This window comes from Eschrichtius robustus, chromosome 14 (genome assembly GCF_028021215.1).
Source record: "Eschrichtius robustus isolate mEscRob2 chromosome 14, mEscRob2.pri, whole genome shotgun sequence".
In the NCBI taxonomy this organism is placed as follows: domain Eukaryota; kingdom Metazoa; phylum Chordata; class Mammalia; order Artiodactyla; family Eschrichtiidae; genus Eschrichtius; species Eschrichtius robustus.
Window position 1 is genome coordinate 66,019,700 of NC_090837.1, and position 144,179 is coordinate 66,163,878.

Consider the following 144,179-nt stretch of genomic DNA (forward strand, 5'->3'; position numbering starts at 1 on the left):
ATATTTCCAGGGCACAGGGTTCCACAATCAAACCTCAGTCATGTTGCCAGTCCACAGGTTTCTGCCATCAAACCTCAGTCAAGTTCCCAGGCCACAGATTTCCAGAATCAAACCTCAGTCATGTTCCCAGGGAACAGGATTCCAGAAACAAACCTCAGTCATGTTGCCAGGCCACAGGTTTCCACCATCAAACCTCAGACATGTTCCCAGGCCACAGGATTCCAGAATCAAACCGTTCTCATGTTCCCAGGCCACAGGTTTCCAGAATCCACTGATGTCATGTTCCCAGTCCACAGGATGCCAGAACCAAGCCTCAGTCAGGTTCCCAGGGCACAGTATTCCACAATCTCAACAGATGTCATGTTCCCAGGCCACAGGTTTCGAGAATCACGCCTCAGTCATGTTCCCAGACCACAGGGATCAGGAATCAAACCTCAGTCATGTTACCAGGCCATAGGGTACCACCATCAAACCTCAGTCATATTCCCAGACCACAGGTTTCCAGAATCAAACCGACTACATGTTCCCAGGCAACAGGGTACCAGAATCCAAACCGATGTCATGTTCCCAGGCCACTGGATTCCACAATCTAACATCAGTCAGTTCCCAGGCCAATGGTTTCCAGATTCAAACCTCAGTCATATTCCCAGGCCACATGGTTCCAGAATCAAACCTCAGTCATGTTCCCAGAACACAGGGTTCCAGAATCAAACCTCAGTCATGTTCCCTGGACACAGGTTTCAAAAATAAAACCCCAGTCATGTTACCAGGCCACAGGGTTCCAGAATCAAGCCTCACTCATATTTCCAGCCCACAGGGTTCCACAATTAAACCTCAGTCATATTCCCAGGCCAAAGGGTTCCACAATCAAACCTCAGTCCAGTTTCCAGGCCACGGTTCCACCATCAAGCCTCAGTCATGTTCCCAGGCCAGAGTGTTCCACAATCAAACCTAAGTCATCTTGCCAGGACACAGGCTTCAACCATCAAACCTCAGTCATGTTCCAGGAAACAGGGTTCCAGAATCCAACCAATGTCATGTTCCCAGGCCACGGGGTTCCAGTATCAGGCCTCAGTCATGTTCCCAGTGCACAGGGTTCCACCATCAAACCTCAGTCATGTTGCCAGTCCACAGGTTTCTGCCATCAAACCTCTGTCAAGTTCCCAGGCCACAGGGTTCAAGAATCAAGCCTCAGTCATTTTGCCAGGCCAGAGTGTTCCACCGTCAAACCTCACTCATAATCCCAGGCCACATATTTCCACAATGAAACCTCAGTCATTTTCCCAGGCCATAGGTGTCCAGAATCAAACCTCAGTCATATTCCCAGGACACATGTTTCCAGAATCCAACCTCAGTCATGTTCCCAGGCCACAGGGTTCCACCTTCAAACCTCAGTCCTGTTCCAAGGACACAGGTGTCCAGAATCAAACCTCAGTCATGTTCCCAGGGAACAGGGTTCCAGAACCAAACCTCAATCATGTTCCCAGACCGCAGGGTTTCAGAATCAAACCACAGTCATGTTCCCAGGCCAGAGGGTTCCACAATCAAACCTCAGTCATGTTTCCATGCCACAGGGCTCCAGAATCCAACCGATGTCATATTCCCAGGTCACAGGGTTCCAGAATCAATCCTCAGGTATGTTCCCAGGTTACAGGGTTCCAGAATAAAACTTCAGTCATGTTCCCAGTCCACAGGGTTCCAGAACGAAGCCTCAGTCATGTTCCCAGGCCACAGGGATCCAGAATCAAACCTCAGTCATGTTTCAAGGCCATAGAGTACCACCATCAAAGCTCAGTCATATTCCCAGGCCTCCGGTTACCAGAATCAAACCGATTTCATGTTCCCAGGCAACTCGGAAGCAGTATCCAAACCGATGTCATGTTCCTAGGTCACAGGGTTTCACCATCAAACCTCAGTCCTATTGCCAGGCCACAGGGTTCCACCATCAAGCCTCAGTCATGTTGCCAGGACACAGGGTTCAACCATCAAACCTCAGTCATGTTCCCAGGAAGCAGGGTTCCAGAATCAAACCAACGTCATGTTCCCAAGCCACGGGGTTCCAGTATCAGTCCTCAGTCATCTTCCCACTACACAGGGTTCCACCATCAAACCTCAGTCATGTTGCCAGTCCACAGGTTTCTGCCATCAAACCTCTGTCAAGTTCCCAGGCCACAGGGTTCAAGAATCAAGCCTCAGTCATTTTGCCAGGCCAGAGTGTTCCACCGTCAAACCTCACTCATAATCCCAGGCCACATATTTCCACAATGAAACCTCAGTCATTTTCCCAGGCCATAGGTGTCCAGAATCAAACCTCAGTCATATTCCCAGGACACATGTTTCCAGAATCCAACCTCAGTCATGTTCCCAGGCCACAGGTTTCCACCTTCAAACCTCGGTCATGTTCCCAGGACACAGGTGTCCAGAATCAAACCTCAGTCATGTTCCCAGGGAACAGGGTTCCAGAACCAAACCTCAATCATATTCCCAGACCGCAGGGTTTCAGAATCAAACCACAGTCATGTTCCCAGGCCAGAGGGTTCCACAATCAAACCTCAGTCATGTTTCCATGCCACAGGGTTCCAGAATCCAACCGATGTCATGTTCCCAGGTCACAGGGTTCCAGAATCAATCCTCAGGTATGTTCCCAGGCTACAGGGTTCCAGAATAAAACTTCAGTCATGTTCCCAGTCCACAGGGTTCCAGAACGAAGCCTCAGTCATGTTCCCAGGCCACAGGGATCCAGAATCAAACCTCAGTCATGTTTCAAGGCCATAGGGTACCACCATCAAAGCTCAGTCATATTCCCAGGCCTCCGGTTTCCAGAATCAAACCGATTTCATGTTCCCAGGCAACTCGGAAGCAGAATCCAAACCGATGTCATGTTCCTAGGTCACAGGGATTCACCATCAAACCTCAGTCCTGTTGCCAGGCCACAGGGTTCCACCGTCAAGCCTCAGTCATGTTGCCAGGCCACAGGGTTCAACCATCAAACCTCAGTCATGTTCCCAGGAAGCAGGGTTCCAGAATCAAACCAACGTCATGTTCCCAGGCCACGGGGTTCCAGTATCAGGCCTCAGTCATGTTCCCAGTACACAGGGTTCCACCATCAAAGCTCAGTCATGTTGCCAGTCCACAGGTTTCTGCGATCAAACCACATTCAAGTTCCCAGGCCACAGGGTTCCAGAATCAAGCCTCAGTCATGTTGCCAGACCACAGGGTACCACCATGAAACCTCAGTCATGTTCCCAGGCAACAGGTTTCCTCCATCAAACCTGAATCTGGTTCCCAGGACACAGGGATCCAGAATCAAAACAATGTCAAAATCCCAGGGCATGGTTTTCCAGTACGAAGACTCAGTCATATTTCCAGGGCACAGGGTTCCACAATCAAGGCTCACTCATGTTGCCAGTCCACAGGTTTCTGCCATCAAACCTCAGTCAAGTTCCCAGGCCACAGATTTCCAGAATCAAACCTCAGTAATGTTCCCAGGGAACAGGATTCCAGAAACAAACCTCAGTCATGTTGCCAGGCCACAGGTTTCCACCATCAAACCTCAGCCATGTTCCCAGGCCACAGGATTCCAGAATCAAACCGTTCTCATATTCCCAGGCCACAGGTTTCCAGAATCCACTGATGTCATGTTCCCAGTCCACAGGGTTCCAGAACCAAGCCTCAGTCAGGTTCCCAGGGCACAGTATTCCACAATCTCAACAGATGTCATGTTCCCAGGCCACAGGTTTCCAGAATCACGCCTCAGTCATGGTCCCAGACCACAGGGATCAGGAATCAAACCTCAGTCATGTTACCAGGCCATAGGGTACCACCATCAAACCTCAGTCATATTCCCAGACCACAGGTTTCCAGAATCAAATCGACTACATGTTCCCAGGCAACAGGGTACCAGAATCCAAACCGATGTCATGTTTCCGGGCCACTGTATTCCACTATCTAACATCAGTCATGTTCCCAGGCCAATGGTTTCCAGATTCAAACCTCAGTCATATTCCCAGGCCACATGGTTCCAGAATCAAACTTCAGTCATGTTCCCAGAACACAGGGTTCCAGAATAAAACCTCAGTCATGTTCCCTGGACATAGGTTTCAAAAATAAAACCCCAGTCATGTTATCAGGCCACAGGGTTCCAAAATGAAGCCTCACTCATATTCCCAGGCCACAGGGTTCCACAATTAAACCTCAGTCATTTTCCCAGGACACAGGGATCCACATTCAAACCTCAGTCATGTTTCCAGGACACAGGTGTCCAGAATCAAACCTCAGTCATGTTCCCAGGGAAAAGGGTTCCAGAACCAAACATCAGTCATGTTCCCAGACCACAGGGTTCCAGTATCAGGCCTCAGTCATGTTCCCAGTGCACAGGCTTCAACCATCAAACCTCAGTCATGTTCCAGGAAACAGGGTTCCAGAATCCAACCAATGTCATGTTCCCAGGCCACGGGGTTCCAGTATCAGTCCTCAGTCATGTTCCCAGTGCACAGGGTTCCACCATCAAACCTCAGTCATGTTACCAGTCCACAGGTTTCTGCGATCAAACCACATTCAAGTTCCCAGGCCACAGGGTTCCAGAATCAAGCATCAGTCATTTTGCCAGGCCAGAGTGTTCCACCGTCAAACCTCACTCATAATCCCAGGCCACATATTTCCACAATGAAACCTCAGTCAATTTCCCAGGCCATAGGTGTCCAGAATCAAACCTCAGTCAAATTCCCAGGACACATGTTTCCAGAATCCAACCTCAGTCATGTTCCCAGGCCACAGGGTTCCACATTCAAACCTCAGTCATGTTCCCAGGACACAGGTGTCCAGAATCAAACCTCAGTCATGTTCCCAGGGAACAGGGTTCCAGAACCAAACCTCAATCATGTTCCCAGACCGCAGGGTTTCAGAATCAAACCACAGTCATGTTCCCAGGCCAGAGGGTTCCACAATCAAACCTCAGTCATGTTTCCATGCCACAGGGTTCCAGAATCCAACCGATGTCATGTTCCCAGGTCACAGGGTTCCAGAATCAATCCTCAGGTATATTCCCAGGCTACAGGGTCCCAGAATAAAACTTCAGTCATGTTCCAAGTCCACAGGGTTCCAGAACGAAGCCTCAGTCATGTTCCCAGGCCACAGGGATCCAGAATCAAACCTCAGTCATGTTTCAAGTCCATAGGGTACCACCATCAAAGCTCAGTCATATTCCCAGGCCTCCGGTTTCCAGAATCAAACCGATTTCATGTTCCCAGGCAACTCGGAAGCAGTATCCAAACCGATGTCATGTTCCTAGGTCACAGGGTTTCACCATCAAACCTCAGTCCTGTTGCCAGGCCACAGGGTTCCACCATCAAGCCTCAGTCATGTTGCCAGGCCACAGGGTTCAACCATCAAACCTCAGTCATGTTCCCAGGAAGCAGGGTTCCAGAATCAAACCAACGTCATGTTCCCAAGCCACGGGGTTCCAGTATCAGGCCTCAGTCATGTTCCCAGTACACAGGGTTCCACCATCAAAGCTCAGTCATGTTGCCAGTCCACAGGTTTCTGCCATCAAACCACATTCAAGTTCCCAGGCCACAGGGTTCCAGAATCAAGCATCAGTCATTTTGCCAGGCCACAGTGTACCACCATCAAACCTCAGTCATGTTCCTAGGCAACAGGGTTCCTCCATCAAACCTCAATCTGGTTCCCAGGACACAGGGTTCCAGAATCAAAACAATGTCAAAATCCCAGGGCATGGTTTTCCAGTAACAGGCCTCCGTCATATTTCCAGGGCACAGGGTTCCACAATCAAACCTCAGTCATGTTGCCAGTCCACAGGTTTCTGCCATCAAACCTCAGTCAAGTTCCCAGGCCACAGATTTCCAGAATCAAACCTCAGTCATGTTCCCAGGGAACAGGATTCCAGAAACAAACCTCAGTCATGTTGCCAGGCCACAGGTTTCCACCATCAAACCTCAGCCATGTTCCCAGGCCACAGGATTCCAGAATCAAACCGTTCTCATGTTCCCAGGCCACAGGTTTCCAGAATACACTGATGTCATGTTCCCAGTCCACAGGGTGCCAGAACCAAGCCTCAGTCAGGTTCCCAGGGCACAGTATTCCACAATCTCAACAGATGTCATGTTCCCAGGCCACAGGTTTCCAGAATCACGCCTCAGTCATGTTCCCAGACCACAGGGATCAGGAATCAAACCTCAGTCATGTTACCAGGCCATAGGGTACCACCATCAAACCTCAGTCATATTCCCAGACCACACGTTTCCAGAATCAAACCGACTACATGTTCCCAGGCAACAGGGTACCAGAATCCAAACCGATGTCATGTTCCCAGGCCACTGGATTCCACAATCTAACATCAGTCAGTTCCCAGGCCAATGGTTTCCAGATTCAAACCTCAGTCATATTCCCAGGCCACATGGTTCCAGAATCAAACCTCAGTCATGTTCCCAGAACACAGGGTTCCAGAATCAAACCTCAGTCATGTTCCCTGGACACAGGTTTCAAAAATAAAACCCCAGTCATGTTACCAGGCCACAGGGTTCCAGAATCAAGCCTCACTCATATTCCCAGCCCACAGGGTTCCACAATTAAACCTCAGTCATATTCCCAGGCCAAAGGGTTCCACAATCAAACCTCAGTCCAGTTTCCAGGCCACGGTTCCACCATCAAGCCTCAGTCATGTTCCCAGGCCAGAGTGTTCCACAATCAAACCTAAGTCATCTTGCCAGGACACAGGCTTCAACCATCAAACCTCAGTCATGTTCCAGGAAACAGGGTTCCAGAATCCAACCAATGTCATGTTCCCAGGCCACGGGGTTCCAGTATCAGGCCTCAGTCATGTTCCCAGTGCACAGGGTTCCACCATCAAACCTCAGTCATGTTGCCAGTCCACAGGTTTCTGCCATCAAACCTCTGTCAAGTTCCCAGGCCACAGGGTTCAAGAATCAAGCCTCAGTCATTTTGCCAGGCCAGAGTGTTCCACCGTCAAACCTCACTCATAATCCCAGGCCACATATTTCCACAATGAAACCTCAGTCATTTTCCCAGGCCATAGGTGTCCAGAATCAAACCTCAGTCATATTCCCAGGACACATGTTTCCAGAATCCAACTTCAGTCATGTTCCCAGGCCACAGGGTTCCACATTCAAACCTCAGTCATGTTCCCAGGACACAGGTGTCCAGAATCAAACCTCAGTCATGTTCCCAGGGAACAGGGTTCCAGAACCAAACCTCAATCATGTTCCCAGACCGCAGGGTTTCAGAATCAAACCACAGTCATGTTCCCAGGCCAGAGGGTTCCACAATCAAACCTCAGTCATGTTTCCATGCCACAGGGTTCCAGAATCCAACCGATGTCATGTTCCCAGGTCACAGGGTTCCAGAATCAATCCTCAGGTATGTTCCCAGGCTACAGGGTTCCAGAATAAAACTTCAGTCATGTTCCCAGTCCACAGGGTTCCAGAACGAAGCCTCAGTCATGTTCCCAGGACACAGGGATCCAGAATCAAACCTCAGTCATGTTTCAAGGCCATAGAGTACCACCATCAAAGCTCAGTCATATTCCCAGGCCTCCGGTTTCCAGAATCAAACCGATTTCATGTTCCCAGGCAACTCGGAAGCAGTATCCAAACCGATGTCATGTTCCTAGGTCACAGGGTTTCACCATCAAACCTCAGTCTTGTTGCCAGGCCACAGGGTTCCACCATCAAGCCTCAGTCATGTTGCCAGGCCACAGGGTTCAACCATCAAACCTCAGTCATGTTCCCAGGAAGCAGGGTTCCAGAATCAAACCAACGTCATGTTCCCAGGCCACGGGGTTCCAGTATCAGGCCTCAGTCATGTTCCCAGTACACAGGGTTCCACCATCAAAGCTCAGTCATGTTGCCAGTCCACAGGTTTCTGCGATCAAACCACATTCAAGTTCCCAGGTCACAGGGTTCCAGAATCAAGCCTCAGTCATGTTGCCAGACCACAGGGTACCACCATGAAACCTCAGTCATGTTCCCAGGCAACAGGGTTCCTCCATCAAACCTCAATCTGGTTCCCAGGACACAGGGTTCCAGAATCAAAACAATGTCAAAATCCCAGGGCATGGTTTTCCAGTACCAGGCCTCCGTCATATTTCCAGGGCACAGGGTTCCACAATCAAACCTCAGTCATGTTGCCAGTCCACAGGTTTCTGCCATCAAACCTCAGTCAAGTTCCCAGGCCACAGATTTCCAGAATCAAACCTCAGTCATGTTCCCAGGGAACAGGATTCCAGAAACAAACCTCAGTCATGTTGCCAGGCCACAGGTTTCCACCATCAAACCTTAGCCATGTTCCCAGGCCACAGGATTCCAGAATCAAACCGTTCTCATGTTCCCAGGCCACAGGTTTCCAGAATACACTGATGTCATGTTCCCAGTCCACAGGGTGCCAGAACCAAGCCTCAGTCAGGTCCCCAGGGCACAGTATTCCACAATCTCAACAGATGTCATGTTCCCAGGCCACAGGTTTCCAGAATCACGCCTCAGTCATGTTCCCAGACCACAGGGATCAGGAATCAAACCTCAGTCATGTTACCAGGCCATAGGGTACCACCATCAAACCTCAGTCATATTCCCAGACCACAGGTTTCCAGAATCAAACCGACTACATGTTCCCAGGCAACAGGGTACCAGAATCCAAACCGATGTCATGTTCCCAGGCCACTGGATTCCACAATCTAACATCAGTCAGTTCCCAGGCCAATGGTTTCCAGATTCAAACCTCAGTCATATTCCCAGGCCACATGGTTCCAGAATCAAACCTCAGTCATGTTCCCAGAACACATGTTTCCAGAATCAAACCTCAGTCATGTTCCCAGAACACAGGGTTCCAGAATCAAACCTCAGTCATGTTCCCTGGACACAGGTTTCAAAAATAAAACCCCAGTCATGTTACCAGGCCACAGGGTTCCAGAATCAAGCCTCACTCATATTCCCAGCCCACAGGGTTCCACAATTAAACCTCAGTCGTATTCCCAGGCCAAAGGGTTCCACAATCAAACCTCAGTCCAGTTTCCAGGCCACGGTTCCACCATCAAGCCTCAGTCATGTTCCCAGGCCAGAGTGTTCCACAATCAAACCTAAGTCATCTTGCCAGGACACAGGCTTCAACCATCAAACCTCAGTCATGTTCCAGGAAACAGGGTTCCAGAATCCAACCAATGTCATGTTCCCAGGCCACGGCGTTCCAGTATCAGGCCTCAGTCATGTTCCCAGTGCACAGGGTTCCACCATCAAACCTCAGTCATGTTGCCAGTCCACAGGTTTCTGCCATCAAACCTCTGTCAAGTTCCCAGGCCACAGGGTTCAAGAATCAAGCCTCAGTCATTTTGCCAGGCCAGAGTGTTCCACCGTCAAACCTCACTCATAATCCCAGGCCACATATTTCCACAATGAAACCTCAGTCATTTTCCCAGGCCATAGGTGTCCAGAATCAAACCTCAGTCATATTCCCAGGACACATGTTTCCAGAATCCAACCTCAGTCATGTTCCCAGGCCACAGGGTTCCACCTTCAAACCTCAGTCCTGTTCCAAGGACACAGGTGTCCAGAATAAAACCTCAGTCATGTTCCCAGGGAACAGGGTTCCAGAACCAAACCTCAATCATGTTCCCAGACCGCAGGGTTTCAGAATCAAACCACAGTCATGTTCCCAGGCCAGAGGGTTCCACAATCAAACCTCAGTCATGTTTCCATGCCACAGGGTTCCAGAATCCAACCGATGTCATGTTCCCAGGTCACAGGGTTCCAGAATCAATCCTCAGGTATGTTCCCAGGCTACAGGGTTCCAGAATAAAACTTCAGTCATGTTCCCAGTCCACAGGGTTCCAGAACGAAGCCTCAGTCATGTTCCCAGGACACAGGGATCCAGAATCAAACCTCAGTCATGTTTCAAGGCCATAGAGTACCACCATCAAAGCTCAGTCATATTCCCAGGCCTCCGGTTACCAGAATCAAACCGATTTCATGTTCCCAGGCAACTCGGAAGCAGTATCCAAACCGATGTCATGTTCCTAGGTCACAGGTTTTCACCATCAAACCTCAGTCCTGTTGCCAGGCCACAGGGTTCCACCATCAAGCCTCAGTCTTGTTGCCAGGCCACAGGGTTCAACCATCAAACCTCAGTCATGTTCCCAGGAAGCAGGGTTCCAGAATCAAACCAACGTCATGTTCCCAAGCCACGGGGTTCCAGTATCAGGCCTCAGTCATGTTCCCAGTACACAGGGTTCCACCATCAAAGCTCAGTCATGTTGCCAGTCCACAGGTTTCTGCGATCAAACCACATTCAAGTTCCCAGGCCACAGGGTTCCAGAATCAAGCATCAGTCATTTTGCCAGGCCAGAGTGTTCTACCGTCAAACCTCACTCATAATCCCAGGCCACATATTTCCACAATGAAACCTCAGTCAATTTCCCAGGCCATAGGTGTCCAGAATCAAACCTCAGTCAAATTCCCAGGACACATGTTTCCAGAATCCAACCTCAGTCATGTTCCCAGGCCACAGGGTTCCACATTCAAACCTCAGTCATGTTCCCAGGACACAGGTGTCCAGAATCAAACCTCAGTCATGTTCCCAGGGAACAGGGTTCCAGAACCAAACCTCAATCATGTTCCCAGACCGCAGGGTTTCAGAATCAAACCACAGTCATGTTCCCAGGCCAGAGGGTTCCACAATCAAACCTCAGTCATGTTTCCATGCCACAGGGTTCCAGAATCCAACCGATGTCATGTTCCCAGGTCACAGGGTTCCAGAATCAATCCTCAGGTATATTCCCAGGCTACAGGGTCCCAGAATAAAACTTCAGTCATGTTCCAAGTCCACAGGGTTCCAGAACGAAGCCTCAGTCATGTTCCCAGGCCACAGGGATCCAGAATCAAACCTCAGTCATGTTTCAAGGCCATAGGGTACCACCATCAAAGCTCAGTCATATTCCCAGGCCTCCGGTTTCCAGAATCAAACCGATTTCATGTTCCCAGGCAACTCGGAAGCAGTATCCAAACCGATGTCATGTTCCTAGGTCACAGGGTTTCACCATCAAACCTCAGTCCTGTTGCCAGGCCACAGGGTTCCACCATCAAGCCTCAGTCATGTTGCCAGGCCACAGGGTTCAACCATCAAACCTCAGTCATGTTCCCAGGAAGCAGGGTTCCAGAATCAAACCAACGTCATGTTCCCAAGCCACGGGGTTCCAGTATCAGGCCTCAGTCATGTTCCCAGTACACAGGGTTCCACCATCAAAGCTCAGTCATGTTGCCAGTCCACAGGTTTCTGCGATCAAACCACATTCAAGTTCCCAGGCCACAGGGTTCCAGAATCAAGCATCAGTCATTTTGCCAGGCCACAGTGTACCACCATCAAACCTCAGTCATGTTCCTAGGCAACAGGGTTCCTCCATCAAACCTCAATCTGGTTCCCAGGACACAGGGTTCCAGAATCAAAACAATGTCAAAATCCCAGGGCATGGTTTTCCAGTAACAGGCCTCCGTCATATTTCCAGGGCACAGGGTTCCACAATCAAACCTCAGTCATTTTGCCAGTCCACAGGTTTCTGCCATCAAACCTCAGTCAAGTTCCCAGGCCACAGATTTCCAGAATCAAACCTCAGTCATGTTCCCAGGGAACAGGATTCCAGAAACAAACCTCAGTCATGTTGCCAGGCCACAGGTTTCCACCATCAAACCTCAGCCATGTTCCCAGGCCACAGGATTCCAGAATCAAACCGTTCTCATGTTCCCAGGCCACAGGTTTCCAGAATACACTGATGTCATGTTCCCAGTCCACAGGGTGCCAGAACCAAGCCTCAGTCAGGTTCCCAGGGCACAGTATTCCACAATCTCAACAGATGTCATGTTCCCAGGCCACAGGTTTCCAGAATCACGCCTCAGTCATGTTCCCAGACCACAGGGATCAGGAATCAAACCTCAGTCATGTTACCAGGCCATAGGGTACCACCATCAAACCTCAGTCATATTCCCAGACCACAGGTTTCCAGAATCAAACCGACTACATGTTCCCAGGCAACAGGGTACCAGAATCCAAACCGATGTCATGTTCCCAGGCCACTGGATTCCACAATCTAACATCAGTCAGTTCCCAGGCCAATGGTTTCCAGATTCAAACCTCAGTCATATTCCCAGGCCACATGGTTCCAGAATCAAACCTCAGTCATGTTCCCAGAACACAGGGTTCCAGAATCAAACCTCAGTCATGTTCCCTGGACACAGGTTTCAAAAATAAAACCCCAGTCATGTTACCAGGCCACAGGGTTCCAGAATCAAGCCTCACTCATATTCCCAGCCCACAGGGTTCCACAATTAAACCTCAGTCATATTCCCAGGCCAAAGGGTTCCACAATCAAACCTCAGTCCAGTTTCCAGGCCACGGTTCCACCATCAAGCCTCAGTCATGTTCCCAGGCCAGAGTGTTCCACAATCAAACCTAAGTCATCTTGCCAGGACACAGGCTTCAACCATCAAACCTCAGTCATGTTCCAGGAAACAGGGTTCCAGAATCCAACCAATGTCATGTTCCCAGGCCACGGGGTTCCAGTATCAGGCCTCAGTCATGTTCCCAGTGCACAGGGTTCCACCATCAAACCTCAGTCATGTTGCCAGTCCACAGGTTTCTGCCATCAAACCTCTGTCAAGTTCCCAGGCCACAGGGTTCAAGAATCAAGCCTCAGTCATTTTGCCAGGCCAGAGTGTTCCACCGTCAAACCTCACTCATAATCCCAGGCCACATATTTCCACAATGAAACCTCAGTCATTTTCCCAGGCCATAGGTGTCCAGAATCAAACCTCAGTCATATTCCCAGGACACATGTTTCCAGAATCCAACTTCAGTCATGTTCCCAGGCCACAGGGTTCCACATTCAAACCTCAGTCATGTTCCCAGGACACAGGTGTCCAGAATCAAACCTCAGTCATGTTCCCAGGGAACAGGGTTCCAGAACCAAACCTCAATCATGTTCCCAGACCGCAGGTTTTCAGAATCAAACCACAGTCATGTTCCCAGGCCAGAGGGTTCCACAATCAAACCTCAATCATGTTTCCATGCCACAGGGTTCCAGAATCCAACCGATGTCATGTTCCCAGGTCACAGGGTTCCAGAATCAATCCTCAGGTATGTTCCCAGGCTACAGGGTTCCAGAATAAAACTTCAGTCATGTTCCCAGTCCACAGGGTTCCAGAACGAAGCCTCAGTCATGTTCCCAGGACACAGGGATCCAGAATCAAACCTCAGTCATGTTTCAAGGCCATAGAGTACCACCATCAAAGCTCAGTCATATTCCCAGGCCTCCGGTTTCCAGAATCAAACCGATTTCATGTTCCCAGGCAACTCGGAAGCAGTATCCAAACCGATGTCATGTTCCTAGGTCACAGGGTTTCACCATCAAACCTCAGTCTTGTTGCCAGGCCACAGGGTTCCACCATCAAGCCTCAGTCATGTTGCCAGGCCACAGGGTTCAACCATCAAACCTCAGTCATGTTCCCAGGAAGCAGGGTTCCAGAATCAAACCAACGTCATGTTCCCAGGCCACGGGGTTCCAGTATCAGGCCTCAGTCATGTTCCCAGTACACAGGGTTCCACCATCAAAGCTCAGTCATGTTGCCAGTCCACAGGTTTCTGCGATCAAACCACATTCAAGTTCCCAGGCCACAGGGTTCCAGAATCAAGCCTCAGTCATGTTGCCAGACCACAGGGTACCACCATGAAACCTCAGTCATGTTCCCAGGCAACAGGGTTCCTCCATCAAACCTCAATCTGGTTCCCAGGACACAGGGTTCCAGAATCAAAACAATGTCAAAATCCCAGGGCATGGTTTTCCAGTACCAGGCCTCCGTCATATTTCCAGGGCACAGGGTTCCACAATCAAACCTCAGTCATGTTGCCAGTCCACAGGTTTCTGCCATCAAACCTCAGTCAAGTTCCCAGGCCACAGATTTCCAGAATCAAACCTCAGTCATGTTCCCAGGGAACAGGATTCCAGAAACAAACCTCAGTCATGTTGCCAGGCCACAGGTTTCCACCATCAAACCTTAGCCATGTTCCCAGGCCACAGGATTCCAGAATCAAACCGTTCTCATGTTCCCAGGCCACAGGTTTCCAGAATACACTGATGTCATGTTCCCAGTCCACAGGGTGCCAGAACCAAGCCTCAGTCAGGTCCCCAGGGCACAGTATTCCACAATCTCAACAGATGTCATGTTCCCAGGCCACAGGTTTCCAGAATCACGCCTCAGTCATGTTCCCAGACCACAGGGATCAGGAATCAAACCTCAGTCATGTTACCAGGCCATAGGGTACCACCATCAAACCTCAGTCATATTCCCAGACCACAGGTTTCCAGAATCAAACCGACTACATGTTCCCAGGCAACAGGGTACCAGAATCCAAACCGATGTCATGTTCCCAGGCCACTGGATTCCACAATCTAACATCAGTCAGTTCCCAGGCCAATGGTTTCCAGATTCAAACCTCAGTCATATTCCCAGGCCACATGGTTCCAGAATCAAACCTCAGTCATGTTCCCAGAACACATGTTTCCAGAATCAAACCTCAGTCATGTTCCCAGAACACAGGGTTCCAGAATCAAACCTCAGTCATGTTCCCTGGACACAGGTTTCAAAAATAAAACCCCAGTCATGTTACCAGGCCACAGGGTTCCAGAATCAAGCCTCACTCATATTCCCAGCCCACAGGGTTCCACAATTAAACCTCAGTCGTATTCCCAGGCCAAAGGGTTCCACAATCAAACCTCAGTCCAGTTTCCAGGCCACGGTTCCACCATCAAGCCTCAGTCATGTTCCCAGGCCAGAGTGTTCCACAATCAAACCTAAGTCATCTTGCCAGGACACAGGCTTCAACCATCAAACCTCAGTCATGTTCCAGGAAACAGGGTTCCAGAATCCAACCAATGTCATGTTCCCAGGCCACGGCGTTCCAGTATCAGGCCTCAGTCATGTTCCCAGTGCACAGGGTTCCACCATCAAACCTCAGTCATGTTGCCAGTCCACAGGTTTCTGCCATCAAACCTCTGTCAAGTTCCCAGGCCACAGGGTTCAAGAATCAAGCCTCAGTCATTTTGCCAGGCCAGAGTGTTCCACCGTCAAACCTCACTCATAATCCCAGGCCACATATTTCCACAATGAAACCTCAGTCATTTTCCCAGGCCATAGGTGTCCAGAATCAAACCTCAGTCATATTCCCAGGACACATGTTTCCAGAATCCAACCTCAGTCATGTTCCCAGGCCACAGGGTTCCACCTTCAAACCTCAGTCCTGTTCCAAGGACACAGGTGTCCAGAATCAAACCTCAGTCATGTTCCCAGGGAACAGGGTTCCAGAACCAAACCTCAATCATGTTCCCAGACCGCAGGGTTTCAGAATCAAACCACAGTCATGTTCCCAGGCCAGAGGGTTCCACAATCAAACCTCAGTCATGTTTCCATGCCACAGGGTTCCAGAATCCAACCGATGTCATGTTCCCAGGTCAAAGGGTTCCAGAATCAATCCTCAGGTATGTTCCCAGGCTACAGGGTTCCAGAATAAAACTTCAGTCATGTTCCCAGTCCACAGGGTTCCAGAACGAAGCCTCACTCATGTTCCCAGGCCACAGGGATCCAGAATCAAACCTCAATCATGTTTCAAGGTCATAGAGTACCACCATCAAAGCTCAGTCATATTCCCAGGCCTCCGGTTACCAGAATCAAACAGATTTCATGTTCCCAGGCAACTCGGAAGCAGTATCCAAACCGATGTCATGTTCCTAGGTCACAGGGTTTCACCATCAAACCTCAGTTTTGTTGTCAGGCCACAGAGTTCCACCATCAAGCCTCAGTCATGTTGCCAGGCCACAGGGTTCAACCATCAAACCTCAGTCATATTCCCAGGGAGCAGGTTTCCAGAATCAAACCAACGTCATGTTCCCAAGCCACGGGGTTCCAGTATCAGGCCTCAGTCATGTTCCCAGTACACAGGGTTCCACCATCAAAGCTCAGTCATGTTGCCAGTCCACAGGTTTCTGCGATCAAACCACATTCAAGTTCCCAGGCCACAGGGTTCCAGAATCAAGCATCAGTCATTTTACCAGGCCACAGTGTACCACCATCAAAACTCAGACATGTTCCTAGGCAACAGGGTTCCTCCATCAAACCTCATTCTGGTTCCCAGGACACAGGGTTCCAGAATCAAAACAATGTCAAAATCCCAGGGCACGGTTTTCCAGTACAAGGCCTCCGTCATATTTCCAGGGCACAGGGTTCCACAATCAAACCTCAGTCATGTTGCCAGTCCACAGGTTTCTGCCATCAAACCTCAGTCAAGTTCCCAGGCCACAGATTTCCAGAATCAAACCTCAGTCATGTTCCCAGGGAACAGGATTCCAGAAACAAACCTCAGTCATGTTGCCAGGCCACAGGTTTCCACCATCAAACCTCAGACATGTTCCCAGGCCACAGGATTCCAGAATCAAACCGTTCTCATGTTCCCAGGCCACAGGTTTCCAGAATCCACTGATGTCATGTTCCCAGTCCACAGGATGCCAGAACCAAGCCTCAGTCAGGTTCCCAGGGCACAGTATTCCACAATCTCAACAGATGTCATGTTCCCAGGCCACAGGTTTCGAGAATCACGCCTCAGTCATGTTCCCAGACCACAGGGATCAGGAATCAAACCTCAGTCATGTTACCAGGCCATAGGGTACCACCATCAAACCTCAGTCATATTCCCAGACCACAGGTTTCCAGAATCAAACCGACTACATGTTCCCAGGCAACAGGGTACCAGAATCCAAACCGATGTCATGTTCCCAGGCCACTGGATTCCACAATCTAACATCAGTCAGTTCCCAGGCCAATGGTTTCCAGATTCAAACCTCAGTCATATTCCCAGGCCACATGGTTCCAGAATCAAACCTCAGTCATGTTCCCAGAACACAGGGTTCCAGAATAAAACCTCAGTCATGTTCCCTGGACACAGGTTTCAAAAATAAAACCCCAGTCATGTTACCAGGCCACAGGGTTCCAGAATCAAGCCTCACTCATATTTCCAGCCCACAGGGTTCCACAATTAAACCTCAGTCATATTCCCAGGCCAAAGGGTTCCACAATCAAACCTCAGTCCAGTTTCCAGGCCACGGTTCCACCATCAAGCCTCAGTCATGTTCCCAGGCCAGAGTGTTCCACAATCAAACCTAAGTCATCTTGCCAGGACACAGGCTTCAACCATCAAACCTCAGTCATGTTCCAGGAAACAGGGTTCCAGAATCCAACCAATGTCATGTTCCCAGGCCACGGGGTTCCAGTATCAGGCCTCAGTCATGTTCCCAGTGCACAGGGTTCCACCATCAAACCTCAGTCATGTTGCCAGTCCACAGGTTTCTGCCATCAAACCTCTGTCAAGTTCCCAGGCCACAGGGTTCAAGAATCAAGCCTCAGTCATTTTGCCAGGCCAGAGTGTTCCACCGTCAAACCTCACTCATAATCCCAGGCCACATATTTCCACAATGAAACCTCAGTCATTTTCCCAGGCCATAGGTGTCCAGAATCAAACCTCAGTCATATTCCCAGGACACATGTTTCCAGAATCCAACCTCAGTCATGTTCCCAGGCCACAGGGTTCCACCTTCAAACCTCAGTCCTGTTCCAAGGACACAGGTGTCCAGAATCAAACCTCAGTCATGTTCCCAGGGAACAGGGTTCCAGAACCAAACCTCAATCATGTTCCCAGACCGCAGGGTTTCAGAATCAAACCACAGTCATGTTCCCAGGCCAGAGGGTTCCACAATCAAACCTCAGTCATGTTTCCATGCCACAGGGCTCCAGAATCCAACCGATGTCATATTCCCAGGTCACAGGGTTCCAGAATCAATCCTCAGGTATGTTCCCAGGTTACAGGGTTCCAGAATAAAACTTCAGTCATGTTCCCAGTCCACAGGGTTCCAGAACGAAGCCTCAGTCATGTTCCCAGGCCACAGGGATCCAGAATCAAACCTCAGTCATGTTTCAAGGCCATAGAGTACCACCATCAAAGCTCAGTCATATTCCCAGGCCTCCGGTTACCAGAATCAAACCGATTTCATGTTCCCAGGCAACTCGGAAGCAGTATCCAAACCGATGTCATGTTCCTAGGTCACAGGGTTTCACCATCAAACCTCAGTCCTATTGCCAGGCCACAGGGTTCCACCATCAAGCCTCAGTCATGTTGCCAGGACACAGGGTTCAACCATCAAACCTCAGTCATGTTCCCAGGAAGCAGGGTTCCAGAATCAAACCAACGTCATGTTCCCAAGCCACGGGGTTCCAGTATCAGTCCTCAGTCATCTTCCCACTACACAGGGTTCCACCATCAAACCTCAGTCATGTTGCCAGTCCACAGGTTTCTGCCATCAAACCTCTGTCAAGTTCCCAGGCCACAGGGTTCAAGAATCAAGCCTCAGTCATTTTGCCAGGCCAGAGTGTTCCACCGTCAAACCTCACTCATAATCCCAGGCCACATATTTCCACAATGAAACCTCAGTCATTTTCCCAGGCCATAGGTGTCCAGAATCAAACCTCAGTCATATTCCCAGGACACATGTTTCCAGAATCCAACCTCAGTCATGTTCCCAGGCCACAGGTTTCCACCTTCAAACCTCGGTCATGTTCCCAGGACACAGGTGTCCAGAATCAAACCTCAGTCATGTTCCCAGGGAACAGGGTTCCAGAACCAAACCTCAATCATGTTCCCAGACCGCAGGGTTTCAGAATCAAACCACAGTCATGTTCCCAGGCCAGAGGGTTCCACAATCAAACCTCAGTCATGTTTCCATGCCACAGGGTTCCAGAATCCAACCGATGTCATGTTCCCAGGTCACAGGGTTCCAGAATCAATCCTCAGGTATGTTCCCAGGCTACAGGGTTCCAGAATAAAACTTCAGTCATGTTCCCAGTCCACAGGGTTCCAGAACGAAGCCTCAGTCATGTTCCCAGGCCACAGGGATCCAGAATCAAACCTCAGTCATGTTTCAAGGCCATAGGGTACCACCATCAAAGCTCAGTCATATTCCCAGGCCTCCGGTTTCCAGAATCAAACCGATTTCATGTTCCCAGGCAACTCGGAAGCAGAATCCAAACCGATGTCATGTTCCTAGGTCACAGGGATTCACCATCAAACCTCAGTCCTGTTGCCAGGCCACAGGGTTCCACCGTCAAGCCTCAGTCATGTTGCCAGGCCACAGGGTTCAACCATCAAACCTCAGTCATGTTCCCAGGAAGCAGGGTTCCAGAATCAAACCAACGTCATGTTCCCAGGCCACGGGGTTCCAGTATCAGGCCTCAGTCATGTTCCCAGTACACAGGGTTCCACCATCAAAGCTCAGTCATGTTGCCAGTCCACAGGTTTCTGCGATCAAACCACATTCAAGTTCCCAGGCCACAGGGTTCCAGAATCAAGCCTCAGTCATGTTGCCAGACCACAGGGTACCACCATGAAACCTCAGTCATGTTCCCAGGCAACAGGTTTCCTCCATCAAACCTGAATCTGGTTCCCAGGACACAGGGATCCAGAATCAAAACAATGTCAAAATCCCAGGGCATGGTTTTCCAGTACGAAGACTCAGTCATATTTCCAGGGCACAGGGTTCCACAATCAAGGCTCACTCATGTTGCCAGTCCACAGGTTTCTGCCATCAAACCTCAGTCAAGTTCCCAGGCCACAGATTTCCAGAATCAAACCTCAGTAATGTTCCCAGGGAACAGGATTCCAGAAACAAACCTCAGTCATGTTGCCAGGCCACAGGTTTCCACCATCAAACCTCAGCCATGTTCCCAGGCCACAGGATTCCAGAATCAAACCGTTCTCATATTCCCAGGCCACAGGTTTCCAGAATCCACTGATGTCATGTTCCCAGTCCACAGGGTTCCAGAACCAAGCCTCAGTCAGGTTCCCAGGGCACAGTATTCCACAATCTCAACAGATGTCATGTTCCCAGGCCACAGGTTTCCAGAATCACGCCTCAGTCATGGTCCCAGACCACAGGGATCAGGAATCAAACCTCAGTCATGTTACCAGGCCATAGGGTACCACCATCAAACCTCAGTCATATTCCCAGACCACAGGTTTCCAGAATCAAATCGACTACATGTTCCCAGGCAACAGGGTACCAGAATCCAAACCGATGTCATGTTTCCGGGCCACTGTATTCCACTATCTAACATCAGTCATGTTCCCAGGCCAATGGTTTCCAGATTCAAACCTCAGTCATATTCCCAGGCCACATGGTTCCAGAATCAAACTTCAGTCATGTTCCCAGAACACAGGGTTCCAGAATAAAACCTCAGTCATGTTCCCTGGACATAGGTTTCAAAAATAAAACCCCAGTCATGTTATCAGGCCACAGGGTTCCAAAATGAAGCCTCACTCATATTCCCAGGCCACAGGGTTCCACAATTAAACCTCAGTCATTTTCCCAGGACACAGGGATCCACATTCAAACCTCAGTCATGTTTCCAGGACACAGGTGTCCAGAATCAAACCTCAGTCATGTTCCCAGGGAAAAGGGTTCCAGAACCAAACATCAGTCATGTTCCCAGACCACAGGGTTCCAGTATCAGGCCTCAGTCATGTTCCCAGTGCACAGGCTTCAACCATCAAACCTCAGTCATGTTCCAGGAAACAGGGTTCCAGAATCCAACCAATGTCATGTTCCCAGGCCACGGGGTTCCAGTATCAGTCCTCAGTCATGTTCCCAGTGCACAGGGTTCCACCATCAAACCTCAGTCATGTTACCAGTCCACAGGTTTCTGCGATCAAACCACATTCAAGTTCCCAGGCCACAGGGTTCCAGAATCAAGCATCAGTCATTTTGCCAGGCCAGAGTGTTCCACCGTCAAACCTCACTCATAATCCCAGGCCACATATTTCCACAATGAAACCTCAGTCAATTTCCCAGGCCATAGGTGTCCAGAATCAAACCTCAGTCAAATTCCCAGGACACATGTTTCCAGAATCCAACCTCAGTCATGTTCCCAGGCCACAGGGTTCCACATTCAAACCTCAGTCATGTTCCCAGGACACAGGTGTCCAGAATCAAACCTCAGTCATGTTCCCAGGGAACAGGGTTCCAGAACCAAACCTCAATCATGTTCCCAGACCGCAGGGTTTCAGAATCAAACCACAGTCATGTTCCCAGGCCAGAGGGTTCCACAATCAAACCTCAGTCATGTTTCCATGCCACAGGGTTCCAGAATCCAACCGATGTCATGTTCCCAGGTCACAGGGTTCCAGAATCAATCCTCAGGTATATTCCCAGGCTACAGGGTCCCAGAATAAAACTTCAGTCATGTTCCAAGTCCACAGGGTTCCAGAACGAAGCCTCAGTCATGTTCCCAGGCCACAGGGATCCAGAATCAAACCTCAGTCATGTTTCAAGTCCATAGGGTACCACCATCAAAGCTCAGTCATATTCCCAGGCCTCCGGTTTCCAGAATCAAACCGATTTCATGTTCCCAGGCAACTCGGAAGCAGTATCCAAACCGATGTCATGTTCCTAGGTCACAGGGTTTCACCATCAAACCTCAGTCCTGTTGCCAGGCCACAGGGTTCCACCATCAAGCCTCAGTCATGTTGCCAGGCCACAGGGTTCAACCATCAAACCTCAGTCATGTTCCCAGGAAGCAGGGTTCCAGAATCAAACCAACGTCATGTTCCCAAGCCACGGGGTTCCAGTATCAGGCCTCAGTCATGTTCCCAGTACACAGGGTTCCACCATCAAAGCTCAGTCATGTTGCCAGTCCACAGGTTTCTGCCATCAAACCACATTCAAGTTCCCAGGCCACAGGGTTCCAGAATCAAGCATCAGTCATTTTGCCAGGCCACAGTGTACCACCATCAAACCTCAGTCATGTTCCTAGGCAACAGGGTTCCTCCATCAAACCTCAATCTGGTTCCCAGGACACAGGGTTCCAGAATCAAAACAATGTCAAAATCCCAGGGCATGGTTTTCCAGTAACAGGCCTCCGTCATATTTCCAGGGCACAGGGTTCCACAATCAAACCTCAGTCATGTTGCCAGTCCACAGGTTTCTGCCATCAAACCTCAGTCAAGTTCCCAGGCCACAGATTTCCAGAATCAAACCTCAGTCATGTTCCCAGGGAACAGGATTCCAGAAACAAACCTCAGTCATGTTGCCAGGCCACAGGTTTCCACCATCAAACCTCAGCCATGTTCCCAGGCCACAGGATTCCAGAATCAAACCGTTCTCATGTTCCCAGGCCACAGGTTTCCAGAATACACTGATGTCATGTTCCCAGTCCACAGGGTGCCAGAACCAAGCCTCAGTCAGGTTCCCAGGGCACAGTATTCCACAATCTCAACAGATGTCATGTTCCCAGGCCACAGGTTTCCAGAATCACGCCTCAGTCATGTTCCCAGACCACAGGGATCAGGAATCAAACCTCAGTCATGTTACCAGGCCATAGGGTACCACCATCAAACCTCAGTCATATTCCCAGACCACACGTTTCCAGAATCAAACCGACTACATGTTCCCAGGCAACAGGGTACCAGAATCCAAACCGATGTCATGTTCCCAGGCCACTGGATTCCACAATCTAACATCAGTCACTTCCCAGGCCAATGGTTTCCAGATTCAAACCTCAGTCATATTCCCAGGCCACATGGTTCCAGAATCAAACCTCAGTCATGTTCCCAGAACACAGGGTTCCAGAATCAAACCTCAGTCATGTTCCCTGGACACAGGTTTCAAAAATAAAACCCCAGTCATGTTACCAGGCCACAGGGTTCCAGAATCAAGCCTCACTCATATTCCCAGCCCACAGGGTTCCACAATTAAACCTCAGTCATATTCCCAGGCCAAAGGGTTCCACAATCAAACCTCAGTCCAGTTTCCAGGCCACGGTTCCACCATCAAGCCTCAGTCATGTTCCCAGGCCAGAGTGTTCCACAATCAAACCTAAGTCATCTTGCCAGGACACAGGCTTCAACCATCAAACCTCAGTCATGTTCCAGGAAACAGGGTTCCAGAATCCAACCAATGTCATGTTCCCAGGCCACGGGGTTCCAGTATCAGGCCTCAGTCATGTTCCCAGTGCACAGGGTTCCACCATCAAACCTCAGTCATGTTGCCAGTCCACAGGTTTCTGCCATCAAACCTCTGTCAAGTTCCCAGGCCACAGGGTTCAAGAATCAAGCCTCAGTCATTTTGCCAGGCCAGAGTGTTCCACCGTCAAACCTCACTCATAATCCCAGGCCACATATTTCCACAATGAAACCTCAGTCATTTTCCCAGGCCATAGGTGTCCAGAATCAAACCTCAGTCATATTCCCAGGACACATGTTTCCAGAATCCAACTTCAGTCATGTTCCCAGGCCACAGGGTTCCACATTCAAACCTCAGTCATGTTCCCAGGACACAGGTGTCCAGAATCAAACCTCAGTCATGTTCCCAGGGAACAGGGTTCCAGAACCAAACCTCAATCATGTTCCCAGACCGCAGGGTTTCAGAATCAAACCACAGTCATGTTCCCAGGCCAGAGGGTTCCACAATCAAACCTCAGTCATGTTTCCATGCCACAGGGTTCCAGAATCCAACCGATGTCATGTTCCCAGGTCACAGGGTTCCAGAATCAATCCTCAGGTATGTTCCCAGGCTACAGGGTTCCAGAATAAAACTTCAGTCATGTTCCCAGTCCACAGGGTTCCAGAACGAAGCCTCAGTCATGTTCCCAGGACACAGGGATCCAGAATCAAACCTCAGTCATGTTTCAAGGCCATAGAGTACCACCATCAAAGCTCAGTCATATTCCCAGGCCTCCGGTTTCCAGAATCAAACCGATTTCATGTTCCCAGGCAACTCGGAAGCAGTATCCAAACCGATGTCATGTTCCTAGGTCACAGGGTTTCACCATCAAACCTCAGTCTTGTTGCCAGGCCACAGGGTTCCACCATCAAGCCTCAGTCATGTTGCCAGGCCACAGGGTTCAACCATCAAACCTCAGTCATGTTCCCAGGAAGCAGGGTTCCAGAATCAAACCAACGTCATGTTCCCAGGCCACGGGGTTCCAGTATCAGGCCTCAGTCATGTTCCCAGTACACAGGGTTCCACCATCAAAGCTCAGTCATGTTGCCAGTCCACAGGTTTCTGCGATCAAACCACATTCAAGTTCCCAGGCCACAGGGTTCCAGAATCAAGCCTCAGTCATGTTGCCAGACCACAGGGTACCACCATGAAACCTCAGTCATGTTCCCAGGCAACAGGGTTCCTCCATCAAACCTCAATCTGGTTCCCAGGACACAGGGTTCCAGAATCAAAACAATGTCAAAATCCCAGGGCATGGTTTTCCAGTACCAGGCCTCCGTCATATTTCCAGGGCACAGGGTTCCACAATCAAACCTCAGTCATGTTGCCAGTCCACAGGTTTCTGCCATCAAACCTCAGTCAAGTTCCCAGGCCACAGATTTCCAGAATCAAACCTCAGTCATGTTCCCAGGGAACAGGATTCCAGAAACAAACCTCAGTCATGTTGCCAGGCCACAGGTTTCCACCATCAAACCTTAGCCATGTTCCCAGGCCACAGGATTCCAGAATCAAACCGTTCTCATGTTCCCAGGCCACAGGTTTCCAGAATACACTGATGTCATGTTCCCAGTCCACAGGGTGCCAGAACCAAGCCTCAGTCAGGTCCCCAGGGCACAGTATTCCACAATCTCAACAGATGTCATGTTCCCAGGCCACAGGTTTCCAGAATCACGCCTCAGTCATGTTCCCAGACCACAGGGATCAGGAATCAAACCTCAGTCATGTTACCAGGCCATAGGGTACCACCATCAAACCTCAGTCATATTCCCAGACCACAGGTTTCCAGAATCAAACCGACTACATGTTCCCAGGCAACAGGGTACCAGAATCCAAACCGATGTCATGTTCCCAGGCCACTGGATTCCACAATCTAACATCAGTCAGTTCCCAGGCCAATGGTTTCCAGATTCAAACCTCAGTCATATTCCCAGGCCACATGGTTCCAGAATCAAACCTCAGTCATGTTCCCAGAACACATGTTTCCAGAATCAAACCTCAGTCATGTTCCCAGAACACAGGGTTCCAGAATCAAACCTCAGTCATGTTCCCTGGACACAGGTTTCAAAAATAAAACCCCAGTCATGTTACCAGGCCACAGGGTTCCAGAATCAAGCCTCACTCATATTCCCAGCCCACAGGGTTCCACAATTAAACCTCAGTCGTATTCCCAGGCCAAAGGGTTCCACAATCAAACCTCAGTCCAGTTTCCAGGCCACGGTTCCACCATCAAGCCTCAGTCATGTTCCCAGGCCAGAGTGTTCCACAATCAAACCTAAGTCATCTTGCCAGGACACAGGCTTCAACCATCAAACCTCAGTCATGTTCCAGGAAACAGGGTTCCAGAATCCAACCAATGTCATGTTCCCAGGCCACGGCGTTCCAGTATCAGGCCTCAGTCATGTTCCCAGTGCACAGGGTTCCACCATCAAACCTCAGTCATGTTGCCAGTCCACAGGTTTCTGCCATCAAACCTCTGTCAAGTTCCCAGGCCACAGGGTTCAAGAATCAAGCCTCAGTCATTTTGCCAGGCCAGAGTGTTCCACCGTCAAACCTCACTCATAATCCCAGGCCACATATTTCCACAATGAAACCTCAGTCATTTTCCCAGGCCATAGGTGTCCAGAATCAAACCTCAGTCATATTCCCAGGACACATGTTTCCAGAATCCAACCTCAGTCATGTTCCCAGGCCACAGGGTTCCACCTTCAAACCTCAGTCCTGTTCCAAGGACACAGGTGTCCAGAATCAAACCTCAGTCATGTTCCCAGGGAACAGGGTTCCAGAACCAAACCTCAATCATGTTCCCAGACCGCAGGGTTTCAGAATCAAACCACAGTCATGTTCCCAGGCCAGAGGGTTCCACAATCAAACCTCAGTCATGTTTCCATGCCACAGGGTTCCAGAATCCAACCGATGTCATGTTCCCAGGTCACAGGGTTCCAGAATCAATCCTCAGGTATGTTCCCAGGCTACAGGGTTCCAGAATAAAACTTCAGTCATGTTGCCAGTCCACAGGGTTCCAGAACGAAGCCTCAGTCATGTTCCCAGGACACAGGGATCCAGAATCAAACCTCAGTCATGTTTCAAGGCCATAGAGTACCACCATCAAAGCTCAGTCATATTCCCAGGCCTCCGGTTACCAGAATCAAACCGATTTCATGTTCCCAGGCAACTCGGAAGCAGTATCCAAACCGATGTCATGTTCCTAGGTCACATTGTTTCACCATCAAACCTCAGTCCTGTTGCCAGGCCACAGGGTTCCACCATCAAGCCTCAGTCTTGTTGCCAGGCCACAGGGTTCAACCATCAAACCTCAGTCATGTTCCCAGGAAGCAGGGTTCCAGAATCAAACCAACGTCATGTTCCCAAGCCACGGGGTTCCAGTATCAGGCCTCAGTCATGTTCCCAGTACACAGGGTTCCACCATCAAAGCTCAGTCATGTTGCCAGTCCACAGGTTTCTGCGATCAAACCACATTCAAGTTCCCAGGCCACAGGGTTCCAGAATCAAGCATCAGTCATTTTGCCAGGCCAGAGTGTTCCACCGTCAAACCTCACTCATAATCCCAGGCCACATATTTCCACAATGAAACCTCAGTCAATTTCCCAGGCCATAGGTGTCCAGAATCAAACCTCAGTCAAATTCCCAGGACACATGTTTCCAGAATCCAACCTCAGTCATGTTCCCAGGCCACAGGGTTCCACATTCAAACCTCAGTCATGTTCCCAGGACACAGGTGTCCAGAATCAAACCTCAGTCATGTTCCCAGGGAACAGGGTTCCAGAACCAAACCTCAATCATGTTCCCAGACCGCAGGGTTTCAGAATCAAACCACAGTCATGTTCCCAGGCCAGAGGGTTCCACAATCAAACCTCAGTCATGTTTCCATGCCACAGGGTTCCAGAATCCAACCGATGTCATGTTCCCAGGTCACAGGGTTCCAGAATCAATCCTCAGGTATATTCCCAGGCTACAGGGTCCCAGAATAAAACTTCAGTCATGTTCCAAGTCCACAGGGTTCCAGAACGAAGCCTCAGTCATGTTCCCAGGCCACAGGGATCCAGAATCAAACCTCAGTCATGTTTCAAGGCCATAGGGTACCACCATCAAAGCTCAGTCATATTCCCAGGCCTCCGGTTTCCAGAATCAAACCGATTTCATGTTCCCAGGCAACTCGGAAGCAGTATCCAAACCGATGTCATGTTCCTAGGTCACAGGGTTTCACCATCAAACCTCAGTCCTGTTGCCAGGCCACAGGGTTCCACCATCAAGCCTCAGTCATGTTGCCAGGCCACAGGGTTCAACCATCAAACCTCAGTCATGTTCCCAGGAAGCAGGGTTCCAGAATCAAACCAACGTCATGTTCCCAAGCCACGGGGTTCCAGTATCAGGCCTCAGTCATGTTCCCAGTACACAGGGTTCCACCATCAAAGCTCAGTCATGTTGCCAGTCCACAGGTTTCTGCGATCAAACCACATTCAAGTTCCCAGGCCACAGGGTTCCAGAATCAAGCATCAGTCATTTTGCCAGGCCACAGTGTACCACCATCAAACCTCAGTCATGTTCCTAGGCAACAGGGTTCCTCCATCAAACCTCAATCTGGTTCCCAGGACACAGGGTTCCAGAATCAAAACAATGTCAAAATCCCAGGGCATGGTTTTCCAGTAACAGGCCTCCGTCATATTTCCAGGGCACAGGGTTCCACAATCAAACCTCAGTCATGTTGCCAGTCCACAGGTTTCTGCCATCAAACCTCAGTCAAGTTCCCAGGCCACAGATTTCCAGAATCAAACCTCAGTCATGTTCCCAGGGAACAGGATTCCAGAAACAAACCTCAGTCATGTTGCCAGGCCACAGGTTTCCACCATCAAACCTCAGCCATGTTCCCAGGCCACAGGATTCCAGAATCAAACCGTTCTCATGTTCCCAGGCCACAGGTTTCCAGAATACACTGATGTCATGTTCCCAGTCCACAGGGTGCCAGAACCAAGCCTCAGTCAGGTTCCCAGGGCACAGTATTCCACAATCTCAACAGATGTCATGTTCCCAGGCCACAGGTTTCCAGAATCACGCCTCAGTCATGTTCCCAGACCACAGGGATCAGGAATCAAACCTCAGTCATGTTACCAGGCCATAGGGTACCACCATCAAACCTCAGTCATATTCCCAGACCACAGGTTTCCAGAATCAAACCGACTACATGTTCCCAGGCAACAGGGTACCAGAATCCAAACCGATGTCATGTTCCCAGGCCACTGGATTCCACAATCTAACATCAGTCACTTCCCAGGCCAATGGTTTCCAGATTCAAACCTCAGTCATATTCCCAGGCCACATGGTTCCAGAATCAAACCTCAGTCATGTTCCCAGAACACAGGGTTCCAGAATCAAACCTCAGTCATGTTCCCTGGACACAGGTTTCAAAAATAAAACCCCAGTCATGTTACCAGGCCACAGGGTTCCAGAATCAAGCCTCACTCATATTCCCAGCCCACAGGGTTCCACAATTAAACCTCAGTCATATTCCAGGCCAAAGGGTTCCACAATCAAACCTCAGTCCAGTTTCCAGGCCACGGTTCCACCATCAAGCCTCAGTCATGTTCCCAGGCCAGAGTGTTCCACAATCAAACCTAAGTCATCTTGCCAGGACACAGGCTTCAACCATCAAACCTCAGTCATGTTCCAGGAAACAGGGTTCCAGAATCCAACCAATGTCATGTTCCCAGGCCACGGGGTTCCAGTATCAGGCCTCAGTCATGTTCCCAGTGCACAGGGTTCCACCATCAAACCTCAGTCATGTTGCCAGTCCACAGGTTTCTGCCATCAAACCTCTGTCAAGTTCCCAGGCCACAGGGTTCAAGAATCAAGCCTCAGTCATTTTGCCAGGCCAGAGTGTTCCACCGTCAAACCTCACTCATAATCCCAGGCCACATATTTCCACAATGAAACCTCAGTCATTTTCCCAGGCCATAGGTGTCCAGAATCAAACCTCAGTCATATTCCCAGGACACATGTTTCCAGAATCCAACTTCAGTCATGTTCCCAGGCCACAGGGTTCCACATTCAAACCTCAGTCATGTTCCCAGGACACAGGTGTCCAGAATCAAACCTCAGTCATGTTCCCAGGGAACAGGGTTCCAGAACCAAACCTCAATCATGTTCCCAGACCGCAGGTTTTCAGAATCAAACCACAGTCATGTTCCCAGGCCAGAGGGTTCCACAATCAAACCTCAGTCATGTTTCCATGCCACAGGGTTCCAGAATCCAACCGATGTCATGTTCCCAGGTCACAGGGTTCCAGAATCAATCCTCAGGTATGTTCCCAGGCTACAGGGTTCCAGAATAAAACTTCAGTCATGTTCCCAGTCCACAGGGTTCCAGAACGAAGCCTCAGTCATGTTCCCAGGACACAGGGATCCAGAATCAAACCTCAGTCATGTTTCAAGGCCATAGAGTACCACCATCAAAGCTCAGTCATATTCCCAGGCCTCCGGTTTCCAGAATCAAACCGATTTCATGTTCCCAGGCAACTCGGAAGCAGTATCCAAACCGATGTCATGTTCCTAGGTCACAGGGTTTCACCATCAAACCTCAGTCTTGTTGCCAGGCCACAGGGTTCCACCATCAAGCCTCAGTCATGTTGCCAGGCCACAGGGTTCAACCATCAAACCTCAGTCATGTTCCCAGGAAGCAGGGTTCCAGAATCAAACCAACGTCATGTTCCCAGGCCACGGGGTTCCAGTATCAGGCCTCAGTCATGTTCCCAGTACACAGGGTTCCACCATCAAAGCTCAGTCATGTTGCCAGTCCACAGGTTTCTGCGATCAAACACATTCAAGTTCCCAGGCCACAGGGTTCCAGAATCAAGCCTCAGTCATGTTGCCAGACCACAGGGTACCACCATGAAACCTCAGTCATGTTCCCAGGCAACAGGGTTCCTCCATCAAACCTCAATCTGGTTCCCAGGACACAGGGTTCCAGAATCAAAACAATGTCAAAATCCCAGGGCATGGTTTTCCAGTACCAGGCCTCCGTCATATTTCCAGGGCACAGGGTTCCACAATCAAACCTCAGTCATGTTGCCAGTCCACAGGTTTCTGCCATCAAACCTCAGTCAAGTTCCCAGGCCACAGATTTCCAGAATCAAACCTCAGTCATGTTCCCAGGGAACAGGATTCCAGAAACAAACCTCAGTCATGTTGCCAGGCCACAGGTTTCCACCATCAAACCTTAGCCATGTTCCCAGGCCACAGGATTCCAGAATCAAACCGTTCTCATGTTCCCAGGCCACAGGTTTCCAGAATACACTGATGTCATGTTCCCAGTCCACAGGGTGCCAGAACCAAGCCTCAGTCAGGTCCCCAGGGCACAGTATTCCACAATCTCAACAGATGTCATGTTCCCAGGCCACAGGTTTCCAGAATCACGCCTCAGTCATGTTCCCAGACCACAGGGATCAGGAATCAAACCTCAGTCATGTTACCAGGCCATAGGGTACCACCATCAAACCTCAGTCATATTCCCAGACCACAGGTTTCCAGAATCAAACCGACTACATGTTCCCAGGCAACAGGGTACCAGAATCCAAACCGATGTCATGTTCCCAGGCCACTGGATTCCACAATCTAACATCAGTCAGTTCCCAGGCCAATGGTTTCCAGATTCAAACCTCAGTCATATTCCCAGGCCACATGGTTCCAGAATCAAACCTCAGTCATGTTCCCAGAACACATGTTTCCAGAATCAAACCTCAGTCATGTTCCCAGAACACAGGGTTCCAGAATCAAACCTCAGTCATGTTCCCTGGACACAGGTTTCAAAAATAAAACCCCAGTCATGTTACCAGGCCACAGGGTTCCAGAATCAAGCCTCACTCATATTCCCAGCCCACAGGGTTCCACAATTAAACCTCAGTCGTATTCCCAGGCCAAAGGGTTCCACAATCAAACCTCAGTCCAGTTTCCAGGCCACGGTTCCACCATCAAGCCTCAGTCATGTTCCCAGGCCAGAGTGTTCCACAATCAAACCTAAGTCATCTTGCCAGGACACAGGCTTCAACCATCAAACCTCAGTCATGTTCCAGGAAACAGGGTTCCAGAATCCAACCAATGTCATGTTCCCAGGCCACGGCGTTCCAGTATCAGGCCTCAGTCATGTTCCCAGTGCACAGGGTTCCACCATCAAACCTCAGTCATGTTGCCAGTCCACAGGTTTCTGCCATCAAACCTCTGTCAAGTTCCCAGGCCACAGGGTTCAAGAATCAAGCCTCAGTCATTTTGCCAGGCCAGAGTGTTCCACCGTCAAACCTCACTCATAATCCCAGGCCACATATTTCCACAATGAAACCTCAGTCATTTTCCCAGGCCATAGGTGTCCAGAATCAAACCTCAGTCATATTCCCAGGACACATGTTTCCAGAATCCAACCTCAGTCATGTTCCCAGGCCACAGGGTTCCACCTTCAAACCTCAGTCCTGTTCCAAGGACACAGGTGTCCAGAATCAAACCTCAGTCATGTTCCCAGGGAACAGGGTTCCAGAACCAAACCTCAATCATGTTCCCAGACCGCAGGGTTTCAGAATCAAACCACAGTCATGTTCCCAGGCCAGAGGGTTCCACAATCAAACCTCAGTCATGTTTCCATGCCACAGGGTTCCAGAATCCAACCGATGTCATGTTCCCAGGTCAAAGGGTTCCAGAATCAATCCTCAGGTATGTTCCCAGGCTACAGGGTTCCAGAATAAAACTTCAGTCATGTTCCCAGTCCACAGGGTTCCAGAACGAAGCCTCACTCATGTTCCCAGGCCACAGGGATCCAGAATCAAACCTCAATCATGTTTCAAGGTCATAGAGTACCACCATCAAAGCTCAGTCATATTCCCAGGCCTCCGGTTACCAGAATCAAACAGATTTCATGTTCCCAGGCAACTCGGAAGCAGTATCCAAACCGATGTCATGTTCCTAGGTCACAGGGTTTCACCATCAAACCTCAGTTTTGTTGTCAGGCCACAGAGTTCCACCATCAAGCCTCAGTCATGTTGCCAGGCCACAGGGTTCAACCATCAAACCTCAGTCATATTCCCAGGGAGCAGGTTTCCAGAATCAAACCAACGTCATGTTCCCAAGCCACGGGGTTCCAGTATCAGGCCTCAGTCATGTTCCCAGTACACAGGGTTCCACCATCAAAGCTCAGTCATGTTGCCAGTCCACAGGTTTCTGCGATCAAACCACATTCAAGTTCCCAGGCCACAGGGTTCTAGAATCAAGCATCAGTCATTTTACCAGGCCACAGTGTACCACCATCAAAACTCAGACATGTTCCTAGGCAACAGGGTTCCTCCATCAAACCTCATTCTGGTTCCCAGGACACAGGGTTCCAGAATCAAAACAATGTCAAAATCACAGGGCACGGTTTTCCAGTACAAGGCCTCCGTCATATTTCCAGGGCACAGGGTTCCACAATCAAACCTCAGTCATGTTGCCAGTCCACAGGTTTCTGCCATCAAACCTCAGTCAAGTTCCCAGGCCACAGATTTCCAGAATCAAACCTCAGTCATGTTCCCAGGGAACAGGATTCCAGAAACAAACCTCAGTCATGTTGCCAGGCCACAGGTTTCCACCATCAAACCTCAGACATGTTCCCAGGCCACAGGATTCCAGAATCAAACCGTTCTCATGTTCCCAGGCCACAGGTTTCCAGAATCCACTGATGTCATGTTCCCAGTCCACAGGATGCCAGAACCAAGCCTCAGTCAGGTTCCCAGGGCACAGTATTCCACAATCTCAACAGATGTCATGTTCCCAGGCCACAGGTTTCGAGAATCACGCCTCAGTCATGTTCCCAGACCACAGGGATCAGGAATCAAACCTCAGTCATGTTACCAGGCCATAGGGTACCACCATCAAACCTCAGTCATATTCCCAGACCACAGGTTTCCAGAATCAAACCGACTACATGTTCCCAGGCAACAGGGTACCAGAATCCAAACCGATGTCATGTTCCCAGGCCACTGGATTCCACAATCTAACATCAGTCAGTTCCCAGGCCAATGGTTTCCAGATTCAAACCTCAGTCATATTCCCAGGCCACATGGTTCCAGAATCAAACCTCAGTCATGTTCCCAGAACACAGGGTTCCAGAATAAAACCTCAGTCATGTTCCCTGGACACAGGTTTCAAAAATAAAACCCCAGTCATGTTACCAGGCCACAGGGTTCCAGAATCAAGCCTCACTCATATTTCCAGCCCACAGGGTTCCACAATTAAACCTCAGTCATATTCCCAGGCCAAAGGGTTCCACAATCAAACCTCAGTCCAGTTTCCAGGCCACGGTTCCACCATCAAGCCTCAGTCATGTTCCCAGGCCAGAGTGTTCCACAATCAAACCTAAGTCATCTTGCCAGGACACAGGCTTCAACCATCAAACCTCAGTCATGTTCCAGGAAACAGGGTTCCAGAATCCAACCAATGTCATGTTCCCAGGCCACGGGGTTCCAGTATCAGGCCTCAGTCATGTTCCCAGTGCACAGGGTTCCACCATCAAACCTCAGTCATGTTGCCAGTCCACAGGTTTCTGCCATCAAACCTCTGTCAAGTTCCCAGGCCACAGGGTTCAAGAATCAAGCCTCAGTCATTTTGCCAGGCCAGAGTGTTCCACCGTCAAACCTCACTCATAATCCCAGGCCACATATTTCCACAATGAAACCTCAGTCATTTTCCCAGGCCATAGGTGTCCAGAATCAAACCTCAGTCATATTCCCAGGACACATGTTTCCAGAATCCAACCTCAGTCATGTTCCCAGGCCACAGGGTTCCACCTTCAAACCTCAGTCCTGTTCCAAGGACACAGGTGTCCAGAATCAAACCTCAGTCATGTTCCCAGGGAACAGGGTTCCAGAACCAAACCTCAATCATGTTCCCAGACCGCAGGGTTTCAGAATCAAACCACAGTCATGTTCCCAGGCCAGAGGGTTCCACAATCAAACCTCAGTCATGTTTCCATGCCACAGGGCTCCAGAATCCAACCGATGTCATATTCCCAGGTCACAGGGTTCCAGAATCAATCCTCAGGTATGTTCCCAGGTTACAGGGTTCCAGAATAAAACTTCAGTCATGTTCCCAGTCCACAGGGTTCCAGAACGAAGCCTCAGTCATGTTCCCAGGCCACAGGGATCCAGAATCAAACCTCAGTCATGTTTCAAGGCCATAGAGTACCACCATCAAAGCTCAGTCATATTCCCAGGCCTCCGGTTACCAGAATCAAACCGATTTCATGTTCCCAGGCAACTCGGAAGCAGTATCCAAACCGATGTCATGTTCCTAGGTCACAGGGTTTCACCATCAAACCTCAGTCCTATTGCCAGGCCACAGGGTTCCACCATCAAGCCTCAGTCATGTTGCCAGGACACAGGGTTCAACCATCAAACCTCAGTCATGTTCCCAGGAAGCAGGGTTCCAGAATCAAACCAACGTCATGTTCCCAAGCCACGGGGTTCCAGTATCAGTCCTCAGTCATCTTCCCACTACACAGGGTTCCACCATCAAAGCTCAGTCATGTTGCCAGTCCACAGGTTTCTGCAATCAAACCACATTCAAGTTCCCAGGCCACAGGGTTCCAGAATCAAGCATCAGTCATTTTGCCAGGCCACAGTGTACCACCATCAAACAACAGTCATGTTCCTAGGCAACAGGGTTCCTCCATCAAACCTCAATCTGGTTCCCAGGACACAGGGTTCCAGAATCAAAACAATGTCAAAATCCCAGGGCATGGTTTTCCAGTACCAGGCCTCCGTCATATTTCCAGGGCACAGGTTTCCACAATCAAACCTCAGTCATGTTGCCAGTCCACAGGTTTCTGCCATCAAACCTCAGTCAAGTTCCCAGGCCACAGATTTCCAGAATCAAACCTCAGTCATGTTCCCAGGGAACAGGATTCCAGAAACAAACCTCAGTCATGTTGCCAGGCCACAGGTTTCCACCATCAAACCTCAGCCATGTTTCCAGGCCACAGGATTCCAGAATCAAACCGTTCTCATGTTCCCAGGCCACAGGTTTCCAGAATCCACTGATGTCACGTTCCCAGTCCACAGGGTGCCAGAACCAAGCCTCTGTCAGCTTCCCAGGGCACAGCATTCCACAATCTAAAGAGATGTCATGTTCCCAGGCCACAGGTTTCCAGAATCACGCCTCAGTCATGTTCCCAGACCACAGGGATCAGGAATCAAACCTCAGTCATGTTACCAGGCCATAGGGTACCACCATCAAACCACAGTCATATTCCCAGACCACAGGTTTCCAGAATCAAACTGACTACATGTTCCCAGGCAACAGGGTACCAGAATCCAAAGCGATGTCATGTTCCCAGGCCACTGGATTCCACAATCTAACATCAGTCAGTTCCCAGGCCAATGGTTTCCAGATTCAAACCTCAGTCATATTCCCAGGCCACATGGTTCCAGAATCAAACCTCAGTCATGTTCCCAGAACACAGGGTTCCAGAATAAAACCTCAGTCATGTTCCCTGGACACAGGTTTCAAAAATAAAACCCCAGTCATGTTACCAGGCCACAGGGTTCCAGAATCAAGCCTCACTCATATTCCCAGCCAACAGGGTTCCACAATTAAACCTCAGTCATATTCCCAGGCCAAAGGGTTCCACAATCAAACCTCAGTCCAGTTCCCAGACCACGGTTCCACCATCAAGCCTCAGTCATGTTCCCAGGCCAGAGTGTTCCACAATCAAACCGAAGTCATCTTGCCAGGACACAGGCTTCAACCATCAAACCTCAGTCATGTTCCAGGAAACAGGGTTCCAGAATCCAACCAATGTCATGTTCCCAGGCCACGGGGTTCCAGTATCAGGCCTCAGTCATGTTCCCAGTGCACAGGGTTCCACCATCAAACCTCAGTCATGTTGCCAGTCCACAGGTTTCTGCCATCAAACCTCTGTCAAGTTCCCAGGACACAGGGTTCAAGAATCAAGCCTCAGTCATTTTGCCAGGCCAGAGTGTTCCACCGTCAAACCTCACTCATAATCCCAGGCCACATATTTCCACAATGAAACCTCAGTCATTTTCCCAGGCCATAGGTGTCCAGAATCAAACCTCAGTCATATTCCCAGGACACATGTTTCCAGAATCCAACCTCAGTCATGTTCCCAGGCCACAGGGTTCCACATTCAAACCTCAGTCATGTTCCCAGGACACAGGTGTCCAGAATCAAACCTCAGTCATGTTCCCAGGGAACAGGGTTCCAGAAAAAAACCTCAATCATGTTCCCAGACCGCAGGGTTTCAGAATCAAACCACAGTCATGTTCCCAGGCCAGAGGGTTCCACAATCAAACCTCAGTCATGTTTCCATGCCACAGGGTTCCAGAATCCAACCGATGTCATGTTCCCAGGTCACAGGGTTCCAGAATCAATCCTCAGGTACGTTCCCAGGCTACAGGGTTCCAGAATAAAACTTCAGTCATGTTCCCAGTCCACAGGGTTCCAGAACGAAGCCTCAGTCATGTTCCCAGGCCACAGGGATCCAGAATCAAACCTCAGTCATGTTTCAAGGCCATAGAGTACCACCATCAAAGCTCAGTCATATTCCCAGGCCTCCGGTTACCAGAATCAAACCGATTTCATGTTCCCAGGCAACTCGGAAGCAGTATCCAAACCGATGTCATGTTCCTAGGTCACAGGGTTTCACCATCAAACCTCAGTCCTGTTGCCAGGCCACAGGGTTCCACCATCAAGCCTCAGTCATGTTGCCAGGCCACAGGGTTCAACCATCAAACCTCAGTCATGTTCCCAGGAAGCAGGGTTCCAGAATCAAACCAACGTCATGTTCCCAAGCCACGGGGTTCCAGTATCAGGCCTCAGTCATGTTCCCAGTACACAGGGTTCCACCATCAAAGCTCAGTCATGTTGCCAGTCCACAGGTTTCTGCGATCAAACCACATTCAAGTTCCCAGGCCACAGGGTTCCAGAATCAAGCATCAGTCATGTTGCCAGGCCACAGGGTACCACCATCAAACCTCAGTCATGTTCCTAGGCAACAGGGTTCCTCAATCAAACCTCAATCTGGTTCCCAGGACACAGGGTTCCAGAATCAAAACAATGTCAAAATCCCAGGGCATGGTTTTCCAGTACCAGGCCTCAGTCATATTTCCAGGGCACAGGGTTCCACAATCAAACCTCAGTCATGTTGCCAGTCCACAGGTTTCTGCCATCAAACCTCAGTCAAGTTCCCAGGCCACAGATTTCCAGAATCAAACCTCAGTCATGTTCCCAGGGAACAGGATTCCAGAAACAAACCTCAGTCATGTTGCCAGGCCACAGGTTTCCACCATCAAACCTCAGCCATGTTCCCAGGCCACAGGATTCCAGAATCAAACCGTTCTCATGTTCCCAGGCCACAGGTTTCCGGAATACACTGATGTCATGTTCCCAGTCCACAGGGTGCCAGAACCAAGCCTCAGTCAGGTTCCCAGGGCACAGTATTCCACAATCTCAACAGATGTCATGTTCCCAGGCCACAGGTTTCCAGAATCACGCCTCAGTCATGTTCCCAGACCACAGGGATCAGGAATCAAACCTCAGTCATGTTACCAGGCCATAGGGTACCACCATCAAACCTCAGTCATATTCCCAGACCACAGGTTTCCAGAATCAAACCGACTACATGTTCCCAGGCAACAGGGTACCAGAATCCAAACCGATGTCATGTTCCCAGGCCACTTGATTCCACAATCTAACATCAGTCAGTTCCCAGGCCAATGGTTTCCAGATTCAAACCTCAGTCATATTCCCAGGCCACATGGTTCCAGAATCAAACCTCAGTCATGTTCCCAGAACACAGGGTTCCAGAATAAAACCTCAGTCATGTTCCCTGGACACAGGTTTCAAAAATAAAACCCCAGGCATGTTACCAGGCCACAGGGTTCCAGAATCAAGCCTCACTCATATTTCCAGCCCACAGGGTTCCACAATTAAACCTCAGTCATATTCCCAGGCCAAAGGGTTCCACAATCAAATCTCAGTCCAGTTTCCAGGCCACGGTTCCACCATCAAGCCTCAGTCATGTTCCCAGGCCAGAGTGTTCCACAATCAAACCTAAGTCATCTTGCCAGGACACAGGCTTCAACCATCAAACCTCAGTCATGTTCCAGGAAACAGGGTTCCAGAATCCAACCAATGTCATGTTCCCAGGCCACGGGGTCCCAGTATCAGGCCTCAGTCATGTTCCCAGTGCACAGGGTTCCACCATCAAACCTCAGTCATGTTGCCAGTCCACAGGTTTCTGCCATCAAACCTCTGTCAAGTTCCCAGGCCACAGGGTTCAAGAATCAAGCCTCAGTCATTTTGCCAGGCCAGAGTGTTCCACCTTCAAACCTCACACATAATCCCAGGCCACATATTTCCACAATGAAACCTCAGTCATTTTCCCAGGCCATAGGTGTCCAGAATCAAACCTCAGTCATATTCCCAGGACACATGTTTCCAGAATCCAACCTCAGTCATGTTCCCAGGCCACAGGGTTCCACATTCAAACCTCAGTCATGTTCCCAGGACACAGGTGTCCAGAATCAAACCTCAGTCATGTTCCCAGGGAACAGGGTTCCAGAACCAAACCTCAATCATGTTCCCAGACCGCAGGGTTTCAGAATCAAACCACAGTCATGTTCCCAGGCCAGAGGGTTCCACAATCAAACCTCAGTCATGTTTCCATGCCACAGGGTTCCAGAATCCAACCGATGTCATGTTCCCAGGTCACAGGGTTCCAGAATCAATCCTCAGGTATGTTCCCAGGCTACAGGGTTCCAGAATAAAACTTCAGTCATGTTCCCAGTCCACAGGGTTCCAGAACGAAGCCTCAGTCATGTTCCCAGGCCACAGGGATCCAGAATCAAACCTCAGTCATCTTTCAAGGCCATAGAGTACCACCATCAAAGCTCAGTCATATTCCCAGGCCTCCGGTTACCAGAATCAAACCGATTTCATGTTCCCAGGCAACTCGGAAGCAGTATCCAAACCGATGTCATGTTCCTAGGTCACAGGGTTTCACCATCAATCCTCAGTCCTGTTGCCAGGCCACAGGGTTCCACCATCAAGCCTCAGTCATGTTGCCAGGCCACAGGGTTCAACCATCAAACCTCAGTCATGTTCCCAGGAAGCAGGGTTCCAGAATCAAACCAACGTCATGTTCCCAAGCCACGGGGTTCCAGTATCAGGCCTCAGTCATGTTCCCAGTACACAGGGTTCCACCATCAAAGCTCAGTCATTTTGCCAGTTCACAGGTTTCTGCGATCAAACCACATTCAAGTTCCCAGGCCACAGGGTTCCAGAATCAAGCCTCAGTCATGTTGCCAGGCCACAGCGTAGCACCATCAAACCTCAGTCATGTTCCTAGGCAACAGGGTTCCTCCATCAAACCTCAATCTGGTTCCCAGGACACAGGGTTCCAGAATCAAAACAATGTCAAAATCCCAGGGCATGGTTTTCCAGTACCAGGCCTCCGTCATATTTCCAGGGCACAGGGTTCCACAATCAAACCTCAGTCATGTTGCCAGTCCACAGGTTTCTGCCATCAAACCTCAGTCAAGTTCCCAGGCCACAGATTTCCAGAATCAAACCTCAGCCATGTTCCCAGGCCACAGGATTCCAGAATCAAACCGTTCTCATGTTCCCAGGCCACAGGTTTCCAGAATCCACTGATGTCATGTTCCCAGTCCACAGGGTGCCAAAACCAAGCCTCAGTCAGGTTCCCAGGGCACAGTATTCCACAATCTAAAGAGATGTCATGTTCCCAGGCCACAGGTTTCCAGAATCACGCCTCAGTCATGTTCCCAGACCACAGGGATCAGGAATCAAACCTCAGTCATGTTACCAGGCCATAGGGTACCACCATCAAACCTCAGTCATATTCCCAGACCACAGGTTTCCAGAATCAAACCGACTACATGTTCCCAGGCAACAGGGTACCAGAATCCAAACCGATGTCATGTTCCCAGGCCACTGGATTCCACAATCTAACATCAGTCAGTTCCCAGGCCAATGGTTTCCAGATTCAAACCTCAGTCATATACCCAGGCCACATGGTTCCAGAATCAAACCTCAGTCATGTTCCCAGAACACAGGGTTCCAGAATCAAACCTCAGTCATGTTCCCTGGACACAGGTTTCAAAAATAAAACCCCTGTCATGTTACCAGGCCACAGGTTTCCAGAATCAAGCCTCACTCATATTCCCAGCCCACAGGGTTCCACAATTAAACCTCAGTCATATTCCCAGGCCAAAGGGTTCCACAATCAAACCTCAGTCCAGTTTCCAGGCCACGGTTCCACCATCAAGCCTCAGTCATGTTCCCAGGCCAGAGTGTTCCACAATCAAACCGAAGTCATCTTGCCAGGACACAGGCTTCAACCATCAAACCTCAGTCATGTTCCAGGAAACAGGGTTCCAGAATCCAACCAATGTCATGTTCCCAGGCCACGGGGTTCCAGTATCAGGCCTCAGTCATATTCCCAGTGCACAGGGTTCCACCATCAAACCTCAGTCATGTTGCCAGTCCACAGGTTTCTGCCATCAAACCTCTGTCAAGTTCCCAGGCCACAGGGTTCAAGAATCAAGCCTCAGTCATTTTGCCAGGCCAGAGTGTTCCACCGTCAAACCTCACTCATAATCCCAGGCCACATATTTCCACAATGAAACCTCAGTCATTTTCCCAGGCCATAGGTGTCCAGAATCAAACCTCAGTCATATTCCCAGGACACATGTTTCCAGAATCCAACCTCAGTCATGTTCCCAGGCCACAGGGTTCCACATTCAAACCTCAGTCATGTTCCCAGGACACAGGTGTCCAGAATCAAACCTCAGTCATGTTCCCAGGGAACAGGGTTCCAGAACCAAACCTCAATCATGTTCCCAGACCGCAGGGTTTCAGAATCAAACCACAGTCATGTTCCCAGGCCAGAGGCTTCCACAATCAAACCTCAGTCATGTTTCCATGCCACAGGGTTCCAGAATCCAACCGATGTCATGTTCCCAGGTCACAGGGTTCCAGAATCAATCCTCAGGTATGTTCCCAGGCTACAGGGTTCCAGAATAAAACTTCAGTCATGTTCCCAGTCCACAGGGTTCCAGAACGAAGCCTCAGTCATGTTCCCAGGCCACAGGGATCCAGAATCAAACCTCAGTCATGTTTCAAGGCCATAGAGTACCACCATCAAAGCTCAGTCATATTCCCAGGCCTCCGGTTACCAGAATCAAACCGATTTCATGTTCCCAGGCAACTCGGAAGCAGTATCCAAACCGATGTCATGTTCCTAGGTCACAGGGTTTCACCATCAAACCTCAGTCCTGTTGCCAGGCCACAGGGTTCCACCATCAAGCCTCAGTCATGTTGCCAGGCCACAGGGTTCAACCATCAAACCTCAGTCATGTTCCCAGGAAGCAGGGTTCCAGAATCAAACCAACGTCATGTTCCCAAGCCACGGGGTTCCAGTATCAGGCCTCAGTCATGTTCCCATTACACAGGGTTCCACCATCAAAGCTCAGTCATGTTGCCAGTCCACAGGTTTCTGCGATCAAACCACATTCAAGTTCCCAGGCCACAGGGTTCCAGAATCAAGCATCAGTCATGTTGCCAGGCCACAGTGTACCACCATCAAACCTCAGTCATGTTCCTAGGCAACAGGGTTCCTCCATCAAACCTCAATCTGGTTCCCAGGACACAGGGTTCCAGAATCAAAACAATGTCAAAATCCCAGGGCATGGTTTTCCAGTACCAGGCCTCCGTCGTATTTCCAGGGCACAGGGTTCCACAATCAAACCTCAGTCATGTTGCCAGTCCACAGGTTTCTGCCATCAAACCTCAGTCAAGTTCCCAGGCCACAGATTTCCAGAATCAAACCTCAGTCATGTTCCCATGGAACAGGATTCCAGAAACAAACCTCAGTCATGTTGCCAGGCCACAGGTTTCCACCATCAAACCTCAGACATGTTCCCAGGCCACAGGATTCCAGAATCAAACCGTTCTCATGTTCCCAGGCCACAGGTTTCCAGAATCCACTGATGTCATGTTCCCAGTCCACAGGGTGCCAGAACCAAGCCTCAGTCAGGTTCCCAGGGCACAGTATTCCACAATCTCAACAGATGTCATGTTCCCAGGCCACAGGTTTCCAGAATCACGCCTCGGTCATGTTCCCAGACCACAGGGATCAGGAATCAAACCTCAGTCATGTTACCAAGCCATAGGGTACCACCATCAAACCTCAGTCATATTCCCAGACCACAGGTTTCCAGAATCAAACCGACTACATGTTCCCAGGCAACAGGGTACCAGAATCCAAACCGATGTCATGTTCCCAGGCCACTGGATTCCACAATCTAACATCAGTCAGTTCCCAGGCCAATGGTTTCCAGATTCAAACCTCAGTCATATTCCCAGGCCACATGGTTCCAGAATCAAACCTCAGTCATGTTCCCAGAACACAGGGTTCCAGAATAAAACCTCAGTCATGTTCCCTGGACACAGGTTTCAAAAATAAAACCCCAGTCATGTTACCAGGCCACAGGGTTCTAGAATCAAGCCTCACACATATTTCCAGCCCACAGGGTTCCACAATTAAACCTCAGTCATATTCCCAGGCCAAAGGGTTCCACAATCAAACCTCAGTCCAGTTTCCAGGCCACGGTTCCACCATCAAGCCTCAGTCATGTTCCCAGGCCAGAGTGTTCCACAATCAAACGTAAGTCATCTTGCCAGGACACAGGCTTCAACCATCAAACCTCAGTCACGTTCCAGGAATCAGGGTTCCAGAATCCAACCAATGTCATGTTCCCAGGCCACGGGGATCCAGTATCAGGCCTCAGTCATGTTCCCAGTGCACAGGGTTCCATCATCAAAGCTCAGTCATGTTGCCAGTCCACAGGTTTCTGCGATCAAACCACATTCAAGGTCCCAGGCAACAGGGTTCCAGAATCAAGCCTCAGTCATGTTGCCAGACCACAGGGTACCACCATGAAACCTCAGTCATGTTCCCAGGCCACAGGGTTCAAGAATCAAGCCTCAGTCATTTTGCCAGGCCAGAGTGTTCCACCGTCAAACCTCACTCATAATCCCAGGCCACATATTTCCACAATGAAACCTCAGTCATTTTCCCAGGCCATAGGTGTCCAGAATCAAACCTCAGTCATATTCCCAGGACACATGTTTCCAGAATCCAACCTCAGTCATGTTCCCAGGCCACAGGGTTCCACATTCAAACCTCAGTCATGTTCCCAGGACACAGGTGTCCAGAATCAAACCTCAGTCATGTTCCCAGGGAACAGGGTTCCAGAACCAAACCTCAATCATGTTCCCAGACCGCAGGGTTTCAGAATCAAACCACAGTCATGTTCCCAGACCAGAGGGTTCCACAATCAAACCTCAGTCATGTTTCCATGCCACAGGGTTCCAGAATCCAACCGATGTCATGTTCCCAGGTCACAGGGTTCCAGAATCAATCCTCAGGTATGTTCCCAGGCTACAGGGTTCCAGAATAAAACTTCAGTCATGTTCCCAGTCCACAGGGTTCCAGAACGAAGCCTCAGTCATGTTCCCAGGCCACAGGGATCCAGAATCAAACCTCAGTCATGTTTCAAGGCCATAGAGTACCACCATCAAAGCTCAGTCATATTCCCAGGCCTCCGGTTACCAGAATCAAACCGATTTCATGTTCCCAGGCAACTCGGAAGCAGTATCCAAACCGATGTCATGTTCCTAGGTCACAGGGTTTCACCATCAAACCTCAGTCCTGTTGCCAGGCCACAGGGTTCCACCATCAAGCCTCAGTCATGTTGCCAGGCCACAGGGTTCAACCATCAAACCTCAGTCATGTTCCCAGGAAGCAGGGTTCCAGAATCAAACCAACGTCATGTTCCCAAGCCACGGGGTTCCAGTATCAGGCCTCAGTCATGTTCCCATTACACAGGGTTCCACCATCAAAGCTCAGTCATGTTGCCAGTCCACAGGTTTCTGCGATCAAACCACATTCAAGTTCCCAGGCCACAGGGTTCCAGAATCAAGCATCAGTCATGTTGCCAGGCCACAGTGTACCACCATCAAACCTCAGTCATGTTCCTAGGCAACAGGGTTCCTCCATCAAACCTCAATCTGGTTCCCAGGACACAGGGTTCCAGAATCAAAACAATGTCAAAATCCCAGGGCATGGTTTTCCAGTACCAGGCCTCCGTCATATTTCCAGGGCACAGGGTTCCACAATCAAACCTCAGTCATGTTGCCAGTCCACAGGTTTCTGCCATCAAACCTCAGTCAAGTTCCCAGGCCACAGATTTCCAGAATCAAACCTCAGTCATGTTCCCAGGGAACAGGATTCCAGAAACAAACCTCAGTCATGTTGCCAGGCCACAGGTTTCCACCATCAAACCTCAGCCATGTTCCCAGGCCACAGGATTCCAGAATCAAACCGTTCTCATGTTCCCAGGCCACAGGTTTCCAGAATACACTGATGTCATGTTCCCAGTCCACAGGGTGCCAGAACCAAGCCTCAGTCAGGTTCCCAGGGCACAGTATTCCACAATCTCAACAGATGTCATGTTCCCAGGCCACAGGTTTCCAGAATCACGCCTCGGTCATGTTCCCAGACCACAGGGATCAGGAATCAAACCTCAGTCATGTTACCAGGCCATAGGGTACCACCATCAAACCTCAGTCATATTCCCAGACCACAGGTTTCCAGAATCAAACCGACTACATGTTCCCAGGCAACAGGGTACCAGAATCCAAACCGATGTCATGTTCCCAGGCCACTGGATTCCACAATCTAACATCAGTCAGTTCCCAGCCCAATGGTTTCCAGATTCAAACCTCAGTCATATTCCCAGGCCACATGGTTCCAGAATCAAACCTCAGTCATGTTCCCAGAACACAGGGTTCCAGAATAAAACCTCAGTCATGTTCCCTGGACACAGGTTTCAAAAATAAAACCCCAGTCATGTTACCAGGCCACAGGGTTCCAGAATCAAGCCTCACTCATATTTCCAGCCCACAGGGTTCCACAATTAAACCTCAGTCATATTCCCAGGCCAAAGGGTTCCACAATCAAACCTCAGTCCAGTTTCCAGGCCACGGTTCCACCATCAAGCCTCAGTCATGTTCCCAGGCCAGAGTGTTCCACAATCAAACGTAAGTCATCTTGCCAGGACACAGGCTTCAACCATCAAACCTCAGTCACGTTCCAGGAATCAGGGTTCCAGAATCCAACCAATGTCATGTTCCCAGGCCACGGGGATACAGTATCAGGCCTCAGTCATGTTCCCAGTGCACAGGGTTCCATCATCAAAGCTCAGTCATGTTGCCAGTCCACAGGTTTCTGCGATCAAACCACATTCAAGGTCCCAGGCAACAGGGTTCCAGAATCAAGCCTCAGTCATGTTGCCAGACCACAGGGTACCACCATGAAACCTCAGTCATGTTCCCAGGCCACAGGGTTCAAGAATCAAGCCTCAGTCATTTTGCCAGGCCAGAGTGTTCCACCGTCAAACCTCACTCATAATCCCAGGCCACATATTTCCACAATGAAAACTCAGTCATTTTCCCAGGCCATAGGTGTCCAGAATCAAACCTCAGTCATATTCCCAGGACACATGTTTCCAGAATCCAACCTCAGTCATGTTCCCAGGCCACAGGGTTCCACATTCAAACCTCAGTCATGTTCCCAGGACACAGGTGTCCAGAATCAAACCTCAGTCATGTTCCCAGGGAACAGGGTTCCAGAACAAAACCTCAATCATGTTCCCAGACCGCAGGGTTTCAGAATCAAACCACAGTCATGTTCCCAGGCCAGAGGGTTCCACAATCAAACCTCAGTCATGTTTCCATGCCACAGGGTTCCAGAATCCAACCGATGTCATGTTCCCAGGTCACAGGGTTCCAGAATCAATCCTCAGGTACGTTCCCAGGCTACAGGGTTCCAGAATAAAACTTCAGTCATGTTCCCAGTCCACAGGGTTCCAGAACGAAGCCTCAGTCATGTTCCCAGGCCACAGGGATCCAGAATCAAACCTCAGTCATGTTTCAAGGCCATAGAGTACCACCATCAAAGCTCAGTCATATTCCCAGGCCTCCGGTTACCAGAATCAAACCGATTTCATGTTCCCAGGCAACTCGGAAGCAGTATCCAAACCGATGTCATGTTCCTAGGTCACAGGGTTTCACCATCAAACCTCAGTCCTGTTGCCAGGCCACAGGGTTCCACCATCAAGCCTCAGTCATGTTGCCAGGCCACAGGGTTCAACCATCAAACCTCAGTCATGTTCCCAGGAAGCAGGGTTCCAGAATCAAACCAACGTCATGTTCCCAAGCCACGGGGTTCCAGTATCAGGCCTCAGTCATGTTCCCAGTACACAGGGTTCCACCATCAAAGCTCAGTCATGTTGCCAGTCCACAGGTTTCTGCGATCAAACCACATTCAAGTTCCCAGGCCACAGGGTTCCAGAATCAAGCATCAGTCATGTTGCCAGGCCACAGTGTACCACCATCAAACCTCAGTCATGTTCCTAGGCAACAGGGTTCCTCCATCAAACCTCAATCTGGTTCCCAGGACACAGGGTTCCAGAATCAAAACAATGTCAAAATCCCAGGGCATGGTTTTCCAGTACCAGGCCTCCGTCATATTTCCAGGGCACAGGGTTCCACAATCAAACCTCAGTCATGTTGCCAGTCCACAGGTTTCTGCCATCAAACCTCAGTCAAGTTCCCAGGCCACAGATTTCCAGAATCAAACCTCAGTCATGTTCCCAGGGAACAGGATTCCAGAAACAAACCTCAGTCATGTTGCCAGGCCACAGGTGTCCAGAATCAAACCTCAGTCATGTTCCCAGGTAACAGGGTTCCAGAACAAAACCTCAATCATGTTCCCAGACCGCAGGGTTTCAGAATCAAACCACAGTCATGTTCCCAGGCCAGAGGGTTCCACAATCAAACCTCAGTCATGTTTCCATGCCACAGGGTTCCAGAATCCAACCGATGTCATGTTCCCAGGTCACAGGGTTCCAGAATCAATCCTCAGGTACGTTCCCAGGCTACAGGGTTCCAGAATAAAACTTCAGTCATGTTCCCAGTCCACAGGGTTCCAGAACGAAGCCTCAGTCATGTTCCCATGCCACAGGGATCCAGAATCAAACCTCAGTCATGTTTCAAGGCCATAGAGTACCACCATCAAAGCTCAGTCATATTCCCAGGCCTCCGGTTACCAGAATCAAACCGATTTCATGTTCCCAGGCAACTCGGAAGCAGTATCCAAACCGATGTCATGTTCCTAGGTCACAGGGTTTCACCATCAAACCTCAGTCCTGTTGCCAGGCCACAGGGTTCCACCATCAAGCCTCAGTCATGTTGCCAGGCCACAGGGTTCAACCATCAAACCTCAGTCATGTTCCCAGGAAGCAGGGTTCCAGAATCAAACCAACGTCATGTTCCCAAGCCACGGGGTTCCAGTATCAGGCCTCAGTCATGTTCCCATTACACAGGGTTCCACCATCAAAGCTCAGTCATGTTGCCAGTCCACAGGTTTCTGCGATCAAACCACATTCAAGTTCCCAGGCCACAGGGTTCCAGAATCAAGCATCAGTCATGTTGCCAGGCCACAGTGTACCACCATCAAACCTCAGTCATGTTCCTAGGCAACAGGGTTCCTCCATCAAACCTCAATCTGGTTCCCAGGACACAGGGTTCCAGAATCAAAACAATGTCAAAATCCCAGGGCATGGTTTTCCAGTACCAGGCCTCCGTCATATTTCCAGGGCACAGGGTTCCACAATCAAACCTCAGTCATGTTGCCAGTCCACAGGTTTCTGCCATCAAACCTCAGTCAAGTTCCCAGGCCACAGATTTCCAGAATCAAACCTCAGTCATGTTCCCAGGGAACAGGATTCCAGAAACAAACCTCAGTCATGTTGCCAGGCCACAGGTTTCCACCATCAAACCTCAGCCATGTTCCCAGGCCACAGGATTCCAGAATCAAACCGTTCTCATGTTCCCAGGCCACAGGTTTCCAGAATACACTGATGTCATGTTCCCAGTCCACAGGGTGCCAGAACCAAGCCTCAGTCAGGTTCCCAGGGCACAGTATTCCACAATCTCAACAGATGTCATGTTCCCAGGCCACAGGTTTCCAGAATCACACCTCGGTCATGTTCCCAGACCACAGGGATCAGGAATCAAACCTCAGTCATGTTACCAGGCCATAGGGTACCACCATCAAACCTCAGTCATATTCCCAGACCACAGGTTTCCAGAATCAAACCGACTACATGTTCCCAGGCAACAGGGTACCAGAATCCAAACCGATGTCATGTTCCCAGGCCACTGGATTCCACAATCTAACATCAGTCAGTTCCCAGCCCAATGGTTTCCAGATTCAAACCTCAGTCATATTCCCAGGCCACATGGTTCCAGAATCAAACCTCAGTCATGTTCCCAGAACACAGGGTTCCAGAATAAAACCTCAGTCATGTTCCCTGGACACAGGTTTCAAAAATAAAACCCCAGTCATGTTACCAGGCCACAGGGTTCCAGAATCAAGCCTCACTCATATTTCCAGCCCACAGGGTTCCACAATTAAACCTCAGTCATATTCCCAGGCCAAAGGGTTCCACAATCAAACCTCAGTCCAGTTTCCAGGCCACGGTTCCACCATCAAGCCTCAGTCATGTTCCCAGGCCAGAGTGTTCCACAATCAAACGTAAGTCATCTTGCCAGGACACAGGCTTCAACCATCAAACCTCAGTCACGTTCCAGGAATCAGGGTTCCAGAATCCAACCAATGTCATGTTCCCAGGCCACGGGGATACAGTATCAGGCCTCAGTCATGTTCCCAGTGCACAGGGTTCCATCATCAAAGCTCAGTCATGTTGCCAGTCCACAGGTTTCTGCGATCAAACCACATTCAAGGTCCCAGGCAACAGGGTTCCAGAATCAAGCGTCAGTCATGTTGCCAGACCACAGGGTACCACCATGAAACCTCAGTCATGTTCCCAGGCCACAGGGTTCAAGAATCAAGCCTCAGTCATTTTGCCAGGCCAGAGTGTTCCACCGTCAAACCTCACTCATAATCCCAGGCCACATATTTCCACAATGAAACCTCAGTCATTTTCCCAGGCCATAGGTGTCCAGAATCAAACCTCAGTCATATTCCCAGGACACATGTTTCCAGAATCCAACCTCAGTCATGTTCCCAGGCCACAGGGTTCCACATTCAAACCTCAGTCATGTTCCCAGGACACAGGTGTCCAGAATCAAACCTCAGTCATGTTCCCAGGGAACAGGGTTCCAGAACAAAACCTCAATCATGTTCCCAGACCGCAGGGTTTCAGAATCAAACCACAGTCATGTTCCCAGGCCAGAGGGTTCCACAATCAAACCTCAGTCATGTTTCCATGCCACAGGGTTCCAGAATCCAACCGATGTCATGTTCCCAGGTCACAGGGTTCCAGAATCAATCCTCAGGTACGTTCCCAGGCTACAGGGTTCCAGAATAAAACTTCAGTCATGTTCCCAGTCCACAGGGTTCCAGAACGAAGCCTCAGTCATGTTCCCAGGCCACAGGGATCCAGAATCAAACCTCAGTCATGTTTCAAGGCCATAGAGTACCACCATCAAAGCTCAGTCATATTCCCAGGCCTCCGGTTACCAGAATCAAACCGATTTCATGTTCCCAGGCAACTCGGAAGCAGTATCCAAACCGATGTCATGTTCCTAGGTCACAGGGTTTCACCATCAAACCTCAGTCCTGTTGCCAGGCCACAGGGTTCCACCATCAAGCCTCAGTCATGTTGCCAGGCCACAGGGTTCAACCATCAAACCTCAGTCATGTTCCCAGGAAGCAGGGTTCCAGAATCAAACCAACGTCATGTTCCCAAGCCACGGGGTTCCAGTATCAGGCCTCAGTCATGTTCCCAGTACACAGGGTTCCACCATCAAAGCTCAGTCATGTTGCCAGTCCACAGGTTTCTGCGATCAAACCACATTCAAGTTCCCAGGCCACAGGGTTCCAGAATCAAGCATCAGTCATGTTGCCAGGCCACAGTGTACCACCATCAAACCTCAGTCATGTTCCTAGGCAACAGGGTTCCTCCATCAAACCTCAATCTGGTTCCCAGGACACAGGGTTCCAGAATCAAAACAATGTCAAAATCCCAGGGCATGGTTTTCCAGTACCAGGCCTCCGTCATATTTCCAGGGCACAGGGTTCCACAATCAAACCTCAGTCATGTTGCCAGTCCACAGGTTTCTGCCATCAAACCTCAGTCAAGTTCCCAGGCCACAGATTTCCAGAATCAAACCTCAGTCATGTTCCCAGGGAACAGGATTCCAGAAACAAACCTCAGTCATGTTGCCAGGCCACAGGTTTCCACCATCAAACCTCAGCCATGTTCCCAGGCCACAGGATTCCAGAATCAAACCGTTCTCATGTTCCCAGGCCACAGGTTTCCGGAATACACTGATGTCATGTTCCCAGTCCACAGGGTGCCAGAACCAAGCCTCAGTCAGGTTCCCAGGGCACAGTATTCCACAATCTCAACAGATGTCATGTTCCCAGGCCACAGGTTTCCAGAATCACGCCTCGGTCATGTTCCCAGACCACAGGGATCAGGAATCAAACCTCAGTCATGTTACCAGGCCATAGGGTACCACCATCAAACCTCAGTCATATTCCCAAACCACAGGTTTCCAGAATCAAACCGACTACATGTTCCCAGGCAACAGGGTACCAGAATCCAAACCGATGTCATGTTCCCAGGCCACTGGATTCCACAATCTAACATCAGTCAGTTCCCAGGCCAATGGTTTCCAGATTCAAACCTCAGTCATATTCCCAGGCCACATGGTTCCAGAATCAAACCTCAGTCATGTTCCCAGAACACAGGGTTCCAGAATAAAACCTCAGTCATGTTCCCTGGACACAGGTTTCAAAAATAAAACCCCAGTCATGTTACCAGGCCACAGGGTTCCAGAATCAAGCCTCACTCATATTTCCAGCCCACAGGGTTCCACAATTAAACCTCAGTCATATTCCCAGGGCAAAGGGTTCCACAATCAAATCTCAGTCCAGTTTCCAGGCCACGGTTCCACCATCAAGCCTCAGTCATGTTCCCAGGCCAGAGTGTTCCACAATCAAACCTAAGTCATCTTGCCAGGACACAGGCTTCAACCATCAAACCTCAGTCATGTTCCAGGAAACAGGGTTCCAGAATCCAACCAATGTCATGTTCCCAGGCCACGGGGTTCCAGTATCAGGCCTCAGTCATGTTCCCAGTGCACAGGGTTCCACCATCAAACCTCAGTCATGTTGCCAGTCCACAGGTTTCTGCCATCAAACCTCTGTCAAGTTCCCAGGCCACAGGGTTCAAGAATCAAGCCTCAGTCATTTTGCCAGGCCAGAGTGTTCCACCTTCAAACCTCACACATAATCCCAGGCCACATATTTCCACAATGAAACCTCAGTCATTTTCCCAGGCCATAGGTGTCCAGAATCAAACCTCAGTCATATTCCCAGGACACATGTTTCCAGAATCCAACCTCAGTCATGTTCCCAGGCCACAGGGTTCCACATTCAAACCTCAGTCATGTTCCCAGGACACAGGTGTCCAGAATCAAACCTCAGTCATGTTCCCAGGGAACAGGGTTCCAGAACCAAACCTCAATCATGTTCCCAGACCGCAGGGTTTCAGAATCAAACCACAGTCATGTTCCCAGGCCAGAGGGTTCCACAATCAAACCTCAGTCATGTTTCCATGCCACAGGGTTCCAGAATCCAACCGATGTCATGTTCCCAGGTCACAGGGTTCCAGAATCAATCCTCAGGTATGTTCCCAGGCTACAGGGTTCCAGAATAAAACTTCAGTCATGTTCCCAGTCCACAGGGTTCCAGAACGAAGCCTCAGTCATGTTCCCAGGCCACAGGGATCCAGAATCAAACCTCAGTCATCTTTCAAGGCCATAGAGTACCACCATCAAAGCTCAGTCATATTCCCAGGCCTCCGGTTACCAGAATCAAACCGATTTCATGTTCCCAGGCAACTCGGAAGCAGTATCCAAACCGATGTCATGTTCCTAGGTCACAGGGTTTCACCATCAATCCTCAGTCCTGTTGCCAGGCCACAGGGTTCCACCATCAAGCCTCAGTCATGTTGCCAGGCCACAGGGTTCAACCATCAAACCTCAGTCATGTTCCCAGGAAGCAGGGTTCCAGAATCAAACCAACGTCATGTTCCCAAGCCACGGGGTTCCAGTATCAGGCCTCAGTCATGTTCCCAGTACACAGGGTTCCACCATCAAAGCTCATTTTGCCAGTTCACAGGTTTCTGCGATCAAACCACATTCAAGTTCCCAGGCCACAGGGTTCCAGAATCAAGCATCAGTCATGTTGCCAGGCCACAGTGTACCACCATCAAACCTCAGTCATGTTCCTAGGCAACAGGGTTCCTCCATCAAACCTCAATCTGGTTCCCAGGACACAGGGTTCCAGAATCAAAACAATGTCAAAATCCCAGGGCATGGTTTTCCAGTACCAGGCCTCCGTCATATTTCCAGGGCACAGGGTTCCACAATCAAACCTCAGTCATGTTGCCAGTCCACAGGTTTCTGCCATCAAACCTCAGTCAAGTTCCCAGGCCACAGATTTCCAGAATCAAACCTCAGCCATGTTCCCAGGCCACAGGATTCCAGAATCAAACCGTTCTCATGTTCCCAGGCCACAGGTTTCCAGAATCCACTGATGTCATGTTCCCAGTCCACAGGGTGCCAGAACCAAGCCTCAGTCAGGTTCCCAGGGCACAGTATTCCACAATCTAAAGAGATGTCATGTTCCCAGGCCACAGGTTTCCAGAATCACGCCTCAGTCATGTTCCCAGACCACAGGGATCAGGAATCAAACCTCAGTCATGTTACCAGGCCATAGGGTACCACCATCAAACCTCAGTCATATTCCCAGACCACAGGTTTCCAGAATCAAACCGACTACATGTTCCCAGGCAACAGGGTACCAGAATCCAAACCGATGTCATGTTCCCAGGCCACTGGATTCCACAATCTAACATCAGTCAGTTCCCAGGCCAATGGTTTCCAGATTCAAACCTCAGTCATATACCCAGGCCACATGGTTCCAGAATCAAACCTCAGTCATGTTCCCAGAACACAGGGTTCCAGAATCAAACCTCAGTCATGTTCCCTGGACACAGGTTTCAAAAATAAAACCCCTGTCATGTTACCAGGCCACAGGTTTCCAGAATCAAGCCTCACTCATATTCCCAGCCCACCGGGTTCCACAATTAAACCTCAGTCATATTCCCAGGCCAAAGTGTTCCACAATCAAACCTCAGTCCAGTTTCCAGGCCACGGTTCCACCATCAAGCCTCAGTCATGTTCCCAGGCCAGAGTGTTCCACAATCAAACCGAAGTCATCTTGCCAGGACACAGGCTTCAACCATCAAACCTCAGTCATGTTCCAGGAAACAGGGTTCCAGAATCCAACCAATGTCATGTTCCCAGGCCACGGGGTTCCAGTATCAGGCCTCAGTCATATTCCCAGTGCACAGGGTTCCACCATCAAACCTCAGTCATGTTGCCAGTCCACAGGTTTCTGCCATCAAACCTCTGTCAAGTTCCCAGGCCACAGGGTTCAAGAATCAAGCCTCAGTCATTTTGCCAGGCCAGAGTGTTCCACCGTCAAACCTCACTCATAATCCCAGGCCACATATTTCCACAATGAAACCTCAGTCATTTTCCCAGGCCATAGGTGTCCAGAATCAAACCTCAGTCATATTCCCAGGACACATGTTTCCAGAATCCAACCTCAGTCATGTTCCCAGGCCACAGGGTTCCACATTCAAACCTCAGTCATGTTCCCAGGACACAGGTGTCCAGAATCAAACCTCAGTCATGTTCCCAGGGAACAGGGTTCCAGAACCAAACCTCAATCATGTTCCCAGACCGCAGGGTTTCAGAATCAAACCACAGTCATGTTCCCAGGCCAGAGGGTTCCACAATCAAACCTCAGTCATGTTTCCATGCCACAGGGTTCCAGAATCCAACCGATGTCATGTTCCCAGGTCACAGGGTTCCAGAATCAATCCTCAGGTATGTTCCCAGGCTACAGGGTTCCAGAATAAAACTTCAGTCATGTTCCCAGTCCACAGGGTTCCAGAACGAAGCCTCAGTCATGTTCCCAGGCCACAGGGATCCAGAATCAAACCTCAGTCATGTTTCAAGGCCATAGAGTACCACCATCAAAGCTCAGTCATATTCCCAGGCCTCCGGTTACCAGAATCAAAACGATTTCATGTTCCCAGGCAACTCGGAAGCAGTATCCAAACCGATGTCATGTTCCTAGGTCACAGGGTTTCACCATCAAACCTCAGTCCTGTTGCCAGGCCACAGGGTTCCACCATCAAGCCTCAGTCATGTTGCCAGGCCACAGGGTTCACCCATCAAACCTCAGTCATGTTCCCAGGAAGCAGGGTTCTAGAATCAAACCAACGTCATGTTCCCAAGCCACGGGGTTCCAGTATCAGGCCTCAGTCATGTTCCCAGTACACAGGGTTCCACCATCAAAGCTCAGTCATGTTGCCAGTCCACAGGTTTCTGCGATCAAACCACATTCAAGTTCCCAGGCCACAGGGTTCCAGAATCAAGCATCAGTCATGTTGCCAGGCCACAGTGTACCACCATCAAACCTCAGTCATGTTCCTAGGCAACAGGGTTCCTCCATCAAACCTCAATCTGGTTCCCAGGACACAGGGTTCCAGAATCAAAACAATGTCAAAATCCCAGGGCATGGTTTTCCAGTACCAGGCCTCCGTCATATTTCCAGGACACAGGGTTCCACAATCAAACCTCAGTCATGTTGCCAGTCCACAGGTTTCTGCCATCAAACCTCAGTCAAGTTCCCAGGCCACAGATTTCCAGAATCAAACCTCAGTCATGTTCCCAGGGAACAGGATTCCAGAAACAAACCTCAGTCATGTTGCCAGGCCACAGGTTTCCACCATCAAACCTCAGACATGTTCCCAGGCCACAGGATTCCAGAATCAAACCGTTCTCATGTTCCCAGGCCACAGGTTTCCAGAATACACTGATGTCATGTTCCCAGTCCACAGGGTGCCAGAACCAAGCCTCAGTCAGGTTCCCAGGGCACAGTATTCCACAATCTCAACAGATGTCATGTTCCCAGGCCACAGGTTTCCAGAATCACGCCTCGGTCATGTTCCCAGACCACAGGGATCAGGAATCAAACCTCAGTCATGTTACCAGGCCATAGGGTACCACCATCAAACCTCAGTCATATTCCCAGACCACAGGTTTCCAGAATCAAACCGACTACATGTTCCCAGGCAACAGGGTACCAGAATCCAAACCGATGTCATGTTCCCAGGCCACTGGATTCCACAATCTAACATCAGTCAGTTCCCAGCCCAATGGTTTCCAGATTCAAACCTCAGTCATATTCCCAGGCCACATGGTTCCAGAATCAAACCTCAGTCATGTTCCCAGAACACAGGGTTCCAGAATAAAGCCTCAGTCATGTTCCCTGGACACAGGTTTCAAAAATAAAACCCCAGTCATGTTACCAGGCCACAGGGTTCCAGAATCAAGCCTCACACATATTTCCAGCCCACAGGGTTCCACAATTAAACCTCAGTCATATTCCCAGGCCAAAGGGTTCCACAATCAAACCTCAGTCCAGTTTCCAGGCCACGGTTCCACCATCAAGCCTCAGTCATGTTCCCAGGCCAGAGTGTTCCACAATCAAACGTAAGTCATCTTGCCAGGACACAGGCTTCAACCATCAAACCTCAGTCACGTTCCAGGAATCAGGGTTCCAGAATCCAACCAATGTCATGTTCCCAGGCCACGGGGATACAGTATCAGGCCTCAGTCATGTTCCCAGTGCACAGGGTTCCATCATCAAAGCTCAGTCATGTTGCCAGTCCACAGGTTTCTGCTATCAAACCACATTCAAGGTCCCAGGCAACAGGGTTCCAGAATCAAGCCTCAGTCATGTTGCCAGACCACAGGGTACCACCATGAAACCTCAGTCATGTTCCCAGGCCACAGGGTTCAAGAATCAAGCCTCAGTCATTTTGCCAGGCCAGAGTGTTCCACCGTCAAACCTCACTCATAATCCCAGGCCACATATTTCCACAATGAAACCTCAGTCATTTTCCCAGGCCATAGGTGTCCAGAATCAAACCTCAGTCATATTCCCAGGACACATGTTTCCAGAATCCAACCTCAGTCATGTTCCCAGGCCACAGGGTTCCACATTCAAACCTCAGTCATGTTCCCAGGACACAGGTGTCCAGAATCAAACCTCAGTCATGTTCCCAGGGAACAGGGTTCCAGAACCAAACCTCAATCATGTTCCCAGACCGCAGGGTTTCAGAATCAAACCACAGTCATGTTCCCAGACCAGAGGGTTCCACAATCAAACCTCAGTCATGTTTCCATGCCACAGGGTTCCTTAATCCAACCGATGTCATGTTCCCAGGTCACAGGGTTCCAGAATCAATCCTCAGGTATGTTCCCAGGCTACAGGGTTCCAGAATAAAACTTCAGTCATGTTCCCAGTCCACAGGGTTCCAGAACGAAGCCTCAGTCATGTTCCCAGGCCACAGGGATCCAGAATCAAACCTCAGTCATGTTTCAAGGCCATAGAGTACCACCATCAAAGCTCAGTCATATTCCCAGGCCTCCGGTTACCAGAATCAAAACGATTTCATGTTCCCAGGCAACTCGGAAGCAGTATCCAAACCGATGTCATGTTCCTAGGTCACAGGGTTTCACCATCAAACCTCAGTCCTGTTGCCAGGCCACAGGGTTCCACCATCAAGCCTCAGTCATGTTGCCAGGCCACAGGGTTCAACCATCAAACCTCAGTCATGTTCCCAGGAAGCAGGGTTCCAGAATCAAACCAACGTCATGTTCCCAAGCCACGGGGTTCCAGTATCAGGCCTCAGTCATGTTCCCAGTACACAGGGTTCCACCATCAAAGCTCAGTCATGTTGCCAGTCCACAGGTTTCTGCGATCAAACCACATTCAAGTTCCCAGGCCACAGGGTTCCAGAATCAAGCATCAGTCATGTTGCCAGGCCACAGTGTACCACCATCAAACCTCAGTCATGTTCCTAGGCAACAGGGTTCCTCCATCAAACCTCAATCTGGTTCCCAGGACACAGGGTTCCAGAATCAAAACAATGTCAAAATCCCAGGGCATGGTTTTCCAGTACCAGGCCTCCGTCATATTTCCAGGGCACAGGGTTCCACAATCAAACCTCAGTCATGTTGCCAGTCCACAGGTTTCTGCCATCAAACCTCAGTCAAGTTCCCAGGCCACAGATTTCCAGAATCAAACCTCAGTCATGTTCCCAGGGAACAGGATTCCAGAAACAAACCTCAGTCATGTTGCCAGGCCACAGGTTTCCACCATCAAACCTCAGCCATGTTCCCAGGCCACAGGATTCCAGAATCAAACCGTTCTCATGTTCCCAGGCCACAGGTTTCCAGAATACACTGATGTCATGTTCCCAGTCCACAGGGTGCCAGAACCAAGCCTCAGTCAGGTTCCCAGGGCACAGTATTCCACAATCTCAACAGATGTCATGTTCCCAGGCCACAGGTTTCCAGAATCACGCCTCGGTCATGTTCCCAGACCACAGGGATCAGGAATCAAACCTCAGTCATGTTACCAGGCCATAGGGTACCACCATCAAACCTCAGTCATATTCCCAGACCACAGGTTTCCAGAATCAAACCGACTACATGTTCCCAGGCAACAGGGTACCAGAATCCAAACCGATGTCATGTTCCCAGGCCACTGGATTCCACAATCTAACATCAGTCAGTTCCCAGCCCAATGGTTTCCAGATTCAAACCTCAGTCATATTCCCAGGCCACATGGTTCCAGAATCAAACCTCAGTCATGTTCCCAGAACACAGGGTTCCAGAATAAAACCTCAGTCATGTTCCCTGGACACAGGTTTCAAAAATAAAACCCCAGTCATGTTACCAGGCCACAGGGTTCCAGAATCAAGCCTCACTCATATTTCCAGCCCACAGGGTTCCACAATTAAACCTCAGTCATATTCCCAGGCCAAAGGGTTCCACAATCAAACCTCAGTCCAGTTTCCAGGCCACGGTTCCACCATCAAGCCTCAGTCATGTTCCCAGGCCAGAGTGTTCCACAATCAAACGTAAGTCATCTTGCCAGGACACAGGCTTCAACCATCAAACCTCAGTCACGTTCCAGGAATCAGGGTTCCAGAATCCAACCAATGTCATGTTCCCAGGCCACGGGGATAGAGTATCAGGCCTCAGTCATGTTCCCAGTGCACAGGGTTCCATCATCAAAGCTCAGTCATGTTGCCAGTCCACAGGTTTCTGCGATCAAACCACATTCAAGGTCCCAGGCAACAGGGTTCCAGAATGAAGCCTCAGTCATGTTGCCAGACCACAGGGTACCACCATGAAACCTCAGTCATGTTCCCAGGCCACAGGGTTCAAGAATCAAGCCTCAGTCATTTTGCCAGGCCAGAGTGTTCCACCGTCAAACCTCACTCATAATCCCAGGCCACATATTTCCACAATGAAACCTCAGTCATTTTCCCAGGCCATAGGTGTCCAGAATCAAACCTCAGTCATATTCCCAGGACACATGTTTCCAGAATCCAACCTCAGTCATGTTCCCAGGCCACAGGGTTCCACATTCAAACCTCAGTCATGTTCCCAGGACACAGGTGTCCAGAATCAAACCTCAGTCATGTTCCCAGGGAACAGGGTTCCAGAACCAAACCTCAATCATGTTCCCAGACCGCAGGGTTTCAGAATCAAACCACAGTCATGTTCCCAGGCCAGAGGGTTCCACAATCAAACCTCAGTCATGTTTCCATGCCACAGGGTTCCAGAATCCAACCGATGTCATGTTCCCAGGTCACAGGGTTCCAGAATCAATCCTCAGGTACGTTCCCAGGCTACAGGGTTCCAGAATAAAACTTCAGTCATGTTCCCAGTCCACAGGGTTCCAGAACGAAGCCTCAGTCATGTTCCCAGGCCACAGGGATCCAGAATCAAACCTCAGTCATGTTTCAAGGCCATAGAGTACCACCATCAAAGCTCAGTCATATTCCCAGGCCTCCGGTCACCAGAATCAAACCGATTTCATGTTCCCAGGCAACTCGGAAGCAGTATCCAAACCGATGTCATGTTCCTAGGTCACAGGGTTTCACCATCAAACCTCAGTCCTGTTGCCAGGCCACAGGGTTCCACCATCAAGCCTCAGTCATGTTGCCAGGCCACAGGGTTCAACCATCAAACCTCAGTCATGTTCCCAGGAAGCAGGGTTCCAGAATCAAACCAACGTCATGTTCCCAAGCCACGGGGTTCCAGTATCAGGCCTCAGTCATGTTCCCAGTACACAGGGTTCCACCATCAAAGCTCAGTCATGTTGCCAGTCCACAGGTTTCTGCGATCAAACCACATTCAAGTTCCCAGGCCACAGGGTTCCAGAATCAAGCATCAGTCATGTTGCCAGGCCACAGGGTACCACCATCAAACCTCAGTCATGTTCCTAGGCAACAGGGTTCCTCCATCAAACCTCAATCTGGTTCCCAGGACACAGGGTTCCAGAATCAAAACAATGTCAAAATCCCAGGGCATGGTTTTCCAGTACCAGGCCTCCGTCATATTTCCAGGGCACAGGGTTCCACAATCAAACCTCAGTCATGTTGCCAGTCCACAGGTTTCTGCCATCAAACCTCAGTCAAGTTCCCAGGCCACAGATTTCCAGAATCAAACCTCAGTCATGTTCCCAGGGAACAGGATTCCAGAAACAAACCTCAGTCATGTTGCCAGGCCACAGGTTTCCACCATCAAACCTCAGCCATGTTCCCAGGCCACAGGATTCCAGAATCAAACCGTTCTCATGTTCCCAGGCCACAGGTTTCCGGAATACACTGATGTCATGTTCCCAGTCCACAGGGTGCCAGAACCAAGCCTCAGTCAGGTTCCCAGGGCACAGTATTCCAGAATCTCAACAGATGTCATGTTCCCAGGCCACAGGTTTCCAGAATCACGCCTCGGTCATGTTCCCAGACCACAGGGATCAGGAATCAAACCTCAGTCATGTTACCAGGCCATAGGGTACCACCATCAAACCTCAGTCATATTCCCAAACCACAGGTTTCCAGAATCAAACCGACTACATGTTCCCAGGCAACAGGGTACCAGAATCCAAACCGATGTCATGTTCCCAGGCCACTGGATTCCACAATCTAACATCAGTCAGTTCCCAGGCCAATGGTTTCCAGATTCAAACCTCAGTCATATTCCCAGGCCACATGGTTCCAGAATCAAACCTCAGTCATGTTCCCAGAACACAGGGTTCCAGAATAAAACCTCAGTCATGTTCCCTGGACACAGGTTTCAAAAATAAAACCCCAGTCATGTTACCAGGCCACAGGGTTCCAGAATCAAGCCTCACTCATATTTCCAGCCCACAGGGTTCCACAATTAAACCTCAGTCATATTCCCAGGGCAAAGGGTTCCACAATCAAATCTCAGTCCAGTTTCCAGGCCACGGTTCCACCATCAAGCCTCAGTCATGTTCCCAGGCCAGAGTGTTCCACAATCAAACCTAAGTCATCTTGCCAGGACACAGGCTTCAACCATCAAACCTCAGTCATGTTCCAGGAAACAGGGTTCCAGAATCCAACCAATGTCATGTTCCCAGGCCACGGGGTTCCAGTATCAGGCCTCAGTCATGTTCCCAGTGCACAGGGTTCCACCATCAAACCTCAGTCATGTTGCCAGTCCACAGGTTTCTGCCATCAAACCTCTGTCAAGTTCCCAGGCCACAGGGTTCAAGAATCAAGCCTCAGTCATTTTGCCAGGCCAGAGTGTTCCACCTTCAAACCTCACACATAATCCCAGGCCACATATTTCCACAATGAAACCTCAGTCATTTTCCCAGGCCATAGGTGTCCAGAATCAAACCTCAGTCATATTCCCAGGACACATGTTTCCAGAATCCAACCTCAGTCATGTTCCCAGGCCACAGGGTTCCACATTCAAACCTCAGTCATGTTCCCAGGACACAGGTGTCCAGAATCAAACCTCAGTCATGTTCCCAGGGAACAGGGTTCCAGAACCAAACCTCAATCATGTTCCCAGACCGCAGGGTTTCAGAATCAAACCACAGTCATGTTCCCAGGCCAGAGGGTTCCACAATCAAACCTCAGTCATGTTTCCATGCCACAGGGTTCCAGAATCCAACCGATGTCATGTTCCCAGGTCACAGGGTTCCAGAATCAATCCTCAGGTATGTTCCCAGGCTACAGGGTTCCAGAATAAAACTTCAGTCATGTTCCCAGTCCACAGGGTTCCAGAACGAAGCCTCAGTCATGTTCCCAGGCCACAGGGATCCAGAATCAAACCTCAGTCATGTTTCAAGGCCATAGAGTACCACCATCAAAGCTCAGTCATATTCCCAGGCCTCCGGTTACCAGAATCAAACCGATTTCATGTTCCCAGGCAACTCGGAAGCAGTATCCAAACCGATGTCATGTTCCTAGGTCACAGGGTTTCACCATCAAACCTCAGTCCTGTTGCCAGGCCACAGGGTTCCACCATCAAGCCTCAGTCATGTTGCCAGGCCACAGGGTTCACCCATCAAACCTCAGTCATGTTCCCAGGAAGCAGGGTTCTAGAATCAAACCAACGTCATGTTCCCAAGCCACGGGGTTCCAGTATCAGGCCTCAGTCATGTTCCCAGTACACAGGGTTCCACCATCAAAGCTCAGTCATGTTGCCAGTCCACAGGTTTCTGCGATCAAACCACATTCAAGTTCCCAGGCCACAGGGTTCCAGAATCAAGCATCAGTCATGTTGCCAGGCCACAGTGTACCACCATCAAACCTCAGTCATGTTCCTAGGCAACAGGGTTCCTCCATCAAACCTCAATCTGGTTCCCAGGACACAGGGTTCCAGAATCAAAACAATGTCAAAATCCCAGGGCATGGTTTTCCAGTACCAGGCCTCCGTCATATTTCCAGGGCACAGGGTTCCACAATCAAACCTCAGTCATGTTGCCAGTCCACAGGTTTCTGCCATCAAACCTCAGTCAAGTTCCCAGGCCACAGATTTCCAGAATCAAACCTCAGTCATGTTCCCAGGGAACAGGATTCCAGAAACAAACCTCAGTCATGTTGCCAGGCCACAGGTTTCCACCATCAAACCTCAGACATGTTCCCAGGCCACAGGATTCCAGAATCAAACCGTTCTCATGTTCCCAGGCCACAGGTTTCCAGAATACACTGATGTCATGTTCCCAGTCCACAGGGTGCCAGAACCAAGCCTCAGTCAGGTTCCCAGGGCACAGTATTCCACAATCTCAACAGATGTCATGTTCCCAGGCCACAGGTTTCCAGAATCACGCCTCGGTCATGTTCCCAGACCACAGGGATCAGGAATCAAACCTCAGTCATGTTACCAGGCCATAGGGTACCACCATCAAACCTCAGTCATATTCCCAGACCACAGGTTTCCAGAATCAAACCGACTACATGTTCCCAGGCAACAGGGTACCAGAATCCAAACCGATGTCATGTTCCCAGGCCACTGGATTCCACAATCTAACATCAGTCAGTTCCCAGCCCAATGGTTTCCAGATTCAAACCTCAGTCATATTCCCAGGCCACATGGTTCCAGAATCAAACCTCAGTCATGTTCCCAGAACACAGGGTTCCAGAATAAAACCTCAGTCATGTTCCCTGGACACAGGTTTCAAAAATAAAACCCCAGTCATGTTACCAGGCCACAGGGTTCCAGAATCAAGCCTCACTCATATTTCCAGCCCACAGGGTTCCACAATTAAACCTCAGTCATATTCCCAGGCCAAAGGGTTCCACAATCAAACCTCAGTCCAGTTTCCAGGCCACGGTTCCACCATCAAGCCTCAGTCATGTTCCCAGGCCAGAGTGTTCCACAATCAAACGTAAGTCATCTTGCCAGGACACAGGCTTCAACCATCAAACCTCAGTCACGTTCCAGGAATCAGGGTTCCAGAATCCAACCAATGTCATGTTCCCAGGCCACGGGGATACAGTATCAGGCCTCAGTCATGTTCCCAGTGCACAGGGTTCCATCATCAAAGCTCAGTCATGTTGCCAGTCCACAGGTTTCTGCGATCAAACCACATTCAAGGTCCCAGGCAACAGGGTTCCAGAATGAAGCCTCAGTCATGTTGCCAGACCACAGGGTACCACCATGAAACCTCAGTCATGTTCCCAGGCCACAGGGTTCAAGAATCAAGCCTCAGTCATTTTGCCAGGCCAGAGTGTTCCACCGTCAAACCTCACTCATAATCCCAGGCCACATATTTCCACAATGAAACCTCAGTCATTTTCCCAGGCCATAGGTGTCCAGAATCAAACCTCAGTCATATTCCCAGGACACATGTTTCCAGAATCCAACCTCAGTCATGTTCCCAGGCCACAGGGTTCCACATTCAAACCTCAGTCATGTTCCCAGGACACAGGTGTCCAGAATCAAACCTCAGTCATGTTCCCAGGGAACAGGGTTCCAGAACCAAACCTCAATCATGTTCCCAGACCGCAGGGTTTCAGAATCAAACCACAGTCATGTTCCCAGACCAGAGGGTTCCACAATCAAACCTCAGTCATGTTTCCATGCCACAGGGTTCCAGAATCCAACCGATGTCATGTTCCCAGGTCACAGGGTTCCAGAATCAATCCTCAGGTATGTTCCCAGGCTACAGGGTTCCAGAATAAAACTTCAGTCATGTTCCCAGTCCACAGGGTTCCAGAACGAAGCCTCAGTCATGTTCCCAGGCCACAGGGATCCAGAATCAAACCTCAGTCATGTTTCAAGGCCATAGAGTACCACCATCAAAGCTCAGTCATATTCCCAGGCCTCCGGTTACCAGAATCAAACCGATTTCATGTTCCCAGGCAACTCGGAAGCAGTATCCAAACCGATGTCATGTTCCTAGGTCACAGGGTTTCACCATCAAACCTCAGTCCTGTTGCCAGGCCACAGGGTTCCACCATCAAGCCTCAGTCATGTTGCCAGGCCACAGGGTTCAACCATCAAACCTCAGTCATGTTCCCAGGAAGCAGGGTTCCAGAATCAAACCAACGTCATGTTCCCAAGCCACGGGGTTCCAGTATCAGGCCTCAGTCATGTTCCCATTACACAGGGTTCCACCATCAAAGCTCAGTCATGTTGCCAGTCCACAGGTTTCTGCGATCAAACCACATTCAAGTTCCCAGGCCACAGGGTTCCAGAATCAAGCATCAGTCATGTTGCCAGGCCACAGTGTACCACCATCAAACCTCAGTCATGTTCCTAGGCAACAGGGTTCCTCCATCAAACCTCAATCTGGTTCCCAGGACACAGGGTTCCAGAATCAAAACAATGTCAAAATCCCAGGGCATGGTTTTCCAGTACCAGGCCTCCGTCATATTTCCAGGGCACAGGGTTCCACAATCAAACCTCAGTCATGTTGCCAGTCCACAGGTTTCTGCCATCAAACCTCAGTCAAGTTCCCAGGCCACAGATTTCCAGAATCAAACCTCAGTCATGTTCCCAGGGAACAGGATTCCAGAAACAAACCTCAGTCATGTTGCCAGGCCACAGGTTTCCACCATCAAACCTCAGACATGTTCCCAGGCCACAGGATTCCAGAATCAAACCGTTCTCATGTTCCCAGGCCACAGGTTTCCAGAATACACTGATGTCATGTTCCCAGTCCACAGGGTGCCAGAACCAAGCCTCAGTCAGGTTCCCAGGGCACAGTATTCCACAATCTCAACAGATGTCATGTTCCCAGGCCACAGGTTTCCAGAATCACGCCTCGGTCATGTTCCCAGACCACAGGGATCAGGAATCAAACCTCAGTCATGTTACCAGGCCATAGGGTACCACCATCAAACCTCAGTCATATTCCCAGACCACAGGTTTCCAGAATCAAACCGACTACATGTTCCCAGGCAACAGGGTACCAGAATCCAAACCGATGTCATGTTCCCAGGCCACTGGATTCCACAATCTAACATCAGTCAGTTCCCAGCCCAATGGTTTCCAGATTCAAACCTCAGTCATATTCCCAGGCCACATGGTTCCAGAATCAAACCTCAGTCATGTTCCCAGAACACAGGGTTCCAGAATAAAACCTCAGTCATGTTCCCTGGACACAGGTTTCAAAAATAAAACCCCAGTCATGTTACCAGGCCACAGGGTTCCAGAATCAAGCCTCACTCATATTTCCAGCCCACAGGGTTCCACAATTAAACCTCAGTCATATTCCCAGGCCAAAGGGTTCCACAATCAAACCTCAGTCCAGTTTCCAGGCCACGGTTCCACCATCAAGCCTCAGTCATGTTCCCAGGCCAGAGTGTTCCACAATCAAACGTAAGTCATCTTGCCAGGACACAGGCTTCAACCATCAAACCTCAGTCACGTTCCAGGAATCAGGGTTCCAGAATCCAACCAATGTCATGTTCCCAGGCCACGGGGATACAGTATCAGGCCTCAGTCATGTTCCCAGTGCACAGGGTTCCATCATCAAAGCTCAGTCATGTTGCCAGTCCACAGGTTTCTGCGATCAAACCACATTCAAGGTCCCAGGCAACAGGGTTCCAGAATCAAGCCTCAGTCATGTTGCCAGACCACAGGGTACCACCATGAAACCTCAGTCATGTTCCCAGGCCACAGGGTTCAAGAATCAAGCCTCAGTCATTTTGCCAGGCCAGAGTGTTCCACCGTCAAACCTCACTCATAATCCCAGGCCACATATTTCCACAATGAAACCTCAGTCATTTTCCCAGGCCATAGGTGTCCAGAATCAAACCTCAGTCATATTCCCAGGACACATGTTTCCAGAATCCAACCTCAGTCATGTTCCCAGGCCACAGGGTTCCACATTCAAACCTCAGTCATGTTCCCAGGACACAGGTGTCCAGAATCAAACCTCAGTCATGTTCCCAGGGAACAGGGTTCCAGAACAAAACCTCAATCATGTTCCCAGACCGCAGGGTTTCAGAATCAAACCACAGTCATGTTCCCAGGCCAGAGGGTTCCACAATCAAACCTCAGTCATGTTTCCATGCCACAGGGTTCCAGAATCCAACCGATGTCATGTTCCCAGGTCACAGGGTTCCAGAATCAATCCTCAGGTACGTTCCCAGGCTACAGGGTTCCAGAATAAAACTTCAGTCATGTTCCCAGTCCACAGGGTTCCAGAACGAAGCCTCAGTCATGTTCCCAGGCCACAGGGATCCAGAATCAAACCTCAGTCATGTTTCAAGGCCATAGAGTACCACCATCAAAGCTCAGTCATATTCCCAGGCCTCCGGTTACCAGAATCAAACCGATTTCATGTTCCCAGGCAACTCGGAAGCAGTATCCAAACCGATGTCATGTTCCTAGGTCACAGGGTTTCACCATCAAACCTCAGTCCTGTTGCCAGGCCACAGGGTTCCACCATCAAGCCTCAGTCATGTTGCCAGGCCACAGGGTTCAACCATCAAACCTCAGTCATGTTCCCAGGAAGCAGGGTTCCAGAATCAAACCAACGTCATGTTCCCAAGCCACGGGGTTCCAGTATCAGGCCTCAGTCATGTTCCCAGTACACAGGGTTCCACCATCAAAGCTCAGTCATGTTGCCAGTCCACAGGTTTCTGCGATCAAACCACATTCAAGTTCCCAGGCCACAGGGTTCCAGAATCAAGCATCAGTCATGTTGCCAGGCCACAGTGTACCACCATCAAACCTCAGTCATGTTCCTAGGCAACAGGGTTCCTCCATCAAACCTCAATCTGGTTCCCAGGACACAGGGTTCCAGAATCAAAACAATGTCAAAATCCCAGGGCATGGTTTTCCAGTACCAGGCCTCCGTCATATTTCCAGGGCACAGGGTTCCACAATCAAACCTCAGTCATGTTGCCAGTCCACAGGTTTCTGCCATCAAACCTCAGTCAAGTTCCCAGGCCACAGATTTCCAGAATCAAACCTCAGTCATGTTCCCAGGGAACAGGATTCCAGAAACAAACCTCAGTCATGTTGCCAGGCCACAGGTTTCCACCATCAAACCTCAGCCATGTTCCCAGGCCACAGGATTCCAGAATCAAACCGTTCTCATGTTCCCAGGCCACAGGTTTCCGGAATACACTGATGTCATGTTCCCAGTCCACAGGGTGCCAGAACCAAGCCTCAGTCAGGTTCCCAGGGCACAGTATTCCACAATCTCAACAGATGTCATGTTCCCAGGCCACAGGTTTCCAGAATCACGCCTCGGTCATGTTCCCAGACCACAGCGATCAGGAATCAAACCTCAGTCATGTTACCAGGCCATAGGGTACCACCATCAAACCTCAGTCATATTCCCAAACCACAGGTTTCCAGAATCAAACCGACTACATGTTTCCAGGCAACAGGGTACCAGAATCCAAACCGATGTCATGTTCCCAGGCCACTGGATTCCACAATCTAACATCAGTCAGTTCCCAGGCCAATGGTTTCCAGATTCAAACCTCAGTCATATTCCCAGGCCACATGGTTCCAGAATCAAACCTCAGTCATGTTCCCAGAACACAGGGTTCCAGAATAAAACCTCAGTCATGTTCCCTGGACACAGGTTTCAAAAATAAAACCCCAGTCATTTTACCAGGCCACAGGGTTCCAGAATCAAGCCTCACTCATATTTCCAGCCCACAGGGTTCCACAATTAAACCTCAGTCATATTCCCAGGGCAAAGGGTTCCACAATCAAATCTCAGTCCAGTTTCCAGGCCACGGTTCCACCATCAAGCCTCAGTCATGTTCCCAGGCCAGAGTGTTCCACAATCAAACCTAAGTCATCTTGCCAGGACACAGGCTTCAACCATCAAACCTCAGTCATGTTCCAGGAAACAGGGTTCCAGAATCCAACCAATGTCATGTTCCCAGGCCACGGGGTTCCAGTATCAGGCCTCAGTCATGTTCCCAGTGCACAGGGTTCCACCATCAAACCTCAGTCATGTTGCCAGTCCACAGGTTTCTGCCATCAAACCTCTGTCAAGTTCCCAGGCCACAGGGTTCAAGAATCAAGCCTCAGTCATTTTGCCAGGCCAGAGTGTTCCACCTTCAAACCTCACACATAATCCCAGGCCACATATTTCCACAATGAAACCTCAGTCATTTTCCCAGGCCATAGGTGTCCAGAATCAAACCTCAGTCATATTCCCAGGACACATGTTTCCAGAATCCAACCTCAGTCATGTTCCCAGGCCACAGGGTTCCACATTCAAACCTCAGTCATGTTCCCAGGACACAGGTGTCCAGAATCAAACCTCAGTCATGTTCCCAGGGAACAGGGTTCCAGAACCAAACCTCAATCATGTTCCCAGACCGCAGGGTTTCAGAATCAAACCACAGTCATGTTCCCAGGCCAGAGGGTTCCACAATCAAACCTCAGTCATGTTTCCATGCCACAGGGTTCCAGAATCCAACCGATGTCATGTTCCCAGGTCACAGGGTTCCAGAATCAATCCTCAGGTATGTTCCCAGGCTACAGGGTTCCAGAATAAAACTTCAGTCAGGTTCCCAGTCCACAGGGTTCCAGAACGAAGCCTCAGTCATGTTCCCAGGCCACAGGGATCCAGAATCAAACCTCAGTCATCTTTCAAGGCCATAGAGTACCACCATCAAAGCTCAGTCATATTCCCAGGCCTCCGGTTACCAGAATCAAACCGATTTCATGTTCCCAGGCAACTCGGAAGCAGTATCCAAACCGATGTCATGTTCCTAGGTCACAGGGTTTCACCATCAATCCTCAGTCCTGTTGCCAGGCCACAGGGTTCCACCATCAAGCCTCAGTCATGTTGCCAGGCCACAGGGTTCAACCATCAAACCTCAGTCATGTTCCCAGGAAGCAGGGTTCCAGAATCAAACCAACGTCATGTTCCCAAGCCACGGGGTTCCAGTATCAGGCCTCAGTCATGTTCCCAGTACACAGGGTTCCACCATCAAAGCTCAGTCATGTTGCCAGTCCACAGGTTTCTGCGATCAAACCACATTCAAGTTCCCAGGCCACAGGGTTCCAGAATCAAGCATCAGTCATGTTGCCAGGCCACAGTGTACCACCATCAAACCTCAGTCATGTTCCTAGGCAACAGGGTTCCTCCATCAAACCTCAATCTGGTTCCCAGGACACAGGGTTCCAGAATCAAAACAATGTCAAAATCCCAGGGCATGGTTTTCCAGTACCAGGCCTCCGTCATATTTCCAGGGCACAGGGTTCCACAATCAAACCTCAGTCATGTTGCCAGTCCACAGGTTTCTGCCATCAAACCTCAGTCAAGTTCCCAGGCCACAGATTTCCAGAATCAAACCTCAGCCATGTTCCCAGGCCACAGGATTCCAGAATCAAACCGTTCTCATGTTCCCAGGCCACAGGTTTCCACCATCAAACCTCAGCCATGTTCCCAGGCCACAGGATTCCAGAATCAAACCGTTCTCATGTTCCCAGGCCACAGGTTTCCAGAATCCACTGATGTCATGTTCCCAGTCCACAGGGTGCCAGAACCAAGCCTCAGTCAGGTTCCCAGGGCACAGTATTCCACAATCTCAACAGATGTCATGTTCCCAGGCCACAGGTTTCCAGAATCACGCCTCGGTCATGTTCCCAGACCACAGGGATCAGGAATCAAACCTCAGTCATGTTACCAGGCCATAGGGTACCACCATCAAACCTCAGTCATATTCCCAGACCACAGGTTTCCAGAATCAAACCGACTACATGTTCCCAGGCAACAGGGTACCAGAATCCAAACCGATGTCATGTTCCCAGGCCACTGGATTCCACAATCTAACATCAGTCAGTTCCCAGGCCAATGGTTTCCAGATTCAAACCTCAGTCATATTCCCAGGCCACATGGTTCCAGAATCAAACCTCAGTCATGTTCCCAGAACACAGGGTTCCAGAATAAAACCTCAGTCATGTTCCCTGGACACAGGTTTCAAAAATAAAACCCCAGTCATGTTACCAGGCCACAGGGTTCCAGAATCAAGCCTCACTCATATTTCCAGCCCACAGGGTTCCACAATTAAACCTCAGTCATATTCCCAGGCCAAGGGGTTCCACAATCAAACCTCAGTCCAGTTTCCAGGCCACGGTTCCACCATCAAGCCTCAGTCATGTTCCCAGGCCAGAGTGTTCCACAATCAAACCTAAGTCATCTTGCCAGGACACAGGCTTCAACCATCAAACCTCAGTCATGTTCCAGGAAACAGGGTTCCAGAATCCAACCAATGTCATGTTCCCAGGCCACGGGGTTCCAGTATCAGGCCTCAGTCATGTTCCCAGTGCACAGGGTTCCACCATCAAACCTCATTCATGTTGCCAGTCCACAGGTTTCTGCCATCAAACCTCTGTCAAGTTCCCAGGCCACAGGGTTCAAGAATCAAGCCTCAGTCATTTTGTCAGGCCAGAGTGTTCCACCGTCAAACCTCACTCATAATCCCAGGCCACATATTTCCACAATGAAACCTCAGTAATTTTCCCAGGCCATAGGTGTCCAGAATCAAACCTCAGTCATATTCCCAGGACACATGTTTCCAGAATCCAACCTCAGTCATGTTCCCAGGCCACAGGGTTCCACATTCAAACCTCAGTCATGGTCCAAGGACACAGGTGTCCAGAATCAAACCTCAGTCATGTTCCCAGGGAACAGGGTTCCAGAACAAAACCTCAATCATGTTCCCAGACCGCAGGGTTTCAGAATCAAACCACAGTCATGTTCCCAGGCCAGAGGGTTCCACAATCAAACCTCAGTCATGTTTCCATGCCACAGGGCTCCAGAATCCAACCGATGTCATGTTCCCAGGTCACAGGGTTCCAGAATCAATCCTCAGGTATGTTCCCAGGCTACAGGGTTCCAAAATAAAACTTCAGTCATGTTCCCAGTACACAGGGTTCCAGAACGAAGCCTCAGTCATGTTCCCAGGCCACAGGGATCCAGAATCAAACCTCAGTCATGTTTCAAGGCCATAGAGTACCACCATCAAAGCTCACTCATATTCCCAGGCCTCCGGTTACCAGAATCAAACCGATTTCATGTTCCCAGGCAACTCGGAAGCAGTATCCAAACCGATGTCATGTTCCTAGGTCACAGGGTTTCACCATCAAACCTCAGTCCTGTTGCCAGGCCACGGGGTTCCACCATCAAGCCTCAGTCATGTTGCCAGGCCACAGGGTTCAACCATCAAACCTCAGTCATGTTCCCAGGAAGCAGGGTTCCAGAATCAAACCAACGTCATGTTCCCAAGCCACGGGGTTCCAGTATCAGGCCTCAGTCATGTTCCCAGTACACAGGGTTCCACCATCAAAGCTCAGTCATGTTGCCAGTCCACAGATTTCTGCGATCAAACCACATTCAAGTTCCCAGGCCACAGGGTTCCAGAATCAAGCATCAGTCATGTTGCCAGGCCACAGTGTACCACCATCAAACCTCAGTCATGTTCCTAGGCAACAGGGTTCCTCCATCAAACCTCAATCTGGTTCCCAGGACACAGGGTTCCAGAATCAAAACAATGTCAAAATCCCAGGGCATGGTTTTCCAGTACCAGGCCTCCGTCATATTTCCAGGGCACAGGGTTCCACAATCAAACCTCAGTCATGTTGCCAGTCCACAGGTTTCTGCCATCAAACCTCAGTCAAGTTCCCAGGCCACAGATTTCCAGAATCAAACCTCAGTCATGTTCCCAGGGAACAGGATTCCAGAAACAAACCTCAGTCATGTTGCCAGGCCACAGGTTTCCACCATCAAACCTCAGCCATGTTCCCAGGCCACAGGATTCCAGAATCAAACCGTTCTCATGTTCCCAGGCCACAGGTTTCCAGAATCCACTGATGTCATGTTCCCAGTCCACAGGGTGCCAGAACCAAGCCTCAGTCAGGTTCCCAGGGCACAGTATTCCACAATCTCAACAGATGTCATGTTCCCAGGCCACAGGTTTCCAGAATCACGCCTCGGTCATGTTCCCAGACCACAGGGATCAGGAATCAAACCTCAGTCATGTTACCAGGCCATAGGGTACCACCATCAAACCTCAGTCATATTCCCAGACCACAGGTTTCCAGAATCAAACCGACTACATGTTCCCAGGCAACAGGGTACCAGAATCCAAACCGATGTCATGTTCCCAGGCCACTGGATTCCACAATCTAACATCAGTCACTTCCCAGGCCAATGGTTTCCAGATTCAAACCTCAGTCATATTCCCAGGCCACATGGTTCCAGAATCAAACCTCAGTCATGTTCCCAGAACACAGGGTTCCAGAATCAAACCTCAGTCATGTTCCCTGGACACAGGTTTCAAAAATAAAACCCCAGTCATGTTACCAGGCCACAGGGTTCCAGAATCAAGCCTCACTCTTATTTCCAGCCCACAGGGTTCCACAATTAAACCTCAGTCATATTCCCAGGCCAAAGGGTTCCACAATCAAACCTCAGTCCAGTTTCCAGGCCACGGTTCCACCATCAAGCCTCAGTCATGTTCCCAGGCCAGAGTGTTCCACAATCAAACCTAAGTCATCTTGCCAGGACACAGGCTTCAACCTTCAAACCTCAGTCATGTTCCAGGAAACAGGGTTCCAGAATCCAACCAATGTCATGTTCCCAGGCCACGGGGTTCCAGTATCAGGCCTCAGTCATGTTCCCAGTGCACAGGGTTCCACCATCAAACCTCAGTCATGTTGCCAGTCCACAGGTTTCTGCCATCAAACCTCTGTCAAGTTCCCAGGCCACAGGGTTCAAGAATCAAGCCTCAGTCATTTTGTCAGGCCAGAGTGTTCCACCGTCAAACCTCACTCATAATCCCAGGCCACATATTTCCACAGTGAAACCTCAGTCATTTTCCCAGGCCATAGGTGTCCAGAATCAAACCTCAGTCATATTCCCAGGACACATGTTTCCAGAATCCAACCTCAGTCATGTTCCCAGGCCACAGGGTTCCACATTCAAACCTCAGTCATGGTCCCAGGACACAGGTGTCCAGAATCAAACCTCAGTCATGTTCCCAGGGAACAGGGTTCCAGAACCAAACCTCAATCATGTTCCCAGACCGCAGGGTTTCAGAATCAAACCACAGTCATGTTCCCAGGCCAGAGGGTTCCACAATCAAACCTCAGTCATGTTTCCATGCCACAGGGCTCCAGAATCCAACCGATGTCATGTTCCCAGGTCACAGGGTTCCAGAATCAATCCTCAGGTATGTTCCCAGGCTACAGGGTTCCAGAATAAAACTTCAGTCATGTTCCCAGTCCACAGGGTTCCAGAACGAAGCCTCAGTCATGTTCCCAGGCCACAGGGATCCAGAATCAAACCTCAGTCATGTTTCAAGGCCATAGAGTACCACCATCAAAGCTCAGTCATATTCCCAGGCCTCCGGTTACCAGAATCAAACCGATTTCATGTTCCCAGGCAACTCGGAAGCAGTATCCTAACCGATGTCATGTTCCTAGGTCACAGGGTTTCACCATCAAACCTCAGTCCTGTTGCCAGGCCACAGGGTTCCACCATCAAGCCTCAGTCATGTTGCCAGGCCACAGGGTTCAACCATCAAACCTCAGTCATGTTCCCAGGAAGCAGGGTTCCAGAATCAAACCAACGTCATGTTCCCAAGCCACGGGGTTCCAGTATCAGGCCTCTGTCATGTTCCCAGTACACAGGGTTCCACCATCAAAGCTCAGTCATGTTGCCAGTCCACAGGTTTCTGCGATCAAACCACATTCAAGTTCCCAGGCCACAGGGTTCCAGAATCAAGCATCAGTCATGTTGCCAGGCCACAGTGTACCACCATCAAACCTCAGTCATGTTCCTAGGCAACAGGGTTCCTCCATCAAACCTCAATCTGGTTCCCAGGACACAGGGTTCCAGAATCAAAACAATGTCAAAATCCCAGGGCATGGTTTTCCAGTACCAGGCCTCCGTCATATTTCCAGGGCACAGGGTTCCACAATCAAACCTCAGTCATGTTGCCAGTCCACAGGTTTCTGCCATCAAACCTCAGTCAAGTTCCCAGGCCACAGATTTCCAGAATCAAACCTCAGTCATGTTCCCAGGGAACAGGATTCCAGAAACAAACCTCAGTCATGTTGCCAGGCCACAGGTTTCCACCATCAAACCTCAGCCATGTTCCCAGGCCACAGGATTCCAGAATCAAACCGTTCTCATGTTCCCAGGCCACAGGTTTCCAGAATCCACTGATGTCATGTTCCCAGTCCACAGGGTGCCAGAACCAAGCCTCAGTCAGGTTCCCAGGGCACAGTATTCCACAATCTCAACAGATGTCATGTTCCCAGGCCACAGGTTTCCAGAATCACGCCTCGGTCATGTTCCCAGACCACAGGGATCAGGAATCAAACCTCAGTCATGTTACCAGGCCATAGGGTACCACCATCAAACCTCAGTCATATTCCCAGACCACAGGTTTCCAGAATCAAATCGACTACATGTTCCCAGGCAACAGGGTACCAGAATCCAAACCGATGTCATGTTCCCAGGCCACTGGATTCCACAATCTAACATCAGTCAGTTCCCAGGCCAATGGTTTCCAGATTCAAACCTCAGTCATATTCCCAGGCCACATGGTTCCAGAATCAAACCTCAGTCATGTTCCCAGAACACAGGGTTCCAGAATCAAACCTCAGTCATGTTCCCTGGACACAGGTTTCAAAAATAAAACCCCAGGCATGTTACCAGGCCACAGGGTTCCAGAATCAAGCCTCACTCATATTTCCAGCCCACAGGGTTCCACAATTAAACCTCAGTCATATTCCCAGGCCAAGGGGTTCCACAATCAAACCTCAGTCCAGTTTCCAGGCCACGGTTCCACCATCAAGCCTCAGTCATGTTCCCAGGCCAGAGTGTTCCACAATCAAACCTAAGTCATCTTGCCAGGACACAGGCTTCAACCATCAAACCTCAGTCATGTTCCAGGAAACAGGGTTCCAGAATCCAACCAATGTCATGTTCCCAGGCCACGGGGATCCAGTATCAGGCCTCAGTCATGTTCCCAGTGCACAGGGTTCCACCATCAAACCTCATTCATGTTGCCAGTCCACAGGTTTCTGCCATCAAACCTCTGTCAAGTTCCCAGGCCACAGGGTTCAAGAATCAAGCCTCAGTCATTTTGTCAGGCCAGAGTGTTCCACCGTCAAACCTCACTCATAATCCCAGGCCACATATTTCCACAATGAAACCTCAGTCATTTTCCCAGGCCATAGGTGTCCAGAATCAAACCTCAGTCATATTCCCAGGACACATGTTTCCAGAATCCAACCTCAGTCATGTTCCCAGGCCACAGGGTTCCACATTCAAACCTCAGTCATGGTCCCAGGACACAGGTGTCCAGAATCAAACCTCAGTCATGTTCCCAGGGAACAGGGTTCCAGAACCAAACCTCAATCATGTTCCCAGACCGCAGGGTTTCAGAATCAAACCACAGTCATGTTCCCAGGCCAGAGGGTTCCACAATCAAACCTCAGTCATGTTTCCATGCCACAGGGCTCCAGAATCCAACCGATGTCATGTTCCCAGGTCACAGGGTTCCAGAATCAATCCTCAGGTATGTTCCCAGGCTACAGGGTTCCAGAATAAAACTTCAGTCATGTTCCCAGTCCACAGGGTTCCAGAACGAAGCCTCAGTCATGTTCCCAGGCCACAGGGATCCAGAATCAAACCTCAGTCATGTTTCAAGGCCATAGAGTACCACCATCAAAGCTCAGTCATATTCCCAGGCCTCCGGTTACCAGAATCAAACCGATTTCATGTTCCCAGGCAACTCGGAAGCAGTATCCAAACCGATGTCATGTTCCTAGGTCACAGGGTTTCACCATCAAACCTCAGTCCTGTTGCCAGGCCACAGGGTTCCACCATCAAGCCTCAGTCATGTTGCCAGGCCACAGGGTTCAACCATCAAACCTCAGTCATGTTCCCAGGAAGCAGGGTTCCAGAATCAAACCAACGTCATGTTCCCAAGCCACGGGGTTCCAGTATCAGGCCTCAGTCATGTTCCCACTACACAGGGTTCCACCATCAAAGCTCAGTCATGTTGCCAGTCCACAGGTTTCTGCGATCAAACCACACTCAAGTTCCCAGGCCACAGGGTTCCAGAATCAAGCATCAGTCATGTTGCCAGGCCACAGTGTACCACCATCAAAACTCAGTCATGTTCCTAGGCAACAGGGTTCCTCCATCAAACCTCAATCTGGTTCCCAGGACACAGGGTTCCAGAATCAAAACAATGTCAAAATCCCAGGGCATGGTTTTCCAGTACCAGGCCTCCGTCATATTTCCAGGGCACAGGGTTCCACAATCAAACCTCAGTCATGTTGCCAGTCCACAGGTTTCTGCCATCAAACCTCAGTCAAGTTCCCAGGCCACAGATTTCCAGAATCAAACCTCAGTCATGTTCCCAGGGAACAGGATTCCAGAAACAAACCTCAGTCATGTTGCCAGGCCACAGGTTTCCACCATCAACCCTCAGCCATGTTCCCAGGCCACAGGATTCCAGAATCAAACCGTTCTCATGTTCCCAGGCCACAGGTTTCCAGAATCCACTGATGTCATGTTCCCAGTCCACAGGGTGCCAGAACCAAGCCTCAGTCAGGTTCCCAGGGCACAGTATTCCACAATCTCAACAGATGTCATGTTCCCAGGCCACAGGTTTCCAGAATCACGCCTCGGTCATGTTCCCAGACCACAGGGATCAGGAATCAAACCTCAGTCATGTTACCAGGCCATAGGGTACCACCATCAAACCTCAGTCATATTCCCAGACCACAGGTTTCCAGAATCAAACCGACTACATGTTCCCAGGCAACAGGGTACCAGAATCCAAACCGATGTCATGTTCCCAGGCCACTGGATTCCACAATCTAACATCAGTCAGTTCCCAGGCCAATGGTTTCCAGATTCAAACCTCAGTCATATTCCCAGGCCACATGGTTCCAGAATCAAACCTCAGTCATGTTCCCAGAACACAGGGTTCCAGAATAAAACCTCAGTCATGTTCCCTGGACACAGGTTTCAAAAATAAAACCCCAGTCATGTTACCAGGCCACAGGGTTCCAGAATCAAGCCTCACTCATATTTCCAGCCCACAGGGTTCCACAATTAAACCTCAGTCATATTCCCAGGCCAAAGGGTTCCACAATCAAACCTCAGTCCAGTTTCCAGGCCACGGTTCCACCATCAAGCCTCAGTCATGTTCCCAGGCCAGAGTGTTCCACAATCAAACCAAAGTCATCTTGCCAGGACACAGGCTTCAACCATCAAACCTCAGTCATGTTCCAGGAAACAGGGTTCCAGAATCCAACCAATGTCATGTTCCCAGGCCACGGGGTTCCAGTATCAGGCCTCAGTCATGTTCCCAGTGCACAGGGTTCCACCATCAAACCTCAGTCATGTTGCCAGTCCACAGGTTTCTGCCATCAAACCTCTGTCAAGTTCCCAGGCCACAGGGTTCAAGAATCAAGCCTCAGTCATTTTGTCAGGCCAGAGTGTTCCACCGTCAAACCTCACTCATAATCCCAGGCCACATATTTCCACAATGAAACCTCAGTCATTTTCCCAGGCCATAGGTGTCCAGAATCAAACCTCAGTCATATTCCCAGGACACATGTTTCCAGAATCCAACCTCAGTCATGTTCCCAGGCCACAGGGTTCCACATTCAAACCTCAGTCATGGTCCCAGGACACAGGTGTCCAGAATCAAACCTCAGTCATGTTCCCAGGGAACAGGGTTCCAGAACCAAACCTCAATCATGTTCCCAGACCGCAGGGTTTCAGAATCAAACCACAGTCATGTTCCCAGGCCAGAGGGTTCCACAATCAAACCTCAGTCATGTTTCCATGCCAGAGGGCTCCAGAATCCAACCGATGTCATGTTCCCAGTCCACAGGGTTCCAGAACGAAGCCTCAGTCATGTTCCCAGGCCACAGGGATCCAGAATCAAACCTCAGTCATGTTTCAAGGCCATAGAGTACCACCATCAAAGCTCACTCATATTCCCAGGCCTCCGGTTACCAGAATCAAACCGATTTCATGTTCCCAGGCAACTCGGAAGCAGTATCCTAACCGATGTCATGTTCCTAGGTCACAGGGTTTCACCATCAAACCTCAGTCCTGTTGCCAGGCCACAGGGTTCCACCATCAAGCCTCAGTCATGTTGCCAGGCCACAGGGTTCAACCATCAAACCTCAGTCATGTTCCCAGGAAGCAGGGTTCCAGAATCAAACCAACGTCATGTTCCCAAGCCACGGGGTTCCAGTATCAGGCCTCAGTCATGTTCCCAGTACACAGGGTTCCACCATCAAAGCTCAGTCATGTTGCCAGTCCACAGGTTTCTGCGATCAAACCACATTCAAGTTCCCAGGCCACAGGGTTCCAGAATCAAGCATCAGTCATGTTGCCAGGCCACAGTGTACCACCATCAAACCTCAGTCATGTTCCTAGGCAACAGGGTTCCTCCATCAAACCTCAATCTGGTTCCCAGGACACAGGGTTCCAGAATCAAAACAATGTCAAAATCCCAGGGCATGGTATTCCAGTACCAGGCCTCCGTCATATTTCCAGGGCACAGGGTTCCACAATCAAACCTCAGTCATGTTGCCAGTCCACAGGTTTCTGCCATCAAACCTCAGTCAAGTTCCCAGGCCACAGATTTCCAGAATCAAACCTCAGTCATGTTCCCAGGGAACAGGATTCCAGAAACAAACCTCAGTCATGTTGCCAGGCCACAGGTTTCCACCATCAAACCTCAGCCATGTTCCCAGGCCACAGGATTCCAGAATCAAACCGTTCTCATGATCCGAGGCCACAGGTTTCCAGAATCCACTGATGTCATGTTCCCAGTCCACAGGGTGCCAGAACCAAGCCTCAGTCAGGTTCCCAGGGCACAGTATTCCACAATCTCAACAGATGTCATGTTCCCAGGCCACAGGTTTCCAGAATCACGCCTCAGTCATGTTCCCAGACCACAGGGATCAGGAATCAAACCTCAGTCATGTTACCAGGCCATAGGGTACCACCATCAAACCTCAGTCATATTCCCAGACCACAGGTTTCCAGAATCAAATCGACTACATGTTCCCAGGCAACAGGGTACCAGAATCCAAACCGATGTCATGTTTCCAGGCCACTGTATTCCACTATCTAACATCAGTCATGTTCCCAGGCCAATGGTTTCCAGATTCAAACCTCAGTCATATTCCCAGGCCACATGGTTCCAGAATCAAACCTCAGTCATGTTCCCAGAACACAGGGTTCCAGAATAAAACCTCAGTCATGTTCCCTGGACACAGGTTTCAAAAATAAAACCCCAGTCATGTTACCAGGCCACAGGGTTCCAAAATCAAGCCTCACTCATATTCCCAGCCCACAGGGTTCCACAATTAAACCTCAGTCATATTCGCAGGCCACAGGGTTCCACATTCAAACCTCAGTCATGTTTCCAGGACACAGGTGTCCAGAATCAAACCTCAGTCATGTTCCCAGGGAATAGGGTTCCAGAACCAAACCTCAGTCATGTTCCCAGACCACAGGGTTTCAGAATCAAACCACAGTCATGTTGCCAGGTCAGAGGGTGCCACAATCAAACCTCAGTCATGATTTCATGCCACAGGGTTCCAGAATCCAACCGATGTCATGTTCCCAGGTCACAGGGTTCCAGAATCAATCCTCAGGTATGTTCCCATGCTACAGGGTTCCAGAATAAAACTTCAGTCATGTTCCCAGTCCACAGGGTTCCAGAACGAAGCCTCAGTCATGTTCCCAGGCCACAGGGATCCAGAATCAAACCTCAGTCATGTTTCAAGGCCATAGAGTACCACCATCAAAGCTCAGTCATATTCCCAGGCCTCCGGTTACTAGAATCAAACCGATTTCATGTTCCCAGGCAACTCGGAAGCAGTATCCTAACCGATGTCATGTTCCTAGGTCACAGGGTTTCACCATCAAACCTCAGTCCTGTTGCCAGGCCACAGGGTTCCACCATCAAGCCTCAGTCATGTTGCCAGGCCACAGGGTTCAACCATCAAACCTCAGTCATGTTCCCAGGAAGCAGGGTTCCAGAATCAAACCAACGTCATGTTCCCAAGCCACGGGGTTCCAGTATCAGGCCTCTGTCATGTTCCCAGTACACAGGGTTCCACCATCAAAGCTCAGTCATGTTGCCAGTCCACAGGTTTCTGCGATCAAACCACATTCAAGTTCCCAGGCCACAGGGTTCCAGAATCAAGCATCAGTCATGTTGCCAGGCCACAGTGTACCACCATCAAACCTCAGTCATGTTCCTAGGCAACAGGGTTCCTCCATCAAACCTCAATCTGGTTCCCAGGACACAGGGTTCCAGAATCAAAACAATGTCAAAATCCCAGGGCATGGTTTTCCAGTACCAGGCCTCCGTCATATTTCCAGGGCACAGGGTTCCACAATCAAACCTCAGTCATGTTGCCAGTCCACAGGTTTCTGCCATCAAACCTCAGTCAAGTTCCCAGGCCACAGATTTCCAGAATCAAACCTCAGTCATGTTCCCAGGGAACAGGATTCCAGAAACAAACCTCAGTCATGTTGCCAGGCCACAGGTTTCCACCATCAAACCTCAGCCATGTTCCCAGGCCACAGGATTCCAGAATCAAACCGTTCTCATGTTCCCAGGCCACAGGTTTCCAGAATCCACTGATGTCATGTTCCCAGTCCACAGGGTGCCAGAACCAAGCCTCAGTCAGGTTCCCAGGGCACAGTATTCCACAATCTCAACAGATGTCATGTTCCCAGGCCACAGGTTTCCAGAATCACGCCTCGGTCATGTTCCCAGACCACAGGGATCAGGAATCAAACCTCAGTCATGTTACCAGGCCATAGGGTACCACCATCAAACCTCAGTCATATTCCCAGACCACAGGTTTCCAGAATCAAACCGACTACATGTTCCCAGGCAACAGGGTACCAGAATCCAAACCGATGTCATGTTCCCAGGCCACTGGATTCCACAATCTAACATCAGTCAGTTCCCAGGCCAATGGTTTCCAGATTCAAACCTCAGTCATATTCCCAGGCCACATGGTTCCAGAATCAAACCTCAGTCATGTTCCCAGAACACAGGGTTCCAGAATCAAACCTCAGTCATGTTCCCTGGACACAGGTTTCAAAAATAAAACCCCAGGCATGTTACCAGGCCACAGGGTTCCAGAATCAAGCCTCACTCACATTTCCAGCCCACAGGGTTCCACAATTAAACCTCAGTCATATTCCCAGGCCAAGGGGTTCCACAATCAAACCTCAGTCCAGTTTCCAGGCCACGGTTCCACCATCAAGCCTCAGTCATGTTCCCAGGCCAGAGTGTTCCACAATCAAACCTAAGTCATCTTGCCAGGACACAGGCTTCAACCATCAAACCTCAGTCATGTTCCAGGAAACAGGGTTCCAGAATCCAACCAATGTCATGTTCCCAGGCCACGGGGATCCAGTATCAGGCCTCAGTCATGTTCCCAGTGCACAGGGTTCCACCATCAAACCTCATTCATGTTGCCAGTCCACAGGTTTCTGCCATCAAACCTCTGTCAAGTTCCCAGGCCACAGGGTTCAAGAATCAAGCCTCAGTCATTTTGTCAGGCCAGAGTGTTCCACCGTCAAACCTCACTCATAATCCCAGGCCACATATTACCACAATGAAACCTCAGTCATTTTCCCAGGCCATAGGTGTCCAGAATCAAACCTCAGTCATATTCCCAGGACACATGTTTCCAGAATCCAACCTCAGTCATGTTCCCAGGCCACAGGGTTCCACATTCAAACCTCAGTCATGGTCCCAGGACACAGGTGTCCAGAATCAAACCTCAGTCATGTTCCCAGGGAACAGGGTTCCAGAACCAAACCTCAATCATGTTCCCAGACCGCAGGGTTTCAGAATCAAACCACAGTCATGTTCCCAGGCCAGAGGGTTCCACAATCAAACCTCAGTCATGTTTCCATGCCACAGGGCTCCAGAATCCAACCGATGTCATGTTCCCAGGTCACAGGGTTCCAGAATCAATCCTCAGGTATGTTCCCAGGCTACAGGGTTCCAGAATAAAACTTCAGTCATGTTCCCAGTCCACAGGGTTCCAGAACGAAGCCTCAGTCATGTTCCCAGGCCACAGGGATCCAGAATCAAACCTCAGTCATGTTTCAAGGCCATAGAGTACCACCATCAAAGCTCAGTCATATTCCCAGGCCTCCGGTTACCAGAATCAAACCGATTTCATGTTCCCAGGCAACTCGGAAGCAGTATCCAAACCGATGTCATGTTCCTAGGTCACAGGGTTTCACCATCAAACCTCAGTCCTGTTGCCAGGCCACAGGGTTCCACCATCAAGCCTCAGTCATGTTGCCAGGCCACAGGGTTCAACCATCAAACCTCAGTCATGTTCCCAGGAAGCAGGGTTCCAGAATCAAACCAACGTCATGTTCCCAAGCCACGGGGTTCCAGTATCAGGCCTCAGTCATGTTCCCACTACACAGGGTTCCACCATCAAAGCTCAGTCATGTTGCCAGTCCACAGGTTTCTGCGATCAAACCACACTCAAGTTCCCAGGCCACAGGGTTCCAGAATCAAGCATCAGTCATGTTGCCAGGCCACAGTGTACCACCATCAAAACTCAGTCATGTTCCTAGGCAACAGGGTTCCTCCATCAAACCTCAATCTGGTTCCCAGGACACAGGGTTCCAGAATCAAAACAATGTCAAAATCCCAGGGCATGGTTTTCCAGTACCAGGCCTCCGTCATATTTCCAGGGCACAGGGTTCCACAATCAAACCTCAGTCATGTTGCCAGTCCACAGGTTTCTGCCATCAAACCTCAGTCAAGTTCCCAGGCCACAGATTTCCAGAATCAAACCTCAGTCATGTTCCCAGGGAACAGGATTCCAGAAACAAACCTCAGTCATGTTGCCAGGCCACAGGTTTCCACCATCAAACCTCAGCCATGTTCCCAGGCCACAGGATTCCAGAATCAAACCGTTCTCATGTTCCCAGGCCACAGGTTTCCGGAATACACTGATGTCATGTTCCCAGTCCACAGGGTGCCAGAACCAAGCCTCAGTCAGGTTCCCAGGGCACAGTATTCCACAATCTCAACAGATGTCATGTTCCCAGGCCACAGGTTTCCAGAATCACGCCTCGGTCATGTTCCCAGACCACAGGGATCAGGAATCAAACCTCAGTCATGTTACCAGGCCATAGGGTACCACCATCAAACCTCAGTCATATTCCCAGACCACAGGTTTCCAGAATCAAACCGACTACATGTTCCCAGGCAACAGGGTACCAGAATCCAAACCGATGTCATGTTCCCAGGCCATTGGATTCCACAATCTAACATCAGTCAGTTCCCAGGCCAATGGTTTCCAGATTCAAACCTCAGTCATATTCCCAGGCCACATGGTTCCAGAATCAAACCTCAGTCATGTTCCCAGAACACAGGGTTCCAGAATCAAACCTCAGTCATGTTCCCTGGACACAGGTTTCAAAAATAAAACCCCAGTCATGTTACCAGGCCACAGGGTTCCAGAATCAAGCCTCACTCATATTTCCAGCCCACAGGGTTCCACAATTAAACCTCAGTCATATTCCCAGGCCAAAGGGTTCCACAATCAAACCTCAGTCCAGTTTCCAGGCCACGGTTCCACCATCAAGCCTCAGTCATGTTCCCAGGCCAGAGTGTTCCACAATCAAACCTAAGTCATCTTGCCAGGACACAGGCTTCAACCATCAAACCTCAGTCATGTTCCAGGAAACAGGGTTCCAGAATCCAACCAATGTCATGTTCCCAGGCCACGGGGTTCCAGTATCAGGCCTCAGTCATGTTCCCAGTGCACAGGGTTCCACCATCAAACCTCAGTCATGTTGCCAGTCCACAGGTTTCTGCCATCAAACCTCTGTCAAGTTCCCAGGCCACAGGGTTCAAGAATCAAGCCTCAGTCATTTTGTCAGGCCAGAGTGTTCCACCGTCAAACCTCACTCATAATCCCAGGCCACATATTTCCACAATGAAACCTCAGTCATTTTCCCAGGCCATAGGTGTCCAGAATCAAACCTCAGTCATATTCCCAGGACACATGTTTCCAGAATCCAACCTCAGTCATGTTCCCAGGCCACAGGGTTCCACATTCAAACCTCAGTCATGGTCCAAGGACACAGGTGTCCAGAATCAAACCTCAGTCATGTTCCCAGGGAACAGGGTTCCAGAACCAAACCTCAATCATGTTCCCAGACCGCAGGGTTTCAGAATCAAACCACAGTCATGTTCCCAGGCCAGAGGGTTCCACAATCAAACCTCAGTCATGTTTCCATGCCAGAGGGCTCCAGAATCCAACCGATGTCATGTTCCCAGTCCACAGGGTTCCAGAACGAAGCCTCAGTCATGTTCCCAGGCCACAGGGATCCAGAATCAAACCTCAGTCATGTTTCAAGGCCATAGAGTACCACCATCAAAGCTCACTCATATTCCCAGGCCTCCGGTTACCAGAATCAAACCGATTTCATGTTCCCAGGCAACTCGGAAGCAGTATCCTAACCGATGTCATGTTCCTAGGTCACAGGGTTTCACCATCAAACCTCAGTCCTGTTGCCAGGCCACAGGGTTCCACCATCAAGCCTCAGTCATGTTGCCAGGCCACAGGGTTCAACCATCAAACCTCAGTCATGTTCCCAGGAAGCAGGGTTCCAGAATCAAACCAACGTCATGTTCCCAAGCCACGGGGTTCCAGTATCAGGCCTCAGTCATGTTCCCAGTACACAGGGTTCCACCATCAAAGCTCAGTCATGTTGCCAGTCCACAGGTTTCTGCGATCAAACCACATTCAAGTTCCCAGGCCACAGGGTTCCAGAATCAAGCATCAGTCATGTTGCCAGGCCACAGTGTACCACCATCAAACCTCAGTCATGTTCCTAGGCAACAGGGTTCCTCCATCAAACCTCAATCTGGTTCCCAGGACACAGGGTTCCAGAATCAAAACAATGTCAAAATCCCAGGGCATGGTTTTCCAGTACCAGGCCTCCGTCATATTTCCAGGGCACAGGGTTCCACAATCAAACCTCAGTCATGTTGCCAGTCCACAGGTTTCTGCCATCAAACCTCAGTCAAGTTCCCAGGCCACAGATTTCCAGAATCAAACCTCAGTCATGTTCCCAGGGAACAGGATTCCAGAAACAAACCTCAGTCATGTTGCCAGGCCACAGGTTTCCACCATCAAACCTCAGCCATGTTCCCAGGCCACAGGATTCCAGAATCAAACCGTTCTCATGTTCCCAGGCCACAGGTTTCCAGAATCCACTGATGTCATGTTCCCAGTCCACAGGGTGCCAGAACCAAGCCTCAGTCAGCTTCCCAGGGCACAGCATTCCACAATCTAAAGAGATGTCATGTTCCCAGGCCACAGGTTTCCAGAATCACGCCTCAGTCATGTTCCCAGACCACAGGGATCAGGAATCAAACCTCAGTCATATTACCAGGCCATAGGGTACCACCATCAAACCTCAGTCATATTCCCAGACCACAGGTTTCCAGAATCAAATCGACTACATGTTCCCAGGCAACAGGGTACCAGAATCCAAACCGATGTCATGTTCCCAGGCCACTGGATTCCACAATCTAACATCAGTCACTTCCCAGGCCAATGGTTTCCAGATTCAAACCTCAGTCATATTCCCAGGCCACATGGTTCCAGAATCAAACCTCAGTCATGTTCCCAGAACACAGGGTTCCAGAATCAAACCTCAGTCATGTTCCCTGGACACAGGTTTCAAAAATAAAACCCCAGTCATGTTACCAGGCCACAGGGTTCCAGGATCAAGCCTCACTCATATTTCCAGCCCACAGGGTTCCACAATTAAACCTCAGTCATATTCCCAGGCCAAAGGGTTCCACAATCAAACCTCAGTCCAGTTTCCAGGCCACGGTTCCACCATCAAGCCTCAGTCATGTTCCCAGGCCAGAGTGTTCCACAATCAAACCTAAGTCATCTTGCCAGGACACAGGCTTCAACCATCAAACCTCAGTCATGTTCCAGGAAACAGGGTTCCAGAATCCAACCAATGTCATGTTCCCAGGCCACGGGGTTCCAGTATCAGGCCTCAGTCATGTTTCCAGTGCACAGGGTTCCACCATCAAACCTCAGTCATGTTGCCAGACCACAGGTTTCTGCCATCAAACCTCTGTCAAGTTCCCAGGCCACAGGGTTCAAGAATCAAGCCTCAGTCATTTTGTCAGGCCAGAGTGTTCCACCGTCAAACCTCACTCATAATCCCAGGCCACATATTTCCACAATGAAACCTCAGTCATTTTCCCAGGCCATAGGTGTCCAGAATCAAACCTCAGTCATATTCCCAGGACACATGTTTCCAGAATCCAACCTCAGTCATGTTCCCAGGCCACAGGGTTCCACATTCAAACCTCAGTCATGGTCCAAGGACACAGGTGTCCAGAATCAAACCTCAGTCATGTTCCCAGGGAACAGGGTTCCAGAACCAAACCTCAATCATGTTCCCAGACCGCAGGGTTTCAGAATCAAACCACAGTCATGTTCCCAGGCCAGAGGGTTCCACAATCAAACCTCAGTCATGTTTCCATACCAGAGGGCTCCAGAATCCAACCGATGTCATGTTCCCAGTCCACAGGGTTCCAGAACGAAGCCTCAGTCATGTTCCCAGGCCACAGGGATCCAGAATCAAACCTCAGTCATGTTTCAAGGCCATAGAGTACCACCATCAAAGCTCACTCATATTCCCAGGCCTCCGGTTACCAGAATCAAACCGATTTCATGTTCCCAGGCAACTCGGAAGCAGTATCCTAACCGATGTCATGTTCCTAGGTCACAGGGTTTCACCATCAAACCTCAGTCCTGTTGCCAGGCCACAGGGTTCCACCATCAAGCCTCAGTCATGTTGCCAGGCCACAGGGTTCAACCATCAAACCTCAGTCATGTTCCCAGGAAGCAGGGTTCCAGAATCAAACCAACGTCATGTTCCCAAGCCACGGGGTTCCAGTATCAGGCCTCAGTCATGTTCCCAGTACACAGGGTTCCACCATCAAAGCTCAGTCATGTTGCCAGTCCACAGGTTTCTGCGATCAAACCACATTCAAGTTCCCAGGCCACAGGGTTCCAGAATCAAGCATCAGTCATGTTGCCAGGCCACAGTGTACCACCATCAAACCTCAGTCATGTTCCTAGGCAACAGGGTTCCTCCATCAAACCTCAATCTGGTTCCCAGGACACAGGGTTCCAGAATCAAAACAATGTCAAAATCCCAGGGCATGGTTTTCCAGTACCAGGCCTCCGTCATATTTCCAGGGCACAGGGTTCCACAATCAAACCTCAGTCATGTTGCCAGTCCACAGGTTTCTGCCATCAAACCTCAGTCAAGTTCCCAGGCCACAGATTTCCAGAATCAAACCTCAGTCATGTTCCCAGGGAACAGGATTCCAGAAACAAACCTCAGTCATGTTGCCAGGCCACAGGTTTCCACCATCAAACCTCAGCCATGTTCCCAGGCCACAGGATTCCAGAATCAAACCGTTCTCATGTTCCCAGGCCACAGGTTTCCAGAATCCACTGATGTCATGTTCCCAGTCCACAGGGTGCCAGAACCAAGCCTCAGTCAGCTTCCCAGGGCACAGCATTCCACAATCTAAAGAGATGTCATGTTCCCAGGCCACAGGTTTCCAGAATCACGCCTCAGTCATGTTCCCAGACCACAGGGATCAGGAATCAAACCTCAGTCATATTACCAGGCCATAGGGTACCACCATCAAACCTCAGTCATATTCCCAGACCACAGGTTTCCAGAATCAAATCGACTACATGTTCCCAGGCAACAGGGTACCAGAATCCAAACCGATGTCATGTTCCCAGGCCACTGGATTCCACAATCTAACATCAGTCACTTCCCAGGCCAATGGTTTCCAGATTCAAACCTCAGTCATATTCCCAGGCCACATGGTTCCAGAATCAAACCTCAGTCATGTTCCCAGAACACAGGGTTCCAGAATCAAACCTCAGTCATGTTCCCTGGACACAGGTTTCAAAAATAAAACCCCAGTCATGTTACCAGGCCACAGGGTTCCAGGATCAAGCCTCACTCATATTTCCAGCCCACAGGGTTCCACAATTAAACCTCAGTCATATTCCCAGGCCAAAGGGTTCCACAATCAAACCTCAGTCCAGTTTCCAGGCCACGGTTCCACCATCAAGCCTCAGTCATGTTCCCAGGCCAGAGTGTTCCACAATCAAACCTAAGTCATCTTGCCAGGACACAGGCTTCAACCATCAAACCTCAGTCATGTTCCAGGAAACAGGGTTCCAGAATCCAACCAATGTCATGTTCCCAGGCCACGGGGTTCCAGTATCAGGCCTCAGTCATGTTCCCAGTGCACAGGGTTCCACCATCAAACCTCAGTCATGTTGCCAGTCCACAGGTTTCTGCCATCAAACCTCTGTCAAGTTCCCAGGCCACAGGGTTCAAGAATCAAGCCTCAGTCATTTTGTCAGGCCAGAGTGTTCCACCGTCAAACCTCACTCATAATCCCAGGCCACATATTTCCACAATGAAACCTCAGTCATTTTCCCAGGCCATAGGTGTCCAGAATCAAACCTCAGTCATATTCCCAGGACACATGTTTCCAGAATCCAACCTCAGTCATGTTCCCAGGCCACAGGGTTCCACATTCAAACCTCAGTCATGGTCCAAGGACACAGGTGTCCAGAATCAAACCTCAGTCATGTTCCCAGGGAACAGGGTTCCAGAACCAAACCTCAATCATGTTCCCAGACCGCAGGGTTTCAGAATCAAACCACAGTCATGTTCCCAGGCCAGAGGGTTCCACAATCAAACCTCAGTCATGTTTCCATGCCAGAGGGCTCCAGAATCCAACCGATGTCATGTTCCCAGGTCACAGGGTTCCAGAATCAATCCTCAGGTATGTTCCCAGGCTACAGGGTTCCAGAATAAAACTTCAGTCATGTTCCCAGTCCACAGGGTTCCAGAACGAAGCCTCAGTCATGTTCCCAGGCCACAGGGATCCAGAATCAAACCTCAGTCATGTTTCAAGGCCATAGAGTACCACCATCAAAGCTCACTCATATTCCCAGGCCTCCGGTTACCAGAATCAAACCGATTTCATGTTCCCAGGCAACTCGGAAGCAGTATCCTAACCGATGTCATGTTCCTAGGTCACAGGGTTTCACCATCAAACCTCAGTCCTGTTGCCAGGCCACAGGGTTCCACCATCAAGCCTCAGTCATGTTGCCAGGCCACAGGGTTCAACCATCAAACCTCAGTCATGTTCCCAGGAAGCAGGGTTCCAGAATCAAACCAACGTCATGTTCCCAAGCCACGGGGTTCCAGTATCAGGCCTCAGTCATGTTCCCAGTACACAGGGTTCCACCATCAAAGCTCAGTCATGTTGCCAGTCCACAGGTTTCTGCGATCAAACCACATTCAAGTTCCCAGGCCACAGGGTTCCAGAATCAAGCATCAGTCATGTTGCCAGGCCACAGTGTACCACCATCAAACCTCAGTCATGTTCCTAGGCAACAGGGTTCCTCCATCAAACCTCAATCTGGTTCCCAGGACACAGGGTTCCAGAATCAAAACAATGTCAAAATCCCAGGGCATGGTTTTCCAGTACCAGGCCTCCGTCATATTTCCAGGGCACAGGGTTCCACAATCAAACCTCAGTCATGCTGCCAGTCCACAGGTTTCTGCCATCAAACCTCAGTCAAGTTCCCAGGCCACAGATTTCCAGAATCAAACCTCAGTCATGTTCCCAGGGAACAGGATTCCAGAAACAAACCTCAGTCATGTTGCCAGGCCACAGGTTTCCACCATCAAACCTCAGCCATGTTCCCAGGACACAGGATTCCAGAATCAAACCGTTCTCATGTTCCCAGGCCACAGGTTTCCAGAATCCACTGATGTCATGTTCCCAGTCCACAGGGTGCCAGAACCAAGCCTCAGTCAGCTTCCCAGGGCACAGCATTCCACAATCTAAAGAGATGTCATGTTCCCAGGCCACAGGTTTCCAGAATCACGCCTCAGTCATGTTCCCAGACCACAGGGATCAGGAATCAAACCTCAGTCATGTTACCAGGCCATAGGGTACCACCATCAAACCTCAGTCATATTCCCAGACCACAGGTTTCCAGAATCAAACCGACTACATGTTCCCAGGCAACAGGGTACCAGAATCCAAACCGATGTCATGTTCCCAGGCCACTGTATTCCACAATCTAACATCAGTCAGTTCCCAGGCCAATGGTTTCCAGATTCAAACCTCAGTCATATTCCCAGGCCACATGGTTCCAGAATCAAACCTCAGTCATGTTCCCAGAACACAGGGTTCCAGAATCAAACCTCAGTCATGTTCCCTGGACACAGGTTTCAAAAATAAAACCCCAGTCATGTTACCAGGCCACAGGGTTCCAGAATCAAGCCTCACTCATATTCCCAGCCCACAGGGTTCCACAATTAAACCTCAGTCATATTCCCAGACAAAAGGGTTCCACAATCAAACCTCAGTCCAGTTTCCAGGCCACGGTTCCACCATCAAGCCTCAGTCATGTTCCCAGGCCAGAGTGTTCCACAATCAAACCTAAGTCATCTTGCCAGGACACAGGCTTCAACCATCAAACCTCAGTCATGTTCCAGGAAACAGGGTTCCAGAATCCAACCAATGTCATGTTCCCAGGCCACGGGGTTCCAGTATCAGGCCTCAGTCATGTTCCCAGTGCACAGGGTTCCACCATCAAACCTCAGTCATGTTGCCAGTCCACAGGTTTCTGCCATCAAACCTCTGTCAAGTTCCCAGGCCACAGGGTTCAAGAATCAAGCCTCAGTCATTTTGCCAGGCCAGAGTGTTCCACCGTCAAACCTCACTCATAATCCCAGGCCACATATTTCCACAATGAAACCTCAGTCATTTTCCCAGGCCATAGGTGTCCAGAATCAAACCTCAGTCATATTCCCAGGACACATGTTTCCAGAATCCAACCTCAGTCATGTTCCCAGGCCACAGGGTTCCACATTCAAACCTCAGTCATGTTCCCAGGGAACAGGGTTCCAGAACCAAACCTCAATCATGTTCCCAGACCGCAGGGTTTCAGAATCAAACCACAGTCATGTTCCCAGGCCAGAGGTTTCCACAATCAAACCTCAGTCATGTTTCCATGCCACAGGGTTCCAGAATCCAACCGATGTCATGTTCCCAGGTCACAGGGTTCCAGAATCAATCCTCAGGTACGTTCCCAGGCTACAGGGTTCCAGAATAAAACTTCAGTCATTTTCCCAGTCCACAGGGTTCCAGAACGAAGCCTCAGTCGTGTTCCCAGGCCACAGGGATCCAGAATCAAACCTCAGTCATATTTCAAGGCCATAGAGTACCACCATCAAAACTCAGTCATATTCCCAGGCCTCCGGTTACCAGAATCAAACCGATTTCATGTTCCCAGGCAACTCGGAAGCAGTATCCAAACCGATGTCATGTTCCTAGGTCACAGGGTTTCACCATCAAACCTCAGTCCTGTTGCCAGGCCACAGGGTTCCACCATCAAGCCTCAGTCATGTTGCCAGGCCACAGGGTTCAACCATCAAACCTCAGTCATGTTCCCAGGAAGCAGGTTTCCACAATCAAACCAATGTCATGTTCCCAAGCCACGGGGTTCCAGTATCAGGCCTCAGTCATGTTCCCACTACACAGGGTTCCACCATCAAAGCTCAGTCATGTTGCCAGTCCACAGGTTTCTGCGATCAAACCACATTCAAGTTCCCAGGCCACAGGGTTCCAGAATCAAGCCTCAGTCATGTTGCCAGGCCACAGGGTACCACCATCAAACCTCAGTCATGTTCCTAGGCAACAGGGTTCCTCCATCAAACCTCAATCTGGTTCCCAGGACACAGGGTTCCAGAATCAAAACAATGTCAATATCCCAGGGCATGGTTTTCCAGTACCAGGCCTCCGTCATATTTCCAGGGCACAGGGTTCCACAATCAAACCTCAGTCATGTTGCCAGTCCACAGGTTTCTGCCATCAAACCTCAGTCAAGTTCCCAGGCCACAGATTTCCAGAATCAAACCTCAGTCATGTTCCCAGGGAACAGGATTCCAGAAACAAACCTCAGTCATGTTGCCAGGCCACAGGTTTCCACCATCAAACCTCAGCCATGTTCCCAGGCCACAGGATTCCAGAATCAAACCGTTCTCATGTTCCCAGGCCACAGGTTTCCAGAATCCACTGATGTCATGTTCCCAGTCCACAGGGTTCCAGAACCAAGCCTCAGTCAGGTTCCCAGGGCACAGTATTCCACAATCTCAACAGATGTCATGTTCCCAGGCCACAAGTTTCCAGAATCACGCCTCAGTCATGTTCCCAGACCACAGGGATCCAGAATCAAACGTCAGTCATGTTACCAGGACATAGGGTACCACCATCAAACCTCAGTCATATTCCCAGACCACAGGTTTCCAGAATCAAACCGACTACATGTTCCCAGGCAACAGGGTACCAGAATCCAAACCGATGTCATGTTCCCAGGACACTGGATTCCACAATCTAGCATCAGTCAGTTCCCAGGCCAATGGTTTCCAGATTCAAACCTCAGTCATATTCCCAGGCCACATGGTTCCAGAATCAAACCTCAGTCATGTTCCCAGAACACAGGGTTCCAGAATCAAACCTCAGTCATGTTCCCTGGACACAGGTTTCAAAAATAAAACCCCAGTCATGTTACCAGGCCACAGGGTTCCAGAATCAAGCCTCACTCATATTCCCAGCCCACAGGGTTCCACAATTAAACCTCAGTCATATTCCCAGGCCAAAGGGTTCCACAATCAAACCTCAGTCCAGTTTCCAGGCCACGGTTCCACCATCAAACCTCAGTCATGTTCCCAGGCCAGAGTGTTCCACAATCAAACCTAAGTCATCTTGCCAGGACACAGGCTTCAACCATCAAACCTCAGTCATGTTCCAGGAAACAGGGTTCCAGAATCCAACCAATGTCATGTTCCCAGGCCACGGGGTTCCAGTATCAGGCCTCAATCATGTTCCCAGTGCACAGGGTTCCACCATCAAACCTCAGTCATGTTGCCAGTCCACAGGTTTCTGCCATCAAACCTCTGTCAAGTTCCCAGGCCACAGGGTTCAAGAATCAAGCCTCAGTCATTTTGCCAGGCCAGAGTGTTCCACCGTCAAACCTCACTCATAATCCCAGGCCACATATTTCCACAATGAAACCTCAGTCATTTTCCCAGGCCATAGGTGTCCAGAATCAAACCTCAGTCATATTCCCAGTACACATGTTTCCAGAATCCAACCTCAGTCATGTTCCCAGGCCACAGGGTTCCAGACTCAAACCTCAGTCATGTTCCCAGGGAACAGGGTTCCAGAACCAAACCTCAATCATGTTCCCAGACCGCAGGGTTTCAGAATCAAACCACAGTCATGTTCCCAGGCCAGAGGGTTCCACAATCAAACCTCAGTCATGTTTGCATGCCACAGGGTTCCAGAATCCAACCGATGTCATGTTCCCAGGACACAGGGTTCCAGAATCAATCCTCAGGTATGTTCCCAGGCTACAGGGTTCCAGAATAAAACTTCAGTCATGTTCCCAGTCCACAGGGTTCCAGAAGGAAGCCTCAGTCATGTTCCCAGGCCACAGGGATCCAGAATCAAACCTCAGTCATGTTGCAAGGCCATAGGGTACCACCATCAAAGCTCAGTCATATTCCCAGGCCTGCGGTTTCCAGATTCAAACCGATTTCATGTTCCCAGGCAACTCGGAAGCAGAATCCAAACCGATGTCATGTTCCTAGGTCACAGGGTTTCACCATCAAACCTCAGTCCTGTTGCCAGGCCACACGGTTCCACCATCAAGCCTCAGTCTTGTTGCCAGGCCACAGGGTTCAACCATCAAACCTCAGTCATGTTCCCAGGAAGCAGGGTTCCAGAATCAAACCAACGTCATGTTCCCAGGACACGGGGTTCCAGTATCAGGCCTCAGTCATATTCCCAGTACACAGGGTTCCACCATCAAAGCTCAGTCATGTTGCCAGTCCACAGGTTTCTGCGATCAAACCACATTCAAGTTCCCAGGCCACAGGGTTCCAGAATCAAGCCTCAGTCATGTTGCCAGACCACAGGGTACCACCATGAAACCTCAGTCATGTTCCCAGGCAACAGGGTTCCTCCATCAAACCTCAATCTGGTTCCCAGGACACAGGGATCCAGAATCAAACCAATGTCAAAATCCCAGGGCATTGTTTTCCAGTACCAAGACTCAGTCATATTTCCAGGGCACAGGGTTCCACAATCAAGCCTCAGTCATGTTGCCAGTCCACAGGTTTCTGCCATCAAACCTCAGTCAAGTTCCCAGGCCACAGATTTCCAGAATCAAACCTCAGTCATGTTCCCAGGGAACAGGATTCCAGAAACAAACCTCAGTCATGTTGCCAGGCCACAGGTTTCCACCATCAAACCTCAGCCATGGTCCCAGGCCACAGGATTCCGGAATCAAACCGATCTCATATTCCCAGGCCACAGGTTTCCAGAATCCACTGATGTCATGTTCCCAGTCCACAGGGTTCCAGAACCAAGCCTCAGTCAGGTTCCCAGGGCACAGGGATCAGGAATCAAACCTTAGTCATGTTACCAGGCCATAGGGTACCACCATCAAACCTCAGTCATATTCCCAGACCACAGGTTTCCAGAATCAAATCGACTACATGTTCCCAGGCAACAGGGTACCAGAATCCAAACCGATGTCATGTTCCCAGGCCACTGTATTCCACAATCTAACATCAGTCAGTTCCCAGGCCAATGGTTTCCAGATTCAAACCTCAGTCATATTCCCAGGCCACATGGTTCCAGAATCAAACCTCAGTCATGTTCCCAGAACACAGGGTTCCAGAATAAAACCTCAGTCATGTTCCCTGGACACAGGTTTCAAAAATAAAACCCCAGTCATGTTACCAGGCCACAGGGTTCCAGAATCAAGCCTCACTCATATTCCCAGCCCACAGGGTTCCACAATTAAACCTCAGTCATGTTCCCAGGCCAGAGTGTTCCACAATCAAACCTAAGTCATCTTGCCAGGACACAGGGTTCTACCATCAAACCTCTGTCATGTTCCAGGAAACAGGGTTCCAGAATCCAACCAATGTCATGTTCCCAGGCCACGGGGTTCCAGTATCATGCCTCAGTCATGTTCCCAGTGCACTGGGTTCCACCATCAAACCTCAGTCATGTTGCCAGTCCACAGGTTTCTGCCATCAAACCTCTGTCAAGTTCCCAGGCCACAGGGTTCAAGAATCAAGCCTCAGTCATTTTGCCAGGCCAGAGTGTTCCACCGTCAAACCTGACTCATAATCCCAGGCCACATATTTCCACAATGAAACCTCAGTCATTTTCCCAGGCCATAGGTGTCCAGAATCAAACCTCAGTCATATTCCCAGTACACATGTTTCCAGAATCCAACCTCAGTCATGTTCCCAGGCCACAGAGTTCCACATTCATACCTCAGTCATGTTCCCAGGACACAGGTGTCCAGAATCAAACCTCAGTCATGTTCCCAGGGAACAGGGTTCCAGAACCAAACCTCAATCATGTTCCCAGACCGCAGGGTTTCAGAATCAAACCACAGTCATGTTCCCAGGCCAGAGGGTTCCACAATCAAACCTCAGTCATGTTTCCATGCCACAGGGTTCCAGAATCCAACCGATGTCATGTTCCCAGGTCACAGGATTCCCGAATCAATCCTAAGGTATGTTCCCAGGCTACAGGGTTCCAGAATAAAACTTCAGTCATGTTCCCAGTCCACAGGGTTCCAGAACGAAGCCTCAGTCATGTTCCCAGGCCACAGGATCCAGAATCAAACCTCAGTCATGTTTCAAGGCCATAGGGTACCACCATCAAAGCTCAGTCATATTCCCAGGCCTCCGGTTTCCAGAATCAAACCGATTTCAAGTTCCCAGGGAACTCGGAAGCAGAATCCAAACCGATGTCATGTTCCTAGGTCACAGGGTTTCACCATCAAACCTCAGTCCTGTTGCCAGGCCACAGGGTTCCACCATCAAGCCTCAGTCATGTTGCCAGGCCACTGGGATCAACCATCAAACCTCAGTCATGTTCCCAGGAAGCAGGCTTCCAGAATCAAACCAACGTCATGTTCCCAGGCCACGGGGTTCCAGTATCAGGCCTCAGTCATGTTCCCAGTACACAGGGTTCCACCATCAAAGCTCAGTCATGTTGCCAGTCCACAGGTTTCTGCGATCAAACCACATTCAAGTTCCCAGGCCACACGGTTCCAGAATCAAGCATCAGTCATGTTGCCAGGCCACAGGGTACCACCATCAAACCTCAGTCATGTTCCTAGGCAACAGGGTTCCTCCATCAAACCTCAATCTGGTTCCCAGGACACAGGGTTCCAGAATCAAAACAATGTCAAAATCCCAGGGCATGGTTTTCCAGTACCAGGCCTCCGTCATATTTCCAGGGCACAGGGTTCCACAATCAAACCTCAGTCATGTTGCCAGTCCACAGGTTTCTGCCATCAAACCTCAGTCAAGTTCCCAGGCCACAGATTTCCAGAATCAAACCTCAGTCATGTTCCCAGGGAACAGGATTCCAGAAACAAACCTGAGTCATGTTGCCAGGGCACAGGTTTCCACCATCAAACCTCAGCCATGTTCCCAGGCCACAGGATTCCATAATCAAACCGTTCTCATGTTCCCAGGCCACAGGTTTCCAGAATCCACTGATGTCATGTTCCCAGTCCACAGGGTTCCAGAACCAAGCCTCAGTCAGGTTCCCAGGGCACAGTATTTCACAATCTAAAGAAATGTCACGTTCCCAGGCCACAGGTTTCCTGAATCACGCCTCAGTCATGTTCCCAGACCACAGGGATCCAGAATCAAACCTCAGTCATGTTACCAGGACATAGGGTACCACCATCAAACCTCAGTCATATTCCCAGACCACAGGTTTCCAGAATCAAACCGACTACATGTTCCCAGGCAACAGGGTACCAGAATCCAAACCGATGTCATGTTCCCAGGACACTGGATTCCACAATCTAACATCAGTCAGTTCCCAGGCCAATGGTTTCCAGATTCAAACCTCAGTCATATTCCCAGGCCACATGGTTCCAGAATCAAACCTCAGTCATGTTCCCAGAACACAGGGTTCCAGAATAAAACCTCAGTCATGTTCCCTGGACACAGGTTTCAAAAATAAAACCCCAGTCATGTTACCAGGCCACAGGGTTCCAGAATCAAGCCTCACTCATATTCCCAGCCCACAGGGTTCCACAATTAAACCTCAGTCATATTCCCAGGCCAAAGGGTTCCACAATCAAATCTCAGTCCAGTTTCCAGGCCACGGTTCCACCATCAAGCCTCAGTCATGTTCCCAGGCCAGAGTGTTCCACAATCAAACCGAAGTCATCTTGCCAGGACACAGGCTTCAACCATCAAACCTCAGTCATGTTCCAGGAAACAGGGTTCCAGAATCCAACCAATGTCATGTTCCCAGGCCACGGGGTTCCAGTATCAGGCCTCAGTCATGTTCCCAGTGCACAGGGTTCCACCATCAAACCTCAGTCATGTTGCCAGTCCACAGGTTTCTGCCATCAAACCTCTGTCAAGTTCCCAGGCCACAGGGTTCAAGAATCAAGCCTCAGTCATTTTGCCAGGCCAGAGTGTTCCACCGTCAAACCTGACTCATAATCCCAGGCCACATATTTCCACAATGAAACCTCAGTCATTTTCCCAGGCCATAGGTGTCCAGAATCAAACCTCAGTCATATTCCCAGGACACATGTTTCCAGAATCCAACCTCAGTCATGTTCCCAGGCCACAGAGTTCCACATTCAAACCTCAGTCATGTTCCCAGGACACAGGTGTCCAGAATCAAACCTCAGTCATGTTCCCAGGGAACAGGGTTCCAGAACCAAACCTCAATCATGTTCCCAGACCGCAGGGTTTCAGAATCAAACCACAGTCATGTTCCCAGGCCAGAGGGTTCCACAATCAAACCTCAGTCATGTTTCCATGCCACAGGGTTCCAGAATCCAACCGATGTCATGTTCCCAGGTCACAGGATTCCCGAATCAATCCTAAGATATGTTCCCAGGCTACAGGGTTCCAGAATAAAACTTCAGTCATGTTCCCAGTCCACAGGGTTCCAGAACGAAGCCTCAGTCATGTTCCCAGGCCACAGGATCCAGAATCAAACCTCAGTCATGTTTCAAGGCCATAGGGTACCACCATCAAAGCTCAGTCATATTCCCAGGCCTCCGGTTTCAAGAATCAAACCGATTTCATGTTCCCAGGCAACTCGGAAGCAGTATCCAAACCGATGTCATGTTCCTAGGTCACAGGGTTTCACCATCAAACCTCAGTCCTGTTGCCAGGCCACAGGGTTCCACCATCAATCCTCAGTCATGTTGCCAGGCCACTGGGATCAACCATCAAACCTCAGTCATGTTCCCAGGAAGCAGGCTTCCAGAATCAAACCAACGTCATGTTCCCAGGCCACGGGGTTCCAGTATCAGGCCTCAGTCATGTTCCCAGTACACAGGGTTCCACCATCAAAGCTCAGTCATATTGCCAGTCCACAGGTTTCTGCGATCAAACCACATTCAAGTTCCCAGGCCACAGGGTTCCAGAATCAAGCATCAGTCATGTTGCCAGGCCACAGGGTACCACCATCAAACCTCAGTCATGTTCCTAGGCAACAGGGTTCCTCCATCAAACCTCAATCTGGTTCCCAGGACACAGGGTTCCAGAATCAAAACAATGTCAAAATCCCAGGGCATGGTTTTCCAGTACCAGGCCTCAGTCATATTTCCAGGGCACAGGGTTCCACAATCAAACCTCAGTCATGTTGCCAGTCCACAGGTTTCTGCCATCAAACCTCAGTCAAGTTCCCAGGCCACAGATTTCCAGAATCAAACCTCAGTCATGTTCCCAGGGAACAGGATTCCAGAAACAAACCTGAGTCATGTTGCCAGGGCACAGGTTTCCACCATCAAACCTCAGCCATGGTCCCAGGCCACAGGATTCCAGAATCAAACCGTTCTCATGTTCCCAGGCCACAGGTTTCCAGAATCCACTGATGTCATGTTCCCAGTCCACAGGGTTCCAGAACCAAGCCTCAGTCAGGTTCCCAGGGCACAGTATTTCACAATCTAAAGAAATGTCATGTTCCCAGGCCACAGGTTTCCTGAATCACGCCTCAGTCATGTTCCCAGACCACAGGGATCCAGAATCAAACCTCAGTCATGTTACCAGGACATAGGGTACCACCATCAAACCTCAGTCATATTCCCAGACCACAGGTTTCCAGAATCAAACCGACTACATGTTCCCAGGCAACAGGGTACCAGAATCCAAACCGATGTCATGTTCCCAGGACACTGGATTCCACAATCTAGCATCAGTCAGTTCCCAGGCCAATGGTTTCCAGATTCAAACCTCAGTCATATTCCCAGGCCACATGGTTCCAGAATCAAACCTCAGTCATGTTCCCAGAACACAGGGTTCCAGAATAAAACCTCAGTCATGTTCCCTGGACACAGGTTTCAAAAATAAAACCCCAGTCATGTTACCAGGCCACAGGGTTCCAGAATCAAGCCTCACTCATATTCCCAGCCCACAGGGTTCCACAACTAAACCTCAGTCATATTCCCAGGCCAAAGGGTTCCACAATCAAACCTCAGTCCAGTTTCCAGGACACGGTTCCACCATCAAGCCTCAGTCATGTTCCCAGGCCAGAGTGTTCCACAATCAAACCGAAGTCATCTTGCCAGGACACAGGCTTCAACCATCAAACCTCAGTCATGTTCCAGGAAACAGGGTTCCAGAATCCAACCAATGTCATGTTCCCAGGCCACGGGGTTCCAGTATCAGGCCTCAGTCATGTTCCCAGTGCACAGGGTTCCACCATCAAACCTCAGTCATGTTGCCAGTCCACAGGTTTCTGCCATCAAACATCTGTCAAGTTCCCAGGCCACAGGGTTCAAGAATCAAGCCTCAGTCATTTTCCCAGGCCAGAGTGTTCCACCGTCAAACCTCACTCATAATCCCAGGCCACATATTTCCACAATGAAACCTCAGTCATTTTCCCAGGCCATAGGTGTCCAGAATCAAACCTCAGTCATATTCCCAGGACACATGTTTCCAGAATCCAACCTCAGTCATGTTCCCAGGACACAGGGTTCCAGACTCAAACCTCAGTCATGTTCCCAGGGAACAGGGTTCCAGAACCAAACCTCAATCATGTTCCCAGACCGCAGGGTTTCAGAATCAAACCACAGTCATGTTCCCAGGCCAGAGGGTTCCACAATCAAACCTCAGTCATGTTTGCATGCCACAGGGTTCCAGAATCCAACCGATGTCATGTTCCCAGGACACAGGGTTCCAGAATCAATCCTCAGGTATGTTCCCAGGCTACAGGGTTCCAGAATAAAACTTCAGTCATGTTCCCAGTCCACAGGGTTCCAGAAGGAAGCCTCAGTCATGTTCCCAGGCCACAGGGATCCAGAATCAAACCTCAGTCATGTTGCAAGGCCATAGGGTACCACCATCAAAGCTCAGTCATATTCCCAGGCCTCCGGTTTCCAGAATCAAACCGATTTCATGTTCCCAGGCAACTCGGAAGCAGAATCCAAACCGATGTCATGTTCCTAGGTCACAGGGTTTCACCATCAAACCTCAGTCCTGTTGCCAGGCCACACGGTTCCACCATCAAGCCTCAGTCTTGTTGCCAGGCCACAGGGTTCAACCATCAAACCTCAGTCATGTTCCCAGGAAGCAGGGTTCCAGAATCAAACCAACGTCATGTTCCCAGGACACGGGGTTCCAGTATCAGGCCTCAGTCATGTTCCCAGTACACAGGGTTCCACCATCAAAGCTCAGTCATGTTGCCAGTCCACAGGTTTCTGCGATCAAACCACATTCAAGTTCCCAGGCCACAGGGTTCCAGAATCAAGCCTCAGTCATGTTGCCAGACCACAGGGTACCACCATGAAACCTCAGTCATGTTCCCAGGCAACAGGGTTCCTCCATCAAACCTCAATCTGGTTCCCAGGACACAGGGATCCAGAATCAAACCAATGTCAAAATCCCAGGGCATTGTTTTCCAGTACCAAGACTCAGTCATATTTCCAGGCCACAGATTTCCAGAATCAAGCCTCAGTCATGTTGCCAGTCCACAGGTTTCTGCCATCAAACCTCAGTCATGTTGCCAGGCCACAGGTTTCCACCATCAAACCTCAGCCATGGTCCCAGGCCACAGGATTCCAGAATCAAACCGTTCTCATATTCCCAGGCCACAGGTTTCCAGAATCCACTGATGTCATGTTCCCAGTCCACAGGGTTCCAGAACCAAGCCTCAGTCAGGTTCCCAGGGCACAGTATTCCACAATCTAAAGAGATGTCATGTTCCCAGGCCACAGGTTTCCAGAATCACGCCTCAGTCATGTTCCCAGACCACAGGGATCCAGAATCAAACCTCAGTCATGTTACCAGGCCATAGGGTACCACCATCAAACCTCAGTCATATTCCCAGACCACAGGTTTCCAGAATCAAACCGACTACATGTTCCCAGGCAACAGGGTACCAGAATCCAAACCGATGTCATGTTCCCAGGCCACTGGATTCCACAATCTAACATCAGTCAGTTCCCAGCCCAATGGTTTCCAGATTCAAACCTCAGTCATATTCCCAGGCCACATGGTTCCAGAATCAAACCTCAGTCATGTTCCCAGAACACAGGGTTCCAGAATCAAACCTCAGTCATGTTCCCTGGACACAGGTTTCAAAAATAAAACCCCAGTCATGTTACCGGGCCACAGGGTTCCAGAATCAAGCCTCACTCATATTCCCAGCCCACAGGGTTCCACAATTAAACCTCAGTCATATTCCCAGGCCAAAGGGTTCCACAATCAAACCTCAGTCCAGTTTCCAGGCCACGGTTCCACCATCAAGCCTCAGTCATGTTCCCAGGCCAGAGTGTTCCACAATCAAACCTAAGTCATCTTGCCAGGACACAGGCTTCAACCATCAAACCTCAGTCACGTTCCAGGAATCAGGGTTCCAGAATCCAACCAATGTCATGTTCCCAGGCCACGGGGATCCAGTATCAGGCCTCAGTCATGTTCCCAGTGCACAGGGTTCCACCATCAAACCTCAGTCATGTTGCCAGTCCACAGGTTTCTGCCATCAAACCTCTGTCAAGTTCCCAGGCCACAGGGTTCAAGAATCAAGCCTCAGTCATTTTGCCAGGCCAGAGTGTTCCACCGTCAAACCTCACTCATAATCCCAGGCCACATATTTCCACAATGAAACCTCAGTCATTTTCCCAGGCCATAGGTGTCCAGAATCAAACCTCAGTCATATTCCCAGGACACATGTTTCCAGAATCTAACCTCAGTCATGTTCCCAGGCCACAGGGTTCCACATTCAAACCTCAGACATGTTCCCAGTCCACAGATTTCCAGAATCACGCCTCAGTCATGTTCCCAGACCACAGGGATCAGGAATCAAACCTTAGTCATGTTACCAGGCCATAGGGTACCACCATCAAACCTCAGTCATATTCCCAGACCACAGGTTTCCAGAATCAAATCGACTACATGTTCCCAGGCAACAGGTTACCAGAATCCAAACTGATGTCATGTTCCCAGGCCACTGTATTCCACTATCTAACATCAGTCATGTTCCCAGGCCAATGGTTTCCAGATTCAAACCTCAGTCATATTCCCAGGCCACGTGGTTCCAGAATCAAACCTCAGTCCTGTTCCCAGAACACAGGGTTCCAGAATAAAACCTTAGTCATGTTCCCTGGACACAGGTTTCAAAAATAAAACCCCAGTCATGTTACCAGGCCACAGGGTTCCACAATCAAGCCTCAGTCATATTCCCAGCCCACAGGATTCCAAAATTAAACCTCAGTCATATTCCCAGGCCAAAGGGTTCCACAATCAAACCTCAGTCATGTTCTCAGGACACAGGTGTCCAGAATCAAAGCTCAGTCATGTTCCCAGGGTACCGGTTTCCAGAACCAAACCTCAGTCATGTTCCCAGACCACAGGTTTCCAGAATCCACTGATGTCATGTTCCCAGGCCACAGGGTTCCAGAATCAAACCTCAGTTATATTTCCAGGCTACAGGGTTCCAGAATAAAACCTCAGTCATATTCCCAGTCTACAGGGTTCCAGAATCAAACCACAGTCATGTTGCCAGGCCACAGGGTTCAACCATCAAACCTCAGTCATGTTCCAGGAAACAGGGTTCCAGAATCCAACCAATGTCATGTTCCCAGGCCATGGGGTTCCATTATCATCCTCCGTCATGTTCCCAGTGCACAGGGTTCCACCATCAAACCTCAGTCATGTTGCCAGTCCACAGGTTTCTGCCATCAAACCTCAGTCAAGTTCCCAGGCCACAGGGTTTAAGAAACAAACCTCAGTCATTTTGCCAGGCCTGAGTGTTCCACCGTCAAACCTCTCTCATATTCCCAGGCCACATATATCCACAATGAAACCTCAGTCATTTTCCCAAGCCACAGGTATCCAGAATCAAACCTCCGTCATATTCCCAGGACACATGGTTCCAGAATCCAACCTCAGTCATGTTCCCAGGCCACAGGGTTCCACATTCAAACCTCAGTCATGGTCCCAGGACACAGGTGTCCAGAATCAAACCTCAGTCATGTTCCCAGGGAACAGGGTTCCAGAACCAAACCTCAGTCATGTTCCCAGACCACAGGTTTTCAGAATCAAACCACAGTCATGTTCCCAGGCCAGAGGGTTCCACAATCAAACCTCAGTCATGTTTCCATGCCAAAGGGTTCCAGAATCCTACCGATGTCATGTTCCCAGGTCACAGGGTTCCAGAATCAATCCTCAGGTATGTTCCCAGGCTACAGGGTTCCAGAATAAAACCTCAGTCATGTTCCCAGTCCACAGGGGTCCAGAACGAAGCCTCAGTCATGTTCCCAGGCCACAGGGATCCAGAATCAAACCTCAGTCATGTTGCAAGGCTATAGGGCACCACCATAAAAGCTCAGTCATATTCCCAGCCCTCCGGTTTCCAGAATCATACCGATTTCATGTTCCCAGGCAACAGGGAACCAGAATAAAAACGGATGTCATGTTCCTAGGGCACAGGGTTCCACCATCAAACCTCAGTCATGTTCCCTGGAAGCAGGGTTCCAGAATCAAACCAATGTCATGTTCCCAGGCCACGGGGTTCCAGAATCAAGCCTCAGTCATGTTGCCAGGCCACAGGGTTCCACCATCAAACTTCAGTCATGTTGCCAGGCCACAGGTTTCTGGGATAAAACATCATTCAAGTTACCAGGCAACAGGGTTCCAGAATCAAGCCTCAGTCATGTTGCCAGACCACAGGGTACCACCATGAAACCTCAGTCATGTTCCCAGGCAACAGGGTTCCTCCATCAATCCTGAATCTCTTTCCCAGGACACAGGGATACAGAATCAAACCAATGTCAAAATCCCAGGGCATGGTTTTCCAGTACCAAGACTCAGTCATATTTCCAAGGCACAGGGTTCCACAATCAAGCCTCAGTCATGTTGCCAGTCCACAGGTTTCTGCCATCAAACCTCAGTCAAGTTCCCAGGCCACAGATTTCCAGAATCAAACCTCAGTCATGTTCCCAGGCAACAGGATTCCAGAAACAAACCTCAGTCATGTTGCCAGGCCACAGGTTTCCACCATCAAACCTCAGCCATGTTCCCAGGCCACAGGATTCCAGAATCAAACCGTTCTCATATTCCCAGGCCACAGGTTTCCAGAATCCACTGATGTCATGTTCCCAGTCCACAGGGTTCCAGAACCAAGCCTCAGTCAGGTTCCCAGGGCACAGTATTCCACAATCTCAACAGATGTCATGTTCCCAGGCCACAGGTTTCCAGAATCACGCCTCAGTCATGTTCCCAGACCACAGGGATCAGGAATCAAACCTTAGTCATGTTACCAGGCCATAGGGTACCACCATCAAACCTCAGTCATATTCCCAGACCACAGGTTTCCAGAATCAAATCGACTACATGTTCCCAGGCAACAGGGTACCAGAATCCAAACCGATGTCATGTTTCCAGGCCACTGTATTCCACTATCTAACATCAGTCATGTTCCCAGGCCAATGGTTTCCAGATTCAAACCTCAGTCATATTCCCAGGCCACGTGGTTCCAGAATCAAACCTCAGTCCTGTTCCCAGAACACAGGGTTCCAGAATAAAACCTTAGTCATGTTCCCTGGACACAGGTTTCAAAAATAAAACCCCAGTCATGTTACCAGGCCACAGGGTTCCACAATCAAGCCTCAGTCATATTCCCAGCCAACAGGATTCCAAAATTAAACCTCAGTCATATTCCCAGGCCAAAGGGTTCCACAATCAAACCTCAGTCATGTTCTCAGGACACAGGTGTCCAGAATCAAAGCTCAGTCATGTTCCCAGGGTACCGGGTTCCAGAACCAAACCTCAGTTATGTTCCCAGACCACAGGTTTCCAGAATCCACTGATGTCATGTTCCCAGGCCACAGGGTTCCAGAATCAATCCTCAGTTATATTTCCAGGCTACAGGGTTCCAGAATAAAACCTCAGTCATATTCCCAGTCTACAGGTTTCCAGAATCAAACCACAGTCATGTTGCCAGGCCACAGGGTTCAACCATCAAACCTCAGTCATGTTCCAGGAAACAGGGTTCCAGAATCCAACCAATGTCATGTTCCCAGGCCATGGGGTTCCATTATCAGCCTCCGTCATGTTCCCAGTGCACAGGGTTCCACCATCAAACCTCAGTCATGTTGCCAGTCCACAGGTTTCTGCCATCAAACCTCAGTCAAGTTCCCAGGCCACAGGGTTTAAGAAACAAACCTCAGTCATTTTGCCAGGCCTGAGTGTTCCACCGTCAAACCTCTCTCATATTCCCAGGCCACATATATCCACAATGAAACCTCAGTCATTTTCCCAAGCCACAGGTATCCAGAATCAAACCTCCGTCATATTCCCAGGACACATGGTTCCAGAATCCAACCTCAGTCATGTTCCCAGGCCACAGGGTTCCACATTCAAACCTCAGTCATGGTCCCAGGACACAGGTGTCCAGAATCAAACCTCAGTCATGTTCCCAGGGAACAGGGTTCCAGAACCAAACCTCAGTCATGTTCCCAGACCACAGGTTTTCAGAATCAAACCACAGTCATGTTCCCAGGCCAGAGGGTTCCACAATCAAACCTCAGTCATGTTTCCATGCCAAAGGGTTCCAGAATCCTACCGATGTCATGTTCCCAGGTCACAGGGTTCCAGAATCAATCCTCAGGTATGTTCCCAGGCTACAGGGTTCCAGAATAAATCCTCAGTCATGTTCCCAGTCCACAGGGGTCCAGAACGAAGCCTCAGTCATGTTCCCAGGCCACAGGGATCCAGAATCAAACCTCAGTCATGTTGCAAGGCCATAGGGCACCACCATAAAAGCTCAGTCATATTCCCAGCCCTCCGGTTTCCAGAATCATACCGATTTCATGTTCCCAGGCAACAGGGAACCAGAATAAAAACCGATGTCATGTTCCTAGGGCACAGGGTTCCACCATCAAACCTCAGTCATGTTCCCTGGAAGCAGGGTTCCAGAATCAAACCAATGTCATGTTCCCAGGCCACGGGGATCCAGAATCAAGCCTCAGTCATGTTGCCAGGCCACAGGGTTCCACCATCAAACTTCAGTCATGTTGCCAGGCCACAGGTTTCTGGGATAAAACATCATTCAAGTTCCCAGTCAACAGGGTTCCAGAATCAAGCCTCAGTCATGTTGCCAGACCACAGGGTACCACCATGAAACCTCAGTCATGTTCCCAGGCAACAGGGTTCCTCCATCAATCCTGAATCTGTTTCCCAGGACACAGGGATCCAGAATCAAACCAATGTCAAAATCCCAGGGCATGGTTTTCCAGTACCAAGACTCAGTCATATTTCCAGGGCACAGGGTTCCACAATCAAACCTCAGTCATGTTGCCAGTCCACAGGTTTCTGCCATCAAACCTCAGTCAAGTTCCCAGGCCACAGATTTCCAGAATCAAACCTCAGTCATGTTCCCAGGCAACAGGATTCCAAAAACAAACCTCAGTCATGTTGCCAGGCCACAGGTTTCCACCATCAAACCTCAGCCATGTTCCCAGGCCACAGGATTCCAGAATCAAACCGTTCTCATATTCCCAGGCCACAGGTTTCCAGAATCCACTGATGTCATGTTCCCAGTCCACAGGGTTCCAGAACCAAGCCTCAGTCAGGTTCCCAGGGCACAGTATTCCACAATCTCAACAGATGTCATGTTCCCAGGCCACAGGTTTCCAGAATCACGCCTCAGTCATGTTCCCAGACCACAGGGATCAGGAGTCAAACCTTAGTCATGTTACCAGGCCATAGGGTACCACCATCAAACCTCAGTCATATTCCCAGACCACAGGTTTCCAGAATCAAATCGACTACATGTTCCCAGGCAACAGGGTACCAGAATCCAAACCGATGTCATGTTCCCAGGCCACTGTATTCCACTATCTAACATCAGTCATGTTCCCAGGCCAATGGTTTCCAGATTCAAACCTCAGTCATATTCCCAGGCCACATGGTTCCAGAATCAAACCTCAGTCATGTTCCCAGTACACAGGGTTCCAGAATAAAACCTCAGTCATGTTCCCTGGACACAGGTTTTAAAAATAAAACCCCAGTCATGTTACCAGGCCACGGGGTTCCAGAATCAAGCCTCACTCATATTCCCAGCCCACAGGGTTCCACAATTAAACCTCAGTCATATTCCCAGGCCAAAGGGTTCCACAATCAAACCTCAGTCCAGTTTCCAGGCCACGGTTCCACCATCAAGCCTCAGTCATGTTCCCAGGCCAGAGTGTCCCACAATCCAACCTAAGTCATCTTGCCAGGACACAGGGTTCAACCATCAAACCTCAGTCATGTTCCCAGGAAGCAGGGTTCCAGAATCAAACCAATGTCATGTTCCCAGGCCACGGGGTTCCAGTATCAGGCCTCAGTCATGTTCCCAGTACACAGGGTTCCATCATCAAAGCTCAGTCATGTTGCCAGTCCACAGGTTTCTGCGATCAAACCACATTCAAGTTCCCAGGCAAAAGGGTTCCAGAATCAAGCCTCAGTCGTGTTGCCAGGCCACAGGGTACCACCATGAAAACTCAGTCATGTTCCCAGGCAACAGGGTTCCTCCATCAAACATGAATCTGGTTCCCAGGACACAGGGTTCCAGAATCAAACCAATGTCAAAATCCCAGGGCATGGTTTTCCAGTACCAGGCCTCAGTCATATTTCCAGGGAACAGGTTTCCACAATCAAACCTCAGTCATGTTGCCAGTCCACAGGTTTCTGCCATCAAACCTCAGTCAAGTTCCCAGGCCACAGGGTTTAAGAAACAAACCTCAGTCATTTTGCCAGGCCTGAGTGTTCCACCGTCAAACCTCTCTCATATTCCCAGGCCACATATTTCCACAATGAAACCTCAGTCATTTTCCCAAGCCACAGGTATCCAGAATCAAACCTCCGTCATATTCCCAGGACACATGGTTCCAGAATCCAACCTCAGTCATGTTCCCAGGCCACAGGGTTCCACATTCAAACCTCAGTCATGGTCCCAGGACACAGGTGTCCAGAATCAAACCTCAGTCATGTTCCCAGGGAACAGGGTTCCAGAACCAAACCTCAGTCATGTTCCCAGACCACAGGTTTTCAGAATCAAACCACAGTCATGTTCCCAGGCCAGAGGGTTCCACAATCAAACCTCAGTCATGTTTCCATGCCAAAGGGTTCCAGAATCCTACCGATGTCATGTTCCCAGGTCACAGGGTTCCAGAATCAATCCTCAGGTATGTTCCCAGGCTACAGGGTTCCAGAATAAAACCTCAGTCATGTTCCCAGTCCACAGGGGTCCAGAACGAAGCCTCAGTCATGTTCCCAGGCCACAGGGATCCAGAATCAAACCTCAGTCATGTTGCAAGGCCATAGGGCACCACCATAAAAGCTCAGTCATATTCCCAGCCCTCCGGTTTCCAGAATCATACCGATTTCATGTTCCCAGGCAACAGGGAACCAGAATAAAAACCGATGTCATGTTCCTAGGGCACAGGGTTCCACCATCAAACCTCAGTCATGTCCCCTGGAAGCAGGTTTCCAGAATCAAACCAATGTCATGTTCCCAGGCCACGGGGTTCCAGAATCAAGCCTCAGTCATGTTGCCAGGCCACAGGGTTCCACCATCAAACTTCAGTCATGTTGCCAGGCCACAGGTTTCTGGGATAAAACATCATTCAAGTTCCCAGTCAACAGGGTTCCAGAATCAAGCCTCAGTCATGTTGCCAGACCACAGGGTACCACCATGAAACCTCAGTCATGTTCCCAGGCAACAGGGTTCCTCCATCAATCCTGAATCTGTTTCCCAGGACACAGGGATCCAGAATCAAACCAATGTCAAAATCCCAGGGCATGGTTTTCCAGTACCAAGACTCAGTCATATTTCCAGGGCACAGGGTTCCACAATCAAACCTCAGTCATGTTGCCAGTCCACAGGTTTCTGCCATCAAACCTCAGTCAAGTTCCCAGGCCACAGATTTCCAGAATCAAACCTCAGTCATGTTCCCAGGGAACAGGATTCCAGAAACAAACCTCAGTCATGTTGCCAGGCCACAGGTTTCCACCATCAAACCTCAGCCATGTTCCCAGGCCACAGGATTCCAGAATCAAATCGTTCTCATGTTCCCAGCCCACAGGTTTCCAGAATCCACTGATGTCATGTTCCCAGTCCACAGGGTTCCAGAACCAAGCCTCAGTCAGCTTCCCAGGGCACAGTATTCCACAATCTCAACAGATGTCATGTTCCCAGGCCACAGGTTTCCAGAATCACGTCTCAGTCATGTTCCCAGAGCAGAGGGATCAGGAATCAAACCTTAGTCATGTTACCAGGCAATAGGGTACCACCATCAAACCTCAGTCATATTCCCAGACCACAGGTTTCCAGAATCAAACCGACTACATGTTCCCAGGCAACAGGGTATCAGAATCCAAACCGATGTCATGTTCCCAGGACACTGGATTCCACAATCTAACATCAGTCAGTTCCCAGGCCAATGGTTTCCAAATTCAAACCTCAGTCATATTCCCAGGCCACATGGTTCCGGAATCAAACCTCAGTCATGTTCCCAGAACACAGGGTTCCAGAATAAAACCTCAGTCATGTTCCCTGGACACAGGTTTCAAACATAAAACCCCAGTCATGTTACCAGGCCACGGGTTTCCAGAATCAAGCCTCACTCATATTCCCAGCCCACAGGGTTCCACAATTAAACCTCAGTCATATTCCCAGGCCAAAGGGTTCCACAATCAAACCTCAGTCCAGTTTCCAGGCCACGGTTCCACCATCAAGCCTCAGTCATGTTCCCAGGCCAGAGTGTCCCACAATCCAACCTAAGTCATCTTGCCAGGACACAGGGTTCAACCATCAAACCTCAGTCATGTTCCCAGGAAGCAGGGTTCCAGAATCAAACCAATGTCATGTTCCCAGGCCACGGGGTTCCAGTATCAGGCCTCAGTCATGGTCCCAGTACAAAGGGTTCCATCATCAAAGCTCAGTCATGTTGCCAGTCCACAGGTTTCTGCGATCAAACCACATTCAAGTTCCCAGGCAACAGGGTTCCAGAATCAAGCCTCAGTCATGTTGCCAGGCCACAGGGTACCACCATGAAAACTCAGTCATGTTCCCAGGCAACAGGGTTCCTCCATCAAACTTGAATCTGGTTCCCAGGACACAGGGTTCCAGAATCAAACCAATGTCAAAATCCCAGGGCATGGTTTTCCAGTACCAGGCCTCAGTCATATTTCCAGGGCACAGGGTTCCACAATCAAACCTCAGTCATGTTGCCAGTCCACAGGTTTCTGCCATCCAACCTCAGTCAAGTTCCCAGGCCACAGATTTCCAGAATCAAACCTCAGTCATGTTCCCAGGGAACAGGATTCCAGAAACAAACCTCAGTCATGTTGCCAGGCCACAGGTTTCCACCATCAAACCTCCGCCATGTTCCCAGGCCACAGGATTCCAGAAACAAACCGTTCTCATGTTCCCAGGCCACAGGTTTCCAGAATCCCCTGATGTCATGTTCCCAGTCCACAGGGTTCCAGATCCAAGCCTCAGTCAGGTTCCCAGGGCACAGTATTCCACAATCTCAACAGATGTCAAGTTCCTAGGCCACAGGTTTCCAGAATCACGCCTCAGTTATGTTCCCAGACCACAGGGATCCAGAATCAAACCTCAGTCATGTAACCAGGCCATAGGGTACCACCATCAAACCTCAGTCATATTCCCAGACCACAGGTTTCCAGAATCAAATCGACTACATGTTCCCAGGCAACAGGTTACCAGAATCCAAACTGATGTCATGTTCCCAGGCCACTGTATTCCACTATCTAACATCAATCATGTTCCCAGGCCAATGGTTTCCAGATTCAAACCTCAGTCATATTCCCAGGCCACGTGGTTCCAGAATCAAACCTCAGTCCTGTTCCCAGAACACAGGGTTCCAAAATAAAACCTCAGTCATGTTCCCTGGACACAGGTTTCAAAAATAAAACCCCAGTCATGTTACCAGGCCACAGGGTTCCACAATCAAGCCTCAGTCATATTCCCAGCCCACAGGAATCCAAAATTAAACCTCAGTCATATTCCCAGGCTAAAGGGTTCCACAATCAAACCTCAGTCATGTTCTCAGGACACAGGTGCCCAGAATCAAAGCTCAGTCATGTTCCCAGGGTACCGGGTTCCAGAACCAAACCTCAGTCATGTTCCCAGACCACAGGTTTCCAGAATCCACTGATGTCATGTTCCCAGGCCACAGGGTTCCAGAATCAATCCTCAGTTATATTCCCAGGCTACAGGGTTCCAGAATAAAACCTCAGTCATATTCCCAGTCTACAGGGTTCCAGAATCAAACCACAGTCATGTTGCCAGGCCACAGGGTTCAACCATCAAACCTCAGTCATGTTCCAGGAAACGGTTCCAGAATCCAACCTATGTCATGTTCCCAGGCCATGGGGTTCCAGTATCAGCCTCAGTCATGTTCCCACTGCACAGGGTTCCACCATCAAACCTCAGTCATGTTGCCAGTCCACAGGTTTCTGCCATCAAACCTCAGTCAAATTCCCAGGCCACAGGGTTTAAGAAACAAACCTCAGTCATTTTGCCAGGCCTGAGTGTTCCACCGTCAAACCTCACTCATATTCCCAGGCCACATATTTCCACAATAAAACCTCAGTCATTTTCCCAAGCCACAGGTATCCAGAATCAAACCTCCGTCATATTCCCAGGACACATGGTTCCAGAATCCAACCTCAGTCATGTTCCCAGGCCACAGGGTTCCACATTCAAAACTCAGTCATGGTCCCAGGACACAGGTGTCCAGAATCAAACCTCAGTCATGTTCCCAGGGAACAGGGTTCCAGAACCAAACCTCAGTCATGTTCCCAGACCACAGTTTTTCACAATCAAACCACAGTCATGTTCCCAGGCCAGAGGGTTCCACAATCAAACCTCAGTCATGTTTCCATGCCAAAGGGTTCCAGAATCCTACCGATGTCATGTTCCCAGGTCACAGGGTTCCAGAATCAATCCTCAGGTATGTTCCCAGGCTACAGGGTTCCAGAATAAAACCTCAGTCATGTTCCCAGTCCACAGGGGTCCAGAACGAAGCCTCAGTCATGTTCCCAGGCCACAGGGATCCAGAATCAAAGCTCAGTCATGTTGCAAGGCCATAGGGCACCACCATAAAAGCTCAGTCATATTCCCAGCCCTCCGGTTTCCAGAATCATACCGATTTCATGTTCCCAGGCAACAGGGAACCAGAATAAAAACCGATGTCATGTTCCTAGGGCACAGGGTTCCACCATCAAACCTCAGTCATGTTCCCTGGAAGCAGGGTTCCAGAATCAAACCAATGTCATGTTCCCAGGCCACGGGGTTCCAGAATCAAGCCTCAGTCATGTTGCCAGGCCACAGGGTTCCACCATCAAACTTCAGTCATGTTGCCAGGCCACAGGTTTCTGGGATAAAACATCATTCAAGTTCCCAGGCAACAGGGTTCCAGAATCAAGCCTCAGTCATGTTGCCAGACCACAGGGTACCACCATGAAACCTCAGTCATGTTCCCAGGCAACAGGGTTCCTCCATCAATCCTGAATCTCTTTCCCAGGACACAGGGATACAGAATCAAACCAATGTCAAAATCCCAGGGCATGGTTTTCCAGTACCAAGACTCAGTCATATTTCCAAGGCACAGTGTTCCACAATCAAGCCTCAGTCATGTTGCCAGTCCACAGGTTTCTGCCATCAAACCTCAGTCAAGTTCCCAGGCCACAGATTTCCAGAATCAAACCTCAGTCATGTTCCCAGGCAACAGGATTCCAGAAACAAACCTCAGTCATGTTGCCAGGCCACAGGTTTCCACCATCAAACCTCAGCCATGTTCCCAGGCCACAGGATTCCAGAATCAAATCGTTCTCATATTCCCAGGCCACAGGTTTCCAGAATCCACTGATGTCATGTTCCCAGTCCACAGGGTTCCAGAACCAAGCCTCAGTCAGGTTCCCAGGGCACAGTATTCCACAATCTCAACAGATGTCATGTTCCCAGGCCACAGGTTTCCAGAATCACGTCTCAGTCATGTTCCCAGACCACAGGGATCAGGAATCAAACCTTAGTCATGTTACCAGGCCATAGGGTACCACCATCAAACCTCAGTCATATTCCCAGACCACAGGTTTCCAGAATCAAATCGACTACATGTTCCCAGGCAACAGGGTACCAGAATCCAAACCGATGTCATGTTCCCAGGCCACTGGATTCCACTATCTAACATCAGTCATGTTCCCAGGCCAATGCTTTCCAGATTCAAACCTCAGTCATATTCCCAGGCCACATGGTTCCAGAATCAAACCTCAGTCATGTTCCCAGACCACAGGTTTTCAGAATCAAACCACAGTCATGTTCCCAGGCCAGAGGGTTCCACAATCAAACCTCAGTCATGTTTCCATGCCAAAGGGTTCCAGAATCCTACCGATGTCATGTTCCCAGGTCACAGGGTTCCAGAATCAATCCTCAGGTATGTTCCCAGGCTACAGGGTTCCAGAATAAAACCTCAGTCATGTTCCCAGTCCACAGGGGTCCAGAACGAAGCCTCAGTCATGTTCCCAGGCCACAGGGATCCAGAATCAAACCTCAGTCATGTTGCAAGGCTATAGGGCACCACCATAAAAGCTCAGTCATATTCCCAGCCCTCCGGTTTCCAGAATCATACCGATTTCATGTTCCCAGGCAACAGGGAACCAGAATAAAAACGGATGTCATGTTCCTAGGGCACAGGGTTCCACCATCAAACCTCAGTCATGTTCCCTGGAAGCAGGGTTCCAGAATCAAACCAATGTCATGTTCCCAGGCCACGGGGTTCCAGAATCAAGCCTCAGTCATGTTGCCAGGCCACAGGGTTCCACCATCAAACTTCAGTCATGTTGCCAGGCCACAGGTTTCTGGGATAAAACATCATTCAAGTTACCAGGCAACAGGGTTCCAGAATCAAGCCTCAGTCATGTTGCCAGACCACAGGGTACCACCATGAAACCTCAGTCATGTTCCCAGGCAACAGGGTTCCTCCATCAATCCTGAATCTCTTTCCCAGGACACAGGGATACAGAATCAAACCAATGTCAAAATCCCAGGGCATGGTTTTCCAGTACCAAGACTCAGTCATATTTCCAAGGCACAGGGTTCCACAATCAAGCCTCAGTCATGTTGCCAGTCCACAGGTTTCTGCCATCAAACCTCAGTCAAGTTCCCAGGCCACAGATTTCCAGAATCAAACCTCAGTCATGTTCCCAGGCAACAGGATTCCAGAAACAAACCTCAGTCATGTTGCCAGGCCACAGGTTTCCACCATCAAACCTCAGCCATGTTCCCAGGCCACAGGATTCCAGAATCAAACCGTTCTCATATTCCCAGGCCACAGGTTTCCAGAATCCACTGATGTCATGTTCCCTGTCCACAGGGTTCCAGAACCAAGCCTCAGTCAGGTTCCCAGGGCACAGTATTCCACAATCTCAACAGATGTCATGTTCCCAGGCCACAGGTTTCCAGAATCACGCCTCAGTCATGTTCCCAGACCACAGGGATCAGGAATCAAACCTTAGTCATGTTACCAGGCCATAGGGTACCACCATCAAACCTCAGTCATATTCCCAGACCACAGGTTTCCAGAATCAAATCGACTACATGTTCCCAGGCAACAGGGTACCAGAATCCAAACCGATGTCATGTTCCCAGGCCACTGTATTCCACTATCTAACATCAGTCATGTTCCCAGGCCAATGGTTTCCAGATTCAAACCTCAGTCATATTCCCAGGCCACATGGTTCCAGAATCAAACCTCAGTCATGTTCCCAGAACACAGGGTTCCTGAATAAAACCTCAGTCATGTTCCCTGGACACAGGTTTCAAAAATAAAACCCCAGTCATTTTACCAGGCCACAGTGTTCCAAAATCAAGCCTCACTCATACTCCCAGCCCACAGGGTTCCACAATTAAACCTCAGTCATATTCCCAGGCCACAGGGTTCCACATTCAAACCTCAGTCATGTTTCCAGGACACAGGTGTCCAGAATCAAACCTCAGTCATGTTCCCAGGGAACAGGGTTCCAGAACCAAACCTCAGTCATGTTCCCATACCACAGGGTTTCAGAATCAAACCACAGTCATGTTGCCAGGTCAGAGGGTGCCACAATCAAACCTCAGTCATGATTTCATGCCACAGGGTTCCAGAATCCAACCGATGTCATGTTCCCAGGTCACAGGGTTCCAGAATCAATCCTCAGGTATGTTCCCAGGCTACAGGGTTCCAGAATAAAACCTCAGTCATGTTCCCAGTCCACAGGGGTCCAGAACGAAGCCTCAGTCATGATCCCAGGCCACAGGGATCCAGAATCAAACCTCAGTCCTGTTGCAAGGCCATAGGGCACCACCATCAAAGCTCAGTCATATTCCCAGCCCTCCGGTTTCCAGAATCATACCGATTTCATGTTCCCAGGCAACAGGGAACCAGAATAAAAACCGATGTCATGTTCCTAGGGCACAGGGTTCCACCATCAAACCTCAGTCATGTTCCCTGGAAGCAGGGTTCCAGAATCAAACCAATGTCATGTTCCCAGGCCACGGGGTTCCAGAATCAAGCCTCAGTCATGTTGCCAGGCCACAGGGTTCCACCATCAAACTTCAGTCATGTTGCCAGGCCACAGGTTTCTGGGATAAAACATCATTCAAGTTCCCAGGCAACAGGGTTCCAGAATCAAGCCTCAGTCATGTTGCCAGACCACAGGGTACCACCATGAAACCTCAGTCATGTTCCCAGGCAACAGGGTTCCTCCATCAATCCTGAATCTCTTTCCCAGGACACAGGGATACAGAATCAAACCAATGTCAAAATCCCAGGGCATGGTTTTCCAGTACCAAGACTCAGTCATATTTCCAAGGCACAGTGTTCCACAATCAAGCCTCAGTCATGTTGCCAGTCCACAGGTTTCTGCCATCAAACCTCAGTCAAGTTCCCAGGCCACAGATTTCCAGAATCAAACCTCAGTCATGTTCCCAGGGAACAGGATTCCAGAAACAAACCTCAGTCATGTTGCCAGGCCACAGGTTTCCACCATCAAACCTCAGCCATGTTCCCAGGCCACAGGATTCCAGAATCAAATCGTTCTCATGTTCCCAGCCCACAGGTTTCCAGAATCCACTGATGTCATGTTCCCAGTCCACAGGGTTCCAGAACCAAGCCTCAGTCAGCTTCCCAGGGCACAGTATTCCACAATCTCAACAGATGTCATGTTCCCAGGCCACAGGTTTCCAGAATCACGTCTCAGTCATGTTCCCAGAGCAGAGGGATCAGGAATCAAACCTTAGTCATGTTACCAGGCAATAGGGTACCACCATCAAACCTCAGTCATATTCCCAGACCACAGGTTTCCAGAATCAAACCGACTACATGTTCCCAGGCAACAGGGTATCAGAATCCAAACCGATGTCATGTTCCCAGGACACTGGATTCCACAATCTAACATCAGTCAGTTCCCAGGCCAATGGTTTCCAAATTCAAACCTCAGTCATATTCCCAGGCCACATGGTTCCGGAATCAAACCTCAGTCATGTTCCCAGAACACAGGGTTCCAGAATAAAACCTCAGTCATGTTCCCTGGACACAGGTTTCAAACATAAAACCCCAGTCATGTTACCAGGCCACGGGTTTCCAGAATCAAGCCTCACTCATATTCCCAGCCCACAGGGTTCCACAATTAAACCTCAGTCATATTCCCAGGCCAAAGGGTTCCACAATCAAACCTCAGTCCAGTTTCCAGGCCACGGTTCCACCATCAAGCCTCAGTCATGTTCCCAGGCCAGAGTGTCCCACAATCCAACCTAAGTCATCTTGCCAGGACACAGGGTTCAACCATCAAACCTCAGTCATGTTCCCAGGAAGCAGGGTTCCAGAATCAAACCAATGTCATGTTCCCAGGCCACGGGGTTCCAGTATCAGGCCTCAGTCATGGTCCCAGTACAAAGGGTTCCATCATCAAAGCTCAGTCATGTTGCCAGTCCACAGGTTTCTGCGATCAAACCACATTCAAGTTCCCAGGCAACAGGGTTCCAGAATCAAGCCTCAGTCATGTTGCCAGGCCACAGGGTACCACCATGAAAACTCAGTCATGTTCCCAGGCAACAGGGTTCCTCCATCAAACTTGAATCTGGTTCCCAGGACACAGGGTTCCAGAATCAAACCAATGTCAAAATCCCAGGGCATGGTTTTCCAGTACCAGGCCTCAGTCATATTTCCAGGGCACAGGGTTCCACAATCAAACCTCAGTCATGTTGCCAGTCCACAGGTTTCTGCCATCCAACCTCAGTCAAGTTCCCAGGCCACAGATTTCCAGAATCAAACCTCAGTCATGTTCCCAGGGAACAGGATTCCAGAAACAAACCTCAGTCATGTTGCCAGGCCACAGGTTTCCACCATCAAACCTCCGCCATGTTCCCAGGCCACAGGATTCCAGAAACAAACCGTTCTCATGTTCCCAGGCCACAGGTTTCCAGAATCCCCTGATGTCATGTTCCCAGTCCACAGGGTTCCAGATCCAAGCCTCAGTCAGGTTCCCAGGGCACAGTATTCCACAATCTCAACAGATGTCAAGTTCCTAGGCCACAGGTTTCCAGAATCACGCCTCAGTTATGTTCCCAGACCACAGGGATCCAGAATCAAACCTCAGTCATGTAACCAGGCCATAGGGTACCACCATCAAACCTCAGTCATATTCCCAGACCACAGGTTTCCAGAATCAAATCGACTACATGTTCCCAGGCAACAGGTTACCAGAATCCAAACTGATGTCATGTTCCCAGGCCACTGTATTCCACTATCTAACATCAATCATGTTCCCAGGCCAATGGTTTCCAGATTCAAACCTCAGTCATATTCCCAGGCCACGTGGTTCCAGAATCAAACCTCAGTCCTGTTCCCAGAACACAGGGTTCCAAAATAAAACCTCAGTCATGTTCCCTGGACACAGGTTTCAAAAATAAAACCCCAGTCATGTTACCAGGCCACAGGGTTCCACAATCAAGCCTCAGTCATATTCCCAGCCCACAGGAATCCAAAATTAAACCTCAGTCATATTCCCAGGCTAAAGGGTTCCACAATCAAACCTCAGTCATGTTCTCAGGACACAGGTGCCCAGAATCAAAGCTCAGTCATGTTCCCAGGGTACCGGGTTCCAGAACCAAACCTCAGTCATGTTCCCAGACCACAGGTTTCCAGAATCCACTGATGTCATGTTCCCAGGCCACAGGGTTCCAGAATCAATCCTCAGTTATATTCCCAGGCTACAGGGTTCCAGAATAAAACCTCAGTCATATTCCCAGTCTACAGGGTTCCAGAATCAAACCACAGTCATGTTGCCAGGCCACAGGGTTCAACCATCAAACCTCAGTCATGTTCCAGGAAACGGTTCCAGAATCCAACCTATGTCATGTTCCCAGGCCATGGGGTTCCAGTATCAGCCTCAGTCATGTTCCCACTGCACAGGGTTCCACCATCAAACCTCAGTCATGTTGCCAGTCCACAGGTTTCTGCCATCAAACCTCAGTCAAATTCCCAGGCCACAGGGTTTAAGAAACAAACCTCAGTCATTTTGCCAGGCCTGAGTGTTCCACCGTCAAACCTCACTCATATTCCCAGGCCACATATTTCCACAATAAAACCTCAGTCATTTTCCCAAGCCACAGGTATCCAGAATCAAACCTCCGTCATATTCCCAGGACACATGGTTCCAGAATCCAACCTCAGTCATGTTCCCAGGCCACAGGGTTCCACATTCAAAACTCAGTCATGGTCCCAGGACACAGGTGTCCAGAATCAAACCTCAGTCATGTTCCCAGGGAACAGGGTTCCAGAACCAAACCTCAGTCATGTTCCCAGACCACAGTTTTTCACAATCAAACCACAGTCATGTTCCCAGGCCAGAGGGTTCCACAATCAAACCTCAGTCATGTTTCCATGCCAAAGGGTTCCAGAATCCTACCGATGTCATGTTCCCAGGTCACAGGGTTCCAGAATCAATCCTCAGGTATGTTCCCAGGCTACAGGGTTCCAGAATAAAACCTCAGTCATGTTCCCAGTCCACAGGGGTCCAGAACGAAGCCTCAGTCATGTTCCCAGGCCACAGGGATCCAGAATCAAAGCTCAGTCATGTTGCAAGGCCATAGGGCACCACCATAAAAGCTCAGTCATATTCCCAGCCCTCCGGTTTCCAGAATCATACCGATTTCATGTTCCCAGGCAACAGGGAACCAGAATAAAAACCGATGTCATGTTCCTAGGGCACAGGGTTCCACCATCAAACCTCAGTCATGTTCCCTGGAAGCAGGGTTCCAGAATCAAACCAATGTCATGTTCCCAGGCCACGGGGTTCCAGAATCAAGCCTCAGTCATGTTGCCAGGCCACAGGGTTCCACCATCAAACTTCAGTCATGTTGCCAGGCCACAGGTTTCTGGGATAAAACATCATTCAAGTTCCCAGGCAACAGGGTTCCAGAATCAAGCCTCAGTCATGTTGCCAGACCACAGGGTACCACCATGAAACCTCAGTCATGTTCCCAGGCAACAGGGTTCCTCCATCAATCCTGAATCTCTTTCCCAGGACACAGGGATACAGAATCAAACCAATGTCAAAATCCCAGGGCATGGTTTTCCAGTACCAAGACTCAGTCATATTTCCAAGGCACAGTGTTCCACAATCAAGCCTCAGTCATGTTGCCAGTCCACAGGTTTCTGCCATCAAACCTCAGTCAAGTTCCCAGGCCACAGATTTCCAGAATCAAACCTCAGTCATGTTCCCAGGCAACAGGATTCCAGAAACAAACCTCAGTCATGTTGCCAGGCCACAGGTTTCCACCATCAAACCTCAGCCATGTTCCCAGGCCACAGGATTCCAGAATCAAATCGTTCTCATATTCCCAGGCCACAGGTTTCCAGAATCCACTGATGTCATGTTCCCAGTCCACAGGGTTCCAGAACCAAGCCTCAGTCAGGTTCCCAGGGCACAGTATTCCACAATCTCAACAGATGTCATGTTCCCAGGCCACAGGTTTCCAGAATCACGTCTCAGTCATGTTCCCAGACCACAGGGATCAGGAATCAAACCTTAGTCATGTTACCAGGCAATAGGGTACCACCATCAAACCTCAGTCATATTCCCAGACCACAGGTTTCCAGAATCAAACCGACTACATGTTCCCAGGCAACAGGGTATCAGAATCCAAACCGATGTCATGTTCCCAGGACACTGGATTCCACAATCTAACATCAGTCAGTTCCCAGGCCAATGGTTTCCAAATTCAAACCTCAGTCATATTCCCAGGCCACATGGTTCCGGAATCAAACCTCAGTCATGTTCCCAGAACACAGGGTTCCAGAATAAAACCTCAGTCATGTTCCCTGGACACAGGTTTCAAACATAAAACCCCAGTCATGTTACCAGGCCACGGGTTTCCAGAATCAAGCCTCACTCATATTCCCAGCCCACAGGGTTCCACAATTAAACCTCAGTCATATTCCCAGGCCAAAGGGTTCCACAATCAAACCTCAGTCCAGTTTCCAGGCCACGGTTCCACCATCAAGCCTCAGTCATGTTCCCAGGCCAGAGTGTCCCACAATCCAACCTAAGTCATCTTGCCAGGACACAGGGTTCAACCATCAAACCTCAGTCATGTTCCCAGGAAGCAGGGTTCCAGAATCAAACCAATGTCATGTTCCCAGGCCACGGGGTTCCAGTATCAGGCCTCAGTCATGGTCCCAGTACAAAGGGTTCCATCATCAAAGCTCAGTCATGTTGCCAGTCCACAGGTTTCTGCGATCAAACCACATTCAAGTTCCCAGGCAACAGGGTTCCAGAATCAAGCCTCAGTCATGTTGCCAGGCCACAGGGTACCACCATGAAAACTCAGTCATGTTCCCAGGCAACAGGGTTCCTCCATCAAACTTGAATCTGGTTCCCAGGACACAGGGTTCCAGAATCAAACCAATGTCAAAATCCCAGGGCATGGTTTTCCAGTACCAGGCCTCAGTCATATTTCCAGGGCACAGGGTTCCACAATCAAACCTCAGTCATGTTGCCAGTCCACAGGTTTCTGCCATCCAACCTCAGTCAAGTTCCCAGGCCACAGATTTCCAGAATCAAACCTCAGTCATGTTCCCAGGGAACAGGATTCCAGAAACAAACCTCAGTCATGTTGCCAGGCCACAGGTTTCCACCATCAAACCTCCGCCATGTTCCCAGGCCACAGGATTCCAGAAACAAACCGTTCTCATGTTCCCAGGCCACAGGTTTCCAGAATCCCCTGATGTCATGTTCCCAGTCCACAGGGTTCCAGATCCAAGCCTCAGTCAGGTTCCCAGGGCACAGTATTCCACAATCTCAACAGATGTCAAGTTCCTAGGCCACAGGTTTCCAGAATCACGCCTCAGTTATGTTCCCAGACCACAGGGATCCAGAATCAAACCTCAGTCATGTAACCAGGCCATAGGGTACCACCATCAAACCTCAGTCATATTCCCAGACCACAGGTTTCCAGAATCAAATCGACTACATGTTCCCAGGCAACAGGTTACCAGAATCCAAACTGATGTCATGTTCCCAGGCCACTGTATTCCACTATCTAACATCAATCATGTTCCCAGGCCAATGGTTTCCAGATTCAAACCTCAGTCATATTCCCAGGCCACGTGGTTCCAGAATCAAACCTCAGTCCTGTTCCCAGAACACAGGGTTCCAAAATAAAACCTCAGTCATGTTCCCTGGACACAGGTTTCAAAAATAAAACCCCAGTCATGTTACCAGGCCACAGGGTTCCACAATCAAGCCTCAGTCATATTCCCAGCCCACAGGAATCCAAAATTAAACCTCAGTCATATTCCCAGGCTAAAGGGTTCCACAATCAAACCTCAGTCATGTTCTCAGGACACAGGTGCCCAGAATCAAAGCTCAGTCATGTTCCCAGGGTACCGGGTTCCAGAACCAAACCTCAGTCATGTTCCCAGACCACAGGTTTCCAGAATCCACTGATGTCATGTTCCCAGGCCACAGGGTTCCAGAATCAATCCTCAGTTATATTCCCAGGCTACAGGGTTCCAGAATAAAACCTCAGTCATATTCCCAGTCTACAGGGTTCCAGAATCAAACCACAGTCATGTTGCCAGGCCACAGGGTTCAACCATCAAACCTCAGTCATGTTCCAGGAAACGGTTCCAGAATCCAACCTATGTCATGTTCCCAGGCCATGGGGTTCCAGTATCAGCCTCAGTCATGTTCCCACTGCACAGGGTTCCACCATCAAACCTCAGTCATGTTGCCAGTCCACAGGTTTCTGCCATCAAACCTCAGTCAAATTCCCAGGCCACAGGGTTTAAGAAACAAACCTCAGTCATTTTGCCAGGCCTGAGTGTTCCACCGTCAAACCTCACTCATATTCCCAGGCCACATATTTCCACAATAAAACCTCAGTCATTTTCCCAAGCCACAGGTATCCAGAATCAAACCTCCGTCATATTCCCAGGACACATGGTTCCAGAATCCAACCTCAGTCATGTTCCCAGGCCACAGGGTTCCACATTCAAAACTCAGTCATGGTCCCAGGACACAGGTGTCCAGAATCAAACCTCAGTCATGTTCCCAGGGAACAGGGTTCCAGAACCAAACCTCAGTCATGTTCCCAGACCACAGTTTTTCACAATCAAACCACAGTCATGTTCCCAGGCCAGAGGGTTCCACAATCAAACCTCAGTCATGTTTCCATGCCAAAGGGTTCCAGAATCCTACCGATGTCATGTTCCCAGGTCACAGGGTTCCAGAATCAATCCTCAGGTATGTTCCCAGGCTACAGGGTTCCAGAATAAAACCTCAGTCATGTTCCCAGTCCACAGGGGTCCAGAACGAAGCCTCAGTCATGTTCCCAGGCCACAGGGATCCAGAATCAAAGCTCAGTCATGTTGCAAGGCCATAGGGCACCACCATAAAAGCTCAGTCATATTCCCAGCCCTCCGGTTTCCAGAATCATACCGATTTCATGTTCCCAGGCAACAGGGAACCAGAATAAAAACCGATGTCATGTTCCTAGGGCACAGGGTTCCACCATCAAACCTCAGTCATGTTCCCTGGAAGCAGGGTTCCAGAATCAAACCAATGTCATGTTCCCAGGCCACGGGGTTCCAGAATCAAGCCTCAGTCATGTTGCCAGGCCACAGGGTTCCACCATCAAACTTCAGTCATGTTGCCAGGCCACAGGTTTCTGGGATAAAACATCATTCAAGTTCCCAGGCAACAGGGTTCCAGAATCAAGCCTCAGTCATGTTGCCAGACCACAGGGTACCACCATGAAACCTCAGTCATGTTCCCAGGCAACAGGGTTCCTCCATCAATCCTGAATCTCTTTCCCAGGACACAGGGATACAGAATCAAACCAATGTCAAAATCCCAGGGCATGGTTTTCCAGTACCAAGACTCAGTCATATTTCCAAGGCACAGTGTTCCACAATCAAGCCTCAGTCATGTTGCCAGTCCACAGGTTTCTGCCATCAAACCTCAGTCAAGTTCCCAGGCCACAGATTTCCAGAATCAAACCTCAGTCATGTTCCCAGGGAACAGGATTCCAGAAACAAACCTCAGTCATGTTGCCAGGCCACAGGTTTCCACCATCAAACCTCAGCCATGTTCCCAGGCCACAGGATTCCAGAATCAAATCGTTCTCATATTCCCAGGCCACAGGTTTCCAGAATCCACTGATGTCATGTTCCCAGTCCACAGGGTTCCAGAACCAAGCCTCAGTCAGGTTCCCAGGGCACAGTATTCCACAATCTCAACAGATGTCATGTTCCCAGGCCACAGGTTTCCAGAATCACGTCTCAGTCATGTTCCCAGACCACAGGGATCAGGAATCAAACCTTAGTCATGTTACCAGGCCATAGGGTACCACCATCAAACCTCAGTCATATTCCCAGACCACAGGTTTCCAGAATCAAATCGACTACATGTTCCCAGGCAACAGGGTACCAGAATCCAAACCGATGTCATGTTCCCAGGCCACTGGATTCCACTATCTAACATCAGTCATGTTCCCAGGCCAATGCTTTCCAGATTCAAACCTCAGTCATATTCCCAGGCCACATGGTTCCAGAATCAAACCTCAGTCATGTTCCCAGACCACAGGTTTTCAGAATCAAACCACAGTCATGTTCCCAGGCCAGAGGGTTCCACAATCAAACCTCAGTCATGTTTCCATGCCAAAGGGTTCCAGAATCCTACCGATGTCATGTTCCCAGGTCACAGGGTTCCAGAATCAATCCTCAGGTATGTTCCCAGGCTACAGGGTTCCAGAATAAAACCTCAGTCATGTTCCCAGTCCACAGGGGTCCAGAACGAAGCCTCAGTCATGTTCCCAGGCCACAGGGATCCAGAATCAAACCTCAGTCATGTTGCAAGGCTATAGGGCACCACCATAAAAGCTCAGTCATATTCCCAGCCCTCCGGTTTCCAGAATCATACCGATTTCATGTTCCCAGGCAACAGGGAACCAGAATAAAAACGGATGTCATGTTCCTAGGGCACAGGGTTCCACCATCAAACCTCAGTCATGTTCCCTGGAAGCAGGGTTCCAGAATCAAACCAATGTCATGTTCCCAGGCCACGGGGTTCCAGAATCAAGCCTCAGTCATGTTGCCAGGCCACAGGGTTCCACCATCAAACTTCAGTCATGTTGCCAGGCCACAGGTTTCTGGGATAAAACATCATTCAAGTTACCAGGCAACAGGGTTCCAGAATCAAGCCTCAGTCATGTTGCCAGACCACAGGGTACCACCATGAAACCTCAGTCATGTTCCCAGGCAACAGGGTTCCTCCATCAATCCTGAATCTCTTTCCCAGGACACAGGGATACAGAATCAAACCAATGTCAAAATCCCAGGGCATGGTTTTCCAGTACCAAGACTCAGTCATATTTCCAAGGCACAGGGTTCCACAATCAAGCCTCAGTCATGTTGCCAGTCCACAGGTTTCTGCCATCAAACCTCAGTCAAGTTCCCAGGCCACAGATTTCCAGAATCAAACCTCAGTCATGTTCCCAGGCAACAGGATTCCAGAAACAAACCTCAGTCATGTTGCCAGGCCACAGGTTTCCACCATCAAACCTCAGCCATGTTCCCAGGCCACAGGATTCCAGAATCAAACCGTTCTCATATTCCCAGGCCACAGGTTTCCAGAATCCACTGATGTCATGTTCCCTGTCCACAGGGTTCCAGAACCAAGCCTCAGTCAGGTTCCCAGGGCACAGTATTCCACAATCTCAACAGATGTCATGTTCCCAGGCCACAGGTTTCCAGAATCACGCCTCAGTCATGTTCCCAGACCACAGGGATCAGGAATCAAACCTTAGTCATGTTACCAGGCCATAGGGTACCACCATCAAACCTCAGTCATATTCCCAGACCACAGGTTTCCAGAATCAAATCGACTACATGTTCCCAGGCAACAGGGTACCAGAATCCAAACCGATGTCATGTTCCCAGGCCACTGTATTCCACTATCTAACATCAGTCATGTTCCCAGGCCAATGGTTTCCAGATTCAAACCTCAGTCATATTCCCAGGCCACATGGTTCCAGAATCAAACCTCAGTCATGTTCCCAGAACACAGGGTTCCTGAATAAAACCTCAGTCATGTTCCCTGGACACAGGTTTCAAAAATAAAACCCCAGTCATTTTACCAGGCCACAGTGTTCCAAAATCAAGCCTCACTCATACTCCCAGCCCACAGGGTTCCACAATTAAACCTCAGTCATATTCCCAGGCCACAGGGTTCCACATTCAAACCTCAGTCATGTTTCCAGGACACAGGTGTCCAGAATCAAACCTCAGTCATGTTCCCAGGGAACAGGGTTCCAGAACCAAACCTCAGTCATGTTCCCATACCACAGGGTTTCAGAATCAAACCACAGTCATGTTGCCAGGTCAGAGGGTGCCACAATCAAACCTCAGTCATGATTTCATGCCACAGGGTTCCAGAATCCAACCGATGTCATGTTCCCAGGTCACAGGGTTCCAGAATCAATCCTCAGGTATGTTCCCAGGCTACAGGGTTCCAGAATAAAACCTCAGTCATGTTCCCAGTCCACAGGGGTCCAGAACGAAGCCTCAGTCATGATCCCAGGCCACAGGGATCCAGAATCAAACCTCAGTCCTGTTGCAAGGCCATAGGGCACCACCATCAAAGCTCAGTCATATTCCCAGCCCTCCGGTTTCCAGAATCATACCGATTTCATGTTCCCAGGCAACAGGGAACCAGAATAAAAACCGATGTCATGTTCCTAGGGCACAGGGTTCCACCATCAAACCTCAGTCATGTTCCCTGGAAGCAGGGTTCCAGAATCAAACCAATGTCATGTTCCCAGGCCACGGGGTTCCAGAATCAAGCCTCAGTCATGTTGCCAGGCCACAGGGTTCCACCATCAAACTTCAGTCATGTTGCCAGGCCACAGGTTTCTGGGATAAAACATCATTCAAGTTCCCAGGCAACAGGGTTCCAGAATCAAGCCTCAGTCATGTTGCCAGACCACAGGGTACCACCATGAAACCTCAGTCATGTTCCCAGGCAACAGGGTTCCTCCATCAATCCTGAATCTCTTTCCCAGGACACAGGGATACAGAATCAAACCAATGTCAAAATCCCAGGGCATGGTTTTCCAGTACCAAGACTCAGTCATATTTCCAAGGCACAGTGTTCCACAATCAAGCCTCAGTCATGTTGCCAGTCCACAGGTTTCTGCCATCAAACCTCAGTCAAGTTCCCAGGCCACAGATTTCCAGAATCAAACCTCAGTCATGTTCCCAGGCAACAGGATTCCAGAAACAAACCTCAGTCATGTTGCCAGGCCACAGGTTTCCACCATCAAACCTCAGCCATGTTCCCAGGCCACAGGATTCCAGAATCAAATCGTTCTCATATTCCCAGGCCACAGGTTTCCAGAATCCACTGATGTCATGTTCCCAGTCCACAGGGTTCCAGAACCAAGCCTCAGTCAGGTTCCCAGGGCACAGTATTCCACAATCTCAACAGATGTCATGTTCCCAGGCCACAGGTTTCCAGAATCACGTCTCAGTCATGTTCCCAGACCACAGGGATCAGGAATCAAACCTTAGTCATGTTACCAGGCCATAGGGTACCACCATCAAACCTCAGTCATATTCCCAGACCACAGGTTTCCAGAATCAAATCGACTACATGTTCCCAGGCAACAGGGTACCAGAATCCAAACCGATGTCATGTTCCCAGGCCACTGGATTCCACTATCTAACATCAGTCATGTTCCCAGGCCAATGCTTTCCAGATTCAAACCTCAGTCATATTCCCAGGCCACATGGTTCCAGAATCAAACCTCAGTCATGTTCCCAGACCACAGGTTTTCAGAATCAAACCACAGTCATGTTCCCAGGCCAGAGGGTTCCACAATCAAACCTCAGTCATGTTTCCATGCCAAAGGGTTCCAGAATCCTACCGATGTCATGTTCCCAGGTCACAGGGTTCCAGAATCAATCCTCAGGTATGTTCCCAGGCTACAGGGTTCCAGAATAAAACCTCAGTCATGTTACCAGTCCACAGGGGTCCAGAACGAAGCCTCAGTCATGTTCCCAGGCCACAGGGATCCAGAATCAAACCTCAGTCATGTTGCAAGGCTATAGGGCACCACCATAAAAGCTCAGTCATATTCCCAGCCCTCCGGTTTCCAGAATCATACCGATTTCATGTTCCCAGGCAACAGGGAACCAGAATAAAAACGGATGTCATGTTCCTAGGGCACAGGGTTCCACCATCAAACCTCAGTCATGTTCCCTGGAAGCAGGGTTCCAGAATCAAACCAATGTCATGTTCCCAGGCCACGGGGTTCCAGAATCAAGCCTCAGTCATGTTGCCAGGCCACAGGGTTCCACCATCAAACTTCAGTCATGTTGCCAGGCCACAGGTTTCTGGGATAAAACATCATTCAAGTTACCAGGCAACAGGGTTCCAGAATCAAGCCTCAGTCATGTTGCCAGACCACAGGGTACCACCATGAAACCTCAGTCATGTTCCCAGGCAACAGGGTTCCTCCATCAATCCTGAATCTCTTTCCCAGGACACAGGGATACAGAATCAAACCAATGTCAAAATCCCAGGGCATGGTTTTCCAGTACCAAGACTCAGTCATATTTCCAAGGCACAGGGTTCCACAATCAAGCCTCAGTCATGTTGCCAGTCCACAGGTTTCTGCCATCAAACCTCAGTCAAGTTCCCAGGCCACAGATTTCCAGAATCAAACCTCAGTCATGTTCCCAGGCAACAGGATTCCAGAAACAAACCTCAGTCATGTTGCCAGGCCACAGGTTTCCACCATCAAACCTCAGCCATGTTCCCAGGCCACAGGATTCCAGAATCAAACCGTTCTCATATTCCCAGGCCACAGGTTTCCAGAATCCACTGATGTCATGTTCCCTGTCCACAGGGTTCCAGAACCAAGCCTCAGTCAGGTTCCCAGGGCACAGTATTCCACAATCTCAACAGATGTCATGTTCCCAGGCCACAGGTTTCCAGAATCACGCCTCAGTCATGTTCCCAGACCACAGGGATCAGGAATCAAACCTTAGTAATGTTACCAGGCCATAGGGTACCACCATCAAACCTCAGTCATATTCCCAGACCACAGGTTTCCAGAATCAAATCGACTACATGTTCCCAGGCAACAGGGTACCAGAATCCAAACCGATGTCATGTTCCCAGGCCACTGTATTCCACTATCTAACATCAGTCATGTTCCCAGGCCAATGGTTTCCAGATTCAAACCTCAGTCATATTCCCAGGCCACATGGTTCCAGAATCAAACCTCTGTCATGTTCCCAGAACACAGGGTTCCTGAATAAAACCTCAGTCATGTTCCCTGGACACAGGTTTCAAAAATAAAACCCCAGTCATTTTACCAGGCCACAGTGTTCCAAAATCAAGCCTCACTCATACTCCCAGCCCACAGGGTTCCACAATTAAACCTCAGTCATATTCCCAGGCCACAGGGTTCCACATTCAAACCTCAGTCATGTTTCCAGGACACAGGTGTCCAGAATCAAACCTCAGTCATGTTCCCAGGGAACAGGGTTCCAGAACCAAACCTCAGTCATGTTCCCATACCACAGGGTTTCAGAATCAAACCACAGTCATGTTGCCAGGTCAGAGGGTGCCACAATCAAACCTCAGTCATGATTTCATGCCACAGGGTTCCAGAATCCAACCGATGTCATGTTCCCAGGTCACAGGGTTCCAGAATCAATCCTCAGGTATGTTCCCAGGCTACAGGGTTCCAGAATAAAACCTCAGTCATGTTCCCAGTCCACAGGGGTCCAGAACGAAGCCTCAGTCATGATCCCAGGCCACAGGGATCCAGAATCAAACCTCAGTCCTGTTGCAAGGCCATAGGGCACCACCATCAAAGCTCAGTCATATTCCCAGCCCTCCGGTTTCCAGAATCATACCGATTTCATATTCCCAGGCAACAGGGAACCAGAATCCAAACTGATGTCATGTTCCTAGGGCACAGGGTTCCACTATCAAACCTCAGTCCTGTTGCCAGTCCACAGGTTTCTGCGATCAAACCACATTCAAGTTCCCAGGCCACAGGGTTCCAGAATCAAGCCTCAGTCATGTTCCCAGGCCACAGGGATCCAGAATCAAACCTCAGTCATGTTGCAAGGCCATAGGGCACCACCATCAAAGCTCAGTCATATTCTCAGCCCTCCGGTTTCCAGAATCATACTGATTTCATGTTCCCAGGCAACAGGGAACCAGAATCCAAACCGATGTCATGTTCCTAGGGCAAAGGGTTCCACTATCAAACCTCAGTCCTGTTGCCAGGCCACAGGGTTCCACCATCAAGCCTCACTCATGTTCCCAAGCCTGAGGGTTCCGCAATTAAACCTCAGTCATGTTGCCAGGCCACAGGGTTCAACCATCAAACCTCAGTCATGTTCCCAGGAAGCAGGTTTCCAGAATCAAACCAATGTCATGTTCCCAGGCCACGGGGTTCCAGTATCAGGTCTCAGTCATGTTCCCAGTACACAGGGTTCCACCATCAAAGCTCAGTCATGTTGCCAGTCCACAGGTTTCTACCATCAAACCTCAGTCAAGTTCCCAGGCCACAGATTTCCAGAATGAAACCTCAGTCATGTTCCCAGGGAACAGGATTCCAGAAACAAACCTCAGTCATGTTGCCAGGCCACAGGTTTCCACCATCAAACCTCAGCCATATTCCCAGGCCACAGGATTCCAGAATCAAACCGTTCTCATGTTCCCAGGCCACAGGTTTCCAGAATCCACTGATGTCATGTTCCCAATCCACAGGGTTCCCGAACCAAGCCTCAGTCAGCTTCCCAGGGCACAGTATTCCACAATCTAAAGAGATGTCATGTTCCCAGGCCACAGGTTTCCAGAATCACGTCTCAGTCATGTTACCAGAGCAGAGGGATCAGGAATCAAACCTTAGTCATGTTACCAGGCCATAGGGTACCACCATCAAACCTCAGTCATATTCCCAGACCACAGGTTTCCAGAATCAAACCGACTACATGTTCCCAGGCAACAGGGTACCAGAATCCAAACCGATGTCATGTTCCCAGGCCACTGGATTCCACAATCTAACATCAGTCAGTTCCCAGTCCAATGGTTTCCAGATTCAAACCTCAGTCATATTCCCAGGTCACATGGTGCCAGAATCAAACCTCAGTCATGTTCCCAGAACACAGGGTTCCAGAATAAAACCTCAGTCATGTTCCCTGGACACAGGTTTCAAAAATAAAACCCCAGTCATGTTACCAGGCCACGGGGTTCCAGAATCAAGCCTCACTCATATTCCCAGCCCACAGGGTTCCACAATTAAACCTCAGTCATATTCCCAGGCCAAAGGGTTCCACAATCAAACCTCAGTCATGTTCTCAGGACACAGGTGTCCAGAATCAAAGCTCAGTCATGTTCCCAGGGTACCGGGTTCCAGAACCAAACCTCAGTCATGTTCCCAGACCACAGGTTTCCAGAATCCACTGATGTCATGTTCCCAGGCCACAGGGTTCCAGAATCAATCCTCAGTTATATTCCCAGGCTACAGGGTTCCAGAATAAAACCTCAGTCATATTCCCAGTCTACAGGGTTCCAGAATCAAACCACAGTCATGTTCCCAGTGCACAGGGTTCCACCATCAAACCTCAGTCATGTTGCCAGTCCACAGGTTTCTGCCATCAAACCTCAGTCAAGTTCCCAGGCCACAGGGTTTAAGAAACAAACCTCAGTCATTTTGCCAGGCCTGAGTGTTCCACCGTCAAACCTCACTCATATTCCCAGGCCACGTATTTCCACAATGAAACCTCAGTCATTTTCCCAAGCCACAGGTATCCAGAATCAAACCTCCGTCATATTCCCAGGACACATGGTTCCAGAATCCAAACTCAGTCATGTTCCCAGGCCACAGGGTTCCACATTCAAACCTCAGTCATGGTCCCAGGACACAGGTGTCCAGAATCAAACCTCAGTCATGTTCCCAGGGAACAGGGTTCCAGAACCAAACCTCAGTCATGTTCCCAGACCACAGGTTTTCAGAATCAAACCACAGTCATGTTCCCAGGCCAGAGGGTTCCACAATCAAACCTCAGTCATGTTTCCATGCCAAAGGGTTCCAGAATCCTACCGATGTCATGTTCCCAGGTCACAGGGTTCCAGAATCAATCCTCAGGTATGTTCCCAGGCTACAGGGTTCCAGAATAAAACCTCAGTCATGTTCCCAGTCCACAGGGGTCCAGAACGAAGCCTCAGTCATGTTCCCAGGCCACAGGGATCCAGAATCAAACCTCAGTCATGTTGCAAGGCCATAGGGCACCACCATAAAAGCTCAGTCATATTCCCAGCCCTCCGGTTTCCAGAATCATACCGATTTCATGTTCCCAGGCAACAGGGAACCAGAATAAAAACCGATGTCATGTTCCTAGGGCACAGGGTTCCACCATCAAACCTCAGTCATGTTCCCTGGAAGCAGGGTTCCAGAATCAAACCAATGTCATGTTCCCAGGCCACGGGGTTCCAGAATCAAGCCTCAGTCATGTTGCCAGGCCACAGGGTTCCACCATCAAACTTCAGTCATGTTGCCAGGCCACAGGTTTCTGGGATAAAACATCATTCAAGTTACCAGGCAACAGGGTTCCAGAATCAAGCCTCAGTCATGTTGCCAGACCACAGGGTACCACCATGAAACCTCAGTCATGTTCCCAGGCAACAGGGTTCCTCCATCAATCCTGAATCTCTTTCCCAGGACACAGGGTTCCAGAATCAAACCAATGTCAAAATCCCAGGGCATGGTTTTCCAGTACCAAGACTCAGTCATATTTCCAGGGCACAGGGTTCCACAATCAAACCTCAGTCATGTTGCCAGTCCACAGGTTTCTGCCATCAACCCTCAGTCAAGTTCCCAGGCCACAGATTTCCAGAATCAAACCTCAGTCATGTTCCCAGGGAACAGGATTCCAGAAACAAACCTCAGTCATGTTGCCAGGCCACAGGTTTCCACCATCAAACCTCAGCCATGTTCCCAGGCCACAGGATTCCAGAATCAAATCGTTCTCATGTTCCCAGCCCACAGGTTTCCAGAATCCACTGATGTCATGTTCCCAGTCCACAGGGTTCCAGAACCAAGCCTCAGTCAGCTTCCCAGGGCACAGTATTCCACAATCTCAACAGATGTCATGTTCCCAGGCCACAGGTTTCCAGAATCACGTCTCAGTCATGTTCCCAGAGCAGAGGGATCAGGAATCAAACCTTAGTCATGTTACCAGGCAATAGGGTACCACCATCAAACCTCAGTCATATTCCCAGACCACAGGTTTCCAGAATCAAACCGACTACATGTTCCCAGGCAACAGGGTATCAGAATCCAAACCGATGTCATGTTCCCAGGACACTGGATTCCACAATCTAACATCAGTCAGTTCCCAGGCCAATGGTTTCCAAATTCAAACCTCAGTCATATTCCCAGGCCACATGGTTCCGGAATCAAACCTCAGTCATGTTCCCAGAACACAGGGTTCCAGAATCAAACCTCAGTCATGTTCCCAGGGAACAGGGTTCCAGAACCAAACCTCAGTCATGTTCCCAGACCACAGGTTTTCAGAATCAAACCACAGTCATGTTCCCAGGCCAGAGGGTTCCACAATCAAACCTCAGTCATGTTTCCATGCCAAAGGGTTCCAGAATCCTACCGATGTCATGTTCCCAGGTGACAGGGTTCCAGAATCAATCCTCAGGTATGTTCCCAGGCTACAGGGTTCCAGAATAAAACCTCAGTCATGTTCCCAGTCCACAGGGGTCCAGAACGAAGCCTCAGTCATGTTCCCAGGCCACAGGGATCCAGAATCAAACCTCAGTCATGTTGCAAGGCCATAGGGCACCACCATAAAAGCTCAGTCATATTCCCAGCCCTCCGGTTTCCAGAATCATACCGATTTCATGTTCCCAGGCAACAGGGAACCAGAATAAAAACCGATGTCATGTTCCTAGGGCACAGGGTTCCACCATCAAACCTCAGTCATGTCCCCTGGAAGCAGGTTTCCAGAATCAAACCAATGTCATGTTCCCAGGCCACGGGGTTCCAGAATCAAGCCTCAGTCATGTTGCCAGGCCACAGGGTTCCACCATCAAACTTCAGTCATGTTGCCAGGCCACAGGTTTCTGGGATAAAACATCATTCAAGTTCCCAGTCAACAGGGTTCCAGAATCAAGCCTCAGTCATGTTGCCAGACCACAGGGTACCACCATGAAACCTCAGTCATGTTCCCAGGCAACAGGGTTCCTCCATCAATCCTGAATCTGTTTCCCAGGACACAGGGATCCAGAATCAAACCAATGTCAAAATCCCAGGGCATGGTTTTCCAGTACCAAGACTCAGTCATATTTCCAGGGCACAGGGTTCCACAATCAAACCTCAGTCATGTTGCCAGTCCACAGGTTTCTGCCATCAACCCTCAGTCAAGTTCCCAGGCCACAGATTTCCAGAATCAAACCTCAGTCATGTTCCCAGGGAACAGGATTCCAGAAACAAACCTCAGTCATGTTGCCAGGCCACAGGTTTCCACCATCAAACCTCAGCCATATTCCCAGGCCACAGCATTCCAGAATCAAATCGTTCTCATGTTCCCAGCCCACAGGTTTCCAGAATCCACTGATGTCATGTTCCCAGTCCACAGGGTTCCAGAACCAAGCCTCAGTCAGCTTCCCAGGGCACAGTATTCCACAATCTCAACAGATGTCATGTTCCCAGGCCACAGGTTTCCAGAATCACGTCTCAGTCATGTTCCCAGAGCAGAGGGATCAGGAATCAAACCTTAGTCATGTTACCAGGCAATAGGGTACCACCATCAAACCTCAGTCATATTCCCAGACCACAGGTTTCCAGAATCAAACCGACTACATGTTCCCAGGCAACAGGGTATCAGAATCCAAACCGATGTCATGTTCCCAGGACACTGGATTCCACAATCTAACATCAGTCAGTTCCCAGGCCAATGGTTTCCAAATTCAAACCTCAGTCATATTCCCAGGCCACATGGTTCCGGAATCAAACCTCAGTCATGTTCCCAGAACACAGGGTTCCAGAATAAAACCTCAGTCATGTTCCCTGGACACAGGTTTCAAACATAAAACCCCAGTCATGTTACCAGGCCACGGGTTTCCAGAATCAAGCCTCACTCATATTCCCAGCCCACAGGGTTCCACAATTAAACCTCAGTCATATTCCCAGGCCAAAGGGTTCCACAATCAAACCTCAGTCCAGTTTCCAGGCCACGGTTCCACCATCAAGCCTCAGTCATGTTCCCAGGCCAGAGTGTCCCACAATCCAACCTAAGTCATCTTGCCAGGACACAGGGTTCAACCATCAAACCTCAGTCATGTTCCCAGGAAGCAGGGTTCCAGAATCAAACCAATGTCATGTTCCCAGGCCACGGGGTTCCAGTATCAGGCCTCAGTCATGGTCCCAGTACAAAGGGTTCCATCATCAAAGCTCAGTCATGTTGCCAGTCCACAGGTTTCTGCGATCAAACCACATTCAAGTTCCCAGGCAACAGGGTTCCAGAATCAAGCCTCAGTCATGTTGCCAGGCCACAGGGTACCACCATGAAAACTCAGTCATGTTCCCAGGCAACAGGGTTCCTCCATCAAACTTGAATCTGGTTCCCAGGACACAGGGTTCCAGAATCAAACCAATGTCAAAATCCCAGGGCATGGTTTTCCAGTACCAGGCCTCAGTCATATTTCCAGGGCACAGGGTTCCACAATCAAACCTCAGTCATGTTGCCAGTCCACAGGTTTCTGCCATCCAACCTCAGTCAAGTTCCCAGGCCACAGATTTCCAGAATCAAACCTCAGTCATGTTCCCAGGGAACAGGATTCCAGAAACAAACCTCAGTCATGTTGCCAGGCCACAGGTTTCCACCATCAAACCTCCGCCATGTTCCCAGGCCACAGGATTCCAGAAACAAACCGTTCTCATGTTCCCAGGCCACAGGTTTCCAGAATCCACTGATGTCATGTTCCCAGTCCACAGGGTTCCAGATCCAAGCCTCAGTCAGGTTCCCAGGGCACAGTATTCCACAATCTCAACAGATGTCAAGTTCCTAGGCCACAGGTTTCCAGAATCACGCCTCAGTTATGTTCCCAGACCACAGGGATCCAGAATCAAACCTCAGTCATGTAACCAGGCCATAGGGTACCACCATCAAACCTCAGTCATATTCCCAGACCACAGGTTTCCAGAATCAAATCGACTACATGTTCCCAGGCAACAGGTTACCAGAATCCAAACTGATGTCATGTTCCCAGGCCACTGTATTCCACTATCTAACATCAATCATGTTCCCAGGCCAATGGTTTCCAGATTCAAACCTCAGTCATATTCCCAGGCCACGTGGTTCCAGAATCAAACCTCAGTCCTGTTCCCAGAACACAGGGTTCCAAAATAAAACCTCAGTCATGTTCCCTGGACACAGGTTTCAAAAATAAAACCCCAGTCATGTTACCAGGCCACAGGGTTCCACAATCAAGCCTCAGTCATATTCCCAGCCCACAGGGTTCCACAATTAAACCTCAGTCATATTCCCAGGCTAAAGGGTTCCACAATCAAACCTCAGTCATGTTCTCAGGACACAGGTGCCCAGAATCAAAGCTCAGTCATGTTCCCAGGGTACCGGGTTCCAGAACCAAACCTCAGTCATGTTCCCAGACCACAGGTTTCCAGAATCCACTGATGTCATGTTCCCAGGCCACAGGGTTCCAGAATCAATCCTCAGTTATATTCCCAGGCTACAGGGTTCCAGAATAAAACCTCAGTCATATTCCCAGTCTACAGGGTTCCAGAATCAAACCACAGTCATGTTGCCAGGCCACAGGGTTCCACCATCAAACCTCAGTCATGTTGCCAGTCCACAGGTTTCTGCCATCAAACCTCAGTCAAATTCCCAGGCCACAGGGTTTAAGAAACAAACCTCAGTCATTTTGCCAGGCCTGAGTGTTCCACCGTCAAACCTCACTCATATTCCCAGGCCACATATTTCCACAATAAAACCTCAGTCATTTTCCCAAGCCACAGGTATCCAGAATCAAACCTCCGTCATATTCCCAGGACACATGGTTCCAGAATCCAACCTCAGTCATGTTCCCAGGCCACAGGGTTCCACATTCAAACCTCAGTCATGGTCCCAGGACACAGGTGTCCAGAATCAAACCTCAGTCATGTTCCCAGGGAACAGGGTTCCAGAACCAAACCTCAGTCATGTTCCCAGACCACAGTTTTTCACAATCAAACCACAGTCATGTTCCCAGGCCAGAGGGTTCCACAATCAAACCTCAGTCATGTTTCCATGCCAAAGGGTTCCAGAATCCTACCGATGTCATGTTCCCAGGTCACAGGGTTCCAGAATCAATCCTCAGGTATGTTCCCAGGCTACAGGGTTCCAGAATAAAACCTCAGTCATGTTCCCAGTCCACAGGGGTCCAGAACGAAGCCTCAGTCATGTTCCCAGGCCACAGGGATCCAGAATCAAACCTCAGTCATGTTGCAAGGCCATAGGGCACCACCATAAAAGCTCAGTCATATTCCCAGCCCTCCGGTTTCCAGAATCATACCGATTTCATGTTCCCAGGCAACAGGGAACCAGAATAAAAACCGATGTCATGTTCCTAGGGCACAGGGTTCCACCATCAAACCTCAGTCATGTTCCCTGGAAGCAGGGTTCCAGAATCAAACCAATGTCATGTTCCCAGGCCACGGGGTTCCAGAATCAAGCCTCAGTCATGTTGCCAGGCCACAGGGTTCCACCATCAAACTTCAGTCATGTTGCCAGGCCACAGGTTTCTGGGATAAAACATCATTCAAGTTCCCAGGCAACAGGGTTCCAGAATCAAGCCTCAGTCATGTTGCCAGACCACAGGGTACCACCATGAAACCTCAGTCATGTTCCCAGGCAACAGGGTTCTTCCATCAATCCTGAATCTCTTTCCCAGGACACAGGGATACAGAATCAAACCAATGTCAAAATCCCAGGGCATGGTTTTCCAGTACCAAGACTCAGTCATATTTCCAAGGCACAGTGTTCCACAATCAAGCCTCAGTCATGTTGCCAGTCCACAGGTTTCTGCCATCAAACCTCAGTCAAGTTCCCAGGCCACAGATTTCCAGAATCAAACCTCAGTCATGTTCCCAGGCAACAGGATTCCAGAAACAAACCTCAGTCATGTTGCCAGGCCACAGGTTTCCACCATCAAACCTCAGCCATGTTCCCAGGCCACAGGATTCCAGAATCAAATCGTTCTCATATTCCCAGGCCACAGGTTTCCAGAATCCACTGATGTCATGTTCCCAGTCCACAGGGTTCCAGAACCAAGCCTCAGTCAGGTTCCCAGGGCACAGTATTCCACAATCTCAACAGATGTCATGTTCCCAGGCCACAGGTTTCCAGAATCACGTCTCAGTCATGTTCCCAGACCACAGGGATCAGGAATCAAACCTTAGTCATGTTACCAGGCCATAGGGTACCACCATCAAACCTCAGTCATATTCCCAGACCACAGGTTTCCAGAATCAAATCGACTACATGTTCCCAGGCAACAGGTTACCAGAATCCAAACCGATGTCATGTTCCCAGGCCACTGGATTCCACTATCTAACATCAGTCATGTTCCCAGGCCAATGCTTTCCAGATTCAAACCTCAGTCATATTCCCAGGCCACATGGTTCCAGAATCAAACCTCAGTCATGTTCCCAGACCACAGGTTTTCAGAATCAAACCACAGTCATGTTCCCAGGCCAGAGGGTTCCACAATCAAACCTCAGTCATGTTTCCATGCCAAAGGGTTCCAGAATCCTACCGATGTCATGTTCCCAGGTCACAGGGTTCCAGAATCAATCCTCAGGTGTGTTCCCAGGCTACAGGGTTCCAGAATAAAACCTCAGTCATGTTCCCAGTCCACAGGGGTCCAGAACGAAGCCTCAGTCATGTTCCCAGGCCACAGGGATCCAGAATCAAACCTCAGTCATGTTGCAAGGCTATAGGGCACCACCATAAAAGCTCAGTCATATTCCCAGCCCTCCGGTTTCCAGAATCATACCGATTTCATGTTCCCAGGCAACAGGGAACCAGAATAAAAATGGATGTCATGTTCCTAGGGCACAGGGTTCCACCATCAAACCTCAGTCATGTTCCCTGGAAGCAGGGTTCCAGAATCAAACCAATGTCATGTTCCCAGGCCACGGGGTTCCAGAATCAAGCCTCAGTCATGTTGCCAGGCCACAGGGTTCCACCATCAAACTTCAGTCATGTTGCCAGGCCACAGGTTTCTGGGATAAAACATCATTCAAGTTACCAGGCAACAGGGTTCCAGAATCAAGCCTCAGTCATGTTGCCAGACCACAGGGTACCACCATGAAACCTCAGTCATGTTCCCAGGCAACAGGGTTCCTCCATCAATCCTGAATCTCTTTCCCAGGACACAGGGATACAGAATCAAACCAATGTCAAAATCCCAGGGCATGGTTTTCCAGTACCAAGACTCAGTCATATTTCCAAGGCACAGGGTTCCACAATCAAGCCTCAGTCATGTTGCCAGTCCACAGGTTTCTGCCATCAAACCTCAGTCAAGTTCCCAGGCCACAGATTTCCAGAATCAAACCTCAGTCATGTTCCCAGGCAACAGGATTCCAGAAACAAACCTCAGTCATGTTGCCAGGCCACAGGTTTCCACCATCAAACCTCAGCCATGTTCCCAGGCCACAGGATTCCAGAATCAAACCGTTCTCATATTCCCAGGCCACAGGTTTCCAGAATCCACTGATGTCATGTTCCCTGTCCACAGGGTTCCAGAACCAAGCCTCAGTCAGGTTCCCAGGGCACAGTATTCCACAATCTCAACAGATGTCATGTTCCCAGGCCACAGGTTTCCAGAATCACGCCTCAGTCATGTTCCCAGACCACAGGGATCAGGAATCAAACCTTAGTCATGTTACCAGGCCATAGGGTACCACCATCAAACCTCAGTCATATTCCCAGACCACAGGTTTCCAGAATCAAATCGACTACATGTTCCCAGGCAACAGGGTACCAGAATCCAAACCGATGTCATGTTCCCAGGCCACTGTATTCCCCTATCTAACATCAGTCATGTTCCCAGGCCAATGGTTTCCAGATTCAAACCTCAGTCATATTCCCAGGCCACATGGTTCCAGAATCAAACCTCAGTCATGTTCCCAGAACACAGGGTTCCTGAATAAAACCTCAGTCATGTTCCCTGGACACAGGTTTCAAAAATAAAACCCCAGTCATTTTACCAGGCCACAGTGTTCCAAAATCAAACCTCACTCATACTCCCAGCCCACAGGGTTCCACAATTAAACCTCAGTCATATTCCCAGGCCACAGGGTTCCACATTCAAACCTCAGTCATGTTTCCAGGACACAGGTGTCCAGAATCAAACCTCAGTCATGTTCCCAGGGAACAGGGTTCCAGAACCAAACCTCAGTCATGTTCCCATACCACAGGGTTTCAGAATCAAACCACAGTCATGTTGCCAGGTCAGAGGGTGCCACAATCAAACCTCAGTCATGATTTCATGCCACAGGGTTCCAGAATCCAACCGATGTCATGTTCCCAGGTCACAGGGTTCCAGAATCAATCCTCAGGTATGTTCCCAGGCTACAGGGTTCCAGAATAAAACCTCAGTCATGTTCCCAGTCCACAGGGGTCCAGAACGAAGCCTCAGTCATGATCCCAGGCCACAGGGATCCAGAATCAAACCTCAGTCCTGTTGCAAGGCCATAGGGCACCACCATCAAAGCTCAGTCATATTCCCAGCCCTCCGGTTTCCAGAATCATACCGATTTCATATTCCCAGGCAACAGGGAACCAGAATCCAAACTGATGTCATGTTCCTAGGGCACAGGGTTCCACTATCAAACCTCAGTCCTGTTGCCAGTCCACAGGTTTCTGCGATCAAACCACATTCAAGTTCCCAGGCCACAGGGTTCCAGAATCAAGCCTCAGTCATGTTCCCAGGCCACAGGGATCCAGAATCAAACCTCAGTCATGTTGCAAGGCCATAGGGCACCACCATCAAAGCTCAGTCATATTCTCAGCCCTCCGGTTTCCAGAATCATACTGATTTCATGTTCCCAGGCAACAGGGAACCAGAATCCAAACCGATGTCATGTTCCTAGGGCAAAGGGTTCCACTATCAAACCTCAGTCCTGTTGCCAGGCCACAGGGTTCCACCATCAAGCCTCACTCATGTTCCCAAGCCTGAGGGTTCCGCAATTAAACCTCAGTCATGTTGCCAGGCCACAGGGTTCAACCATCAAACCTCAGTCATGTTCCCAGGAAGCAGGTTTCCAGAATCAAACCAATGTCATGTTCCCAGGCCACGGGGTTCCAGTATCAGGTCTCAGTCATGTTCCCAGTACACAGGGTTCCACCATCAAAGCTCAGTCATGTTGCCAGTCCACAGGTTTCTACCATCAAACCTCAGTCAAGTTCCCAGGCCACAGATTTCCAGAATCAAACCTCAGTCATGTTCCCAGGGAACAGGATTCCAGAAACAAACCTCAGTCATGTTGCCAGGCCACAGGTTTCCACCATCAAACCTCAGCCATATTCCCAGGCCACAGGATTCCAGAATCAAACCGTTCTCATGTTCCCAGGCCACAGGTTTCCAGAATCCACTGATGTCATGTTCCCAATCCACAGGGTTCCCGAACCAAGCCTCAGTCAGCTTCCCAGGGCACAGTATTCCACAATCTAAAGAGATGTCATGTTCCCAGGCCACAGGTTTCCAGAATCACGTCTCAGTCATGTTACCAGAGCAGAGGGATCAGGAATCAAACCTTAGTCATGTTACCAGGCCATAGGGTACCACCATCAAACCTCAGTCATATTCCCAGACCACAGGTTTCCAGAATCAAACCGACTACATGTTCCCAGGCAACAGGGTACCAGAATCCAAACCGATGTCATGTTCCCAGGCCACTGGATTCCACAATCTAACATCAGTCAGTTCCCAGTCCAATGGTTTCCAGATTCAAACCTCAGTCATATTCCCAGGTCACATGGTGCCAGAATCAAACCTCAGTCATGTTCCCAGAACACAGGGTTCCAGAATAAAACCTCAGTCATGTTCCCTGGACACAGGTTTCAAAAATAAAACCCCAGTCATGTTACCAGGCCACGGGGTTCCAGAATCAAGCCTCACTCATATTCCCAGCCCACAGGGTTCCACAATTAAACCTCAGTCATATTCCCAGGCCAAAGGGTTCCACAATCAAACCTCAGTCATGTTCTCAGGACACAGGTGTCCAGAATCAAAGCTCAGTCATGTTCCCAGGGTACCGGGTTCCAGAACCAAACCTCAGTCATGTTCCCAGACCACAGGTTTCCAGAATCCACTGATGTCATGTTCCCAGGCCACAGGGTTCCAGAATCAATCCTCAGTTATATTCCCAGGCTACAGGGTTCCAGAATAAAACCTCAGTCATATTCCCAGTCTACAGGGTTCCAGAATCAAACCACAGTCATGTTCCCAGTGCACAGGGTTCCACCATCAAACCTCAGTCATGTTGCCAGTCCACAGGTTTCTGCCATCAAACCTCAGTCAAGTTCCCAGGCCACAGGGTTTAAGAAACAAACCTCAGTCATTTTGCCAGGCCTGAGTGTTCCACCGTCAAACCTCACTCATATTCCCAGGCCACGTATTTCCACAATGAAACCTCAGTCATTTTCCCAAGCCACAGGTATCCAGAATCAAACCTCCGTCATATTCCCAGGACACATGGTTCCAGAATCCAAACTCAGTCATGTTCCCAGGCCACAGGGTTCCACATTCAAACCTCAGTCATGGTCCCAGGACACAGGTGTCCAGAATCAAACCTCAGTCATGTTCCCAGGGAACAGGGTTCCAGAACCAAACCTCAGTCATGTTCCCAGACCACAGGTTTTCAGAATCAAACCACAGTCATGTTCCCAGGCCAGAGGGTTCCACAATCAAACCTCAGTCATGTTTCCATGCCAAAGGGTTCCAGAATCCTACCGATGTCATGTTCCCAGGTCACAGGGTTCCAGAATCAATCCTCAGGTATGTTCCCAGGCTACAGGGTTCCAGAATAAAACCTCAGTCATGTTCCCAGTCCACAGGGGTCCAGAACGAAGCCTCAGTCATGTTCCCAGGCCACAGGGATCCAGAATCAAACCTCAGTCATGTTGCAAGGCCATAGGGCACCACCATAAAAGCTCAGTCATATTCCCAGCCCTCCGGTTTCCAGAATCATACCGATTTCATGTTCCCAGGCAACAGGGAACCAGAATAAAAACCGATGTCATGTTCCTAGGGCACAGGGTTCCACCATCAAACCTCAGTCATGTCCCCTGGAAGCAGGTTTCCAGAATCAAACCAATGTCATGTTCCCAGGCCACGGGGTTCCAGAATCAAGCCTCAGTCATGTTGCCAGGCCACAGGGTTCCACCATCAAACTTCAGTCATGTTGCCAGGCCACAGGTTTCTGGGATAAAACATCATTCAAGTTCCCAGGCAACAGGGTTCCAGAATCAAGCCTCAGTCATGTTGCCAGACCACAGGGTACCACCATGAAACCTCAGTCATGTTCCCAGGCAAC